At 50.1% G+C, this 104141-nt stretch overlaps 5 protein-coding genes and 1 long non-coding RNA gene across 12 annotated transcripts in view; 4 read left to right on the forward strand and 2 right to left on the reverse strand.

Annotated features, from left to right (window-relative positions):
• Positions 1-7778: 7778 nt before the first annotated feature.
• Positions 7779-11451, forward strand: LOC101946964 (duodenase-1-like). Its single transcript, XM_005281139.5, has 5 exons — positions 7779-8124; positions 8231-8378; positions 8558-8693; positions 9195-9446; positions 10510-11451. Exons 1-5 carry the CDS (start codon positions 8061-8063, stop codon positions 10639-10641), a joined length of 732 nt encoding a protein of 243 aa, XP_005281196.2. The 5' UTR covers positions 7779-8060; the 3' UTR covers positions 10642-11451.
• Positions 11452-11592: 141 nt separating this feature from the next.
• LOC101946707 (granzyme G-like) lies at positions 11593-23740 on the forward strand. The gene is made up of 5 exons (XM_008168808.4): positions 11593-14941; positions 15043-15190; positions 18585-18720; positions 19580-19831; positions 22299-23740. The coding sequence occupies exons 1-5, from the start codon at positions 14878-14880 to the stop codon at positions 22428-22430; spliced, it is 732 nt and encodes a 243-aa protein (XP_008167030.1). The 5' UTR covers positions 11593-14877; the 3' UTR covers positions 22431-23740.
• Positions 23741-26134: 2394 nt separating this feature from the next.
• GNA15 (G protein subunit alpha 15) lies at positions 26135-41312 on the reverse strand. 6 transcript variants are annotated; one of them, XM_005281258.4, is made up of 7 exons: positions 32952-41312; positions 31667-31851; positions 30510-30664; positions 29514-29642; positions 28939-29068; positions 28538-28691; positions 26135-27866 (listed from the first exon to the last, which is right to left on the reverse strand). In XM_005281258.4, the coding sequence occupies exons 1-7, from the start codon at positions 33097-33099 to the stop codon at positions 27625-27627; spliced, it is 1143 nt and encodes a 380-aa protein (XP_005281315.1). In that variant the 5' UTR covers positions 33100-41312; the 3' UTR covers positions 26135-27624. The 6 variants fall into 6 exon arrangements, with proteins under 6 accessions (XP_005281315.1, XP_065434451.1, XP_042697458.2 ...); XM_065578379.1 differs by having other exon boundaries at positions 26135-28015; positions 32952-34279; XM_042841524.2 differs by having other exon boundaries at positions 31667-33094.
• Positions 35308-72559, forward strand: LOC112059585 (uncharacterized). The gene is made up of 4 exons (XR_010594921.1): positions 35308-35445; positions 67149-67210; positions 68544-68755; positions 69583-72559. It is a non-coding gene; the product is annotated as an uncharacterized LOC112059585 (long non-coding RNA).
• On the reverse strand, positions 41459-61544 carry LOC101946431 (guanine nucleotide-binding protein subunit alpha-11). The gene is made up of 7 exons (XM_065578380.1): positions 61272-61544; positions 54760-54944; positions 52633-52787; positions 51151-51279; positions 48699-48828; positions 47744-47897; positions 41459-45654 (listed from the first exon to the last, which is right to left on the reverse strand). Exons 1-7 carry the CDS (start codon positions 61405-61407, stop codon positions 45464-45466), a joined length of 1080 nt encoding a protein of 359 aa, XP_065434452.1. The 5' UTR covers positions 61408-61544; the 3' UTR covers positions 41459-45463.
• Positions 72560-97866: 25307 nt separating the features above from the next.
• TLE5 (TLE family member 5, transcriptional modulator) overlaps positions 97867-104141 on the forward strand; it is a 20230-nt gene continuing 13955 nt past the window's right edge. Inside the window, exons 1-3 of one of the 2 annotated variants that reach the window (XM_005281136.5) lie at positions 97867-98037; positions 101288-101385; positions 103447-103510. In XM_005281136.5, coding sequence (XP_005281193.1) covers positions 98011-98037; positions 101288-101385; positions 103447-103510 — 189 coding nt within the window. In that variant the 5' untranslated portion in view covers positions 97867-98010. The remainder of the gene's footprint in view (positions 98038-101287; positions 101386-103446; positions 103511-104141) is intronic. The other variant, XM_005281135.5, reaches the window with a different exon arrangement.

The following is a 104141-nucleotide window of genomic DNA, read 5'->3' on the forward strand; positions in this document are numbered from 1 at the left end:
CCTTTGTCTACTCAGATTGTAAATTGGTTGGGGCAGGGCATCTCTCTCACACTGCAAGTTCAGACACAATATGGTCCTCTACGAACGGTGATTTTTTCACTCTCCGCTTCACCAGAGAGATTTGGCAACCCCCTTAGCACATTATACCATTGTCTGCTCAGAGCACAGATCTTAAGGTTAATGATTCTGCCTTGTCCCTGCCAAATAGGTATCTTCTGCAGTTGCTGGTGGGTTCCACATCCGCGCGGAGGCATTCCCCCCCACAACAATTCCATAACAACAAGTTCATGGCATCCACCAGAATCCAGACATTGTGAACGGAGCGATTCCCCCTCCCCCGCCCCAATTGTCACAGGAGCAGGAAGGGGGTTGTGGGTCAGGACTGAGGTGCATTAGCACAGTTATGCGTGTGGGGAGCCCAGGAGCGGAGTCGGAGGACGGGTGTGGGGTGGGATCGGGGGGCGCCGACCCAGGACGGGACTAGCAGGCATTGCTGTAGCGAAGGATTGAATCTTAACTGCGCTGTCCGTTTGGATTTCCATGGTCACCCATAGGGCTGGGTAGTACCCTGACCGTTTACTGCCTCGCGAGCGCCTTCTCCTGGTCAGAGGCCACCCTACAGCACTCTGCCTCACTGGCCATCCCACCTCTTCAGGGCCCCTCTAAGAACCCTTCAGGCCCCAGCCCCAGTCTCTCTCCTCCACAAATCCAACACAAACCCACGCAGCCTGGACCCCGGGTTCAGCTGAGCCCAGGCCCCAGCTGTCTGTCTGCTTCCCAGTACCTCCTGGCTGGAGTTTGGCCTTTGCCAGAGGCCTTTCCCATCTTCCCCCTGCTTCTTGGCCAGAGTCGCTCCCCGGCCTGGAGAGCTTTCTCCCAGCACTGTGGCCATTCCCGCCTGCCTCAACAACCACCCCCCGGCTTCCCGCTGCCTTTTTATATAGGAGCCCCCGATTCCTCTCAGCGAGGGTGATCAGCAGCGCCGGTGCTACCATTAAGGCAAACTAGGCGGTTGCCTAGGGCGCCAAGATTTGGGGGTGCCAAAAAGCGGTGCCTCCCATTTTTTTTTACAGCGTTCCTGGGCTGGGCTGCCGGCGGCGCGCTGACACGTGCGGCTCAGACTCCCTCTCCCAGCGCAGCGGCCGCTCCACTTCTCCCGCCTCCCAGGCTTGCGGCTCCAATCAGCTGTTTGGCGCCGCAAGCCTGGGAGGGGAGGAGAATTAGAAAGGGGACGGCGTGCTCGGGGAGGAGGCGGAGCAGAGGTGAGCTGGGGTGGGGAGCTACCGCACGGCTCCCTGTGTGGGGGAGCTGCGGCAGGGTGGGGGCGCCTCAGAGCAGGGGAGGAGCTGCTGCGGGGGGAGCTGCCGCAGGGCTGGGGGGGGCGCAAGGTGGAAGTTTCACCTACGGTGTGAAACTTCCTTGCACCGGCCCTGGTGACCAGATGTCCCGATTTTATAGGGACAGTCCCAATATTTGGGGCTTTGTCTTATATAGGCTCCTATTACCCCCCACCCGCTGTCCTGATTTTTCACACTTGCTGTCTGACTTTTCACACTCTCGGGTGGGGCTCCTCGTGCAATCAAGGCTGGCTTAGCCCCAGCCTCTCCAGCCCACAGGCAAGCCACCCTGTTCCAGGCCAGATTCGGACTCTCAGTCACCCCACCCCTGACATTTCCAGCCCACCGGAAGTACAAAGCCCCCGGACAGAGCTATCCCCTGGAGCCCCACCCACCTCTTCCTCCCAGTCCCTACAGATGGGCTCCGGCGGCCGCCCTCCAGTTCCTGAGTCTCTGATCTTCCTCCCACATCAAATCCCAGCATCCCCCACCTGCTGCTCCACCTCTGGCTGTTCCGTGATTTGGGGGGACACCCCGAATCTGAAGCCCGGACCCTGCCCTGGCAATCTGTGTGTTCCCCTAGGGGTCTAGGCTTAGGAACAGGATGGGTCAGCCCCAACAACCTCCACTTCTGCTGTAAAACCACCAGCCACTGACCGCTGCGGTGGTGAGTAGCACGGCAATCATAGGGAGCCGTTGCCGTCCCCCGTGACAAGCGGTAGATCAGCACGCGTGGAGGAACCGCGCTGGGCTGCCGGCGCTTTGCAGCATGCTGAGTTCTTATCTCCAGGACGCAGCCTGACTTTTATCTAAGGGCTTCCCTTTTATCTCTGTTTTGGGTCAGACACGGCCCCTCGGCACAGACCTCACTGTCCGTCCCTTCTCTTGAAGCTGTTCTACCCCCCCTAAATAATTCGTCATCGGAACAGGGACTTGAAAGTCCCCGTCTTAATGGCGTGCTCTAACCACTAGGCTATACCGTCACTGGTGCTCTTTTTCCCTGGCCCAATAGAACAGCTTCAGCCAGTGAGATTGAGCCAGCCCATAGACCAGTGGCTAGGACATGCTCCTACAATGTGGAAGACCCCACATCAGACAGAGAGAAGAATTGAAGCAGGGTCTCCCTCAGCCCAGGTGAATTCCCTCCCCCTGGGCGAAACGCTATAAAAAGGCAGTGCCCACCCGCCCAGCCACCCACCAGGATATTTGGTCAAAATGCTCAAAATCCAAACAAACCATTTGGCATCTGCACAAAACGTTCTGTCTCAGCCTGACGTGGCATTTTCCCAACTTTGTGATTCACCGGAAAATTTGTTTTCAGTTCAACCCCAAACCAAAAACTTTTATGTTATTTTTTCAGTTGCCAGCGAACCAAAAAATCCGTTAGTCCCCCAGTCCTAGCCAAGACCCATCTCAGGATCAGGACGACCAAGGCCTAATGGTGTCGCAGTGGGTCCCAGGAGATGCTGAGGATAGCAGCTATGAGGGTTTCATTTGGTCCTTCTGGTCTCCTGTCTCCCAGCCAGCCAGCTCTCTCTGTCCCCAAGGTTTTTTTTTAAAGGACCCCAGAAGGGACTGAGGGGTGGAATAACCCATCCCCTCGTTATTTCGTCCACCAATTAGGCCTACTTTCCAACACGCCAGTTGTGGTTCATTGATTGGTCCCACGCACCTCTTGTTCCCCAACCATGGTCTTAGCCCAGTCCTTCAGTTAGACCAGTCGGCCTTTTTGTTTTGTCTAACTTAGTCATTCTATCACCTTCTCCCATCAACTCTTGCGACCGGAGAGCGGAACACTTTATAAACGTCTCCCCACTTTCCCAGGCCGGCTCCCCACCGGGGTGGGTCTGCTAGGACCCCAATTTACTACAACACTCCCCAGCCCAGGAAGGATTCATGCCACATCCAAAGCCTCCCACGCCCTGGTCTCAGGACACACTTGTGTTCTTGAAACACCCAAACAGAAGCAGTTCCTCTGTCCACCCTGGGTTACAGCTCCCACAAGCATCTGCCATGGCCTCTCAGTGCTGAAACATGGCTGCTCCAGGAGCTCCCACCTATACCCTCTGAGGCCTTCATAGAAAGCCCCTGACCCCCCTTCTCAGCAGGGTCGGATAATGGAAGAAGGCTGGCTGGCTCCAGGCATTTAAAGCGGCGGACCAGCCTGTTAGAGGGCTCTATATAATGCCTGGACCATACACAGTCACTGCAGTGTGTATAGTTCCTTATTCTTTCCAATTGACTTTACATTCCTTGCCAGGCCATGGGATAGAAGACAGGAAAGACAGGTGCCAATTTCCTACATCATCTGCTGCCTTGGAGACCTGTGCTGCAAACCTTTCCTTATGTTGCCTCTCTGAGGTGTGTGTGTCCCTTAGGGGTGGTGTGTGTGTGTGTGTGTGTGTGTGTGTTGTATGAAGCTACAGGGATAAAACAAGGCCCCTAATTCCTCCCCAGGGCAGGGCGCTAACGGGCTCTCCACTCATTAGAGGAAGAGGTTCTTCTCCCTGGGGACAAACACACCCTCCTGTGAGCAGAGATTAGGGGGTCATCATTAGCATGCTAAGAGATATGCAAAATGTGCTCTTTAAAGATTTAAATCCCCTGAGTTCAGAGTCCCCTGACTGGTCCCCTGGGGGACATGTGGCTCTCTAGCAGGGGGGTTCAGGATTCTGTCTGAACCTGTGGATGTAAGAACGGCCAGACTGGGTCAGCCCAATGGCCCAGGTAGCCCAGTATCCTGGTTCTGAGAGGGGCTTCGGAGGGAATGAGCAGGACAGGGCAATTACTGAGTGAGTCATCCCCAGGCGTCCAGTCCCAGCTCAGAGGTTTAGTGACCCCCCAGAGGGCAGGGTTGCCTCCCTGACTATCTTAGCAAGGGGTCACAAAACCGAGTCCCAGAGCCGGACGCTCAGCAGATGTCAAATGCAGTTACGGCCCCAGTGACCCCCACTGAGAATCCGGCACAAAGCTGAACCAGGGACTCTTCCCGCAAATGGTCTGACACTGAACCTAGAGCAGACAGCTTCCCCTTCTGCTAAGACTTGGGTCCGCTTCTGACCTAGGGTCTGATCCAGTTCCTGTTGGGATCTATGGGGATGGGCTGAATCAAGCCCCTGCAGACCAGGCACTGACCAAGCAGCGCCAGCTAATTGTCCTCCTGCTGAAAGTGTTTGCAGTGGGGAAGAGGTAACAGAGTCTCTTCTGGTAGTTCTTGCTGATCTCCTTGGGCAGATGCCTGGGATGGGTTTGGTGGAGCGCAGAGGGGAGAAGCATCTTCTCTTCCTCCATGTCCCACTGTCGCCAACAACCTCAGGTCATTAAGGCCAAGATTTCCAAAGAAGATGAATGACTTTGGGAACCCAGTTGGAAGAGCCTGATTTCCACAGACAGCCGAGCAGTCACCGGCTGAAAATCAGGCCCCACCTTCACGGCGTCTCCACTGAAAATCTCGGCTTAAGTGAGGCCTTAAGTCTCTTCCCTCCCAATATTGCGCTTGTGACTGTAGCATCGGAGCCAAGTGGTGCACAAACTTTACGTGGGCTCTCTGCAGAGAGATAAATATCCCCCCCGATGAAGTGGCAAAGGCCTGTGTGGTTTTTGGTTACAGCCTGGGCCGCCGTTAGCACCTTCTGCCCAATGGAAAAATGTGTGACAGCGGAAAGGATGCTATCAGCCAGCTGGTGTTCTTGACCGTTATCTCCAGGGAGGCACAGAACCCATCATCATTTCTCTACTTGAGTGGAGATACAGATCCTCTCCCACACCACCCAACGCCTTCTCATGCCCTTTACATGATCGGTTACGGCTATTGCTGGCTCCGGCCGTCATGCGGGGTCCGGGACACTGACAGATCATTCTCAGCAGGAGAGGAGAGGAGCGGGGTTTCCCACGACTCAGGACTTCGCAGCGGTGCAGTCCAAATCGTTTATTAATAGCCTGTCCCAGAGGGTTAATAATGAGATGGCCACACCGGGTGTGGCCACAGAACAAGTGAGATTAACCCAGAGTAGGGGGGAGTATGAGGAATTCCTTAAGGACTTGGCTACCTGATGGGAGATGAAACTCAGTGTAGACACACGCAAGGGAACAATTTAAACTACTCAGTCACAGGGCTTAATAATAATACCATCTCCTAGCTCTCGTCTAGCCATAAATCTCCAAGTGCTTTACAAAGGAGGGGAATATTATTAGCCCCATTGTACAGATGAGGAAACTGAGGCACAGAGCGGGGCTGTGACTTGCCCCAAATCATCCAGCCACATCAGTGGCAGAGACAGGAACAGAACCAGGGTCTCCTGAGTCCTAGGCCACTGCTGCACCCACAACAGTGTTACAACAGTGACAACCACCCTCTTGGGCTACACATTCGCTTTGAACCGGGCACCTACCGTGCTAAACATACAAGCTGCTCCGGCGTGAGCTGAAGACCCAACATGTGGCAAATGGGGGCTGACAGGGCATGAGACTCACACTTAACCCCATGTCTCAGCCCATATTCAGCCCAGTTTGAATTCCCTGCTCCTGGGAATAGAGGACACGGCCGGCCCAGCGCTTGGGAGTGACTCCTGCTCACTGCAGAGGGCTGCTCCCAGCGCGTAGCCTTTACTTACACCCACATGTAATCTCTGCTGACACCAGCACTGCATCATCCCAGGGCGACCTTGGGGAAGTAACGTCGGCTTCCTGTGCCTCAGTTTCTCCATCTGTAAGATGGGGATAACGATCCTGGCCTGCCTTTTTAAGTGCCTTGATCTGTGCAGGTGAGATGTGCTATAGACGTAGGATAGGAATGGTACAGATGGGCCGAGGCCTCTCCACTCCAAACTATCCATGTTCTACAGAGCGCATTTCCATCTGTCCACTGCTAGCCCCCAAAGAGCCCCTGCTGACTGGCTGACAGCCACCCTCTTCGCCAGCACCCCACCGGCCTCCGGAGCTTGGCTGTAGCTCGAGCTAGAAAGTCACGGCTCCGCAGCTGGGACTGGAACAAACTCATATCGCCAGTGGATCAGGCACCACGTGACACTGGGGGGGTTACGCCGGCACCCAATCACTGGGCAGTTTGCAAACGTTGTCTTCCTTGTCGCACACCATGCTTTCCATGCCCCACAGGCAAACCCCATGATGTATGGGGGGGGGGCGTTTATCACGAGCACAGTGCATGTTGGGGCATTAGCTCGGAGATCCGTGGTATGACGGGTTGGATCACAGAACCCCCCCCTTGGGAGCTGTCAACTGATATGCCAAGACTACTCCTGCTCCTGCCTTCCTGCCCTGGCAGCTTGGGACTTCAGTGCCCTGCCTGGTTTGAGCCAGACCCGCTAGCCTGCTGCAAACCCAGACCCAGGTCTGAATCACGTCCCCTCACAGCTGTAGGCTTAACTGAAAGCAGCTTACAGAAGTGTTCCTGCCTTTAACACTCAGATGCCCAACTCCCAATGGGGTGTAAACCCAAATAAATCCGTTTTACTCTATATAAAGCGTATACAGGGTAAACTCATAGATTTTTCGCCCTCTATAACACTGATAGACAGATATGCACAGCTGTTTGCCTCCCCCCAGGTATTAACACACACTATGGATTAATTAATAAGTAAAAAGTGATTTTATTAAATACAGAAAGTAGGATTTAAGTGGTTCCAGGTAGTAACAGACAGAACAAAGTAAATTACCAAGTAAGATAAAATAAAACACGCAAATCTAAGTCTAATACAGTAATACAACTGAATACAGATAAGATCTCACCCTCAGAGATGTTTCTTTCACAGACTGGATGCCTTCCTAGTCTGGGCCCAATCCTTTCCCCGGTACAGCTCTTGTTCCAGCTCAGCTGGTAGCTAGGGGATTCTTCATGATGGCCGCCCCTTTTGTTCTGTTCCACCCCCTTATATATCGTTTGCATAAGGCAGGAATCCTTTGTCCCTCTGGGTTCCCACCCCTCCTCACTGCAAAAGCACCAGGTTAAAGATGGATTCCAGTTCAGGTGACATGATCACATGTCACTGTAAGACACCCCCCCCCCCCAAGCCTTCATTCCTCCCAGCCTGACTCACAGGAAGGCCTGCCTGCAAACAGAGGCCATCCACAATTGTCCTGGTTGATGGGAGCCATCAAGATTCCAAACCACCATTAATGGCCCACACTTTGCATAATTACAATAGGCCCTCAGAGTTATAGTTCATATTTCTAGTTTTAGATACAAGAGGGATACATTTATAGACAAAGGATGACCACACTCAGTAGATTATAAGCTTTGTAATGATACCTTACAAGAGACCTTTTGCATGAAGCATATTCCAGTTACATTATATTCACTCATTAGCATATTTTTATAAAATCATATAGACTGCAAGTCACACTGGGAAGGTGCTTCCTGGAATGTTTGTGTTTGTTTTAAGCAGGGCCTGTTAACACAGCGACTACTCTCGCACAGGTCCTGCTGGGAACAAGAGATGCATTGTCCTGCACGTCCCCAGAAGCTGTCAATTCAGGCCAGCTTCCGAGCATCTGAAGCAAGTGACCAGAGGCAAGTGGAGAGGCGGTAGCAGATAGACGCAGAAGGATCTGATTGTGCCCGGATCATTTAGATCAGCCCAGCACATGTGGTTTCCTGGTTTCCGAGTTTCGTTGGTCTGAGGCTATAAAACCAGCCACGGGGCAGCAGGAGGCTCCGGTTGGTGCCGAGCCTGGAAGAGGATCCGAGGAGCTGTGAACTTAGAGATGGAGCGGCCCCAGTGTCTCTTGCTCCTGCTCTCCCTGCTGTCCTACCCCTCGGCCCATGCTGGTGAGTAAAGGAAGCCATGGGTGAGGGTGACTCTCCGGGGTCCATGCACCAGGTGAGGAAGGAGCCATTCCTTCTCCTCCTATTCAGGAGACTGTGTCTTTTTCAGGTGCTTTGCGGAGTCAGATTGTCGGGGGGCATGAAGCCAAGCCCCACTCCAGGCCCTACATGGCAGCCCTGAAGATGTCGGGTGGTTTCAGCTGCGGGGGGTTTCTGGTGGCCCCGGACTGGGTGATGACCGCCGCTCACTGCATGGGGTAGGTACCGTCGCCGGGTTTGTCCTTCTCACGCTGGTTGACGGAATACCTTTTAAAGCAGGAGTCGTCTGCAGTCCATGTGAAGCCAGCTGTCTCTGCACCCTCGCCCCCATTGCTCGGGGAAGGGGAGAGGGGCTGTGTCAGGGAAAGTGACCCACGCTGTCTCCTCCCGGTTTCAGGGATATCACCGTGATCCTGGGAGCTCACAACATCCATGAGCCAGAGGAGTCGCAGCAGGTGCTGGGGGTTGAGACATACTACAAACACCCTGAATACAACAGCATCTTCATAACGAACGACATCCTGCTGCTAAAGGTAAGTGACTTGTCTGCAGCAGGGGAGGTCCCCCCGACAGCTGCTATGGGGGGCGAGGGGCTAAGTGCGGGTGGCTGAGAACAGAGAGAGAATTTTACACCTTGTGCTGTGGGGAGAAGTCAAAGTTCACTTTGCAAACTGGGCTTTATTATTTCGAGATGGTCCAGCCAGAGAAAGGAAACCCTGGGCAGATCCTGCAGCCTCAACCTTCCTGGAGTTCCCTGGGGGTCAGGGACACTCGGAATAGATCCCCCAGGGTCAGCCACACTGTCCCACACCCCCTGCAAGCTGCATGTTCTCCAGTATTGCCTCCTCCTGTCCCCTAGGTTGCTCAGTGTAAGTGCTCAGGGCCCGTTGCTGTAGGTTGCTGAGTCCCTCCCATCACCTGGCCAGGTAGGCCACTGGACATCTTCCTGAGCCATTCTCACCGCGGGCCCCCTGCCTCCAGATGCCATTGACTGCTGCTTGGGGCTTAATACTCCTCCTCTTCCTCCCACCCAGCTGACAGCGAAGGCCAAGCTGACTAAATACGTCCAGGTCATCCCCCTGCCCAAGACCAGCAGCGACGTCCCCACCGACACCAAGTGCAGCACCGCGGGATGGGGCCTCATTGACAAAGAGAGGATCACCGACAAGCTCTTTGAGACCAACATCACCATCTACAGCCGCAGGAAATGCCTCAACCTCTACCCCAACCTCAACGACGGCATGCTCTGCGCCGGCAGCTTCCACCAGCTCAAGGACTCCAGCCAGGTCAGTACTGGGAACGCCGGCCAACAGGTGGAACGGGGACGTGTAAGCACCAGGGCTGGGACTCCCAGGGCAAGCTACTTAGGTTCCACTCTAAGAGGAGGGACGCTCATGGATGCAAATCTCCTGCCAGCTCATGTGTCTCCCATAAGGGTTTCCCCCGTGTGGTTTCTTGCTACCCAGGCTGACGCAAGCCCTGCATTCAGCTCCTGAAGGAGGGTTTGCTGCTGAGCCCGGAGATCTGTGGAAGCACACGGCCCAGCACCGATGGATTCCTTAGTAAGTCCCATCTACACAAGACCTGGGCAAAAAGTTTCAACCCCTCCCCCCCCTTTTTTTTTTGGCAAAAACATGCAGATTTAGTTCAACCAAAACATTGCACCAAGTTGTGTTCAATTCACCCAATGGTTTCGGTGAAAAAACCCCAACTCCCTCCGTCCCCACCCCCATAGCTGAACCAAATTGAAACACGTTGGTTTGACCTTTTCCAAACAGAACGTTCTGATTTTTCGATTCGAAACACCTCTCCCTTTGGAAACCTCCCTCCCCTTGAAAACGCTCCACGCCCCAAGGAAATGTTTCATTTCACCGAGACCCTTTTTTCCTTGCTGCTGTTTGGAACTGGCACGAGATGAAAACTCCATTATTAGCCCAGCTCTAGGGCAGACCTCTTCGGACCGTGTGTCTCTGCCGCGGGCACAGGGGGCAATCACCACTGATGTACATGTAGCCGAGCTGGCTTTAATGTAGCTGACGCGGGTACCACAGCATGGGCCAGACCTGGGAGTGCTTACCCAGGGTTCTGGATGGGTTCGTACATCCTACGCTGCTCCAGCTTCACTGCTCCAGTAATGCTCGCTCGGGAACATCAGTCATGAGCCGCAGTCACACCCAGTAATTGCAGTGCCTGGGACATGGGGCGACCCCATTGGGTTTGTGCAGAACAGCCAACTGAACAGGTTGACCCCTGGGGTAAGTGCATGGAAGTCATTCAAGTTACGCTAGGGATTAAGTTGGCCCCATATCTGGAGGGCCTCTGAAGTCTCTCCTCTTCTCTGTTTGGCAGGGAGATTCCGGGGGGCCTCTGGTCTGCAATGGGGTGGTGCAGGGAATTGTCTCCTTTGGCTACAGCGCCCCTCCTGCTGTCTACACCCGCATTGCTAACTACCTTCCGTGGATCAAAACGATCATGGGCTAGAGGACCGGAGAGGGAGATGCTCCAGCTTCTCCTCTAGCATCTTCTGCCTTGGAGACCCGTGCTGCTTTCCCTTATGCTGCATCCTCCGGCTTTTTCTCCCTTCGGGGTGTTGTCTGAAACCACAGGGGACAAGACTCTCTCTAGATGCCTCTATGGCCTTGTTACTGCAGATCTGAACGCCTGCAGGCCCAGCAGTTCCCGTGTCACCTGGGTTCTGTTGGCTCAGGAGAGGAATGTCAAGTTTTCAGCCCCCTGAGTTAATATTCTCTTGCCTGGTCCCCTGAAGAAGCAGCGACTTTGCTGTTCTGAGGGGCTTCAGGATTCCTTCTGCCCCCGTTGACTTGAATCGGGCACAGCTGCCCACAGTCTCTGGGATGGTGCTAAGACCATCAGAGCAGAGTCAGGGATCATTCTAGAGCAGGGGGCACTGACGTGGGTTGAAATCGGCCCACGGAGGTGGTTTTGGATCACCTGGAGGGGAAGGCTCTGACCCATGCTCGCTCCCTCCTGGGCGTTCCCTGGTTTGTTTCCCCGGCTCAGTCCCAGGCTGAGGTTGGGTTTCGCTTGGGTTTACAAGGGAGTTTCTCCCCCTGGCAATTTCAGCTGGTGCCACATTGTCAGAGCAGAAGCAGAGCAAAGAATTCAGCCGCAGGAATCTGAATCCTGGCCAGTCCCTCTAAGGGGGGAGACTCCCCAACCCTGTGTTCTCACACCCCCTTCACCCCGGTCACTGCTCCATTCCTTCCCTGCCGCTCGCTGCGATGCCGGGCACGTAACAAGCTTGAAAAATAAACGCCAATCTGCATTTCACAGTGTCTCGTTCTCCTGCTTCACCGCGGCTTGTTTCAGTGGGTTTCTGATCATTCTCCAGATAAACACAAGGGGCCAAATTCGGCTCCCAGTTGCAACGGGGCAGGCCCTTTGATTTCAGCGGGTTGCACGGGTATAAATGAGCAACTGGGCCCAGAGGAGAACAGCCCTCTTTCGACTTCCCAGGCCACGGAGGGAAGGGCCCCAGGAGAACTGAAAAAGACCCATGTGGTTTTCTGATTCCAGACTGCGCAGCCATTAATATGTCCTGTCTATTCGGAACTCTGCAAGTGGGAGGGGCACGGTCTGTAGGTGTTGGTGGTCCTTATTGCTGGGAATGTGTAACCCACCGGATTAGCTTTGCCGTTCAGTTTAGACACAGACCCTCTCACATGCTGCCCGCTGCCTCCCTGTGCTTTTCTTGTGGTCCTGGGTTTGTCACTGATCGCTGCTAGAAAAATCTCGAGAGGAGGAAAACTCCCACTGTCAGAGCAGAGTCAGGCCAATGCTGAGCACGTCCAGCGTTACCAACTCGCGTGATTTCATTGCCAATCATGACGTCTGGGGGTTTTCCTTTCTCAGCTTCCGTTTCATAAAAAAGTTTCTAGCCCAACACTAATCAGGGGGGATAGGAAGAAGCTTCCCTGGGGTAATTTATCTAATAACTGGGTTTCTTATGCTTTATTCTGAAGCAGCTGGTTCTGTTAGAGACAAGACAGTGGACTAGGAACTTGGGGTGTGAGCTGGACCCAATTACCGCCCTCCCCCTCATCTGAGCACCTCACTATTTACCACATGGGAGTTAGAGGCACTCATGTGCCACAGAGAGAAACTCATCCCTTCCTAACTGGGTTTAAAGCTATCAGTCAAACATACAAGTGGAGAGAAGGCACATGGCTTCTGATAACAGTCTAAATGGCAGATTTCAGAGGGGTAGCTGTGTTAGTCTGTATCAGCAAAAACAACGAGACATCAGGGAAAAAAATCTGTGAACGTGGAAAGGATGCTATCAACATGTAGACGTGACAACTTTATCACAACCATCGCTGATAACTTTATCTCCAAACCCCAATGTTTAAGACTCTCAGGCTCCGCCCACATCGCCCATCCTCCATCACAATCAGCAGCAAATCATCAGGCAAGATCAGATGGTGTAGATCAGTCGAGGTCCCTTGGCTTCAGTAGCACTAAGCTGACTTACACCAGCTGGGGATCTAGCTCCCTCTGTCTCCAGAACCCTAAGGGAAGTAGGTTGATAAGGGAGGAAGGTTTGGTAAGGAAAGCTTTGAAGGGGAGCAGGGAAAGTTGCTTTTAAGATTTTAAACCCCCCAGCAAAGATGCCGCATGGATGGTTTGAGATGCTATAAAAAATGTAGTGGGGAACAATGCTGGTAAGGAAATCATTCAGGATTGTCTTTCTGGTTTTTTTCCCCATGTAAGACAAATAAGTTACACTGACAAACAACAGCCAAGCATCAGAAATGATAAACCAGGCTCCAAAAAATATTCACAAGACTGAATTAAAAATCATGTATTTGTTGTTGGTTTTTTTAATTAATACATTTTAGGTTCTTGGCCTCCTGGATTTTGAGACTTTAGATCACACTCTTGTCACATTTTCCATTTTTTCTCCCCAACAATGAGGGCTAGAAACTTACTCCCCCCCCAACCCCCCCAAGAGCTGAGATTTTCACATAATCATTTGACTCCAGAAGCTGAGGCTTTAAGAACAATCCTAAATATTGCAAGACTCAGGATCAAATCACAAGAGCTGGCTGTGACAGACAGCAATTTCCTGCAATATCCTGGACGCACCATACTGAATTAAATTGTTCCAATGATTAATTACTCTCATCATTAAAAATGCGCATCTTATTTCCGGGCTGAATGTGTCTAGCTTCAACTTCCAGCCATTGGATCGAGTTATACTTTTCTCTGCTAGACTCAAGAGCCCATTATTAAATATTTGCTCTGATTTCCATACTTACAGAGTGGGATCAAGTCACCCTTAACCTTCTCTTCGTTAAATTAAACAGACTTAGCTCCTTGAGCTGTCCACTGTATTAAAAATGCAATTGTTCCTGTGTGATTGTGAGATTGTATGGACCACCTCTTGGAGGAGGGGGTATGCTGATAGAATTCCTCTGGTTACCAGCCCTGGGGAGCATCCCCCTGGGGAGGGGACCCATTGTCGGCTGACACCGATTCCCGGTCTCTTCAAAGGCTCAAGATGGATCTGGAGACTAGCAGATAGAGAAAAGAGGTTGGGATAAATAACCTGAGTTTAAACTGACTCAGGGCCTCCTCCCTGATCCAGCAAATCATAGAATCATAGAATCTCAGGTTGGAAGGGACCTCAGGAGGTCATCTAGTCCAACCCCCTGCTCAAAGCAGGACCAATCCCCAACTAAATCATCCCAGCCAGGGCTTTGTCCTTAAATGGACAGGACGCCTGGTGCCCGGAGTGCCCCAGTCCTAAGGGAACGACTGGAAGGACTTTGGCCTACTGAGTGGGTTGTCATTCTGAGCAAAGGATTTGATGAACTTGAAACCACAGGAAAGGCCCCGGGGGGGGGCGTTGGGAGGATGGCTTCTGCCAGAGCCAATGTTGGGGGCGGGGGCAGGGGGAATCTCCAGTCATGCATGGTAGGTTCATTTATGGGTTTGGGTGTGTTTTCCCTGCAGTACTTTTATCTGAAGAATAAACTCGGCTTGCTTAGAAAGGCCTAGCTGGTGACTTCTAGCTGCAGCAATGACAGGGTGTCCTGGTGGTGACCTGACTGGCCTTGAGGGCAGAAACAAAGCAGGTCTGCTTAGATATTTCAGGCAAAAGGCAGGCTAACACGGTGAAGGCAGGGAGCTTTGCAACCCGGAAATACCCTGGTCAGAAGGGCGAGAGAGACACGTGTCTCCCACCCAAGAGAGGCGAAGACCTGAGCATGGGTGCCCTGCCTGGAGCCCAGAGGGGGAGTCCAGGTGCAGCCGCCCTGAACTGTGATCTGGCACCACTTGGAGGAAATTGCTACATGAGGGCGGCAAAGAATTATTTTCCATGAAATTGATTCCTCCCCCAGGAACCTACAACTCAAAGCTAAAATGCCCCGTGCAGAGGGTGCCACTTTAGCCTTCAGAAGAGGTCCTGGGTGGGCTCTGACTGAGACACCAGGCTTGTGCTGGCTCCGTACGGAGGGAGCTTTACCCTGACCACAATAACCATGCTGCTGAGAGATGCACTTTGTAGCTAGTGCTCCAGGGCTGTGCATGAGCAAACTGATTCTACGTCGATTAGTCAGATGAGCCCAAACCCTGTGGTTTTCTAGGTGCTGAATCTCACGGGTCTCAGCTTATAAAACCAGTCAGGGAGCTGACGGAGACCCTAACTGCAGCCCAGGCTGGAAGGGGATTGGCGAAGCGGAGAACTCCAAGATGAGACAGGCCTGCAGCCTCTTAATCCTGCTCGCTCTGCTGTCCCCCACTTCCGCCCATGCTGGTTAGTAGAGAAAGCCAGGGGGTCGGACGACCACCTGGGGTCCATGCACCAGGTGAGGCGAGAACAGACCAATCACATCATCAGGAGCGTCTCTCTTTCAGGAGCTTCATGGAGTGAGATTGTGGGGGGGCATGAAGCCAAGCCCCACTCCAGACCCTATATGGCCTATCTGAAGAGGACCACCTTGGATTTCTGCGGGGGATTTCTGGTGGACCCAGGCTGGGTGATGACGGCTGCTCACTGCAGGGGGTAAGATTTTGTTTGGTATTTGTACAGCACCTGACGCAAGGGGCTCCTGATCAATGCCAGGCACTCCCACAGAACAAATAATAAATACCTCTCTCAGGTTTAAACCTCACATGTACAGCAGATGAACCAAATAATTATGCACTGGTGGGGTAGCTGTAGTGGACCCAGGGTATTAGACAGACAAAGTGGGGGAGGTAATATCTTTTATTGGACTGACGTCTGTTGGCGAGAGAGACAAGCTTTAGAGTCTCTTCGCCAATAAAAGATATTACCTCCCCCACCTTGTATCTAGAACCACAGAACGGATTTTTTGGTTCATTGGCCATTCCAAAAACATTGACAAAAATCATTTCGGGTCAATCTGAATGATTTTTTGAAAGAAAATTTCAGTGACTCAAAAAAAAAAAAGGAGAGGGGTGTCAAACAAAACATTTTGATGTTGAGAGGTATTTTCAGGTGTTTGCATTTTGTGATAAAAGTGAAAGAAAGCTCTAAATGTCATTTTGACCTTCCCCCCAAAATTTAAAAAAAAAAAGTGTTTTAACATTTTCGAACTGAAGAACACTGACTTTTTCAGACTTTTGTTGGCCAAAACAATTCACTGAAATGGACGCAAATTTGCAAAAATCTTTCAGTGTTGCCAAATCAACCTTGTTTGGGGGGAGTGGGGGAAGAAAACGCAAAACCAAACCAATCAGAAACCTTCTGTCCGAAACATTTTGCTCAGCTCTACTGTAGAGCATCATCCTTCAAAAGCTTGTCACCCATCTCTGCCCTCCTCTAATTCCATCACATTAGGAGCAGAGTGGACCCGGGGGGGGCGGTCCCACTTTGACTTACAGAGCTGGGAGTGGCAGGGAGATTCTCTCCGGTGGGAAATCACCAGGCCAAGGAAGAATTAGAGGAAGAATTTGCCTTTTCATCTGGTTTTATCTGAAAACGCTTTCTAGTGCTTAACTCCAGAATTATTAAAGTATTTATAACTATTGATTCATAGCTCCTAAGGCCAGAAGGGACCACTGTGATCATCTAGTCTGAGCTCCTGTATGGCACAGGCCCGAGAACTGCCCCCAAAATAATCCCTAGAACAGATCTGTTTGAAGTAGATGTAAAAGTTGTCTGTGAAGGAGAATCCCCCTCCCACCCCCACACTAGGTAAATTGTTCCAGTGGTTAATTACTCTCACTGTGAAAAAAATATTCCTTGTTTCCAGTCTGAATGTGTCTAGCTTCACCTTCCAGCCACTGGATTGTGTTGGTCCTTTCCCTGCTAGACTGATCAACTCACCCCTTAACCTTCTCTGGGTCGAGCTAAATAGATGGAGCTCCTTGAGTCGATCACTCTCAGGCAGGTTTTCTAATCCTTTAATCATTCCCGTGGCTCTTCTCTGAACCCTCTCCAATTTATCAACACCCTTCTGCAATTCTGGGCACAAGAACTGAATACAGGATTCCAGCAGCGGCCGCACCAGTGCCAAATTCAGAGGTAAAATAACCCCGTGTGGCAAATTGCCGGCACTACTATGATGGGTCCCGCGCTTTCTCTTCTTGTGGGGGTGTTCAGGGCGCCATTTCTCACCCCTGATCTGGGGTATTAACTGTCCCACTAGTATCCCAGAGAAGGGGAGTGGAGAGGGAGGGACCCGGGCCCACCCCGTACTCCGGGTCCCAGCCCAGGGGCCCTAGGGATAGCAGCAAACCACTTGAACTAGCGATTCCTTCCCCTGGGCTACTTCCCTCTCCGGCCCTTCAGCTTGTGGGGCTTCCTGCCCTCTCCCTGCTTGGGCAAGGTTTCCCTCAACCCTTTGTGTCTGTGGAGGCCCTCTGCTTTGTACAAGCCGGGTTTCCCTTTACCTAGGGTCTTGGTCTTCTGGCCCCGCCACAGCACTTCTCCAAACTCTCCTCTGCTTCCCTCCAAACCACTCCGCTTCGACTCCTTCCACTGGCTGATTGAAGCAGGGCGTTTTTATCAGGTGACTGGCTTCAGGTGCTCTAATTGGCTTAATTGGCTTCAGGTGCGCTAATTAAACAGTAGCAGCCTATCTTCCCTCTACAGGGAATAAGGCTCTCATCATCCTGGGGTTTACGTATCTCCCATCGATCACTCTCCTGCTGCCCTCCGGCCATGATGTATCACACCCTGTACTCCCTACTCGAGAATCCCCTGTTTATGCAGCCTACGGTTGGTTGCATTAGCCCTTCTGGGCACAGATTGACTGGCAGCTCGTGCTCAGGTGATTATCCGCACTCCCCAATGTAGTCTTTTTCAGAGTCCCTGCTTCCCAGAATAGTGCTCCCCCATCCTGGAAGTATGGCCGACAGTCTTTGCTCCCAGATGGACACATTTACATTTAACCATATTAAAAACCACATTGGCTGCTTGCACCCAGTTTACCAGCCAACCTAGATCGCTCTGAATCAGCCACCTGTCCCTCCTGGTCCTTTACAACTCCCGCAATTCGTGTGCCGCCTGCAAACTTTATCGGTGATCGTTTTATGCTGGCTGGGGCCAAGAACCGATCCCTGCGGGACTCCAGTGGAAACAGACCCCACTCGATGACCCGCCTCTATTGCTGCGGACAAACACAGCACGGTTTCATTACATCAGCAGGCCAGGGTTTTACAAATGCTAATTAACCCTCAGATGAATACCCTTAACTCTCATGTATCAGAGGGGTAGCTGTGTTAGTCTGAATCTGTAAAAAGCAACAGAGGGTCCTGTGGCACCTTTAAGACTAACAGAAGTATTGGGAGCATAAGCTTTCGTGGGTAAGAACCTCACTTCTTCAGATGCAAGTCTTAAAGGTGCCACAGGACCCTCTGTTGCTTCTTAACTCTCACGTTACAGCCAGGGAAACTGAGGCACAGAAGGGCTGTGTGTGTCCAAAGCCACACAGTGAATCAGCAGCAGAGTCAGGAATAGAACCCAGGAGTCCTGATGCCCAAAGTTCCCCAAACTCCCAGACACAGGCCCGATTCTCAAGTGCATTCAGGACCCACTAGTTACTCTGGCAGTGTAAGGGGAACATGTGCTCACTTTAAGGGCAATCAGCTCACAGCTGTTCATTATCTATAAATCCCTAGGCTGGGTAATAGGTTTTCTTTGCCTTACGGCTGTAGCATCTTTTCTTGGCAGCTAGCGGGTGGGTGTCAGGACCAGCTACCACATGGTTACAGAGCAGGCCAGAGTGGTTTGAGCATTGGCCTGCTAAACCCAGGGTTGTGAGCTCAATCTTTGAGGGGGCCATTTAGGGAACTTAGGTAAAAATCTGTCTGGGGATTAGTCCTGCTTTGAGCAGGGGGTTGGACTAGATGATCTCCTGAGGTCCCTTCCAACCCTGAGATTCTATGAATAAATAAAAGGAAAATCGATTGATTGCTTTCGCCAATTTCAGGAACCTGACAGTCACCTTAGGAGCTCACAATATCCACAGGCACGAGAACTCCCAGCAAACGTTTGCGGTTCAAAGCTATCACCCGCACCCCGCCTACAAAGAACGTCCTAGAGTCAATGACATCCTTTTGCTGAAGGTAACCGATTTCTTGGGCTAATATTCACTTCCAGGTTCATACCTCTGGGCACCATGTGAGGTTTGGCGCTTGGCCGTGGTCAGGGGTAATTTATGCCAAAGGGTAGCTAAAGACACAATGTGCAGAGCTGGCTCTGCCCTTTCCCCAGAGTTTAGATCAGGGGTGCCAGTGTAGGTCCATCATCTGGGTTCTGATGTTGGGATGGAGGGCACAGACCCCACCCTGCAGAGCATGACTTGGATGAAGATTTGTATTGTGGTAGTACCTAGCGGCCCAAGACACGGCCCACGACCCAGTTGCACTAGGCCCAGTACAAAAACAGAACAAAAAGATAGGCCCTGCCCCAAAGAGCTTTGTCTAAACAAGAGACAGATGGACGGGGGAGTACAAGGAAACAAAGGAGACGGTATTTAATCGGTTAGCACGCTGGACACTGGTCACAGCAGCTGCCTACTGATTGTCAAGGTTTGTGTCAGCATCATGCCAAAGGAGAGTTTGAGGAGGTGTTGGAAGGGGAACGAGGTGGCTTTGGGGATGTTTATGGGGAGCTCCTCCCACGCGAGAGGGGCAGCAGGGGAGAGAACACAAAGGGGCTTATGTGAGAGCATAACAAATGGGTGATGGAGGCTGGTCTCATGGGTGGTCGGAGGCGGGAGTCAAGCTCTTGACTGCATGAGCGAGGACAGGGCGTTGGGTGGGAACAGGCCAGGAGGGGCCTGGAAAGTAGTTGGGTTTGATGCGATGGAGAACGGAGGGGCAGCTGAGGTAGAATGGCTCCCTTAGAAACATGCAGGTGACCGAGCCTTTGTTGGGCGATATTTAAAAACATGAACACATTTCTGGATCTCCCCCACTCCAGCTGAAGGGGAAAGCCAAACTAAACAAATACGTCCGTGTCATTGACCTGCCCAAGGCCAACAGAAATGTCGCCCCACGGAGCCAGTGCAGCACCGCTGGGTGGGGTTTTATCGACCAGGGAAAAACCACCGACAAGCTCTTTGAGACCAACGTCATCATCCGGCCACCAAAGGAATGCCGCTCTTTGAACCCCGGGATAACTAACGGCATAATCTGTGCAGCGAGCAAACAGTGGGTCAAGGACTGCAGCCAGGTCAGTAGCAGCCGCGTCTAGGGGAGGATGGCAGAGGAGGCAGGCCAGAGGGCTACCAGAGGGTGGTAGCCTAACCTTGGGAGATCTTGTTCTGTAAATTATCTGGGTTACTATCGCTAGTTTAAAAACAACATTCTGGCCAGGACAGGTGCCTGTCCCTTTGTCTTGGTTATTTTGTCTCTCCTACCAACTTCTGTTCTCCTCCTCTGTGTCTCTGTAACCTCTTCTTCCGTAGGTCCCTCTCCGTTTCTTCCTGGCCCTGCCGACGTCAGCTGAAAAGCCGCTCCAGAAACTTGTCGCCAGGCCTGTGTTGTATCCTGAGCCTGGTTCCCCCTGGACTTGACCCTCATGGGGTCACTTGCACTTGTACTGAGTGGGCCAAAGACACTCCTGTTCCTATGGGTACCCACTTTGCGCAGGTGGAAGCAAAGATGACCCCAGGGGGAATCATAGAAAAGCAGGGCTGGAAGGACCTTGAGAGATCATCTATCCAGCCCCCTGCACTGAGGCAGGACCAAGTAAATGCAGACCATTCCCAACAGGTGTTTGTCCCACCTGTTCTTAAACACCCCCAATGCTAGGGATTCCACAGCCTCCCTTTGCAATCTGTTCCAGTACTTAGCCATCCTTAGAGTGCAAAGTTTTTCCTAATATAGAATCAAAATCTCATGTGTTGCAGTAATAAGCCCATTACTTCTTGTCCTATCTTCAGTGGACTTGGAGAACAATTGATCACCATCCTCTGTATAACAACCGTCAACATATTTGTTGACTTATGTCCCCCTCCCTCCCCCCGCCCCAGTCTTCATTTCCCAAGACTAACCATGCCCAGCTGTTTCAACCTTTCCTCATAGATCAAATTTTCTAAACCTTTTATCACTTTTGTTGCTCTCCTCTTGACTCTCCAATTTGTCCACGTCTGTCCTAACATGTGGCACCCAGAACTGGACACTGAGACCTCATCTGCCAAGTAGACCGGGACGCTTATCTCCCACGTCTTACATATAATACTCCTGTTAATATACCCCAGAATAATAGTCGCTTTTTTTGCAACTGCAACACATTGCTGGCTCATATTCAATTTGTGATCCACCATAAACCCCAGCTCCCTTTCAGCAGTACTGCCGCCTAGCCAGTTATTCCCCATTGTGCAGTTATGCCGTTGATTTCTACTTCCTAAGTGAAGTCCTTTGTCTTTATTACGTTGAATCGTGTTGACTTCAGACCAGTTCTCCAATTTATCAAGATTATTTTGAATTCTAATGTTCTGCAAAGTGTTGCAAGCACTCCCAGCTTGGTGTCATCTGCAAATTTTATAAACATCCTCTCCACTCCAAGTCATTAATGAAACTCTTGAATAGTGAAAGACCCCACTAGATACTAGTTTGTTTATAAGAACATCACGTGGGACTGTGTCAAAAGCCTTACTAAAATCAAGATCTCACCTCTACTGCTTCCCCACATCCACTAGGCCAGTAACTTCATCAAAGAAGGAAATTTGGTTGGTTTGACATGATTTCTTCTTTCCAAATTCATGGTGGCTAATACTTATAATTTAACTGCTTACAAACTAATTAATAGTTTGTTCTAGTGTCTTTCCTGGTATAGAAGTTAGGCTGACTGGTCTACAATTCCCCACGTCCTCTTTGTTCCCCTTTTTAAAGAGAGGTACTATCATAGAATATGAGGGTTGGAAGGAACCTCAGGAGGTCACCTAGTCCAACCCCCTACTCAAAGCAGGACCCGTCTCCCAGACAGATTTTTGCCCCAGATCCCTAAATGGCCCCCTCAAGGATTGAACTCATAACCCTGGGTTTAGCAGGCCAATGCTCAAACCACTGAGCTATTGCTCTTCTCCTGTCCTCTAGGACCTCACCCACCTGCCATAAGTTTTCAATGATAATTGCTTCAACTAGTTCCTTAAGAACCCAATCGTGAATTTTGTCAGGCCCTGCCAATTTTAATACATCTAACTTATCTAAATAGTTTTTAACCCGGTCTTTCCCTTTTCTGGCTTGTGTTCCTTCCCCCTTGTTGTTAATATTAATTGTGCTAAGTATCTGGCCACAATTAACCTTTTTAATGTAGACTGAAGTAAAGTAGTGTGGCAGAGCTCCAACCTTGTCTCAGTGGGTCCCGCACTTCCTGGCGGATTTCGCTAGCCTCAGAGGTGATCAATTGTTCTCCAAGTCCACTGCAGATAGGTATATGATCACGTCATTGACTAGAGGTGAAATCTTGACCCCATTTCAATCAATGGGAGCTGTACTGTTGATTTCAATGGGGCCAAATTGTCAGCTTGTGTTGCAGCGTGCACATGCTAGAGGACAGAGTTAAGGTGATAGAGGTTATCTTAAGTTCGGCATTTCCTAGCCTTTGCAGCCGTTCCATTCTTTTTAAATGTAGTGGTTTTTTGTATGGAAAATATATAGTGAATGTTTGTGCACATCTTCCTTGTGTTTCTCAGGGGGATGACGGTGGCCCTCTAGTCTGCGAAGGGACAGCACAAGGAATCTTCTCCTATGATTTCAAAGTCCCTCCTGGCTTTTACACTCGCATTGCCTCCTACCTTCCCTGGATTGAGACAACCATGCAGTAAGAAACAGGAGAGGAAGAGGCTGAACCTTCTCCTGCATCATCGGCTGCCTTTGAAAGTTGGGCGTTTCCTTGTGCTGTATTTGGTGGCTTTTTCCCCCTCCCTTTTCTGGGGTGCTGAGTGGCAAGTTAGGGCTAAGACAAGAAGTGGTCCCGATGGGGAGTCCCCCTTGTCCTCGTCACAAAAAAATAAATCCCTCTAGACGTACAAACATCTACACACAATGCTACGGCTGTAGCCTACATCCCACTGGGAAGGTGCCTCGATGAGCCCTTGCTGATTCCATCTGTGGCATCTATATTGGGAGCGCTAAGGGAGACATGGTTGCCCGGGGCCATCAGCATTCTTAATCCCAGGGGCCTGATTCTCCCCTGTCCTGCACCTGCTCTCCAAGGTACTTTTGACCCTCATGACTATGGCATCTGAGTGCCTCTCACTCTGTGTTTATTCTCAACCCCCCGGCAGATGGGGCAGTGCTATTATCCCCATTCTACAGAAGGGGAATTGAGCACAGAGAGGTTAAAAGTCTTGCCCAAGGTCACGCAGCTGGAGCAAGGACTTGACCCCCCAGTCTCTCAAATGCTAGGCCCATGACTTTACCACTGAGCCATCCATCCTGCCTGCCATTACTTGACTACCACTTTGGGCTGGTGTCAATGACCCCACAAGGTGCAGGGCATGGGAGACAATAGGGCCTCCCCCACGTAAGCCAGCTCTGAGCAGATCTACATGACAAAGGTTAAATGAGCGCCAGGGGCTTGTCTACACTAGTGCTCCCAGTGGAGCAGCTGCAGGGGTAGTTGCAATATATGTGGGGGGTGGGGAATATTAGCATAGAGGACCAGACCAGTGGGTATAAGGGAGTCTAACTTCCACCATCATGCACATTTCTGAATTTGGGCCAATGCTCCCAATTCTGGCAGGAGCTTCTGTCCCTCCCCAGCGAGCCAGGATTAACGCCTGCACCCATGTGTAGCCCCTGCTCTAATCGCTGCTTCATTCCTGCCTTGTTGCTGCGTTACCGGATTGTCCCGAGCATGAAAAATAAACTCTCCGCTGCGTTTCAGAGTCCTTCTCTGGTCCGAGTCTCATTGCCTGGGGGTTTCCGGACATTGCTCGGCGAACGTGAGACGAAGCGATTAGTTCCAGACCCGGGAATCGCTCGGAGTCTCATTCACAGCTAGAAAGTTTGGGGCTTAGTTTACACGACAAAATTTGGCCAGCAGCTGTAAATGGACTAGGAGCATGAAAAGAATGACACCGCCAACGGGCAGCAAGGCTGGCAAAATGGTGGAGATGTAACTACATCCCTACCCCATTATAACGCTGTCCTCGGGAGCCAAAAAATCTCACCGTGTTATAGGTGAAACCGCGTTGTATCGAACTTGCTTTGATCCGCCGGAGTGCACAGCCCCGCCCCCCCGGAGCGCTGCTTTACCGCGTTATATCCGAATTCGTGTTATATCGGGTCGCGTTCTATCGGGGTAGAGGTGTGTGGCGACAGCCGAATGCTGCTGGCGACCCAGCTAATGTGGTTCAAAGAGGCGGGGTTACTACAGTGGCAGAAAAACTCTTCACCAGCCTACACTAGGGGAGCTCTGCCAGTTTAGCTAGACCACGTAGACAAGCCCTGGCTCAGGGAAACCCTAATCCCCTCCCTCCTTCCCCCACAATCTGTCTCTCCTCCTGTTCCCCAAACCCCAAGCAGAACTTAAGCTTTTCGGGTCAGGGCTTCTGTTTTTATCTCCGGATCTCATTCAGCAGCGAGGACATTGGCGATGCTGAAAAACCAGGAACCTGACCTCTTCTGGCAGAAGCCAGCAGTTAGAGGTAAGAGACTGCGGCTTCCCCTAAGAACTTACGTAAGGAATGTTACAGATGTCAGAGGGCTGGTCCAATGTGAAAGGGGAAGTATGTCACACAACTGGAGAATGAACCTAGCTCAAGTGCTAGTCCAGGGCTTTCCCCGCAAGATCAGCCTTCTTCCGTGTCAGAGAGACATCCCCACAGAGTTCGGGACCACACACACGGGGTGAAACCCCTTCCCTATTAAATTCAATGGGAGTTTTCCTCTTGACGTCTGGAGCCCTGCAAATCTGTAGACATCCGCGGACCATTTTTGCAGATTGGATGCAGATAAAAATTTTGTATCTGCTCAGGGTTCTATTGATGTCAATGGAGCCAGGACGCCCTTATGTGCCTTTTCTGTCTTCAAAACACCTTTCATTGCATCAGTGATTCGGTGCCTCACTTATTACCTGACCAATGGCGACCAGCTCATCACCATGCCAGGCTGACAGTGTAGAATTCAGACCTAGGGCAGCTCTGTCCCCACCCAGTTAACCAAATATCCCTGATAAAAGAAGCCGGGGTTTCCGCACAAGCAAGTGCAAACAGACCACACCACAAAAAAACCCCGCCCAGGTTCATATGCGCCCTCGCTGAAGGTTCTTCCAAACTGGCTTCTCATTTTGGGTGCCCAGCTTAAGACACGTTGGGCCTGGTTTCAAGCAGGCTGGTCACTCAGCTCTCGGGGGAGCAGCAGCTGCCCAGCCCCAGGGGTCCCCACAGATGGCCATTCCCCAAATCCAAGAATCAAAAGTCAGTGGGGCCCTTTTTGAAAATGACTCAACATCACTGGCACTTTTAACTCCAAGTCGGAAAAGCAATGGAAAGGCATTTTTCAGCTGTCCCTGTTATTCCAATATATGGTCTCCCAGGTGTCCCCATTAAAGGGACTGGAAAAATCTAGTAAGCACATGCCATGAAACCAATTCCTGATTGCCTGTGTAAGTGGTGCAAGGCTGTAGTTAAGTTCCAAAACTAGAGGGGGAGACATACGTCCAGGGATCAAACCCTCTGATCCCAAGTTATATTAGCATCTGGGAACTTTGATTGGGAATCCCCAGCTCTTATCTAGCACTTTACAACAGAAGATTTGAAAGCACTTTACAAAGGAGGGATGCACAATTATCCCCATTGTACAGACGGGGAAACTGAGGCATGGGGCGGTGCCGTAACTTGCCCAGGTTCACCCAGAAGGCCAGAAGCAGAACCAGGAACAGAACTCTGGTTTCTTGAATCCCAGTTCACGGCCTCTTTTCAATCACAGATCACTTCACGGCACAGTCGGGGCGCTAAGAAACAACCAGAATAAATTTATCTCAACATGATCCACCAACGAGCTGATTCATAGATTTTTAAGACCAGAACAACCTATAAGAAGATCATTTAGTCTAACCTCCTGCGTACCCCTCCCCATCATAGAGTTTCACCCAGTTACCCCTGTATTGAGCCAGACGTGTGTTGGACTAAAGAATATCTTTCAGGAAGGCATCCAGTCTTGATCTGCAGACATCCAGGGATGGAGAACCCACCACTTCCCTGGGGAGTTTGGTCCGATGGTTAAATGCCCTCACCGTTAGAGTTACGCCACCACATTTTTAACTACAATCATCAATTGTCATTTATAAAAGCACCTACACTCCAGCAAGACATTAAACCCAACTGCTCTTCTGCGGGAGGGAAGTATCATATGTCCCCATCATTTTGCAAATGGGGAAACTGAGGCCCAGACTGGCAACATGACTTGCCCACGGTCACATAGCAAGTCAGTGGCAGAGTCTGGAATAGAACCCAGGAGTCCTGCTCCAGAGAGGCATAAACAGTTTGTACCAGAATATATGCAAAGGAATTAAAACATCAGATAAGGTCAGCTTCTCTTTATTTCACATTTCAGCAGAAAGCCCGTATCAATGCAAACGTATGAACTAGACAGAGGTTCTCAAACTGGGGGTTGTGTCCCCTCCAGGGGTCGCGAGGTTATTACGTGGCGGGGTCGCGAGCTGTCGGCCTCCATCCCCAAACCACGCTTTGCCTCTAGCATTTATAATAGTGTTTAATATAAAAAAATGTGGTTTGAATTTATAAGGGGGGGGTCACACTCAGCGGCTTGCTGTCTGAAAGAGGTCACCCATACAAACGTTTGAGAACCGCTGAACTAGAAGGATCTTTAAGGAGGTGCTGTAGTGTGGTTTGCAGATACCAGAAGGAAGAGAACTGAAGACAACTATAAGAGAATTGATTGGGGGGTTAACATAATTTCCCCCCAACCCCATAAAGATTGCTTCATAAATTGGCCTTCACAACAGTCCCTATTCAATTCACTCCTCCGCTCTGGCTGAATGCCCGTGCTCAGAGGCTCACGCTGGGTCTCCTGTCTGGGGAGATGGTTTTGCGGACGGTGGGACCAGACACCTGCTCCAGCTCCCTCTGGAGAAGTTCCCACTCCTTCTCCGGGAGGTGGTTGTCCTCCCGCCAGAAGAGACACTCGCTCACATCACTGCTCACGCCTTCCTCTGAGCATCAGAACATGAGGTGCCGTCCCCCATGATGCCTTGCTACGCTAGAGACTCCTGGGAACTGGAAGGATTACACACACACGGCAGCTTCCCGGCAGAGTCCAACCAGCAGTTGTGCCTTCTCGTCTCCCGCTGAGCTGGAGTCACTACCTATTTGCCCTGCAGGAAAGCAGAGGAGGCCAACGACTGAATGAGCCACGGTGGTCGAACTCCCCTCTCATCCTTAAAGGTGACCCCGTAGGTCAGAGGGGCAGGACTTTGACTGGGCAGTGCTGGGGAAGGCTACCCCGGGCCTGTGGATCAACAGGGAAGTTTGGTGTCCAGGACTCTCCATCCAGCACCTATTCCTAGGGCTAAATCCACATGAAAAAACCCCCTGACAATAAAAACAAAACTGGGCCCAGCGTCCCAGCAAGAAGCAGCCCCTCCACCAGCACGAAGGGATGGAGAAAACAGCCCTTGAAGAAGCTACACGCCATCATAGGAGCCAATCCCCAGTCAGTGCTGGGCCCATCTCCCACAGAAAGGGGTAAAACTGACCCCTGAGAAAGGCCTGAGATGGCGCTTTGCAGGCAGCCTCGCAGGGACTCTGGCAGGACGCCGTGAGAAAGGCAGCTTCACAGATCTCTGAGCCGTGGCGGCATTAAGTGAGACCGTTCCCCTCACACGCTCCCAGCACCAGGCCGGCGCCTTTCCAAACACAGCATCAGGGAACATTCCACGTGTGTTTTACGAGCAGCAGCAGCCAACGTCCGCTGATTCGTCTCCTTGTGAACTGGCAACGCCAAGCACTGATATGTTACTGCCGGGCACGAACCTGGCCTGAGCCCTTCCCATCACAGCAGGTTGATCTCGTCCAAATAGCCGACCAAGACCACATCCCTGACGTCCTTGAAAACCTTGCGGATGTTCTGCGTATCCGTGGCACAGGTGTAGTGGCGGTAGAGGCACCTGGATTTGGAGGCCATCATGGAGGGTCTCTGCCCTGCGTCGCAGTGGACAGCGGAGCATCGCTTGTAGGTGTCCACGTACATCTCCAGAATGAACTTCTTCGCCGCCTCCGCATCTCGCTTGGGTCCTGACGTGGAACAAGAACAGACCTCAGCAGGGCTTTGCCACTGAAAGCCAGGCCGGCTCTGTCACACCGGGCAGAACGGGAAGTCACGGTAGTGGCGATCACGGCATTCTCTGCACGAGTGACTGTGGACGGGGCATTCCCCATTCGGTCTATGGCAACAAAACCTTGATTATTCATTTTAAGCCAGCGCCGGGCAACCCCAGGCAAAGAGCAGCATCGCATTGGGCTAGTTGCTGTGCCAATAAACACACAGCCTGTGCCCCCGAGAGCTTACAGAGCCGTCCCTGGTTGGGAACCCTCCCCCCCACACACAGAGTTAGTGAGAGAGGTTTACGTGTTACCTGTGGGAGCCTAGGCTATTCTGGACCAGAGCAAGGGCAGAGAATACACACAGGGTCATTCCCCGCCCCGCCCTGCCCCGCCCCATTTCTCTGCATGCCAAGAAAGCAAGTAACCCAGTAACAAAGCAGAGAATGGCATGATGGTGCAGGGAGCATTCTCCGCGATGGCTTGAGTGCGGGAGGAGCACTGGGGAGATGTTTGCTTGTGACTCTTTCCGTAACAGACAGCGGGGGCGATCTGCTCCAGAGCTGCTCTCTGCGGGCACGGGCGCTGCTTCCGGAGAGCCCCCAAGCGTCGGTCTTCATGCAGCAGGGTTTGGCGGGAGTTACCTGGGAAGCTAGGGAAGTAGGCAGCCAGGTCCGAGTGGGTGATCTTGTCCTCCAGGAGGTCGGTTTTGTTGAGGAAGAGGATCACGGAGGCGCTCTGGAACCAGGGCAGTTCCAGGATGGTTCTGAACAGGGCCAGGCTCTCCCTCATCCGATTCTGCACCCGGGGGGTGGGAGACAAAGACAACACCCATCAGCCCCCCTTCCTCAGCCCCCTTCACTCCCAGAATGCCCGGTGTGAGTCAGAGAGGACTCAGACAAGGAACACAGCAGCCCAGATGCAGGGAGGGAGCCAGACATCTGAGCAGAGAGCGGAGCCCCTCCAGACCTGCTTGCTAGTGAGATATATACGCCCAGGTCTTGTGGCAGGGAAGGGCCTGGCTCATCTCCTTAGGGCTCCTTACCTCCTCGCTATTCTCCTCCAGGCACTGGTCGTACTCGCTGAGGGAAGCCAGGTAGATCAGGGCAATAACGTTTTCGAAACAGTGTATCCACTTCTTGCGCTCCGACTTCTGCCCACCCACATCCACAATCCTACAGGGAGCCGGGAGGACAGGGCCGTTAGCGGGTGGAGCTGCCTTTGAGAGGGATTTACTCCTAGTATGCAGCATTTCCAGGACTCCCTTTGCCCCCAGAAGGGTGCAGCACCAGCGGCAAGCAGCCAGCTGTGGGGTGGAGGATAGCAATTCCACAGCACCCAGCAACACCCGGGGTGGGATTCACCTGCCCGAAGCTGGAGGGGGGTAGGAGACATGACTGTGAGGAAGGCAGACTAGAGATACCTGCTGGGCTCTTTGTCCTGGGCTATCAGGTTCTGTTACCACCCAGCCTGATTGGAACCAGGAGCTCCTAACCTAGCTGTCTACACGACACTCCACTCGCATGTAGAGGACGTGGCCTGTACTGAATCTGGGCAGAAACAGCAGCAAAGACAAGGTGGGGAATCCCATGCACTCCCACTGCTCTGCAGTAGCTTCACCTTAAGATCATCTCCTGCATGGAGAAGCAGTATTCACTGATGCCGGTCGTCGGCATGCGGCTCCTCAGGACATCCTGAGCTGTGGGGATGTAACTGTCCTCTGCGATACGCTCCAGGCTGGACAGAAAACTGCAAAACAGCCATGAAACGAGGAGGAAGTCAGTCCCTTTGGCACCTCATGCGAGAGGATCTCAAAGCGCTTTACAGAACACGCAGCCCTACAGTAAGCCAGTGATCGTGTCCCCGGTTCCGCAGATGGGAGGGGAAGCTAAGCCAGACGTGAAGAGAGGCAGTGCAGGGAAGAGAACGCCCAAGTCCTGACTCCCAGCCCTGTGCTCGAACCACACAACCGTTACCCCTTCCTATTAAGGCATAACCCGCTGGGCGGAGCTTGCGGCAGCCTGGAGCCATTTATCACTGATGGGCAAACCCCAGAGAACGTCAGTTCAGAGAAGACACCTGGGAGGTTTCTGCATCTGGTTGGACTCAGGAGACTTACGATTCGTTGCTACTTCAGGCCATGGACCAAGCACAAAACCAAAAATGTGTTTAAATATTTAAAGGAAAATTTAAAATACCCATTCAAATATAATGGGGTTTATTGTGTGTATTACTGCAGCATCCAGAGCGCCCAGCAGACACTGAGATCCTGTTGTGCAAGGTGCTGTACATACACATCGTAAGAGGCAGCCTCTGCCCTGACTCTCTTACAGGCTAAAAGAGACAGGCTAGGTGGAAGAGGAGACAGGCACAGAGAGGGGAAGTAACTTGCTCAAGGTCATAGAGCAGGTCAGGCTGAGAATAACCCAGGTCACCGGACTCCCAGCTCAGTGCCCTCCGCAGCGGGTCACACCGCCTCTTCCAGCAAACCCCTTTTCGTCCCGGAAACCTCGACCGCTAGGCAAATTGAAACCCTGGGAAAGCTGTTTGACGTGCCACCCAGCAGGGGGCAGCCGTGGTCTCACGCGCCCGTTACAGCCTGCAGGGGTGACTCACTATGGGGCCGAGTCCAGTAAGTGATACTCCCGCCGTCTCTCGTAGCAGGTCCGGATCCCCGCGTCCCTCCATAGGCTTTCAATGGCGTTTGCGTACGGCCTGATCAAGGCCGCCACCTTCGAAGCGTTCACCCCCATGACCAGCTTGGCGTTTTCCTAGAAGCAGGAGAAATGGGGGTGGGGGTGGGGGGGTTACATAAAGAAGGAGCAGCTGCCTTCTTGGAAACTTCCTGAAGAAAATTCTCTCCCCTCCCTGCAAGGACAAATCCAAACAGCGCAGGCCTGGGGGTTATATGAAGAGAGGGAGCACGGCCTAGTGCACTGAGCATGAGACAAGGGGCTAGGACTCCTGGGTTCTAGTCAGGACCCTGCCTCTGATTCGCTGTCTAGCCCTAGCCACGTAACCTAGGGCTCGGTTTTCCATCCACACGCACAGCCCGCATTACTGTAGGATCTGAGCAACTCCCCATCCTTAATGCATGTATCCTCACCGGCCCCCTGGGCGGGAGGGCAGTGCTACTATTCCCATTTCACAAAAGGGAAACTGAGGCACGGGTTTCAGAGTAGCAGCCATGTTAGTCTGTATCCGCAAAAAGAAAGCTTATGCTCTAATAAATTTGTTAGTCTCTAAGGTGCCACAAGTACTCCTGTTCTTTTTGAGGCACGGGGCGGCCTGCTCCGGGTCACACAGGAAGTAGGAAAATTCTTTACTAGTCTCCTCAGCCTTGGGGGGGGAGGGGAGCATGCACCTCTTTTCCCTGGACAAGGAGCCATTGGCTCCTGCCGTGGAGCGAACAGGGGCCGCTCGCTCAACCTCCAGCTCTTGACAGACCAGCTCTGGAATACGCTGGCCTGTTGCGACACCTCCCTTTGCTTTGCACCGACGGCCCTTGGCTCTCCTGTGCGGACTGGCGGGGCTCCTCCTTGGACAAAGAGGGGGGTGTTGCTGCATTCTAGTAGGCTCCAGCCTTCCAGGCAGGTGGGGCTCAGATCCTCAGCTGGTGTCAACCAGCACCGCTCCATTATCTGCAATGGTGCTATGTCGGTTTATACCCAGGGAGCGCGTCTGGCTCGGGGCATCCCGCTGCCTCCACTCCCCATCCGGGGCAACTGCCGGCAGGGGTCTCCCTGTCTGGCCCGCCCGCCCTCTGAACTTACCACATTCTCTGGCTGGGCATAAGGGATCTGCAAAGTCTCCATGGCTCCGATCATGGCCTGCATGGAGGCGAAGACGTTCTGATACACCAGCGTGGCAAAGCCTTTGCGATCCTCTTCTGAATAGCCCGCCCCGTGGATTATCCGCAGCTGTTTGATGAACGTGCTCTTCCCGCTTTCCCCAGCGCCTGTTGGCCTCAGACAGGAGAGAGACCTTAGACTTCCTCGGGGAGATGGGGTCATGAACCTAGTGGGGAACCTGAGGCTCGTCCACCATCGAGAGTCAAGGGGCAGGTATTTCATAGCCCACAGACTGTTTGACCATAGGAGGTTGCGACAGGAAATGGACAAGGATTGCAGGGCTTCTGAAGCCTGAGCTCTCCTGCCAGCCCTGGAGACGCCTGGAGACTTCAGATTCTGGGACTGTCGGGCCAATTCTTCCTTTCTCCGGCACTGAAGGGCACACCAGCGGGGAATGCCAGCCAGCTCTGTCCTATTACACAAGGGATCTGAGACCAAGGCTGGTTCCATAGGCTGGAAGGGGCCTCCTGGCCACCAGTCCAGTCCCCTGCTAATCCCAGGTCACCCCATCATAGAATCTCATTCATAGACTCATCAAGCTCCGTCTTCAAGCTAGTTCGGTTGTTTGCCCCCATTACTCCCCTCGGGAGGCTGTTCTAGAAGCTTCCTCCCCCGATGGTTAGAAACCTCCTTCTCATCTCCAGACTATGTTGATTCATGGCCAGTTTACCCCATTTGTCCTTTGGCTAATATTCTCCTTTAGCTTAAATACCTCCCTGGCTTTTACACACACACACCCCTGCCCCCTGATGTATTTAGGGAGAGCAATCCAATCCCCGCTCAGCCTTTGTTTTGCTGGTTAAACAAGCCAAGCTCTCTTAATCTCCTCTCATAAAACAGGCCGTCCAGTCCCCTGACCATCCTGGTAGCCCTTCTCTGAACCTGTTCCAGTTTGAAATCCTCTTTCTTGAACAGCAGGGACTGGTGAAGGCCGTATGCTCCTCTTGGAGCAAGCCCGGTAATCATCTGCAACAATTCTCCCATATGACAGCAAAAGCAGTTTCTGCAATGCAGGCCTGACGAGGGTTGGAGAGCAGGAGTGAAGGAAACCTTTGGACAACAGAGATTTGGGGGAGACCCATCTTCCTTCCTCCCCTTTGGCTAAAATGCATAAATCCCTCATTATGGCTCTGCTCCCCTCCCCCACGTTCTCCACCAAACGGTCATCCAGTGTAAACAAAGCTGTGTGGGCCACAGAGTAACTCACCTAGTAGAAGTAACTTCAGCTCCATCCTGTCTCGCTTTTTCTGGTCTCTTAGTATTTTGTTGATTTCTTTATCTAACACAACAGCAGCTTTATCTTCTTCCGACAGGAAATAGGGGCACTTCCGACAACAGCAGAAGCACCAAGCCATGGTGTGGGAAAGATCAGATCCCCGATGGGGAAAGCAGAGAGAAACGCCACAGTTTATAGCACAGAGGGGTGACTGGACACTGCCTCCCAATAGGGAGCAAGGCAGACTGTACCCACCGCAGTGCCCTCTTAAATTGGGCTTGGGAATGCTTGGTGAGCACTTAATCACACATGCTCCAACGTCCGTGGCTGTGGTCTCTGCCACTCAGTTGCTCGGAGAACTGCGGTAGCAAAGGTTTCTGGTGCGGGGATTACTCATCCCCGGACATTAATTCAATTCATGCACGCCTCTTTTCCTGCCTTTTCAGGCAAAGATCCATCTCTATACCTCTCCCTCCCCCACCCCCCGCAGAAAATCAGAACGTTCTACAGCTCTCCAAAGTTACTGGTGATGAAGGGAAATCAGAACCTCTCGGCGTAGCAGGTGTTTCAAATTTCATAAGAAAAACAAATGAAACCAGAAAGGACGGGGTGAGGGTGGGGGTGGAATCTCTCTTCCAAGAAGCGTTCAAATGATCTTGATTTAAAATTCCCCCAGGATGACGATTAAAATATCCTTCTCAAAGCAAAATTCTGCCTCTCTGAAACATGCCTTGGCTTGTCCTTCCTTAGACAAATCCAGTTTCCAAGACAGAGATATTTAGGTTGCCTCTTGCTTAAACCGTAAGGGAGCTCTCTGTGTCAGGAACAGTGATGAATAAGAAACCCTTTCATTCTGAGAAACGCACCAGCTACCCCACCCTCCTTCTCAGGCCTGGGCAACAGGTCTGGACTAACACAGAGAAGTACTGAAACTCCCACTCCCTGCTCACATAAGACAGCTTGATGGGGGAAAAAATCCCCTATGCACAAACAGCTCTCTCCTTCCTCAATGTACATCACAGATCCTCTGGCCAAGGAGGGGAGCGGAACGGAATCTCAGACATCTAAAGTGTTGAGTTCTTCAAACTACAGGCCACCACGCCCATGCGGTGAGCATTCTCTTCTGCATTGTGTCAACTGTCTTTCAATTTCTACCGCACGTTCCATCCCAGCTCATTGGCTGATAGAGCATGAACATTTTGCAGAAAGATCATTCTTTGCATTGCACAGCACCTTGCACCCAAGGATCTCAGTGTGCTGCAGAAACATCATCAACTGAAGCCTCTCAACTGCTCTGTTTGAAATGATCGAGGTTAAGTGACTTCCCCATGAATCTCACAGGAAGTCCATGACAGAATCAGCAACAGAACTAGGAATCCAGTCACTGTCCCTAGGCACTTGGGGCTAATTGTGTTAGCTGAGAACTATCTGACTCTGCGAGTATCCCTAATAGACTCAATGGGACTCGGGACAGAGTAAGGTACCACTTGATTTGAGTAAGAATGGTACCAGCAGCCCATAAACCAGCCATCCCTTGGCTTCTACTAGCAGCGAGAGTCCATGAAATCAGTGGTGATGATTCATGCACGCCTGGGCAGGGCAAGGCTAGCTTGGGTTCTGCTTGTTCACAATGGAAGTGAAACACACTCAGTGGGGAATTAAATGAGAAGCGAGTCAAGAAACTGTGTCAAAAACTTGAAATGAAAAAATACAAATGCAAGAGTCTTGAAGTTACACGTTCAGATAATAAGCGTGGGAACTTCCTGCCAGTAAATGGGGCTGGTTTGACGGGTCTGTCCTCTACATAACCCCAAGACAAGCACTGGCAGTCAGAGGGGAAGCTTTCAATCCCCCCTTGTGCACCAGTGAGGTTCTTCAGCACTGAACCAGAGAAGTGAGAAGGAGATTAAGTCTGCATGAACCCATTAGCCAACAGCTGCTCCAGCACAAGAGTGAACATTCAGTGCCGATAGTCTGCAGGCGGTTTGTAACGAGGGCACCTGTCCTCTTGGACTCGACATGAACAGAACCAGGGTTCTATTTTTCCAGGTGCACAACTAAGCATCCTGGATTTGCCGAGAACTGGAGAGAAGATCCATTACGAAAGTCTGTCCTATTTCCAATGCCAGTGGAAATAATTTTTTTTTAAAAAGGGAAGAAATCAGACCCATCCTGGGATGCTCCGTTGAAGGACTTTGTCATCATGAGATCTCCAGGCCAAAATTTTGGCGAAGATTCGAACAAGCATCCACAAGAGTGTTTCTCTTATTCAGCCCCGATCACAATTAACTCTGCACCGCATCAGCCTATAACTGACAGTTGCAGTGATCCGTGAGAAAAACCACCACCCCCGAAGGAAAGGATTAAAGTTTGGGCCTTCAGGGATGCCACAAATCTGACAGGATGTCTGGACTGCTGATGCATGAAGCGTGATTCATGCCCAAGGAATGAGGATGGGCCCGTGGCAGAGGAGGCAGCCAGACAGGTGAGGAAACAAGGGGATGGCTACACTACGATGCTACAACCGTACGGTTGTAGCACTGCCAGGTGGAGGCTTCCTGCAGGGGTGGTACATCCCATCCGTCTGTGTAAGAGGTGGTAGCTGGGTCAGTGGAAAAATGTATCTGTTAAAGTAGCAGTGGCTGGGGAGGGGACACAGGTGGATGGGAGGTGTTAGGTTGACCTAAATACATTGCACAGGGTGCAAAAAATGTTCACAGCCCTGAGTGATGTAGCTAGATCGACCTGAATTGTAGGCACAGAACAGAGTACAAGGGGTCTTTGTAGCAATGAAAGGATGACCATAAGAACCGTCCCACTCTTGGCCCTTGGGTTTTGTAGCTTATTAATTCTTGAATTTTACTACACACGTGTTCTGTCAGCAGCGTGTAGAGAGAGGAGACGGTCAAATTTACAACAGAGAAAATCCAACACAAGTAGATTGTTAGAAAACACTAGAATTAGGGAAGGGCAGTTACAGAAAAAGGGACCAGATTTACAAAGAAGCAGAAAAAGACCACAAGGCTCTAAGGGAGTTGGGTGTCTAAATACCTTTGTAAATCTGACCCATGGCTTCAACCAGCTTCCATTCTAAATCCCCATTTTAACCCCGCTCTGTTATTTTGGGTTTGGAAAATTCACTTGATCTGAAAGTTGCCAGATTACAGACAAAAATAAACAAACGTTCTCCGTTGTCTTCTGAGTTAAAGTTTTGAAGAGTATTTGTCAATTGACTTTGTCAAGTTACAAGGTGATAAAAATGAGTCCGATCTGAAATTTTACTTTCGTCTAATGTTCATCTCCCCATTGCGTAAGAACAGCCTTTATGATCCCAGGACTGTATGCACGCAGAAAGGAAACGTAATCCCTGCCTCAAGACGTTTACCATCTGAAGTAATTTCAAGCTTTTCACATAAACAACAAGGAGTCCGGTGGTACCTTAAAGACTAACAGATTTATTTGGGCATAAGCTTTCGTGGGTAAAAAACCTCACTTCTTCAGTTGCAGAAGTGAGGTTTTTTACCCACAAAAGCTTATGCCTAAATAAATCTGTTAGTCTTTAAAGGCACCACCGGACTCCTTGTTGTTTTTGTGGATACAGACTAACACGGCTATCCCCTGAAGCTTTTCACATGTTTCAAACTCCTTAAAGAGCCTTGTGAGCCGGCCTGATTGGAGGAAAATAGGCTGTAATCAAAGTTATTGGCGGTTTTTGTTGTGGACAGTGCTGGGACCAATTCCACTTTCACGGACTTCAACTGGGACATTTTTTTGACATTGGCTTCAATTGGGCTGGAGAGTTGGTGAGCACGTGCTGCCCTCTTTTGGCCAGTAGCAGCTTATGTTCTTCCAACCGGTCTTTCTAAAACAGACTGTTAAATTAGTACGTGTATCTAAAGCGCTTTCCTAACGAAGGCTGAATTAGCAACATACTAAGGGGAACAAGTGAGCTGCTCAGTTGAGACAGGCACTCCCGTTTGTTAAGGTTTCTTTAAAACCTTTCATCGCAGTTCTTGACTGAGAAAACCGGAGTTAAACCCAGATTTCTAAACTGGCTGTTAAGAGGTATTAAGCCAGCTCAGATAGATTGGAAGCTCTTGGGTAGCAATCGCCTTGTTGTTTTCTGTTTACATGGCATCTAGCACAATTAGGTCTTAGTCCAGAATGGGGGCTCCTAAGCGTTCCCACAATACAAATAATTTCTAGCCAGGCTGTTTGTAAACTGCAACTTGTTCTGCTGAAAACTTCCGTCTCCTCCTGTCTCTCTGACCTCACATGAGTAGCCTCACTGAGGTTAACAGGACCATTTACATGGATAGAGGTTTCCAGGATTAGGTCACAGCCTTGTGTTATTTTCTTCCTTGGAAAGTCACTTGGTGCGGAAGATGGTGTAGCATGAACTGTTTGAAGGCAGCAAATGCATGAGACACGGTACAGGTCTCCATGAGCCAGCTACTGTTTGGAGGCGTAAACTCTTCAGGGCAAGGAATGTGACTTCCTGCTAACTGTGGTAGATAACTTAAGTGAGACCATGCCAAAGGGATTCCATAGAAGAAAAATTGAACAATTTTTAAAATGTTAATGTTAGTGGGGTATTGAGCACAGAAGTTCTCCCCACCCCAGAAACCCTCCATTTTCACTTTGCAGTTCTGTTAAGAAGGGTTCCTCTGGCTTTCATAAAATACAGTGAAATGGCCCTTTCAAAGTAACACACAGAGGGGAGGGAGGGAGGGTTGGAACACGTTGCTTCTGTTAATAGTAGTAATTGGGGCTGTCAAGCAATTAAAAAAATGATCGCCATTAATTGCACTGTTAAACAATAATAGAATACCTTTACGTTTTTCACATATATTGATTTTAGTTACAATACAATGCTCACTTTATATTTCTTTTTTATTTCAAATATTTGTGCTGTAAAAACAAAAGCAAGAGTATTTTTCAATTCATCTCATACAAGTTCTGTAATGCAATCTCTTTATCATGAAAGTTGAACTTACAAATGTAGAATTGCGTAAAAAAACTGCATTAAAAACTAAAACAATATAAAACTTTAGAGCCTACAAGTCCACTCAGTCTTACTTCTTGTTCAGCCAATTGCTTGAACAAGTTAGTTTACATTTGTAGGAGATAATGCTGCCTGCTTCTTGTTTACAATGCCATCTGAAAGGGAGAACAGGCATTCGTGTGGCACTGTTGTAGCTGACGTCGTAAGATATTTACATGCCAGATATGCTAAAGATTCATATGTCCCTTCATGCTTCAACCACCATTCCAGAGGACATGCGTTCATGCTGATAATGGGTTCTGCTCAATAACAATCCAAAGCAGGGCGGACCAATGCATGTTTATTTTCACTATTGTATCTGAGTCAGATGTCACCAGCAGAAGGTTGATTTTCTTTTTTGGTGGTTCGGGTTCTGTAGTTTCTACATCGGAGCGTTGCTCTTTTAAGACTGCTGAAAGCATGCTCCACACCTCGTCCCTCTCACATTTTGGACGGCACTTCAGATTCTAAAACCTTGGGTCGAGTGCTGTAGCTATCCTTAGAAATCTCACATTGGTACCTTCTTTGCATGTTGTCAAATCTGCAGTGGAAGTGTTCTTAAAACAAACAACGTGCTGGGTCACCATCCGAGACTGCTATAATGTGAAATACACGGCAAAATGCGGGTAAAAGAGCAGGAGACATATTATTCTCCCCCAAAGGAGTTCAGTCAAAATTTAATTAATGCATTTTTTTTTTTTTTTTTAAACAAGCACCATCAACATGGAAGCACAACCTCTGGAATGGTGGCAGAAGCATGAAGGGGCATATGAATGTTTAGCACATCTGGCATATAAATACCTTGTAACGCCGGCTACAAAAGTGCCATCTGAACACCTGCTCTCATTTTCAGATGACATTGTAGCCGGCAGCATTATCTCCCATAAATGTAAACAAACTTGTTTGTCTTAGCAATTGGCTGAACAAGAAGTAGGACTGAGTGGACTTGTAGGCTCTAAAGTTTTCCATTGTTTTGTTTATGAGTGCAGTTATGTAACAAAAAAAGTCTACATTTGTAAGTTTCACTTTCATGATAAAGAACTTGCACTTCAGTACTTGTATGAGGTGAATTGAAAAAATACTATTTATCATTTTTACAGTGCAAATTTTTGTATAATAAAAATATCAAGTGAGCACTGCACAGTTTGTATTCGGTGCTGTAATTGAAATCAATCTATCTGAAAATGTAGAAAAACATCCAAAATATTTAATAAATTTCAGTGGGTATTCCATTGTTGAAGAGGGCAATTAAAACTGATTAATCACAATGAATTTTTTTTTTTGAATATCAGAGGGGTAGCCGTGTTCGTCTGGGTCTGTAAAAAGCGACAGAGTCTATAAGGTACCACAGGACTCTTTGTTGAATTTTTTTGAGTTAATCGCGTGAGTTTACTGCGCTTAAATCAACGTCATCACGGCACCCAGGAATTCCACTCAATAACCAGGATCCCATTGCACTAGGCACTGTACTAAGAACAGTTGCTGCCCCAAAGAACACTTTTGTCTAACTTTGTTCATTGGAAGAAATATTCCATCACCATGTTTTAAAGGCCTTTCTCCGCCTGTGACCAATTGCCTTAAGTGCAAGAGATCAGTACGGGTCTTCAAAAGCCTACTGTTCCACGTACCCATGATCTTGATGCATCATTCTTGATAGCAGGAATTTGGTGAGATGTTACATTGCTAATCAGCAGAGATACCAGACCTGGTGAAGCATCCTGGATTGGATTCCACTCTGAAGAGCAGGCTTCACAGTAAGCCTCTCCAAAATAAACTTCCGTTCCTAGCTACGCCAGCCAGGAAGCCATGGTAACCCCATTCTATGGAATGTTTAAAGCAATCCTCTTGCTAGAGCAGAGGTGGGCAAACTACGGCCATTCTGCCTGGCCCCGGAGCTCCTGGCCCGGGAGGCTTGCCCCCGGCCTCTCCCCCTTCCCCGCAGCCTCAGCTCACTGCGCCGCAGGCTCAACGCTCTGGGCAGCGAGCTCCTGGGGTAGTGCAGCTGTAGAGCCCGGCCTGACCCGGTCTCTGTGCTGCGCGATGCGGGGCTGGCTGCAGCCGGGCAGCGCAGTTGCCTGTCCTGGTGCAGCCACGCCACCAGCCACTGGTGCTCCAGGCAGCACGGTGGCGGCCGGGCCACACCTGACTGTTTAGGGAGGCACAGCCTCCCCTAACCAGCCCTCCATACAATTTCTGAAACCCAATGTGGCCCTCAGGCCAAAAAGTTTGCCCGCCCCTATGCTAGAGTGTGTAACATAGTGACCATGAGCAGTAACAGTCTAAAAGAAAAGCTTGTCCCCATATAACAAGGGGTAATTTTGCTTCCCCCTTACAGGCCAAAAGTGAAAGTTAAGGCCGAACAAAGTAACAAAGTTCCCTTTCTCTACAGTAATGTACCTGATGGTACAAAAAAGAGTTACGTTACCTTGTCTATTTCCTCTCCTCACACCTCCACCCCAACAGTGTGTGTGTGTGGGGGGGGGAATTCTTAACAAGTGGCTCACCAACATTTCTAGGTACAGAAGCCAAGCAGCTGGCTGAGTGTTACTAGTGACATCTGGTGGGCAGCTAGGAAACACACTCAATAGCCTTGGCCAATGCATCTCCCCAGAGCAAGTAGCAAGAAATCAACCCACCAGGTTTGGTTTATATTTTGTGGATTGTAGTAGCCCCGCTGCAAAAAGGCAGAGAGCATGACCCAGACAGGGAACTCTGGGAAATGCATTTCACTCAACATGGATAGAACATTTCACGCTAAACACACCTGATGAGAACATCAAGGTGTGAAGACAAGGGCAGCTAGGGTCTGAGGCCCAAGACATTGTTGTATAATGCTTAACTAAGCCCAGGACTTCCAGTGAATAAGCGGCCATGAAATTACAGCTCCTAGCACTCAACCCTCCATGTTTACATGAGCGACCAGTTCACGATAGAGCAGTGCATGCCAGGCCTTGTACAGGTGAAGCTTGCAGAGACGACAATTCTTCTGTCAACGAATGCGGTCTACACCGGGGATTAGGTTGGCATGACAACGTCTCTCAGGGGTGTGGATTTTTCACACCCCTGAGAGATATAGCTAAACCAATGTAAGGTTTCAGTGTAGACCAGCCCTTACTTGAGATTACTAAAATCCAAAAATACAGGTAACTCCCTCTTTCCCCGAGGAGGGACTGTTTCATAGTTCAGGCAGAGGAGAGTTCAGGCACTGGGGTTCTAGTCACATTTCCAAAGGCTTAGGTTGCACCTGGCAAGTCACTTTACTTTTGTGCCTCAGAGTCCCCAGCTGTAAAATGGGGATAACTAGGTCTCCTGCAGATAAATGGTGCTACAGAAGGTCAGAACATTCAAGCGGCCCCTTCACCGATATGAGGCAGCTCCCACCTGCTGGAGAAGTTACTTAGCCAACTGGGGGTGGGAGGAGGGGAGTAGCAAACACACACATCACCAGAACAGGTTTTAGGAACAAAATTTATTCCAATTTCAAACAGAGAATTTATTTCAGGAGAAAGATATGAAAATCAATTTCCATCAGGTATTTCTGCCCAGGAGCCAGAGCAGGACTGTTCCAAGAGATCGTCACACTCCTAGACTGGAAAAGAGAGTCTGGAGCCTGGAACTCAGAGTCAGAAACTCCTTTCCCCTCCCCCATCCCCTCCCCCCCCCACCCTAACACGCACAACAATACATGCATTTCAAATGACAAGGTTTAAAAACAGCATTTTATATAGCATCTTTTTAAATAGGATGTTTAAATTGTTTAAATCAGGATCCTATAATATACAAGTATAACCAAATAATTTCCACCACATTGGCACTTGTAAAGAGTCTCTGGCACTACTAAAGAAGGGGCATTGGCACAAACCATACTTTTAAAACTGGGTGCTGCATTACAGACTTTACCTCGGCTGGACTCTAACAACCTGGGTTTGTATAGTACAATACGATGGTCAGCACACGCCGAAAGCACATTTTAAAAAGTTACCAAGTAATAAAACACGTGGGGGGGAAAAAAAAAAAAACACCCCGTAGCTGAAGGTAATGCCAACATCACTAGGAAGCAACAACAGCAGACCGAAGAATCCGATTCCAGGAGAAAGGGAAACAGGGAGGGGCAGTTGCTCACCATATGATTGATCCTTATGGAATGATGCAAGGAAACCGGACGCCAATGCAAGGAAAATCAGGACGAACTTCTCCACACCTCCCTCCCGCCATGGGTCTCTCCACTGTAAAGTTTAGGACGACTCGGAGTAGACCTGTTTCAGAAAGTGCACTATGAACAGAGCTTGGCCAAGAGGCTGTTTCCTCAGCCTAAGATTCGGGATTCTTACATGTGAATCTCAACAGACTTCTGTCCTGAGCTTCAATCCCTTGTTCCTGGGAAATCCTGACCAGCCCTATCACCGAAGAGGATGAGATAGGCAAGTTTGGTTTTCGATTTGGCACTTTCACTAGAGCACGCATCTGTTGTGGGGTCTGCCCCCAGAGATGCAGAGCAGCGCTGGTTCTGCAAGAATGCTTCACGATCTAAGAAGAAGGCAAACAAAACATCTCTCGCCACGCAGGGGCGGCTAATCCCCCTGCCTTCTCTTCTATGCTACAACCCACAGACATCTCTGGATTCTGTGCACAACTCTGACCTGTTCCTTCTCTAGGTCAGATGAGATTTCAGAAACATGTTGTGGGACAGCCCTAACATGTGATATCCCCACCCAATTACCCTCAAGCCCAACTGGTGACCAGGCCAATAGCTATGCCAAGCAACGGAGCAGGAGGGTAAACAGCATGTGCTCCAATCTTTAGTAAAGCCCAAAATCCTTCCAGAATTCATCACAGCTAGACAAATGCACTCTGTTCCACACAATGGATGACACAAGATCCCTCCTTCTGTGCCAGGTCAACATCTCTTCTCTTGGCAGGTAGAGGGACGATACCCACACAGATTCAAGTGGGAAGTGACACCATCATTAACCTTGGAAAGAAACCTCTGGGACATTTGTTCCAAGAATCTGAATCCCTTAGCGCCAAGTCCACTGCCGGCAATTGGATGCAGCGCAAACCACTCATAAGATCAGGGAAGCAGGAGAACTGGCACACCGTATGTTCCAGAAGAACGGCATTTAGAATAGACCGAAGACGATTATAAAATCCTCTTCATAGAACACTTTCGAGAAAAAGGATCATTTTGGCATAAAGACAAAAACGCGGTAAAATTGGTGCAAAGCTGTCTGGCATACGAGAGAATCCCTCCCTTGTTTCTCCTAAACGTTAGGCAGGATCAGGAATGTAGTGATTCTACAAGCAGCTGCTACCCTACTCTCAGCCAGACCTGGGTTCTCTACTTGTTGGTCCCAAGGCTATTACTCCAATACCAGCTCTCTGATACAGCCAGGTATCACCTCCAAGAGCTTTCTTTCTTCTGTAGTGCTCGGTGAAATACAGTAGTCTTCCCTCTCCTGTTTTGGAAAACACGAGGGAGCCCTAAAACAGAACGACTGGAAAGTAGTGTGAACTCCAGATTTAGTGTTACACATCAAAGGCATCTGGGGCAGTTCAATTTCATTACATTTTGTGCAAAACACCGATGTAGTGCTCAGTCTACAAATGAGACAACAAAATACTGGACACCCCCTTCAACCGTGCAGCTTGGGAGATTAGGGCCTTTGTTAGCCTTAAGCGACCAACAGCAGTCTAGAAGCAACTGAAGCCGTGTCTGGTTTATCCAGAGAATTTGGACCCAATGCTACTCGTTGGAATTGTAATAGAACCATTAGTGTTGCCCATATTTCACAGATGTCCAGAGGTGGGACAGATGCCACTGTTCCTTACTCACTGCTTGCCTTGCCATTGCAGTCTTCCTCTAGGCAGATACAAGAGGAAGCAGAGCTTTGGTACATTTGCTCACTCACCTGCGCTTCTGGAAGCCTATAAAACGAGACAGAAGGGCTTGAAGCCCTCAGTTGAGTGGAATTCAATATGGCACCTAGAATCCATTCCGAGGAACACCTGTATCAACAAACCCAGCTGCCTTCCCCTGTACTAGCCTGCTGTCCATCCCACCACAGGATTCTCACTTCAGCAACACGCTCCAAAAGTGGCTGCTGTACTCTCAATTATCAGGCACCCTGCACCTCTGGAGCAAATATCTGTGCAAGTGCTCCAAAGAGAATCCATGCTCCTCTAAAGAAAAACCACAGCAGCATCTGTCTCGGGGAGAGCACAGACAGGAAAATAGTAATAGAACTCCCCAACTCCTCCTAAAACTTTTCACAATCTTTTCAAGCAGTAAGAATCCTCCCCACACCCCAGAGTCCGTGTCACCCAACTCCGGTCCTTTCTAGGCAATTTGCGAGCTGGGCAGGAATGAAGCACCCTTACAAATGCACACAGCTGGCACAAAATGTGATGAGGATTTCCTTGCTGTTCACAGCACGCAAGAGAACCAAAGCGTGGCACGTGACATCTCAGGTCTTCAATCCGGAAAAATTTGGTGTTTAAATGCCACAAAATTACGCAGTGAGCTTCTGATCTTCGCTGCATAGAGAAGTCGCTCACTTGATGCCTTACACTCCACTCAGAGTGAAAGTTTCTTTCCATAAATTGAGTCTACTTTTAAAAATAATAATAATACAGTCAGGCACTTCTCCCCAGGCTCAGCAGCTATTGCTCCAAGAGCTCCCATCATTTAAAGTCCATGAACAAAATACAGCAATATGTAGCAAACTATGTATAGAACATCAATAATTTAAAAAAAAAATAATAATAATAATCACAGTCTCCATACCTTTTATAATTGATAAGAAAAAAAAAGTAACCCAGACTAAACCGTACAAAGAATGGAAAAGTGATGGTTTTTTTTTTGTTGTTGTGGGTTTTTTGCTATAGATGGAGAGCAATTGTTCCTCCCCAACATTTCATCACAGTGAACCATGGGGCGTGTCCTTGGGGAGGGCAGGGTGGGAACAAAAAGCAAGCAGGATTAATAATTACACCAGAGGCACCCTATGGCACAAGGCAAAGGGACCAGTAGCATTCCACACTCCCACAGTCCAGTGAATTTACAATCTTGGCCAGAAAAGTTATAGATCTCTATATATACCACGGGAATGAAAAAGAAAATAAAAGCGGCTAAGCGACAAAGTAAAGCCCAAGATGAGGCTGCCTTGGCAAAAATTAAGAGGTGAACAAGGTGCCGAAGAGTGAGGTGTATTCCCCCCCCCCCCCCCCCATTAACTGTGAAATAAAAGCAATTTGTTAAAAATATGAAATCAACTACTCTGTGGACAGAGACATGAGACTCCAGGATAACACTGAGCAAATTCGCCACTCCACAGATCAGACAATTTGCAATCATTACATCATTCAAAATTAAGATTTTTTTTTCCTGTAATTTTTAAATTTTTCTTTTTTTGTCTTTTCGTCACAAGGAGGCCTCCAAGGGGGCGAGGGGCAGAGCAGGTCAGACCAGGTTGTACTCCTTCAGGTTGAGTTGTAGGATGGTGTCCTTGACGGCAGCAAAGACAAAACGGATGTTTTCCGTGTCTGTGGCACATGTGAAGTGAGAGTAGATGATTTTGTCGCTGTCTGGGTTTAAATCCACAAACATCTTGAGAATGAACTCCCGGGCTGCCTGAGCATCTCTCTGCGGGCCTGCAGCAAACAAAGGCAACAGTAAACAGCACTGCGCACAGTCCATTACTTGGTTTGAACCCCCAGAATTGCCAGCTTGCTTTCTCTCCACCCCCCACCCCAAGGGGAGGAGGTTCTGTGACCAAACGGGAGAAGAAGAAATGTAGCTCCCTCGGTCGTGGAAGCTGGAACATCTTATGCCGAATACTAACTGGTCAAATCCTAGGGGGTGCGTTTTAAGCTTCAGAATACCAAGCTCTGACAGGCTGCTTTGGACTCTGATCTATGAAACAGAGAATTTGACATAGCCTGCCAGAAGAACAGTCCATCTGGACCACTATACTGAAATGGCAAATAGTAAATGTAAATGAATCTCTCCTGTAACATACCTAGTCAATTGTAAAATAATGCAGATCTTGAGGACTGTAGATTTCTTCCTGATCCCTGTAGTAATCATCTCATGCCCTGAAGCACAAGATCTAGTTCCCATTATTTCTGCATGCCTAACAAAATCAGCTTCGAATCAAGAAACAACCCTAAGACAACCAACTGTAGCATTTCCTCTCTGACCAGCCAGTTTATAGAGCTATGAACTGCAGCTGCAGACAGCGTTCACTTTATGCCACTACTAGCTCCTTAGACACCTGGTGATGCTCTATCATCTATTTGAAGTGCTTGGTGTTCTCATATTGCTTCCATAGCATGGACCACACCTTGAGAGAGCATCATCGATCACCTCGCATTCAAAATCACACAGCATCCTTTGGCAGCTACAGCAATTGGTTATACGGAAAAGTAATATTAGGAAAACAATTCACATATTTTTCTGCTACCTTCTACTGTGATTTAGCAGCTGAAGATAGGAATTCACCATGGACCACCAATGATCTCCAGACTAGCGTGAGAACCTCTAACAGTTACCACAAGTAAAGACTTCAGAGATGTCTGTACTTCCTGACACCAGGGGGCAGAAGACTCCAGGGCTGGAAAGAAGACTAATTAGGACCTGTTTTGTTACAAGCCCATAATGAGGCAAGCAGCTTGCCTGGAAGACCAAACAGATAGAAATTTCTTCAGGGGGAAAGAGGATTCTCCAACTGCCGCCAGTGAACTATGGCCAAAACCAAAAGAAGATGGCCTTCCCTTTACCCGGACAGCAGTTTTCAGTTGCCTCAAAAAGGCTAAGAGTTGGTAGGAGAGGGCTTAGAAAAAAAAGCTTGCCTGACCTTATTCTCCTGTCCCACATATACCTTCAATCTCATACAGAGTTGGCATCATCCAATATAGTGGGAGACTGATCTGCAGATCAGAGGTTACAGAAAACACTGTTTATGCTGAAGAGCTTAACCCCAAATGGGAGCTTCCCTGCATCATGAAGATATTATCAGCCCAAAATTGGGAATGGCAGATTGACAGGGATTTTACCTTGCCTGAAGCTTTTCAACACCAACATCAAAAAGACTTGGATGATTTGACCAGTCCACAAATTAGCCTATGTGAAGGGACTGCACCCTGCTCTGGCAGAAGGAGGGGTTTGATGGTCTAATTGGTGTTTTCCATCTCTTCTACCACTATATTCTTGCATGTCTATAAAGTTCTACACCGGTATGTATATTTCAAGTATAGAAATTAATACTCTGAAATCAAAATAATCGCAGCTCAACTGAGATCCATGCACAGATCTACGGAAAGCAGAGTTTCTGGTGACATTTGGCAGCTTCTTTAAATTGTTGATCTATGAAAAGTTTGCAGCTGTTTTTTCTGTCAGAATCCACAAGTTACATGAAGATCAAGATATTCAAATTTACTCGCCACTTTTGCTTTTTATTAAAAGTATTTCTACCCAATGAAGGGTTTGTCTCCTCCCAATGCCACTCGATCCTACAACAAATTCAGCCCTGAATCTGTAACATACTCATTTTTATAGCATCATGATTTCAATGTAAATCAAACAGAAGAAAGCAGGAAACAGAAGCCCGCTCACATATGAATTAAATACCTAATTAAAAAAATCTCACAGGTGAAGTATTTTTTGTTGGTGTTTTCTTCCCCCTCCCCTTATTTAAAAGGTTCATTCTAGTTTGAAAGATCCTCTTTAAAAATCACTTACCATCAAACTCTGGGAAATAGTCAACAAGGTGGGAGTACAGGATCTTGTCTTCCAACAAATCTTTCTTGTTGAGGAAGAGGATGACTGAAGAATTCTGGAACCACGGGTAGGTGATAATGGTCCGAAAAAGGGCTTTACTCTCTTCCATCCGGTTCTGATGCAAGAAATAAGCCACATCAACACACCAAAAACCCTCATTTGTGAAAACCTGGCCATCTCTGATCCTAGACACATGAACTCATCCACATCACCCCAGATGTCTTGTGTGGAACACCTTTGTCCCATTTCAGTTTTGGTCCAGTGGAGTGTGTACGTAGGAAACAAGTGCAACATCCGTGACTGACGTGAATTTAATTTGACTGGTTTTAATTACTTGCCAGTCAACGTGCTCTCTTATTGGCCCAAGTCATTTTATGCTTTTCGTGATCATGTGGTAGATCTGGGATCAACTTCTGGTCATGAAGATTTGTTCCCAGCACAGGTATGTGTTGGCTCACAAGAAGGAGTGCCTGCTGCTTAGCAGCTGCTCGTCTAGATGGTCACGGCACTATAATGATGTTCGCAAAGAGACTAGCCATTATTTGGCAAGATGGGTGCCATGATACAAGGTATCTAGGGGGGGACATTTAACATGGAAGGGAAAAAAGGAGTGCGTGCAAGATCTTGAGGGCTTTTCATCAGGGACGCAGAGAATCTAAGATGGGGGACATCAGAATGTTTCTGCACTGTGCATTTCAAACTAACTATCTTGTACCCTGCTTCCAGAAGGGTCATGACCCATTTAGCCCCAGGTTCTCTCTTTGTAGTGGGAAAAGCTGAAGGCCAAAAACAGTTACTACTAATTCAAGTTCCAGTTCTCTTGGCACCAAGCAGTTTAGTACCAACCTCTAAGAAAATCAGAAAGACCCTCCCCACTTTCCCCTCATCATTAGGGCCTACTCCTGCTCAGGCTTACCTCATTATCAGACTCCACTAGAACTTGGTCATATTCACTAAGGGCTACTAAAAACATGATGGAGGTCACATTTTCAAAGCAATGGATCCACTTCCTTCGTTCTGACCTCTGACCCCCAACATCCACCATTCTAAGGAAGAGAAAGACATAATCTGTCAAAGCAATAGCCTGTCAAGGATCAATAAGAGCGTCTCTGCCTGCACCCAAAGCACTAGAATATGAATGAGAGAAACACACAACTTTCTCCCCCCAAGTGAAGCAGGCATCAGGATACAGTAACATGCGTCCTCTACGAGCAATTGTGCTCAGACAGCGTAACAGGAAGTTCTCTGAATGCTAATTCCATGGCCACCTCCATGTCTGACCCACTTCTTTTTTCTGGGAGACTGACAGCAAATATAAGCATCCTCATTCCTGTTTGCATCCTGGCCTCGTTTACTGAGCAGAGCTTCTGGAACCAGGCTCATCCATCACCCTGAACCATGGAGACTGAAAAGAAACGATGGCAAATCCATTCAAATCCTGTTCTACCAAAAGCCAAAGCTATTTACATTTTGATATTAAGGCTTCATATTAAAACTTCTGATTGGGAGCGAAAGTTTGAGGTTAAGGACTTCCTTTGGCTATTGGGCTTTCCCCAGGACATTATGCTGAATGGAGTCATGCTAATCCATAGGCAAAAGCATGAAACCCAGTCAACCACACATTCACACCATATGCCTAAGAAAAACCATCAGGATACTGGGGCCGTAATTTGAACCACTATATTACACCTGCATCTCACTTCTATTGCACCTTTTATACATGGATCTCAAATTATAAAACAAAGCCAACCAAGTCCAAAACCTTTATCTCAATGGAGCATTATTCCCATTTCACAGATGGGGAATACAAATCAGAGACAGTGACTTGCTCAGAGTATGGCAAAGCAAAGAACTGAACCCCAAGTCCAGGTTTCTAGTCTCTCTTTCTACCACTTGTTCACTCTTCCCCCATCTACAACATTAGAGGCCATGACAGCATGGACCAGATAAGTATCTAGATAGAATAAAGGAGAATGCCCGTTGCAAAGTAGCAAACATGTTATCATGCCTCTGTATTTTCTGGCTATTTGGAGATCGTATAAAGGCACAGTTAAACCTACAGATACACACATGATGCAGAAGTGAGTCAAATCCTGATGGCACAAGCTATTTCTGGGAGACCACCTTCGGAAGACACACTGGACAATACACATACAAGAATCAGTACAGAGAAAGCAGGATCTCTCATCAAAGTTAAAAACATACAGATCAAAGAACCTCAACACTGCATGAAGACAGAAGAACTTCTTGCAAGGGGTTATGTTTCAAATCAGTGTTGCCAGAAGAAGACTTAGTTTTTCCTTTGGTGGATTAAGCTACCAACAGTTTGTCCAATGGGCTGGTGAGCTGTTATGTACTCATCAGATGCCAGCATGTTAACATCTCACAGGAGGAGCCACAATTCCAGCTGTACACCCACTTCAGGTTCTCTGGATAGAATCAGCGAGACTAGTACCAAAACTATGCCATTTAACCAACACCCTCCTCAATTTCCAGAAGCCATTGGTTTCAACTCCTCTCACTCAGATGCCCTTAATAAACTTTGGGTACGTCTATACCAGGGGTCGGTAATGTTCGGCACGCGGCTCGTCAGGGTAAGTACCCTGGCGGGGCGGGCCAGTTTTATTTACCTGCTGACGCGGCAGGTTCGGCCGATCGCGGCCCCCACTGGCCGCGGTCCGCCGTCCCGGGCCAATGGGGGCGGCGAGAAGCGGCGCGGACGAGCGATGTGCTGGCCGCGGCTTCTCGCAGCCCCCATTGGGCCGGGACGGCGAACCCCGGCCAGTGGGGGCCGCGATCGGCCGAACTTGCCGCGTCAGCAGGTAAATAAAACTGGCCCGCCCCGCCAGGTTGCTTACCCTGGCGAGCCACGTGCCGAACGTTGCCGACCCCTGGTCTGTAGTTACCGCCGGGTTTGGTGGTAAGCAATCGATCTTCTGGGACCGATGTATCGCGTCTTGTCTAGACGCGATAAATCGATCCCAGAAGTGCTCGCCGTCGACACCGGTACTCCTGCTCCGCGAGAGGAGTACGCGGAGTCGACGGGGGAGCCTGCCTGCCGCGTGTGGACCCGCAGTAAGTACCTTGTAGTTCGAACTAAGATACTTCGACTTCAGCTATGTTATTCACGTAGCTGAAGTCGCGTATCTTCGTTCGAACTGGGGGATTAGTGTGGACCAGCCCTTAAAAATCATACCATGTTTAGGGACCACACCGAATATTCCCCCCCTTCCCAAACACACTCTTAAGTCCTCCCTAGCTAAGAACATGGATACTCTTGATCAGTAGTTTAAAAAGCCAAGAGTAGTGCTCCCCCATTTCAGTCCCACTTGAGAGAACAAGTATAGCATGGGCTACAGCTTCAGTACCTGAAGATAATATTCTCTAGGTCGAAGGGGTATTCTATTATTCCGGTTGTAGGAACTCTAACCCGTAGCACATCTTGCTGGGTTGGTAGATATCCTGGGGTTGCGATTCGATCCACGTCACTAAGGTAGCTGTGAGAGGCATATGAAGGAAAAAAAAAAAAAAAAAAAAAAAAAAAAAAGCACCTTAGACTGTAGCTCACACTCATGGGGGTTTCAACACATTATAGCCATAGATTCCCTCTCTCCCCCCGCACACATGTTAAGGAGACCAAAAGAAATCTGATTGCTAGCAGCATCACTAGGATCATTTAAAATGGGACAGGACCAAGTACTGGAACTCATACTTCAGGGAACAACCTTTAACTGAATCCCAAGGAGGCCAAATAGGTTTCTTCACATGTACATTTCTAGGACTGTCTTCTATCAATTGACAGCAATTCCCCAGAATCTCTTCTGACGTAGTAACTGCCATGTGTTACAGCTCACAAAGTTACAGCCAAACATTCAATATCTCTCTCAATCAAGGGAAGAGAGGAGGCCATGTGCAAAGCAGCAGAGACAAGCAGCTCTTCTCATACTTGTTGCTTCAAATGAGAAGCAGGAAGGCAACAGATGTAGGAAACAGTTACCATCTCCTAGGTCTCTGGAAATCGGTGCTGTAGCAAGTCCTTGCTATAGGATGGATTTGGGCATTTCCAATGTTTACTGCAGAATTCAGTTTAATTTAAAAATGAACTACCTAGCCCTTCTGGTTATAAAAAAAAATCTCTATGACCCAACGCGCTGCCATCTTCCAGAGTCTCTATGTGCTCAGACATTCTGCAGCAGCTCCAAATGTCAAATCCTGATCCCCCTCAACCCATGGCTCCATAAGACTAAGTCAACAGGGGAAAGTGGCATTTCTGCTGTGCAGGAACCAGGAACAGGGTACAGAGATGGTCTGGGTGGACACTCCATAGCCACCTGCACATCCTGGGACAGAGGTGTGAATAGCTCCATTTATCACCCAACAGAATTCGTGGAAAGCAGCTGGTGGTGCTACAGAGTGTATGGATCTTCCAGACATTCCAGTACTAAAAACGTATCCCATCCCACCCTCTGCTCCCAAACTCTTTGCGTGTAACAACTGAAGCCACAAAACCAGAATCAAAAAAGCACGGTGATAAGAGTTGTTTGGAACCAGAGTTACTGAAAAGGCAGGGAGGCATATGCTTACAGTTCAAACTCAGAAGCATACACCCACATTGCCTAGATTACCCCACCAGACTAAATCATTAGCAGATAGATACACCTATATCATGGGGTGAAGTAATAGGAGGAAAGAGGATAATCTACAAAAACTAAAAGAAAGACAGCAGGGCCAGTTTGCAGTGTGATAACCATATTCAGGCATCTGTAGACATCAGCTAAGTTTTAGGAAGTTTTTGTTTAGCCAACGTGGCCCTGATATCCAGCAGCGCACCAGAGCGCTTATGTACTTACTATTTAGCTGAGTCGGAGAGCTGATATTCTCGCCTCCTGTCATAACACTCTTGGATTCCAGGGTCAGTCCACAATGTCTTAATTGCACTTACATATGGCTGCTCAAAGGTTGAGACTTTTTCTACGTCCACTTCCCGAATCAGCAGTGCATTGGTCTGAGGACAGAAGGGTGAAAGACAAGTGAGCATACATTAACCTAGATCCTCTTGCAGGGGCTCCAGGAATGCTACATCTTGGATGCTGGTCAAGCTGCTTACATCACCTGCAACAGGACAGCAATGGGCAGACTAGACATCTAAAAATTATCCATTCTATTTGTACTTAGACCTCCAACAGGTTAAAAGGAAAAACACCAATTTTATATTCTCAGTACCAGCCACATCTGTAAAAGCTCCTGCAAGCATCACATGATCCTTAACAGAAATTATTTAAACAGAAATGGCAACAGACTCTCTGAATTTAACTTACCAAGTTGTGCTACAGCATAAGTCACCCACTGTTTAGAAACACCAAAACCCAAGCACAGATCTGAGAGTGTGGCGTCCCAGACTGCCGGATTGGGGAGTGCAGTCAGTTTTATTACCGGAACGTAGCTGCCTAGTGTTTCATTGTAAGCCTTTAATTGATTTTAGCTTACATTTTTAAGAGTGTGGGAGATCTTACTGCAGTCTGCTATAATCCAGGCCTCTTCTTTTATGGAGGAGGAAAAAGAGAATTGGAACAAAACTGACACCACAAAGTGGAGCAGGACTGAAGTCATCACTGCAGCCTGTTGTATTAATACAACTACTACACACACCGATACTGCAATTCCTAAGGGTTTTCTGAATGCAATGAGAAGCAATTTCTGTTCACCCACACTATACTTTTCTTCAAAGAGAGAATTTAATCTAGTTTGCTTTCCTATGTACATTAAGCGTTAGTGGAAGGTGACAGATTATAGCCCCTAGAGTCCTTTAACCACACCCCAGAGAAAACAAGGGTAATGCAAGCATCCTCATACCACGCCCATGCCTCAGCATTGACCCAGACAGACAGACTTTTTCTAAAGGCCAAAGGGGAGTTAAGCCTTGAAGAACCATTCAATCCTTGGCCCCTCTGTTGAGAATGCAAACAAGAGGGCCAGTTAGAGGCAGCTGTGATGTGGATACCTGGTCATTAAGAACTCATCTGAGCCCTTCAACTCTTCTTCCATTTACCACTTAATAGTGGTATTTTCAAGTCTATACTGACTTTGGCCTCAATTTGGACCAATGATCTAGAGAAGAAAGGTGCCACTTCCTATTACTAATCCCCTAAAGCCTCCCAGTCCCTATGTGGCTATTAAAAAAGTTAAAATACAGCAACTACAATACACCTGGTATAACTTTTGCACAATTTCATTTTGAAAAATAAATCCACTAAGTGTTAAGACGGCAGAGCATACCAACATCTACGTTCTTGACATTCACACACTTAAAATCATCTGCACTCATATACCTTACAGCCAGCTGAACGAATGTAAACCATATTTGGCCCAAAAGTTTCCAAAATCTTGTAAACCAAGCTTCATCCCAGAATAAATGTTTGTGTTGAGTTACAAATCCTTAAAAAAAGGTTAATAAAAGGAAAATTGACAGATCTCCATCTGCAGCTGTTAGTAGGAGTCACTCCAATAGTGCAATCTTCTGGGCTCTACAACAGCTCCCTTATGCATCTTCCGGCATTCGGTAATGACGCCTGTCATACAGAGGAAGGCCCAGCACATTCGAAATGCTTCGGTCTTTGTGAGGTGGGTGCAGACCAGTTCCCACCCCTAGAAATTTTTATGTGAGACAATTCACAGAAGTAGAACACACGTGTCTAGTCAAATGAAAACTGTTATACTCCCTATTGACACCCCTATTAATAAAGCCACAGAGCGGCATCATACCACAGCAGCAGTGGAGGATACAACTGCCATATGGGGCCAATTATCAGGAAGTTTGAACAGGCAGCGGAGAGAGTACAAAAGGCAGCACAAATACAGGGCAAGAACCTACAGCTGTGCCCTAAAAAAAAAAAACCCCTCAGACAAACATGAACTGGTGAAGCAAATCCACCAAGCGACAAAACGATGGCTCGATGGAGCTCTGCAATTCGGCTCACCTTATTCTGTTCGTATTTGTATAGGATCTTCAGGGTCTCCATGGCCCTGATCATGGACTGCATGGCAGTGAAGATGTTTTGGTACACCAGCTTGGTGAAGCCCCTTTTGTCCTCTTCGGAGTAGCCTGAGCCATGAATTATCCTCATCTGTTTGATAAATGTGCTCTTCCCACTTTCCCCAGTGCCTGCAAATGAAGAGACCAAACAAAGGGAAAAAGTCAATCGAGATCACAAATGAGGTTCAGTACAGAGGGAGTAAAGCTATTACTGCATCCTACTCCACTGCACCTATTAATGTATCCAAGTGGATCTACTCCACTGATTATTACTTCTCCAGTTCCTTTTTGGAAGTCTATAGAGTGGTCCCGGTGGGCCCATCCGATGCCAATCATAAGCCTAACTGACCATGATGGAAAGAGCACTTGTTCTTTTTGATAGGCTTAAGGCAATTCTGGTACTCACTCCAAATCTTACATTACAGCCACTCCCACATATCCTGCCTCAAAAAGCCCCCTCCCGTCACACCTGACCTATTACCATGCAATCCAGCTTGATGCTATAATCACAACTCCAGCTAAACTCCCTGATCTATTCCTAAATCAGTACATTATACAAACTGGGGTGCCAAAGGGTGTGGGGGAAGGCTGTGAGATCATGAAAGCTCCAGTACAATTCTCATTATTTTAGTACAATCATTCTTTTCCTACCCAATCTAGATGCCTCCTTACTAGATACGAACTCGATATATTAGAAAGAGCAGCTCTGAAAGAAAGAAGGGATCAAAAGACTACCTGCACCACATATTTTTCTTCTCAGTGGCCTGACACCACTGTGAAATATTAAAAAAAAAAAAAAAAAAAAAAAGAAGTCATGTGAAGTGGTAATCCTTTTGGATTAGTTTGTGATCACTATCTTCAGAAGTTCAGATGAGAAACAACTTGTGAAGGGGACAAGGAAAGGAAATCTCAAATCTCTACTGCTGAGCAGAGTTTTAAAAGAAAAACAGACCAGCAGGCCAAACAGCAGGAATTAGTAAATAAAGAGTCCAGATACAGTTGAGATGCCGCAAACATCTGAACTCACAATCTCTATCCCTGCTGAAATGGACAAAGTCATCCTTTATCAGTTAGGGGCTAAGTAAGAGGGACACAACAGGTATCAAGCAGATAGGTGGCTTATGTTAATTTTGGCAAGAGGACTGCTAAAGTTTTAGGGCAAGTTACTCTTTTGCCTAAAAGCTTTTACCTACTATTGTTCCAAGTAACATTGAAGATTACTTTAACCCACAGATTTGAGAGTCTTCCTTGTTTCTTCTGTGGCATTCAACAGTAGTTTGCCTAGTCAGTCTCCCCGGTTTGTGAGAGTCTCTTGCACAGCAGCGAAGGCTCTGCAGACTCTGTGGTAGGTGCAATACCTTAAACTATAGACTTTAAAATTAACTAGATTTCAAGTGAGTGTTGCTTCAACACAGCCAAGCACAAATGGCGAACATCTCCAATAAAAGAAAAGGGATGGCAAGAATGTGCTCTGAAACCAAAAAGGCTGTGCTGCACGTGCTGCTTGGGCAAAGTACAATGCAGACAACGCACCACTCATCACATGGCACAAGCCTCCCTCATTACACTGCTTTAATACCTGTTGGTGAAGGCCAGGTAGATTTGCACTGGTTGGATGTTTCATACATCCCTAACCCTATCAAAGCCTGCATTCTGTACATGCAGTCAGGTGGGCAGATCAACATTCCTGCCATTAGGGGCTTAGGAAGATGTAAGCTGCATCAGGTGACAGTCCAGTGATGAAAATAAAGAGCGGGAACGGGACAAAGTGAAAACTTTCTTATCTTGAGGGAGAAAGGGTGGGCAAAGAAAGGCTTCACACAGCCCTGTCACAATCAGGACCCAACTAGCGTTGGGGGAGAACAGGGTTTTCTCCAGTGGCCTCTTCTGCATGTATTCATTTATATGGCTACTGATCAGCTGTAAGGATTGACCATATAGGCCTTCCACAGACAGTCCCCCCCATAGCCACCTTACACAGTCTGCAGCTAATTCCTTCACAGAGCAATAGCTCAACCGTACGCTGTCCAATCTCCAGAAATACGGATGTTCATTCTACAGAATGCTCTCGTGGAAGTTTTCCCAGATTTGCAGTTGATGTGCATTTAACGAAAAGCTGCCTCAGTATGGAGCTTTGCTGATTATATTGGCCCGTGTATTACTAGATTACAAGGGTAATGAACCCAGGCGCACGCTCATCTTGAGACATATTAGGAAGGTAACAAATCCTTCAACTCTCCAGATTCAGGGACACAATCTATGGAAAACTCCCTGGCTTCACAACGTGAACCATCAGATCTCCAACTAGAAATCAGGGGGGTTCTGCGTATAAAGACAGAGGCTCATTTATCACAAATGCACATAACTCCTTATGAGTAGATTCTGAAGTTCCTATGTCTATTCTGCAGGGCAATAAACAAATACCCAAGCAGAAAAAAGAAAAACAAACACCAAACCAGAAACAGCAAGACAAGACTAAAGAGCCTAGCAGAATTTTTAATGTCTCAGTTTACTGAACATTAAAATAAATTATGTAACTGCCACTAACTAGCTATCTTGGTCTCCTCTAGAAAGTTACACCACACACACAAAAAATAAAAAAATAAAAAAATCAGAAAGTGAAATCTTTTGCGGTTGAGTACACTGTGGTGAGAAACACTTCCTTGTGCTTTTACCACAGTAACCAACAAAGAGTAGAGGCGCCTCAAAGCACTTTGATGATGCAACTGTGATACAAACTTCAGCACCAGATCACTAACTTAGGTTCACTTATTCTAGCACACAAGAGATCAAATGCACAAGTCCCGACCTTCCATTTTTAAATACATGCGTCCTGCTTGGCTTCGGTCCCTCAACAATATACACACCATCACCGTTATGGAACACCAAAAACACCAGCGAGGATAGTCTCCTGTCGTCATAAGAACATCATAACCTTTTTTATATGATAATGTTGAGATAAGGGAATAATCTGAGCTCACCATTCCTTCAGCCAACCCATAAAAGCCACATAGTTTATAAGTGTTGCTGATGACAAATGCATTTGAAAACGAACTCATGTGTTGGGTCAATGGCACCCATTGCTTACTTTCCTATTATTCTGGGACCAAAGTAACTTTACACAAGAAAAATAATCTCATTTACTTCATTAAAAAGATTAATGTATGCCCAGTATCAGTGGGCAGTAACTGAAGCACTGAAACAGCACTATTTATTAGCATTCCAACTCATAACGGCACTTCTATTTTTCACTCAATATTTCTGGTTCAGGCTTCAATATAAACCAACTGTCACCACACTGGCCAGCGAAGCAGTGTGGAAGAAATTACCTCTGCTTACCCTACGTTCTTATTGATACTCTACTGTTTATATGAGTTCTCTTAAAATATATCCTGCCCTCCCCAAAATTCTTCACCAAGAAAATGCCTCTCTCTAACTAATATGATCTGCATTTATTCTGCACCATACACACCAAAGGATTCCGAATGACTTTATGAACCAGAGGAAATTAACTTCACCCACCACTAGAACTACCCCCTTTATGGGCTAACGTGACTCCTGCTTAAAAGTGCACAATACTTCGTAACAGTTTAGGAGAGGCAGTGAAGAGTACCATATCCTGTTGAAAGTGAAAATGGAATATAAGGAGGCAGAATGCAGTTATTAGGGCTAACGCTGTTACTCTTAGGCCTTGTCTAAACGATGGATGTCTCCCCCCAAATCCTAACTAGTTTTTTTTTAAAAGTTTAGCCGAACTGATTTTAAAACAGGTTGGAGCCAGTTGTAGACCAGGGTCCAGGCAGCTTGAGGTTTTTTGTTTTTAAATGAATCAGTGTTCAAACTAGTTGAGTCAAGGAATGGTTCAGACCTCCTAGAGCTTACTCTAACCGTGGTACAACCAGTTTTAAAATTGGTTCACATTAACGGTTTTAAAAGCCAATTAGATTTGGGGGAAGGAAAGTTCTCTAGTATAGACTCAGCCTTAAGAAAATTGACAAGTGATCAGAAACCTGGTTTTACATTTCACCTGGACAGCAGCACCTCCAACATGCTTTTAACATGCTGCTGGGATACTGTACTATTAATGACTAGGAAGAAAGTGCACCATTTACTCAATCAGTAACACCACTATGCATCAACCTAGATATTCCTATTCCGTCATTCCTGGCCAGACCCAGCCTCACTTAGCTTGTGAAAGCTGATGCAGACATACCCACATGCGGATTTGGAACTGGACCACCTTACATCTTCAAACATCCCTGACTGGCATGCCAGTTCAGTACACATACCAAATTAACAGCCTTATTTAATCAGACCTGCTTCCCATTTTGATCGGAAATCACAGACAATAGATGACAAGGCCCATGACAGAATGTATAAGAGAGCAGCAATAACTTAGTGTTTTCATAGGTCTCATGGTTTAAGAGTAGCTTATGGGCTACCTGCACCCCAGCATCACATTTCCTGCTAACATTAAAGTCTAATCTATTAATTTTTGAAAAACGTATGATGGCAGCTCTCCGAAAACCATGTAGAAGAACCAATTCCCTATCCACTAGGAACCTCGGCGGTACTATGAGACACCTTAGTATGCTGATGGAGATATGAACATAGACAAAATTTTGTTTACATACTTAAATGACACTCTCACCCCACCAGTGTGGTATCTGAACAGGTATGTCCTTATCCTAGTACAGTGGAGCCCCACTCCTAGAGCTAGTCCTGACTATTTTCCTTTCCAGTACTAATCCTGCTCCATTCTTATGACTCCATTTGACTTCAGATTTACTTTGCCTTATCTTTATTTCTCCTTGCCCGCCTGCCTTCCCTCCCTGTAGGCTGGTTTAGAGATCTCTGTGCCCTGCTGGAGAAGAGAACGTGAGGAAAAGAATGGTACCCAGGGACCTTGGGAGCCGTAGCTGGATAAATTCCCCCATTTTAACAAAGGAGGGAGAAGACCATAGAGACCACCAGACTAGGTGGAGATGACTCCTTCATTAAAGACCCAGAAGCCTGCCAACAATATATAATTACACCAGTTTTAGTAATGAAAATTCTCATGCACAAATAAGGCAGTAGGTCCAACTCCCCTATAAAAGAGTTCTCCAAGAGGATTTTTTTTAAGACTGAGAGTCATTTCAATTTTGAAGTTTCTGCTTAGGTCAAAAGCAATTTTAACACAACATCCACTATGAAAGAAAACAAATAAACCAGTCAACCCCCAGATTGAATATTAAAATTACTCCAAATGTAGAATGAATAAGGAAGACAACTGTTTGGACATTACCATGCCCTTCTTTTTAAATTTCCCAAACTGTTTTTCCTCATGAGTTATATTTTGGACAACAGCAAAGTGCCTAACAGTTGTCAACTCTGATAAGTAGAAAAAGGTGTGCGGAGTTGGGGGTCTGACCAGCAGAGATGTGCCTCCAGAGAGTCACTAGAGGTTAACATGTGGGTTCTAAGATGGGGGAAGGAAGGATGGCTACTACTGAGTAGTTAGTATAGTCCCTAGCACAATAGGACCCCATTCTTTGTTGGGCCTCAGGCACTAGTGTAATAAACACAATGATTACGGTCAACAACAAATACATGTAGAGCTTACAAGGGACATCGTTTTTAAGCATGGGATGGGTGCGAAAAGTCCCTATTTTAACATATGCCGGGGGCTGCCCATAGAGCCACAAGGGACGTGCTCACAGCAATCATCCCTGGGGAAGAAGGTAACTGAGGCAGGGGAACAACAAGGAGTCTGGTGGCACCTTAAAGACTAACCGATTTATTTGGGCATAAGCTTTCGTGAGTTAAAACCTCACTTCTTCGGATGCATCCGAAGAAGTGAGGTTTTAACTCACGAAAGCTTATGCCCAAATAAATCGGTTAGTCTTTAAGGTGCCACCAGACTCCTTGTTGTTTTTGTAGATACAGACTAACACGGCTACCCCCTGATACTTGAGGCAGGGGAGTGAAAGCCAGATTCAGGGTGGGAACGATGGGGAGAGGGGAGGAGATCCAGGGATGGGGGGGGGGGGGGAGGAGAGAAAAGAATGGGATCTAGGGCAGGTTCTGGGGCGGGAGGGCAGGGGAAGAGGAGAAGAGCCAGAGCAGGGCGAGAAGAACAGGGGGTCGGGGTGGGAAGGGATCCAGAGAGGGCGGGTGCTAAGGGGTGGGGGCCAGCAGGGCCCCGAGAAGAGGAAGAGATCCAGGGCGGGGGGAGGGGCGAAGGGGGGATCCAGGGCGGGGGGAGGGGGGCGAAGGGGGGATCGGGGGGAGGGGGGCGAAGGGGGGATCGGGGGGAGGAGGGGGGCGAAGGGGGGATCCAGGGCGGGGGGAGGGGCGAAGGGGGGATCCAGGGCGGGGAGGGGGGATCCGGGGAGGGGAGAGGGGATCCGGGGAGGGGGGGAGGGGCACGGAAAGGATCGGGGGGGGGGCGGCGGCCGCGGGGGGGCCCCTCACCCAGCAGCAGCAGCTTGAGCTCCCGGCGCGCGTCGCGCTTGTCCCTCCGCAGCTGCTTCTCGATCTCGGCGTTGATGCGCTTCGACTCCTTCACCTCGTCGCTCAGGCAACAGGCCATCATGGACTCCAGAGTCATGGCTCCTCCGCCGCCGCCGGGACCCCCGGCCCGGCCTCCTCAGCCCGGGACCCCGCCGGCCCGGCCCGGCCTCGGCCTCGCCCCCGAGCCCGGGACCCCTCCGCCCCCTCCTGCCAGGCCTAGCACCGCTCCCGCCCCTCCGCGCGCTCCCCTCCGCCCGGCTGCGCCGCCGCCGCCGCCGCCCGCTCCCTCCTTCCCCCTCAGCCCCGCCGAGCGAGCGACAAGCGCGCACAGCCTACCCCGCTGCCGCTGAAAACAAGGCCTGACCGACTGCGGCCGCCACCAATGGGAAGCTCTTCTTGGCCGGGAGGGGCGGGGTTAGTAACGGCCCGGGGCGGGGCCCGCAGGGTGCAAGTTTGGTTGGCCGAGCAGGAAGGGAGGAGGGAGCTGGACGCGCGTTCAGGAGCCGGGGCGTGGGGCCGCTGGGCATTGTGGGATGGTGGAGGACTATGGGAAAGGGGGGGGCTAGGTGAGGGAGTGAGTGGGAGGAGGCTGAACAGCTGGGGAGAGGGGGGTGCTGCTGGACAAGCTGGGCTGTGGGGAGGAGCAGGACAAAGAGGGAGCAGAGAAGGTGGGGGCTTCCTTCCAGTTGGGCCATATGGGGGAGAGCTGGGCCTTGCTTCCACCAGCTGGGCCATATGGGGGGGGAGCTGGGCCTTGCTTCCACCAGCTGGGCCATATGTGGGGAGCTGGGCCTTGCTTCCATCAGCTGGGCCATATGGGGGAGAGCTGGGCCTTGCTTCCATCAGCTGGGCCATATGGGGGAGAGCTGGGCCTTGCTTCCACCAGCTGGGCCATATGGGGGGGGAGCTGGGCCTTGCTTCCACCAGCTGGGCCATATGGGGGGGGAGCTGGGCCTTGCTTCCACCAGCTGGGCCATATGGGGGGGGGAGCTGGGCCTTGCTTCCACCAGCTGGGCCATATGGGGGGGGAGCTGGGCCTTGCTTCCACCAGCTGGGCCATATGTGGGGAGCTGGGCCTTGCTTCCACCAGCTGGGCCATATGTGGGGAGCTGGGCCTTGCTTCCACCAGCTGGGCCATATGGGGGGGGAGCTGGGCCTTGCTTCCACCAGCTGGGCCATATGGGGGAGAGCTGGGCCTTGCTTCCACCAGCTGGGCCATATGGGGGAGAGCTGGGCCTTGCTTCCACCAGCTGGGCCATATGGGGGGGGAGCTGGGCCTTGCTTCCACCAGCTGGGCCATATGGGGGGGGGAGCTGGGCCTTGCTTCCACCAGCTGGGCCATATGGGGGGGGGAGCTGGGCCTTGCTTCCACCAGCTGGGCCATATGTGGGGAGCTGGGCCTTGCTTCTACCAGCTGGGCCATATGGGGGGGGAGCTGGGCCTTGCTTCCACCAGCTGGGCCATATTGGCGGGAGGGAAAGTAGGAGGGATGGCCAAGCACCTAGCGCAGAGGTCCCATCAGACGGTTGTGGGAAGGAAAGGGTTAATGTAGAATGACACCTAGGGGGAAGCGCTCCTTTGCAGTAGCCAAGGAAAATGGGGGAGCTCTGTGGGAGCAGTGCTGACCCCAGCCAGGCAGAGGAAGGGGAGCGTTCCTTATTTTGAACTCCTATTGAAAGACTGCATGGCTTTCCCCACAGGAGGGAAACAATAGCAGCAGTTATGAGAACGGTCAGGCCTCACGCCTTTAGACTCCCTCGTGGCAGATTCGTTTGTAGGCTGACTTCAGAGCCTGCCCTTTCTGCGAGAGAGGTGTTTGTTGGGTGTGTTTCGGGGACCTGCTTCAGTCCATTCCAGTCGATGGTCCCAGGCTGACAGACCCAAGAAACATGGCTTGTTTTGGAGGGATGGGAGTTGGGTGGCGAATATGTGCCTAAGGGCAGGGAAGGTTGTGGAGAGGTCCTTGGCTCTGGTAGAGTAATCCACCCACTCGCTGGCTAACCATCCCCGCCAGAGATAAAATGAGTTCTGGTAGCACCAGAGGTTTACCTGCTGCTTCACACAAAGATAAGCGAATTACAATGGAATTACATACAGGGCCTGTGATCCTCGCAGGACTTTAACAAACGAGTCTTCCCTGCCATCCCTGTGTGGTAGGTAAACATTGTTTTACCCTTGATTTACAGAGGGGGAAACTGAGGCATGGATAATTTAAGTAACTTCCCTGATGCCTCAGAGCTGGAAATTCCTGGCTCTTCGGCCTGTTCTTATTTCACACCTCTCTGTGCCATGGGTTTTATCCCTTGGCTCTTAAAGATGTTTCAGAAGAGCGTTTGTTTATGCCTTTGCAGATATAATCAACAAAACTTCCTGCAGAAGGTACCCCTCAGAGCCTCTTGGGTGCATAAAAACCTAGATATGTAGATCCTCCTACAATAGTTCATTCCTCCTCCATAAAGTATTTGACTCAAGCGGTGGAGGGGGGGTTACATACATATTTGGGGCACGTGAAAAGAAGACTGCGGTGGCATTACCATAAGCAGGGATGAGCCTTGGGGAATACCGTTCCCCAAACAATCTCCTTGAATGTAGAGACTGTCATTCGTCAGAAGGAGAGCGGGTCACTACTACCCATTCCATTTTCCTTCCCTCCCTGCAAGATTGTCCCAATTTTAATGGATGATATCTTGTCCCGCAAATCTTGTTTGGAAGATGTTAATAAGACTCTAAGGGTACGTCTAGACTGAAAAAAAACAAGCCCACAGCAGCAAGTCTCAGAGTCCAGGTCTACAGACTCTGGCTCGCACTACGGCACTAATAATAGCTGTACGCTGTAGACATTCCCACTTGGGCTTCAAAACCCGGTGGAGCAGTCGGCCTCAGAGCCAGTGTGGGAACATCTACATGGCTATTTTTAGCAGAAGCCCTGCAAGCCCAAGTCTGTAGACCTGGGCTCTGAGACACACTGATGCAAGGTTTTTTGGTTATTATTTTAATTTTTTTTTTTACAATATAGATGTACCTGCTGTAACTCTTGGTCCAACTTTGTAGCATCAGTCCCACGGTCGGATAGTGTTTCAAGGCATTGTCATTGCATCGTGATGTGCCAGCGTGCCACAAACTTTATGAGGGTGAGATGCATGAGTTGTCTCATTGCCCAAACTTGCACAAGTGGCAGGCAGAGGTTAAGGGATAGATTTGACCTATGTCCTGCTTGTGATTACAGATCCTTCTCTCTGCTATCCCTACTTGATCTCAGGGAAGCATCCAATTTAGACTGTCACTGCACTTTTGGAGTGCCCCAGCCAAGGAAACAGTGCCTCCAGCATGCTTCCTTCGGGGGTCGATATCTCCCCCCGTGCCCTCTTCTTCCTGTTAAAGAGCCCTTACAGTTTTGTCCTTGGTACTTTTCTCTGTCCCTCAGAGACATCTCATAGGTAGCTTTCAACCTTGAACATCAGTCCTGTGCTGGTGACCCCCAACTCTACTGCTTCTCTTTATCAATCTCTGATTGCTCTCTGCCAGTCTTGATTGTCACCTTATGACTAGGTCACGTTACTGATAAATGGATCCGAAACTGTAGTGCACGTTCCTGGTGAAAAGTCCTCTTGATTCCATATCTCTGATTTCACTGTTGCTCTCCTGAACCTTGACTTTCCCCCCAGGGCCAGAAATCTTGGAGCAATCCTAGATCTTGGGCTCTAATTGCCTTCCCTTCTAAGTCTCCCTATTTTCCCATTGTGGTTTTCTCAAACCCTTCCTGTCTAGTCTGACCTCTTCTCTAGTCTTGACTTCCTCTTTGTCTCTTCCTGATGGGGGACTCTTCACACGAGTCGCTTTTTGTACTGCTCCCCTTTCCTTCCAAGCCACCTCCTTTCTTTTCCACCATCTTCCTTTTCTCTTTCACTCATACAATGCGCCCCAGTGTGATAGATGCTGTGATACTCCCTGTGCACTAGCTCCCACCTACCACACCTATTAATTGGGAACGAGAGAGACCAGGACCTGACAAGATCCACACACTGTTATAAGCTACACTCTTCCTGTTGTAACCAGGGTTGGGCATTTATTCCACTTCATCTGGAACCCACAAGCCCCATTGATTTGCATAAATAATAAGGGGACTAGTCCTGCTTAATCCTATTTTCCTCTCTCGGTTGCCTCACTTTCATTTCTCTTCTCCTGAACTTTATCCGGCTTCCTATTCATTTTTCTTTCCTGCCTGTTCTTTGTTTCTTTCCTCCAAGGTGGGTTCTGCTGGGGTTTCTCCCCCCCCCCCCCCCGATGCTGATTATCTAATTGTCCTTCCCTTACTTGCTCGGTTCCATCCATTCAAAGTGCCGTTCCCAGGGTAAAATCTCGCTCCCGTCACTCTCTGGTGTAACCAGGCGCAATAAACACCCTTTTCCAGCTGTTGCTCCCACAAAGGGTCCGATTCTGGTATCTTCCCAGTTCTGATTATCGTTCCCTTAACTGCCTGGTGTTCTAGCCATTACTGCCCGAAGGCCTAGCCTCCAACATCTTCCTAGCTCTCAAATGTGCCCAGTTCCCACTGTCAAGCCCCAAACTGCCTGGCTCCAGTGGTTACCCCCAGTGACCGATTGTTACTCTCCTGTCTGAGCTGCCGCTTCTATAAATGCCCCGCTCCAACTGTTGTTAGTCCCTGGTTCAAACCGTCATACCCATGGCAGGCTGGTTCCGTTGTGCGTCTCATTCCAACTGTCCCTCCAATATCTGTCCCACTCCAATTACCATGACTCAGTTTCCAACGGCCATTCCCATAACTCCTTGTTTCCAACGGTCCCTTGTTGGTCCTGGTGGCCACGGCCTTTCTTGGTACGTCCACACTGCAGCTGGGAGTGAACCGTGCAGCCCAGCAGACAGACTCATGCTAGCGCCGCTGAAGCTATCACGCTAAAAATAGCCATGTGGCTGTTGCACCATTAGCGGTGGCTCTGGTGGACCCAGCGTGTGGGGCAGGCTTGGACCTGGGTGGCTTACCAAAGGCTACAATGCCCACACTATTGTTTTTAGTAGGCTAGCCAGCACAAGGCTCACTCCCAGCTGCAGTGTAGACATTCCCCCGGCGTTCTCTCTTCGCCGCTCATAGGGAGATCATCACAAACCTCCTTGGGCCAGAGAGGCGAAGAATACGCCTTGGTCAACACTTAAAAATTAGGTTGACGTAGCTATGTTGGTCATGGGTGTGAAAAATCAGCCCCCCCCCTTGACTGACATGGCTACGCCAACCTACCCCCCCAGTGTAGACGCAGCTATGTCAGTGGAAGAATGCTTCTATCGCTATAGCAACCGTTGTTAGGGGAGGTGCTGTTCCTACAGAAAGGGAAAACCGCCATTTTGGAAAATGGAGGAACGGCTGTGTCTACACGACGGAGTTCTGCCGCCATAGCTACGGCGCTAGAGTCTCTATCGTGTGGCTGTGGGCTGAGTCAAGGTGAGAGCACAGTTCTGATTTTGCAGCCAGGAGCACTTCCACGGGGCAGAAATGCCCTGGGACTTCCTGGTCACAGGGGCTGGAGCTGGCTTTTGACCTGTGCACTTCACCTGGCTGTTGGGAGGCTATGCAGAGTTCACGCTGAAGGCGTGACAAGGAGGCACTCCCACCTCCCCCTGTGACCTCAGGCAAGTTACTTAACCTCGTTGCATCCCCTCCCCCCCCTCCCCCGCTGTAAAATGGGGGAGAGGAGAAATATTTTTTTCTCCCAGGGGTGTTGGGAGACTTGGCTATGTAGTTAATGTTTCTACATTGCTTTGAAGTTGCAAAGTGCGATGTAAGTTCTAAAACTGATTAAAATGACTATTATCTCTTATGCGCAGGTCCGAAATCCGAAGTTCAGGAGATAGCGAACACAAAAGGAACTTCCACAACCCCAACCCTGGTAAGAAAAGAAGGAAAAATTCAAATTTGCCCTTGTCCTATGACCTCTTGGGGCCGTTTGCTTGTCTCTCAGTGATAGGCATCTGCTTTAATGGTTCCTGCTCGACTATAAACTGCTAAAACAATAGAAGCATACATTCTTCAAGCAATTATATTCCTCCCACTTTCTCTTTTGCTATCGCTGTCCTAGTGCAGCATGGTCTCGTCAGTAGGGCACTGAATGAGGAGCCTGGAGATCCGGACTCTGTTCCCCGATCTGCTGGGTGACCTTGAACAAGTCAATGCCCCCCTCTGTGCCTCAGTTTCCCCTCCCACCCTTGGTCTGTCTTGTCTGATTTGATTGTAAGCTGTTTTGGAGTGTGGTACAATGGCACTCCAATCTCAGTTATGGCAGCTAAGCAATATAATACAAATAACAATAGGGCTGCTGTCCTTTAATTTATTTGTCTTCTCTGTTTTCTATGTCCCTCTCACCTCACCCTCTACAACTACTTTCCAACCCTTCCTCTTCACTTGCCTCTCTTCACTCCAGAATGTATCTTCCTTCTGGCTTCTTTTCTAATCATCTTCCCGGTCTCTTTAATTTATCTGACTTTCTCTCTCCCATCTCAAGGTCCTGTCTTGCCCCCAGTTGGCCCTAACGGCCACTATCAGCAAATGCCACTAACCATGCACTTCGGTCTCACTGTCTCTTGCTGGATGCTCTCTAAAAATACCACCTTCTGTTTGCCAACTCCGTTAGCCCATGCAGTGCGGGCCCCTCAAGGTTGTTCTGCTTGCTCCAAGTGTAATTTCCCAGCATTTTGTTTGTGGGGTGACTCTTTCTCAAGTGTGTTGTGTGAAGGGCGCCCCCTGCAAATAAATGAGAATGTGCTGCCCATAAACATGATCTCGGACGTATAGGCAAATTCAGAGCAATAGCAGTTGTCATCACAGCCTATATCCTTAGTGGCTAATTAGCATGGAGGCCCAGCACAGCATCTGTCTTCCCTCGCAGAAAGTGAATGCCCATGCCCAGGACCCAAAGATGGCCAGTGATTTGCTGTTGCCAAGCCCTTGTAAGAGATCCTCGCTCACACTTTCACTGGGCCCATCAAGATGTTGACAGACCTTTCTGGCTAACTGGGCAGTCTGGCTACTGTCACCTTTCTCAACCTTCCTCCATTTTTGACCCTTGCTTTGTATGTCTGAGCAGTTTAGATTTATGTTCCCTGCTCTGAAGAGCTACTGGGTCTCCTGCTCCTCTGGGAGAGGAGCCGAGCTCATTTTTGCCCTCTCAGAAAACAACTAATAACACCGTGTTTTAGAAATTTGCTGTTTGTATCTTGTTGCAGCTGTCTGCCCGAGACTAGCATGGAGAATGTCTCACCGTTTGAAGCCAAGGTCAGACTTTCAGTGCATTACAGCTGCTTTCAACTGGACTGGAAACATTTTTCTCCTTAAACAAGGAGTGAATGTGATCTAGTAGTCTGGGCACAGAAACCCTAATTCCGCAAACCACTTAATCACAGGCTTAAATCAGTGGGATTTAAGCATGTTCTTAAAGGTAAGCAGCTGCTTAAGTGATCTGTTGAATCAGGGCAGGGTGGGGAGTCAGGACTCCTGGGTCCTATCCATAGCTTGGCCACTGACTTGTAGCTTGGGCAAATACGTCCCTGACCCATTGTAAAATGAGCATGTTAAAGCTACGCCTTTTGTGTTACTTGCTTTGAGATCTACAGATGAAAAATCCTCTATAACTGAGGAATGCTCGATATCTTTTTTAAAACTATCTTTTAAACAACACATCTGTTCAGTAAGATGGAAGAGCCAGTTGAAATTATAATCCCGTCTAGCTATTTTGAACTACAGTGTGCTTTTTCACTCCTCGGTGTCTAACCGGGAATTGGAGCTGAGGTAGAATATAATTATCCGAGTTCGGATGCGGCCAGGACACCAGAGTTAACTTTTACCAAAAAGCGCCACGGGATCATTAAAGCCACAAGTAGCCCGGGCCTTCATTTAAAGTCTTGTCTGATAAGCACAAGCACCCTTTTGGCTAGACGTGACGAGGAAACAGACTGAAAGTTGGAAAGGAGACCACAAGGAATACTCAGGCCACAATGAGCAGGAAAGGAGAGGGAGGGAGGAGGGAATAAGGAATAAAAGGAGAGTTGGCCTGCGAAGTGAGAGAGGGAGGGGGAATAGAAAATAGAGACAGCTGGTATGTTATGATCACAAAGTCCTTGCCAGGAGCAACCTATCAGGGGAAAATTCAGCCTTCTGGCAGAACTACAGCAGCTAACTTGAATGTCTGTTTTAAGTGTCTTCGTTTAAGTGAAATCCCTTCTTCCAGACAGCCTAGAAAAGAACCCTATGCTAACTGTTTTACAGCAGCGCCCGAAGGTCCCGTTCAAGACCGGGATAAGAGACCGTCTCTGCCCTGAAGAACTTACAATCTAAGTAGACCAAGCGTGGGAAAGGGGCACAGACTGTATATCTACAGTGCAAAAAAACCCCAAAACAACTCTGCCGCAGAGCGTCTCCGAGCCCAGGTCTGCAGACTTGGGTTTGCAGGGCTAAAAATAGCCGTGCGGACATTCCCGTTCGGGCTGGGAGCTTGGGCTCTGAAATTTGGGGTGGGGGGTGGTGAGGATGAGACTTGCTGCCATGTAGACATACCCAGATAGGGGAAGGGACTTGCTTGAAGTCTGTCAGCCGGTCAGTGGCAGAGTTGGGACTTGAACAAAGTCTCCTGACTCTCAGTCCAGCATCCTAACTACTGAACCCTCCTGCCTCTGGCCGGCCCCAGGTCTCCAAGGCACCCAGGTAACACTGCTGCAAACCATGATCAGGTGGAGTGTTGTGGGGACGCGGGAGGGCACTTTAGGTGCCACTCCGCCAGTCTTTGAATGCAGGCTGAAGGAAGTGGGGGCCGTTTGGGTGAAGCAGGGCTCTTGGGGGCGGCTCCATTGCGGGGCTGGTAGAGAGTAGATAATAAACGGGTTGGGGGAGCTAGGAAAGCAGAACGGGGAAGCAGGCTCGTGTTCTGGACCCTGTATCGGAGGCTGCGAAGGGCTTGATGGAGCTGAAGGAGAGGGAGAGAAAAGGCAGGTCCATGGCTTGGGACTCCCCATGGAGAATTCTCCTGTTTCCCTCAGCTCCCTGCTGTGCCCCTGAGGTTGCTGGTCCCTCTTGCTGCGCTGGCTGGTTTTCAGCAGAGGGCAGTGTTGTAGTGCGTCTGGCCGACACGAGCGCCGGCTTCTCGGGTCCATCACAGGGAGAAACTCGTTCTAGGAATGGAAATAAAATGGCTTTTCTGCTGCCCCAGCCTCTCGTCTCACAAGGCTGCTGACCTGCTGTCCTTCGAGCTGGCGCACGCCCACCAAGCCTGCCAGGCAGCTCAGCATCCTTAGCCCTGCATCCAGAGGATAAGCGGAGGCACCAAGAGGTGGAAGTCAGTGGCAGGGCTGGGAGCTAGCTGGGAAGAGAACCCAGGAGTCCTGAGAACTAGGCAATGCTCTCTGCATCAAGCAGCCGCCTTGTCCTGCTGGGGCTGTCAGCGGGGGGGAGGTGGGATGCTGCGAATTGTTAACTGATAAAACTGTTAGCCAGATGTGGCTCATGGGAGCCTCAGGGGCAAAAGTGGCAGCTTGATTCCAGCACTGTGTTGCGCCTAAAAATACAAGTCGGCTTAGAGCAGGGCTTAAAGAAAGAAGTAAGACATACGGGGAGCCAGGCTATCTTCTAGGGCCCCATGGCAAAGGCTGCAGAGGGTTTGAGAGTGAACAGGGAACTACTGCCTGGGTTAGCCTCATTTCTGCACTCTGCCTCCCTTCTGAGGGGACGTGGACACCATGTCTGGGGCCCCAGGACCTGTTCCCTTCATGGTACGTAGCTGTCACTGGGCTGAGGGGATGTGGACACCCAGTCTGGGGTCCCAGGGCCTGCTCCCTTCAGGGTACGTAGCTGTCACTGGGCTGAGGGGACGTGCACACCCTGTCGGAGACCCCGGGGCCTACTCCCTTCAGGGTACGTAGCTTTCACGGGGCTAACAAGAAACTGGCCCCTCTTTGCATGGTAGATTTTACCCTGAAGGGCAGGTTTTTCCATAACTACCCTCTACATGGTTCTTCAACCTTCTTCTGAAGCAGCTGGTGCTGGCCACTGCCAGAGACCAGATACTGGGCGAGAAGGACCTTGGATCTGATCCAGTCTGGCCATTCCTAAGGGCCAGATCCTCAAAGGTATTTTGATTTCAGTGGGAGTCGCCTAAATACCTTTGGGGATCTAGGCCTAAGTTCCTGTGGTTCGCTGGCCATTCTTGGGGGATGTCTCCTCACATCATGGCTGGAGGTGCTCATCTCTGGAGGGCAGAGAGCAACGTCAGGATAATCCCAGTGTTACGCTTGGGCCCAGGAAACTGCATTGGCCTGCACCCTTTGCAACGTGTAACGACAGGGAACACGTGCTGGTGACACGACTTCGAACTCCGAGACCAAAGGCTGCCAGCCTTTGCCAGCAAAATCCCTGCGGCGACATGCCGTTGAGCCCCGCTTACGGGGCTGCACAGGGGACATACCTCGGGCTGTGCCCCAAGGCGCCTGCCGCTGTCATCAGCCTAATCAGTGTGACTGACTCACCTGGCAGCGGGGAGGCGGGACAGCGCATCAAAAGCGTACGGCGCCGCTCTCGGAGGTAAGATACCTTTTGAATTCCGCACAGCAGCTGTGCTGCCTGCTGCGCTTTGTGCCGGGATGCAACGGTGTCATTCTAGGGGCAGATCTCTCTTCTCTTTGATCCAGGCACCACGCTGCTCGCCCATTTCCATTTAAAATAACCCGTTTTGAAAAGCCCCTCCCGAGTGTTTCTGATGCTCCAGCCCCAGCTTTTTTGCAGCTCCTGGATGTGAGCATCTCCGTCACGCCAAGTCTTTCGGGGGAATCGTTATAAACGCTACCGTGGGCTGTGATCAGGCCTAACCAGAGAGCAGGAGGAGACAGGGCTTGGGATCAATGGAAGCAGCCTCCGGCGGAGAGCCATGCTGAGACATTTCAGCAGCCTCAGGGAGGTCCCTTCATCCCACCCGTAGCACAGCAGAAACGCGAGGCCCATGGAGGGATGTTAATGCAAAGTGGATGTTGACAGCCCGAAAGCTGCTCCTGCCCCATCCCGAGCTGGGCTCGCTCAGCCCAGCTACAGACACGGAATATTTCCGGATAAGCCAAAGAAAGTCTCTCACATCTCTAGAGCAGGAGGTACAAACCCGAACTGCATGATGGAGAGGGGAAACCAGGGGGCTGAAAAAGCAATGGAGAAATGAAATCCTATATTTGTGGGAGTGTGTTTGAAAGGAGCAACAAGGAGTCTGGCGGCACCTTAAAGACTAACAGATTTATTTGGGCATAAGCTTTCGTGGGTAAAAACCTCACTTCTTCGGTTTTTACCCACGAAAGCTTATGCCCAAATAAATCTGTTAGTCTTTAAGGTGCCACCAGACTCCTTGTTGTTTTTGTAGATACAGACTAACACGGCTACCCCCTGATGTTTGAAAGGAGACGTCTTTTAAAAAACTCATGCGTGTTTATGGAAAACGTTGTTGTTTTTCATGCACTGAAATGGCAGTTCAATGGAAAATGTGGATAACTGCTTCAAAAGTTTTTGTTGGGTTGGTGTTGTTTTTGGAAGAGGTCGGGTGGTGGTTATTTTTTGGGAGCTTTTTTGCAAAAAAAGGAAAAATTCCACCGTCAATGATGGGTTTTGTGGGAAACTTTCATTTTTGAGAAATTTGATTTATTAATTCATTTTTACCAAAACCACCTCATTCCGCAAATTTCAGCCAGCTGTCCAGGGGAGATGTGTTCTCTCACTAGCGGTTACAGCGGAGGCTGCTCGAGGTCAAGTAGAGGAGTCAAGTTCAAAGTCTCGGTCCTTATCTTCAGTGGCTTGGACTCAGGGTATCTAAAAGAGCCTAGAGTTCTGGGCTGAAGATCTTGGTTGACAGCTCCACCCAGGCATCCTGGGACTTTCTGGAATAAGGGTAAAGCTCGTCTGAGCAGAAGCCAGAGCTTTCTCGGCGGCCAGCCCGAGCCTTTGCAACCAGGTCCCCACCTTCTACTCCAAGTGCAAAGTAGCACCGAGAGGGGAAATGATTTGCCCAATGCAACTCAGCGAGTAAGTGGCAGATCTGGGAGCAGAACCCAGGAATCCTGATGCCCCGCATCAGTGCCTGGTGTGTTTCCATGCTCCACTGTGGCCCCTTTGATCTGGATTGACCTTCACTGCCAGCCGTTCCCTTCTCTCCTCTGTCGCCTCCACTCTCCTGCCCTTTTCCCTGCCATTCTGCCTTTACACCAGCCTCCCCTCTGAGTTGTTTTTCCTCCTCTATCCTCTGCCAGCATTCTGTGCATTTCTGTGGGCCCAGGAGGCACCATCCCTGACACGGTGTTCTATACCAAGGGGGACTATATATAGGCGACAATTACAGCTTTCAAAGGGCATGTGTTGCGCTCGCATTCAAGCCTCAGCCCTTCCTGAGGAGCCGTTTATAGTAGCAGACTAAAGAGCCGTCAATTTCAAACGCGTGCACCAATCAATTTGCAGCAATATTTAGCGCACATGGGCAGGCAAGCATTTTTCCGGTCCCTCGCGGCCGTGCAAGCATTGATACACAGGCAGAGGGAACTGCCGCAGCCATATAAATTAAAGCCTGGTGCCATCTTGCAGAGTTTGTGACTGTATGGCAGTGAGGGTAGGGGCCCGGGCATCTGGATTCCTGGGTTCTATTCCCAACTTCGCCGCTGAGCGCTTGGCCACACACACAAGTTGTACTGTGTGGGACAGGATTGTGGTGCATAAATACCTTCCAGGGGAGAAAATCCAGGGACTAAAGGACTTAATTTACCAGAGAAAAGCAGAAGAACCAATGGCCAGAAATTGGGCTCAGTACTGGGAGAAATTCCATGATTTGTGTCATCCAGGAAGTCAGACGAGATGATGTAATGGTCCCTTCCGGCCTTAAACCTATGAATGAATGAACCATACCAAGATAGTTAAAGTGAGGCAACCCTCTTCACGTGGGTGCAGTTCTATCAGCATAAAGGTGCCGTATACTAGTATAGATATTCCCATATGGGAAGGGGCATCAGCTATATTGGTATAGGACACCTTTATAACTGATATAGTTCTACCAGCACAAAACCTGTGTGTAGACCAGGCCTGACTGACTGTGTAATGGTGGGCAAGCCACTTCCCTACTCCGTGCCTCAGTTTCCCCTTCTGAAAAATAAATGCTGCCTAGCAGTATCATGGGGCTTAATTAATATTTGCAAAGAGCTTGAAATCTCAGCTCTGGAGGTACAAAGTGTCTTTATTGTTATGATGCAGTGTTACCAAACGACAATAAATGTTTTGGAATCGTTTTTTAAAAGGATTCTCAGTTACTGCATCGTAGCAAAATGTCACAAGAAGGCTCCAGCTCTCTGAAAATAGAGGCAAGTGTTCAGATCAAAAACACTGAGACAGATAGAATGCGACATCAATTGTTGGATTAAAATTTTAAACCCTACACTTTGTGTCTGTCGTCAGAGTATTATAAATAATAACAGTCTTACACTTATGTCGTTCCTTTCATCCCAAAGGATCCCAAAGCACATAATTAGACTGCACTCACATGGCATGTAGATTTCAAAATAAATGTATTTAAGCCAGGATTGGAAATAAAAATCTCAAGGCACAATCATTCCATCCTCATGCTTCAAGGCTTAAGAGGAGCATTAGCTGAGGTCAGGAAGAAATGTTAGTTCCTCCTTGATGGATAGAGCTGCTAAACTAACCAGGTGCAGTGAGAGGATTGTGGACTTAATGCTTTGCTTTTCCCCCAAGGATCTCAGAGAACTTTTTAAACATTAGCCTCCCAGCCATCCTCCATAGTAGGTCTCAATAGTGCTCTAGTTCCACCCATAAGCTCCATGCAGGAGTTACTGGGTGAAATCCTCTGGCCTTTGTAATAGAGGAATTCAGACTGGCTGCTCATAATGGTTCTGCTGGCAATCTGTGAGTCATAACCTCCATTTTACAGATGGAGCAACGGAGGCACAGGCAGGAGAAATGGCTTGCCCAAGGTCATTCCTCCCTCCGGTGGCTCCCTATTCTCTCTCGTGTCAGAAATAAGCTTCTTGTCTTCACTGGCAAGGCTCTTTTTGGCCGATCCCCACCATACGGGTTATTGCTCATTCAGCAAGGCTGCCTCTGCCTCTGTTCAGCCCGGGATGTCAGCCTCCATTCCCCGCCTTGTGAAATTGTCAGTGACAGTCACCCTCCGGCGTTCTCCCACACTGCGATCAGCCGGGGAGCTCCTGTAAACACACACCAGACGAACCCCTTATCCTCTTTCGAATCCCTCCTGAAATCTCTCCTTTACCATGGGGGTTACTAAAGCTGTGACAATGGGGAGGCTGCTGGCCTGCTGAGCCCACCGCCCGGCGTGCCACCCCGTACTGTCTTCTCATTTCCTTTGTGCTCCTCCATCTGTCTGTCTCCACCTGCTGCCTCTCATTCTGAGGCTGTAAGCTGTTTGGGGCAGGGCCCCTGTGTTTGTTCAGTGTTTGTACAGGACCACGCACTGAGCCCTGACTCGGGCTCCCAGGCGCCCACCCTACAAATCCTAAACGAGCGGTAGAGCTGGGAATGGAACCCAGGAGTCCTGCCTCCTCCTTCAGTCATTATGAGAGCACGCTGCCTCCTCTCCCCCACCAAGTTGATTCCAAGATCGGGCCTGTCTGGATTTTCTCTGTTTAATGTGCAGCGCGGTTTAAGTGGCTGCTTCTGGGAATTAATCATGGCAGGCGGCATATCTGCGGTCAAAGGTTCCAACTGATTGAGCCATCCCATCCATCTTATCTCTTGAGCCTCTCTTTATTACCTGGGCAGCACCTTAAAGGTGCTACTGATGTCTAGGGAAGGGGCTTTGTTTGGGGCCCACTGGCTGTGCCAGGCATGGGCAGCCGCAGGGAAACCTCTGCCTTTTTTTTTTTTTTTTCTTGGTCGGGTTCATCAGGGTGTCTGGGCTGTAAAATCTCTCTGCTGCTTTCTGCTCGGAGTGAGAAATGTTCCTTACACCTTAGCCGGTAACAGGGTGATAATTACCCTCTAATCAGTCTGCAGAGCAAACACTGTACAGTGCAAAGGGGAGTGGGGAGGGAAATGCTGACACAAAGACTAATGGGTCCCAATTATTCCAAGTCAGTGATAAAGGGAAAGTGGGAAAGCAGGAAAGGAAAAGGGGGGGAGGGGAGGGGCTGATCTGCAGAGTGGGTCTGTGCCAGCTGTGAACAGCTCTCTGCTGAAGGCTCTTGCCTGCTGATCTTATACCCTTGTGTTCCCAGGTGAAGGCTGCACACCCCCTTCCCTCCCCCCCCATGCTGTGCAATTTCTGATTTCCTTTGTGAGAGGACAGAAGGCGGAGGGGAGGGGGGAATTATCAGGTTGTTTGTTTCGATTGCAACCAACAAGGTGTTTTGTTTATAACAAAATGCTAATAATGCCCACTGCCTCTAGCAGCCTCCTCCTCCTGCTGCGGATCTGAGAGCATTTTACTAATGAGTCATTAATTAAGCTTTGCCACAGGGCTGTACAATAGGAAAGCACTGTGATGAACTGGCTAGTGTGCGTGTGGCACCGCTGCCCTCCACTGGACGGTATTAAAACGGATCAGCTGTGTGCCATGAGCCCTGTACTGCTAATAGCTAGTGGAGATCTCCCTTTAGCTCCAGAGGTAGGGATGATTTTGGAGCAAGGTGATCTAAACCCTGTTTCCGTAAGGTTGTGACTGGCTATGGAATAACAAAACAGTGACTGGGGATTGGTCCTGCTTTGAGCAGGGGGTGGGACTAGATGACCTCCTGAGGTCCCTTCCAACCCTGAGATTCTATGATTCTATGACTGTAGGTTAAATGTTTGACGGCCTCAGATACTATGGTAATTGGGCATATAGATACCTAAAACGGATGCATGGAGACATGCAGAGTCCTGAGTAGTCGTGGGTTTGTTACAGGATTATCCATCCCACTTTACCAGTGGGGAAACTGAGGCACCGAGCACCTGCTCTGAAGATGTGTGGAGCTCCTGCAACTCCTGTTGGTTTCTGGGGGAATTGGCAGGCCTCAGCAGTTCCCAAGGCCCAAATTTTCAAAATGTCACTCATTGGGGATGCCTTAGACCAGGGGTCAGCAACCTTTCAGAAGTGGTGTGCCGAGTCTTCATTTATTCACTCTAATTCAATGGTTCCCGAACTTTAACAACCTGTGAACCCCTTTCACTAAAATATCAAGTCTCGCGAACCCCCTCCTAAAAATGAATATTTCCAGAGAGTTTCTCCTTTACCTGAGTATAAATTATAAAAGCAGTGATCGTGGAAATATAAAATTTGTTTTTATGACATGCTTATTATACACTATTTATCATTACATGATATCATTATGAAAATGGCAACACTCTTCCCAGATCTCACTTTCGTAGCTTGTATCAAGGCGCCTATGTTTCATCAAGGAGTATCAGATGTGAAACAGCAGGAAGGTATTTAAGAACCCAACTCAAAGAATTCCTCCTACACAAGCATTCAGTCTTGAGCAGTCCAGGCAAACAACGCACGTTACAACAAAGCTTAAACTTGTTCTTCATAATAATGTTATAAACAATACTAGCTGCCTATTTAATTTTAAAAACAGCAAAAAATATCCACCTCCCTTTCCATTTCTTATAAGGAGTCTTGAAGATTAAATCTCCTCAGCATGATAGATGTGCTTGCTTTGATCTGCTTAGCTCTTGGAAGTCCAGGGGCTCCAGGCTGCTGGCCCCGTGCTGTCCGGGGTCCCTAGGGATAGCTCTGGCCACCATTAGGGAATTTTTCCCCAAGAACCTCCTATCACATTTCACGAACCCCAGTTTGGGAACCACTGCTCTAATTTAAGGTTTCGCGTGCCAGTAATACATTGTAACATTTTTAGGTCTCTTTCTATGTCTATACTATGTAACTAAACTATTGTTGTATGTAAAGTAAATAAGGTTTTTAAAATGTTTAAGAAGCTTATTTAAAATGAAAATGCAGAGCCCCCCCGGACCGGTGGCCAAGACCAGAGCAGTGTGAGTGCCACTGAAAATCAGCTCGCGTGCCGCCTTCAGCACGCGTGCCATAGGTTGCCTACCCCTGCCTTAGCCTTGGCATGCCCCATCTGAGACGCTGATTGATTTGGCGGTCCACTCCACCTGAAATCGGGGCACGGAGGGCCGTGCAGGTGCTCAGCCTGTCCAAAATGTAGGCCCAAGGTGTCACAGGTTGGGCACCCAATATCTGAGTCGCTCCAAATTATTAGCCACTCTTCGAAGTTTGGGTCGAAGTGATTTCCCACTGGGCATGCAGTGAGTCAGCTGTAGCGCCAGGGGTGGGATAGTTCAGTGGTTTGAGCATTGGCCTGCTAAACCCAGGGTTGTGAGTTCAATCCTTGAGGGGGCCATTTAGGGATCTGGGGCAAAAATCTGTCTGGGGATTGGCCCTGCTTTGGGCAGGGGGTTGGATTAGATGACTTCCTGAGGCCCCTTCCAACCCTGACAGTCTATGATCACACCTTGCTCTGGGTTTTGTTAGGAACTCAAGCCCCAGGGAAAATTTCTCAACCTTTGGAGTGATCCTGGCCTGGTTTGATGCAAACCTGGGCCCAATTGCACAATTAGTGACTTTGTCACAAAGTGCAATCAAGGGTCCTCCCTCCTCCATTGACCAAACACTCACATGGAGCACGGTGAAGCAAAACCACAGAGGCCTGTTGCACACCCCCACTGCTAGGTTCCTGCACTAACCGTTAGACATACATCCTTCCATTGCCCCATCCTGGGCACATCCTCAGCTTGAAGTCAATGAAGCTACACCAGCTAAGAATCTGGCCCCTTGTAGCTAACCGCTGGGATTTTTAGGGTTAGGATGGTGCATCAATCCAGCAGGTGAACTGTAGGTAAGGGGCAAAGCAAACCAACGAGGGTACGTCTTGTGAACTGTACAGACAGTAGTGCAAACAGCAGCTGCTTTCTGGCTTGCTCTGTTCTGAGCTGAGAAGACACTGCCTCCCAACGGACACAGCAGAAACTACAGTTTGAAATGGAGCTGCGTGCTGCTGAAACATGTGACGTTTCAATTTGGGCTTGGATACAGCCTCCTAATCCTGTTGCTTGTGCATGAGCTAGACGAGTGCCAAAAAAGAGCGAGAGAGAGAGACTGGCTTTGCATTTACTCGCTGGTCTGGAATGTGTCCGGATTGCTTCTCAAGGCATTTTTTTATGCTCTCTGTTATTGTAATCAGGTTCCCTTTGGTGGAGTTTTAGCACCTTAGGGGGGGCGGGGTGTGAGAGAGAGAGAGAACGAACACAGGAACTGCCACACACTGCATCAGATCAACAATTCATCTAGTTAGTCCAATACCTTGTCTCTGACAGCAGACAGGATCAGACGCTTTAGCGGAAGGTGCGAGAAACTAGATAATAGCAGGGCCGGTGCTATCATTTAGGCAAACAAGGCGCTTGCCTAGGGCGCCAAGATTTGGGGGCGCCAAAAAGCGGTGCCCCCAATTTTTTTTTTACAGCGTTCCTATGCCCCCTCCCTGAGCGCGCAGTCGCCACTCCACTTCTCCCGCCTCCCAGGCTTGCAGCGCCAATCAGGTGTTTGGCGCCACAAGCCTGGGAGGGGAGGAGAATTAGAGTGGGGGCGGCGTGCTTGGGGAGGAGGCGGAGCAGAGGTGAACTGGGGTGGGGAGCTGCCGCATGGCTCCCTGGGTGGGGGGGGGGCGAGCTGCCGCGGGGGGGGGGGGCACCTCAGTGCGGGGGGGAGCAGGGAGCTGCCGCAGGGCTGGGGTGGGGTGGGTGCAAGGTGGCCCTGGATAATAGACAATATTGGACTAAGCTCATTATAGGGAAAGTTTCTTCCGAACCCTGGCCGTTAGGTGGGTTTGTGCATGGAAGATCGCTAGCAGAGAGTGTGAGTATACGTGTGTGTGTGTGGGACTGCTAACAGAGTATGGCTGTGAGCGTATGTTTGCTAGCAGAGTGTACACATGTGTACACGTGTACACACGTGATCACCCACAGAGTGTGTGGTTGTGAGTGTATGATCGCTAAGAGTGTACACATGTGGTTGCGTGTATGATCACTAACAGAGTGTACAAGTGTGTGATTACCTAGAGAGTGTGTGGTTGTGAGTGTATGATTGCTAAGAGTGTACACGTGTGGTTGTGTGTATATGATTGCTAAGAGTGTACACGAGTGTGTAATCACCAAGTGTGGCATTGAGTGCATGCGTGTATGCATGTGCACACATGTGTTAGATCACTAACAGCAGTCGAATGACAGTCCTAGGATTCTGCTTTCCAGCGTCATTTCTCAAAAAGCCTCCATTTTGGAATGATATTTTCCTGGCTTGATCTGAAAACAAACCCAGCGGCTGTCACCCAATTCTAGTGCCAAAGGAGGAACCTCTCGGTCTCATAAGCTGCAGCGAGATGGTCCCATCACACCTCATGCTCCAGGACAGCCTAACACAGGGCCCCTTGTCTCTCCTCTTCTCCTCAGCCCTCGCCTGCGCTGCCGCTGCTGCAGAGAATTCGCCTTTTGTGACAATCCTCTCCCCTCCTCCTCCAGCAAAAGCGAAGCACTTAAAAGGCTCTCCAGATCCCTCCCTTGCTGTCAAGGACACTTCCCTGTGGCCCCTTAACAAGGGATGAAACCAGCCTATTCTGTTGCATTGTTTCCCAGCAGCTGTAGGTTCTGAATCTCCCTGCTCTAATTATTCCCATAGACACCCCGACTGAATCCCAATAATGCAATGGCTGGGAGGCGTGTGCAGAAGAGGGCTGGCTGGATGCTTGAGCAAAAGGAAAACCTGGGCCCTGCGAGTGTGCACTGTGCACTTGCACGCACACTCTTGCACATACGCACACACACACGTACACTTCAGTATACACATCCCCAGCAGGTCAGATTCTCCGCTGCCTGCCAGCTTATGTGCAGTCTTCATGCCAGGGCAAAGAGTTGCCAGTCTAATTTTGCCGTCTCTTTTACCCAGCTTGCTTGGGCGTAAATGCCCCAGGTGCAGGGCAGTCGAGCATTCGGCCCCGGGCGTGTATGTCTCCCCACCACACACACACTGGAAACCTACACCTTCCTGTCTGCTGTTTACAACAGATGCCTGTGCACACAGACATAGAACAAATGCACAATAGCCACATACCACATGTGCATATGTAAAAGAGTCGGTGCACGCGTCTATGCTCCCGTACTGTATATGTGCGCGCACACGGGTCGGACAGTGTAGCCACGCCTGTGGCAGTACACCCAGGCACAGAGACAGATGTAACAACATAAGCACATGTGCTTTATACAACATATAGAGACGCGCACCAATCCGCTCCAGAAATAACCCGCCGCAATCCATGCAGCGCCCCCCAGAGCCTGCTGAGAAGGAGCCCGGGTGAGCAGGATTTCCCCCATGTGCGTAGGCGGAGGGAAGCAATGAAAGGCCGTGTCTTGTGGCCTAGCACAGGGTTTCCCAAATGGGTCAAGGGAAGGTTCTGGGCCTCAGGAGGGCTGGGGGGAAGGGATGGAGAATAAGCCTACCCCCCACTCGCCCCCACAGCAGCAGCTCCTGTCTCAGGGGAGGCTGGGCCAGGCTCCCTGCTCTGGACGTTGTGACCTGGTGCACAGGGCTGGCCGGCCCAAAGCTGAGAGGTGCCATGGATCCAGGCGCTCGGTCACAAGGCCCAGAGCAGGTTGCTGAGTCCAGCCCCGTGAGACAGGAGTTGCCCTTTCTGGGTTCTCCCCTCCCCTCCCCTCCGCACCGGGCCGGGATGACGGTTGCAGTGCCAGGGTGGAGGGTGCTGCTCCACGTGTTTGGTGCCCCCCCCCCCCCCGGCACAGCGGGGAGGAGGTGGCAGCGGAGAAGGACCCTGGTCTACGATTCCCCGTCCCCCTCCTGAATTTGGAACATGGGTGGGTCGTAAAAAAAAGACCAACTGCAGTTGGTGGGTCCCCTTAGCAGAAGGTTTGGGAACCACTGCCTAGCAGACAGTGCCCTGCCTTGGTGGAGGGTAGCATAGGCCGGGGAAGGCTGTGCCTCCCCAAACAGCCTGGCGTGGCCCCGCCTATGCTCTGCCCCCAGACACCCTTGTGCCTGCTTCCAGTCCGCTTCCCGAGCTCTTCCATGGCTGAGAGGCTGGGGCTGGTGCTCACAAGGCCCGGAGCTGGGGTCACGCTCCGGCTGCGCTGCCTGTCCGGCGTGGGGTGTGTGTGCTCTGGGGGGGGGGGGGGGGGAAGGGGATGAGCGGGGCCTCAGGCACAGGGGATGGGGCCAGGGGCTAGCCTCTCCCAACAGCTCGTTCACCCACCGCCCATGGGGCCTGGGACTGCACGTCAGGAGCCTGGCGGGGTTCTGTTCTCGTCTTCCTTTTTCGGTGGCCCTGATCCCCGCCCTGCCTCTTGCCTGTTGCAAGCTCTTTCGGATAAGGACCCTCTCACCCTGTGTGTCTGGGCAGCCAAGGCGGACACCTCCCCCCCGGGGGCGCCCTGCCTCGATTGGAAAAACCACTTGGCTGCAAGGCCTGCAGTCTGAGCACCCTGAAGGGGGGCACGCAGTAACAGGACTAGCCTGCTGGTGTGGCCAGGATTACAGACGCATCTGCTCAGGCTGCGCTGATCCGCTTCGCCCCCTGCGGACTCTGGGTTAACCAACGGGCAGGGGCTGCTAGACCCTGGGGCCGGTTTGCAGCCCGGCTTCAGTTCCAGATGGCCCCGGCCAGGGGTGGGCGCAGGAAGGGAAACAAGGGTCACTTTGAACCAGAATGTGACCTGCACTCCGTACCGGGTGGGGGAGCCGCCTCATTGCCACGCTGAGCAAACAGGGTGCAGCTCTCATTTAAAATCCCGGTTAGTGCAGGGCTGAGGAGTCAGGACTCCTGAGTGCTGTTGCCAGTTCTGGGAGGGGAGTGTGGGCTATTGGTTAGAGCAGGGGCAGTGGCGACAGCATACCTAGGTTCTATTCCCAGCTCTGGGGGAGGATTGGGGTCCAGTGGGCAGCGCAGAGGTGTGGGAATCAGGACTCCTGGGTTCCATTCCTGGCTCTTCCACCAACTCGCTGCGTTACCTGCACCCAATTGCTTTGTGTCTCAGTTTCCCATCTGTTAAAGGGGCTGATAACACTTACCCCCCCTAGGGAGGTTCTGAGGGAGAGGACTGATTAGCTAATGTTTGCAAAGCACTTGGGAGGGTTAATGGGCCTCATAAATACCAACACCTATTTAAAAACGCCCCTATGCTGTCATTATTATCTGGATTACACTAGTGCCTGGCAGCTCCAGCTGAGATTGCTCCAGCACAGAGAGAGAGAGAGTCCCTGCCCCAAGAAGCTTCCAATCTAACTAGACAAGACAAAGTGGATACAGAACTACGGAGAGGGGAAAGCCACTTTCCCACGGTCGCACAGTCAGCCAGCAGCAGGACGCAGGGTAGACAAGCACCGGCTTTGTGCTGTTTATTCATACTCCCACTAGTATAATGGAGCCTTGATGCCGTTGTGAGCTACGTAGGTCCACCTCCTCAAAGGTATTTAGGCGCCTAACTCTCATTGACATCAAAGGGAGTTAGGTGCTCAAAAACCTTGGAGATCGTAGGCACTACTTTATTATTTCATAGTTGTTGTTGTAACCTCGGCGTCAAATCAGCAGAGGTCGCTCTTGTGAACTTCTTCGCGTATTGATGCTTTTGAAATTGTGAATACGGTGCCCAGACACCAAGGGGATGGGTTCAATAAAAGTGCATTGGAGAGACTGCTGGTTAGATAGACAGACAGAGATAGATATAAAACAGCCTGTGCCCTATTGGGAAAAGGTGCCATGCAAAAGGCTTTCAGCCTTTGCGGTTTGTAACAGTCTATTCAACAATCGACACAAATAAACTTACATTTCTAAAGCAACTTTTACCCCAAAGGATGTTACCAACTTTGCATACCCATGAAGCACTGCCCTCGTCACTAAAACGCAGCCACTTCTGGGGTGAAACGCAGTGGCTGCGCAACCGCGCACAGCAACGCCGTGAAGCAGTTTAGGCCAGGAAACGACGGTGAATGTCATATCTGCAGAGGGAACTTAGCGGGGAGCCCATTTCTACTGCTCTCTTTGAGTAGATTTGCATCCTGTCGGGCATTCACTTGTGGGGGGCGCCTCCTTCCCTGCAATGCTGGGGAAAGATTTTATTTTTAATAAAAATTGTGGCTGCGGGGAGGGGAAAAAGTCAGCTGGTATGCGCGAGTGAGAGAGAGACAATAGACAGGCTGCTTATAAATCAGTACTCAGCCCGACAAGCCTCTGCTAACCTTATTGCTGATTTCGTTATCCCATCTGGAGAGGGCTTAATATAAAAAGCCAATAATCCCAGCGATGAGGGAGAAGGATAAGGTGGCAGCGGTGCCTCTCGTTCAACGCGAGCCAGCCTTCTTGGCCTCTCTGTAAGGGGGGGAACAGGTGATTTCACTGGAAGGGGCCAGCTGAGATGGAATCCTAATGGGACACCGTAGCGCAATAGACAATGAAGACACCAGTCCTTTCCCTAGCCCCATCTGCTCAAGGCTCTCACACTGCTTCACACACGTGAGCGGATTTGACCTCACAACAGCCCCGGCCCCCGGGAGACCAGTTTTACGGAGGCTGGAGTGAGGCACGAAGACGTTAAAGCCCAGATCCTCAAAGGCGTTGATTTCCGACGGATCCCGGCGTCTCGGTGCCTTTGAGGATCTGGGCCTAAATGACTTGACCAAGGGCTCCCAATGAATCAGTGGCGCCACTGGGCCTAGAACCCCTGTGACCTGGCCTCTTCTACAGTAGAAGTAAATAGCTTCATCTTATTGTTAATAGTTATATGACAGCACCTGGAGACCCTGATTGGAATTGAGGCCCTATGGTGCTAGGTTCTGTACATCTAAACAACGAGAGACAGCCCCTGCCCTGAAGTGCTAACAGTCTAAACAGACCAAAAGGGTTATTTATCCCCATTGTACAGGTGGGGAACGGAAGCACAGAGAAGAGAAGTGACTTGGCCGGGGTCACCCAGGGAGTCGGTGGCAGAGGCAGGAACAAACCAGGCCCTTGCCTGAACCCGGCTTTCACTGCACCGCAAGGCGAACTGCAGGTGTAGGGCTAGGATGAAAGGAGCACGGTGGTAGGATCCGGCTTTTGCTACGGCTGTATGTTTGTCCAAGGCCTGGTATATGTGGTAGACATGGGGAGGGTAGTTTTTGAGCATCCTCTCACTTCCTGCAGGGCAGCAGGGCCAGAGGGTGGCACCTTACGTTCAGGAGGGCAGCGCTGCTGACCTGGAAGCGTTACCCCTAGCAACAATGTAGGGTCATTGGCGCTGGGGATGGGGCGGACACCTCTCCCCCCCAACAGGAGGAGAACAGGAATGGGAGGAGGAACCATTGGAGTGCATGAGGGGGTTAACCGGAGGACTGGTTTGCAGTGTCGCCATGACCAGGTGTAACTCGGGTCCCCCCCCAAATCATAAGATTGGCTTACAAAGCATGAGGTTTTTTTAAATAGGATCAACGTGGGGTTCGTGGTCATTGTCCTTACGGGGCACTCGGGGCCCGTTTCCAAGCTGTTCTCCCCCATCGCCAGGGCTAGGAACGTTAAGCTGAGATTCTCCCCTAGTCCTGCGATTCCAGGCGCTGGAACTTTAGGTGACCTCACAAGCGCTGGTAACCCAGGGCTGGAGTTGTCTCTGGCTCCTCTGGGGGGGGGTCACTGGGAATCGCCCAGCAGAGCCCTGCCAAATACTTAACCCGAGGAGGAAACGCAAACCAGCTCCTGCGTTTTGAGAGTTGCTGCAGCTTCCCCCACCAGGGCACAGCCAGTCAGGGCTCAAATCCCAGTGGTGCTGATTCAGCCCTGGCCTAGTGAAATAAAGCCAGCTCCATGCAGCTTGCTCTGTGCGGTTCTTTCCAACGAGACCTTAAAACCCTCCGCACGGCTTGGGCTTCCATGTTCCCAGTGACATTTCTAGTACAAGATCTGCCCTGGTGACTTAGCCCCAAATCTACTACCCTCCCCCCATGGCCCTCTTTGCGTAGTGTGCTGCCTGTAGAGCACCTCCCCAGAAGCAGCTGCGTTACAGTGGTGCTTGCGTGTATGGGATGAGTCTGGGATGAGAGGTGCTGCATAATGGTAACTTACGAGAGGTGGAAACTGAGAAGGCAAGCGACCAGCTCCAGGACAGCAAGTCAGGGCTGGGGTTAGAATCTAGCAGCTCTGAGTCACAGCCCTCCTGCCCTGCCCTGCTGGGGCATGCCGCCGTTGTGAATTAGGAAGCCTCTGAGATAGAAACGTCAGTCGGGGATGATTGTGGGTGGCCGATGCCAAACTTGCGTCAGTTCCAAAATACCCTCCTGGGTGGGTGGGGGCAGCCAGGTAGGGGGCATGCGACTCTGGTGAGGTTGGATGGGGAGGGGCATTCTGAGGGTACGTCTAATATACTGTCAGCATGAGGTGTGATTACGGCTCCTAGAGCCTCACCAGAGCAGTGACTACCCAGCGGGGCTTGTACAATTCGCAGAGCCGCGGTCTCGCTGCTTCGGTACCCGCCTGGGTTAGATTAAAGCTAGCTCAGGTATTGTCCAGCCACGCTGCGACTGCAGTATGGACTTAGCCTCAGGTAGCGAGGGCAGCCTGCCCTGAGACTGAGGCCCAGAAGGAGGGGAATTATGAATGAGTCTGTATGCTGAGCCCTTGCATTGGAGAAGGGATGGGGGGAGGCTATGGGACCGCCCTGCTTTCCAGAACCCAGGGAGGAAGGGACGGGGCGAATGCCGCCCTCTGAATCCAGGCCGTAACTGCGTCACCCCCATCCAGGCTCTGAGTATAAATAAATCAAACTCATCCCAGCCACATCTGAGCCCTGTCCTGGTAAATCGATCCCTGTGCACGAAGAACTGCCCTGACCCCCCTGGGGTGAAGTCCGCTGCCAGTGTTAGAAAATCACTGACCCCAAGGAGCCGAAGATTAGATCAGCAGGGAAAGAAAGAAGTGGTCCTGGGAGACTGAAGGAAACCACCGGAATTTATCCCTGCAGCTTCAAAGCACTTTGAACCAGGCGGTGCCCCATTAAAGCCCACGGGAACCTTCGCACGAGCCTTTTTCTGCTGTGTGAGAACGACCCCGGTCGGGGTGTACCAGCCAAAGCGGCGGGTGTCTGGAAGCCCCCAGCAGCAGCAGCAGCTCTGCGGAGCTTGGCGCCTGGACCAGAGTCAAGCCGCAGAGCTCTGGGGGAGTTGTAACCTTCTGACCAGGCTCTTGCAGCTGGGGGAAGATGCGTTGGGAAAGCTGAGTGGGTGGGAGAGGCGACGGGTGCTGGAGTCGCTGTGGTACAGGGAGCACTGCTGGGCCCACAATGGGGATTTACAACCATCTGGGGAGGTAAGAGTCAGTCAAGAGAAGGCGGGGTTGGTTGGGGGCAGCAATGGATTAGGGACTCTTTCAAAGCCAGATCAGTGCTCTGAATCCAGGGCAATCAGTCCCAGCTGATGGCTGCTTGGTGGCCGACCCAAAATGAGTTTGAAGGGCCTCAGCATGGTTCCCAGTGGGCCACCCACAGCACACAAACCGCCAGCAGAGAGGCCCAGGACTGAATGAGCTACTGAGACTGGACTTGGTCAGTGCTTAATATGTGCCACGGCTTGCCAAGGCTGAGCCCCGGCACCTCTGGGCCTGGTAGTTCAGAGCTCCGGCACCTCTGGGCCTGGCAGTTCAGAGCCCCGGCACCTCTGGGCCTGGCAGTTCAGAGCTCCGGCACCTCTGGGCCTGGCAGTTCAGAGCCCCGGCACCTCTGGGCCTGGCAGTTCAGAGCCCCGGCGCCTCTGGGCCTGGTAGTTCAGAGCTCCGGCACCTCTGGGCCTGGCAGTTCAGAGCCCCGGCACTTCTGGGCCTGGCAGTTCAGAGCTCCGGCACCTCTGGGCCCGGCAGTTCCTAGACCTGGCACTTCTGGGCTTGCTGTGTCAGGTATGAAAGTAAAATATTGCTTGAGTTCCAGCGCCTCTTTCATTACAAGTTGAGCACTGGCCCAGGTCACCGCTAGCAGAGCTCTCTCCCACTCAGGGGTGAGACACATCGGAGGGCAGTGTGTGTGCAGAGAGCCAGCATTTCTCTCCCTAACCCCCTTCCCTGTCTTTTCATTTCCGTTCAAGGTAACAAAGAGATGAGCTCACATTCTTGAGGATCTCCAAGCTAACAAAGATCTTGCAGGGACCGTGTGACATTCACCTTGCAACCGGCGCTTCAGAGAAGAACGGCTCTTTATAGCCTGTCTCCACGAGCCAGCGCCCAAGTGGGATATAATATCTGAATAATTTACAAAGGCTCTTCATTAAACAGATTTATTTTTGGCAGCTTTGTTAGAATGTTCCTTTTAGGAACAAAGAGGGAGACGCGCTGGCCTCACTGGCATGACTCTTCATCGGGGGCTGGACTGGGAATGGGACACGGCACCCGGAGGTCGCTGGGATAAATACAACACAGGGCCACTTGGACAACACACTTTGACGGCTTGTGCAAAATGAATGTTCCAAAGGGCGTGTCTACACTGCGCTCGCGGGTTGTGACGGCCGTTCGTGTAGATGTCCCCAAACTAGCTTTAATCTAGACTAAAGCTAGCTCGTGTCTGTCTACACATTCTGCAGTGGCACCTCGCGATTGCAGTATAAACACCCCCTAAAAGATCTGCTGTAGTTCTGACCCCAAGATGCAGGGATCACTTGTGTGACGCTCTCTGGCCTGTGTTAGGTAGGAGGCCGAAGTAGATGGTCATAATATTCCCTTAAAAACAACGAGGAGTCCGGTGGCAACTTAAAGACTAACAGATTGTTTTGGGCATAAGCTTTCGTGGGTAAAAAACCCACTTCTTCAGATGCAGCTCCCTTCTGGCCTTCCAATCGGCGAGTTTGGTCATTCTCAGTCTAGCTCCTAATGGATAGGATTCCAGGTCCTGAAACCACCATGTGTGGCACTAATTGTGATTGGCACTGGCAGTAATTGTGTCTGTGTAGTGCCTAGCATAACGGGACCCGATTCCTCTATTGGGGCTTCTCGGCACTATCGTAAAATATAATAACAATCAATTAATAAATCCCTTGTTGGTTCTCCCAGAGGAGAGGCCAAGGATTATGACAGGAAAGCCCTTAAGCATGTGCTTAAAGCCCCCTGCCTGTTCCTGAATGAGAACCTGAATAAGCCATGGAGACCTGCTTTCCTGCAAATGGTCCACTTCATGTGAGGATCAAGGCTTGTTAACTGGCAGATGTGCAAGAAATGCGGGCTGGCGTTGCCCACAGCGCTGATAAACAGAGAACTTCCCTCTCCAGGACTGCCCACCCAGCCTTTAAAGCCGATATTATAATTCACCCGTCTTTAAATACGTGCACCTTGGCCTGCTTGTAACCCAGCTAATCAGAGCGTCATCCGGCTCAAGGCAATTGTATCCTCCTGAATTTAGCCTTGCCAAGATTATACCATAAATTATTGCAGTTACTGGAGAAAGCAAGGAAAACCCCCACCCCGATAGATAATATTTTGTAACAAACATAAAAGCCAGCCAAATAATGTTTCATTTCCCATTTGAACGGAGCCACCGAAAACTGCTGCAAATACATAGGTTGAAACATAGTGAGGAAATGAAACCAAAGGGCTCAGGTTATACTGGAGACGGTAAAGACACAACATTACAAGGTTAAACAGCTGACTCAAACCCGCAACAGCCAGGAAATCCAGTCAAGGTTAGAACTCTCTCCTTAACTCCCGCTTGTCTGTAGGAGCTGCCTCTCATACGCTATTGACGAGCCAGGCTGGGACTCACAGAGGGTAGTTTTCACCTTGACTCTCTGCATGTTCTAGGTCAGATCCACCTCAGCGGGTGCAAACTGGCGTAGTTGCACTGAGGTCAATGGGAATCTTTCCAGTGACTTGGGGGCGGGGGGGTTGGAATAGTTCCTTAGCATGATCTCTTTGTGTGATTTCATCTTTTTACTGTTGTTTTTAACGTAGTATGTAAACCAAAAGTGAAATCTTGGCCACGTTCAAGCTGATGGCAAAACTCCCATTGATTTCAATGAGGCCAGGATATCACCCCAGATGTTAACCATATTTATCTACTTGTTTTAGGTTTTTACTTAGCAACAATTACTGTCCTGCCTAAGCGCCCTAACTCGTGCAGACAAGACACCATTAACCTTTAAACAATTAAAACAGACACAAAAAAGCCACTTACAAGTGAACAAGCATACACAGGGGGAAAGGGGGAAATGAAGAAAATCAAAAGAATAAAGGATGATAGATAGCTAGATTCAATAGATATTCATCTCAGAGGATACCAAAGCATTTCACAGATAATACTCACATAGGTTCACTGAAATGCAGCCACCTCTGGGGTAGAGACTTCAGCCAATAAAAAACATAACCAGGGATACAGAGGGCTACACACAACTCTTTTAGAAAGTGGTGGATGGGCATCTGCATAAAACCACCGCAGTTTTTAAGGTCTCATTTCAAAGACACCTCTTCACACACACACAAAATGTCCCACATTGAAAGAAACATCTAGATAGCAGCCTCCCTGCACACACACCTAGTACCTCTCCCACCCCCAAAATAATGATGCCAGTAAGCAGTGATGGAAGGAGCTCCCCTATCCCAGGAGGAACAAAATGGGGCCCCAGCCTGGTGCAGTCAGATGATTTTATTCTGTGCCTAACAGTAGATGGCGCTAATGCGAATAGTAAAATATCCAGAGTATTGACCAATGTGTGATCCCCACGAATGATGATTGGGATAAGCTAATCGCAGGTATGAAAAAATGTGGGTGGAGCCTGTTCAAAGCTGTACCTGTGTGGCCTTGAGCAAGTCACTTAGCTTCTCTTTGCCTCAGTTCCCCCATCTGTACAATGGGGATAATAATCCTGTCTTTGTCAGTCTTGCCTATTTAGATTGTGTGGCAGGGTCTCTCTCTTACTATGCAGGTGGACAGCGGCTTGCACAATGGGGCCCTGATCTTGGTTAGGTTCCCTGAGCGCTACTGTAAGATAAATAATGATAAAAGAATCTTTTTTTTATTCTAAACTTGCAGCAATGTGTGCCCCTCCGTCCCCACCGCCCTACGCGTGTCAACAGTCGCACAATTAAAAATAAAAAGAATTGTTACTCTAACAACACGTGAGCTTGTCACAGGGTGACCAGCCCCTTTGAGGGGAAAGGGGGACAGACCTTCCTGTGTCATAATTAGCTGCCTCCCAGCCTGAGGGGGGCGGGACTAATGGGGTCAGGTGATAGCCTGATGATCACCTGGCCTCATAAAAAGGACTGAGCGAACTGGGAGATAGGAGTTTAGCTACAGGGAGTGGGCTGGGCTGGGCTGGGCTGGGCTTGGTTCAGCTCAGCTGCTGTGGAAGGCGCTGAAGTTGCTTCTGCAGGAAGCAGGAACTCCAGGGAGTGGTAGACTATGAGGGGGTCACCAGGAAAAGCAGCCTGGGAGTCGATGCTCTGTGACAAAGCAGGGCAAGACTTAAAGGTGCCCCGTACGGTGCTGAGACCCGAGCCCAGAAGGTGGGCGGAAGAGAAGCCCAAGAACCTTTTGTTTGGACTCTCATTACTCTGGAAGAAGGGGTTACATTTGTTTAATGACTTGGGTGGAGGGCTGAACCACCTCACCGACCTGTGTGGATGGGGAAGGGAGGGGACCCGCCTCAGAGAAGGAAACTGAGGCAGGGCGTGCTTGCAGCTCCATGTCTGACCAGAAGGGGATGTGATGGGAGGGTCATGCCCTCTGACAGAGCCCTTCTGAAAGTGAAAAAAGGAGTGGCTTCAACGGAATTAAATACACATAGGGGCTTTGCTGCCCCTGGAAGATGATCACTGTTAGGGATCCTACACCCAGGAAACACCAGCTTGTGCTGCTGTTCGTGCTCTACCTGAAAAAAAAAAACAAAAAAAAGCACAGCAAAGAGGACATTAAGGTCAAGAGCTGTCAATCTGGTGCTTTTTACCACCCTAAATCCACAGGGAAAAAATAAATAAAAAATCAGGTTCACTTCGTTTAAAAAATGCACTTCCTGACTTATTAGGAAGTATTAATAATTAAGGCTAAGATTTAGTAACGGGTATTTTGAGTAAAAGTCGTGGACAGGTCACGGGTAGTAAACAAAAATTCACGGCCCATGACCTTTCCATGACTTGTAAAATATACCCTGGACTAAATCCTGGGTGCTCTAGATCCGGGGGCACCATGGGTGCTCTGGGGCAGGGGGCAGCCTGGGGGCACCGCTGGTGCTCTGGGGCAAGGGGCGGCCTGGGACTGCCGCTGGTGCTGGGCGGGGGGACGCCGGTGCACAGCCCAAGACTGCCGCTGTTGCTGGGAGAGGTGGGAGGGGGGGCACGGTGGTCCGAGACTGCCTTAGCAGCAGCCGGTGTGGCTGGCTTGGGGGCTGCCTGAGCTGTTTGGGTGGCCCCCAGGCCAGCCTTACCGGCTGGTACAGAAGTCACGGAGGTCCCAGAAAGTCACGAGACATTGATATTGTAGTACCTAGAGGCCAAGCAGGTTGGTCCCCCGTTGCACTAGGTGCCCATACACACATATCATAAATGACAGACAGTACCCCAAAGAGGTTCACCTCCTCAATCCAATACAGTGCTAGAAGCCCCCACTAAACTGTCCCTTGCTACTTGTACATAACTCCATATCAGCTCTCTGTGGTCTGTTGGTTAAGTGGTAAAGACTGAAAGGTAGGTCCCCTGTATTCAAGGCCTAGCTCTGCTCCTGATTCATTTTGGGCCAGACAGGACCATTAGATTAACTAGTCTGACCTGTATAACTCAGGCCTTAGAATTTCATCCAGTTACTCCTGTACTGAGCCCAACTCTGTGTGCCTCAGTTTCTCCATCTGTGAAATGGGGGTAACGATACCACAAACTGGAAGGGGGTGGGGGTTGGGAGGCTTTGGGGGTTTGGAAAGAACTTTGTAATCCTTGGATGAAAGGTGCTACAGAGATGCAAAGACTCACAGTACTATTAATAATCCTTGACATGAAGCTGTCATACTGTTCATTAGTATGGATAGGCCTAAGGGAATAGATGCTACAGCACAACGCACAGTAGCTGTCACAATAACTCAGGCATTTACATTGTTCTCTTTAAAAATAAATACCACAACAGCCTGGTCCAAGTTGCTGGAGCCATGACATCTAGCATTTTATTTTTATTCGGAAAATGCATTGATTTGCAAGACACATGCATAAGACAGCGCATGAAATTGACGGAAATTTCTCCCCACACACACACACTTTGTATCTTATATATTATTATTATTCATTTGCATTCCTCTCTCTCTCTCTCTCTCTCTCTCTCTCTCTCACACACACACACACACACACACACACACACACACACACACTCTCTCTCTCTCTCTCTCTCTCTCGTTGATACTAGAGCTGTGTGAAACTTGGCCATTTCTATTCATGATCTTCAATTCATAGGGTCTGGTTCTCGTTCACACTAAGGCCCCTCATCATATTACCAGAGCAGCACATTACATTTTCACTCACTTTACATGTAAAAGGGGCATTCATGTAAATGAGAATCACACAAGCCTCACCCAGCGATTCCTGCATCGAGCCCGGCAGCTTGCGGTTGAAGTCGAGTGTATCTTTGAGGAGACGTCCAGCTTAGATTATAGACCCAAAGCATTATGTGGCGCATTGCATTATTCTAACAGTGGGATGTATGGATCCTTTGAAATTGCAAAGACTTCTTACAATTGTGCTCTTTGCTAATTGCATTGACTTTCCTGCTGCCCGATTGGACTCTACATGGTGATGGCTTGACCTGTGGTCCTTAAACTGATATATCAAAGAGAATTGCCAAAATGAGCCACTAGTGAACTGTAAGCCAGTTTATCATCTGTGTAGCTGGAATCCTACAATGAGCAAACTGTGTGACCACCCGGAGACTAAAGCACTGGCCTGGAACTCAGAAACCCGGGCTTCTATTTCTGGTTCTGCTGCTGGGTGATCCTGAGCAAGTCACCTCACCTTGCTATGCCTCCGTTTCCCCATCTGTAAAACAAGAGCTAGTGATAGTAACCTCCTTTGTCAAGAACTTTGAGATCTACTTGAGGAAAGTGCTATAAAAAGCTAGGCTTATTATTACTTGATGTGATGTGCAACAGCTCAGTTAAAAGAAAAATAACTGAGTGGTTACACATGACTTCTGCAGCTGTTCTCATGGGGTAGCTCTAATGTTTGATGGCCTTATTCAAATCTAGGCAAATCCCTAACTTCCTTGGTTTGACTATGGTGACCATACTAGTAACCTAAGCAGGTGGAATGTGTGTTCACTCAGTCGCATTTAATTTTACTGCCTGGCCAAGTTCCGTTTTTACTTTATTGCTCAGTGGCAGTGCTAACTGGACTTTATATAGAACATGACCTGAAGATATAGAATCATAGAATGTCAGGATTGGAAGGGACCTCACGAGGTCATCTAGTCCAACCCCCTGCTCAAAGCAGGACCAATCCCCAGACAGATTTTTACCCCAGTTCCCTAAATGGCCCCTTCAAGGATTGAACTCATAACCCTGAGTTTAGCAGGCCAATGCTCAAACCACTGAGCTATCCCTCCTTACCAGAGACTCCCAGAATCTCTCTTGCATCTTGTTCAGGTTGTGCACCTACTGCTCTTCAGTCCTTCTCAGTCCAATGTTTCAAACTCTCCGGAGTGGAATCTGTCCTTATGCTGATACACCGGGATAGCTTAGACCTGTGGGCTCATCATGTGTTTGCTTTATGAAGCAAGCTTAGAGATTTTTATTTTAACTTTGGGTGGTCACTAATATTTTTGTATCTGCCAAGTGTGATTATGTTGCACTCAACTCCCGCATCTACCCTGGAATTCATTCACTTTTTGTTCATTTATTTCCAGCACCACGAACCAACCTGTTGTATCAACTTGCTCTGTAAGGGGTCCATCAAAGATCATCTTCAGCGCTGTCTGTCCAGGAACGTATTTTGTTTTTATATGTCTTTTCAGGTTATGCTGAAAGCAACACCCTGTGCAAAACGGTCCTTGGGCTCCACACCTTCCTGTCTTGTGATTGCTTCCGCATTCACTGCAAACAATAAATCTCTGCTGTTTACTTACCTTTGTATTCTGTCTTTATGCATTTTTAATTAGCTACACTTCAGTTCTTTCACTGCTTTTTAACACGTTGAGAAACAGTTTTCACCAGCCTTGAAAAATATCCAACCCTTTGCAAAGTCAAATCCAATTCTCATAATAACCTTGCTTTGACCTATTTATCTATTAGTTATGTAATTTAGTCTTTAATTAGTATACAGTATATCTATTAACTCTTCCAATTCTCATGGCTTAGCTTTAATACACAGGCCTGTAACATAATGATCAAGGGTCTCATCTGGCACCAAAGCAAAATGTGCTTTTCCCAACTGACTTTCTTGCATGGAACATAGTGTTCCAAGGATTTTTGAATGGCTGCATGTTGCCATTTCAAGTCCCCTTTGTGCTACCACGAGCTTGTACCATAGCTCACCAATAGTTGGGGCCTGTCCCACGCAAAAGTGTGGGGAACTTCACCCTCTCAGATTTCTCTGCCATGCCACTTGCTTCCAGGAGAATTTGACAGTGCTGCAAATGGTACCCCTGCTCCAGACCTCTCCCTGGTGCCCTTCTAATCTGCAGGATGGAGGTAGCTTCATTTGAGGCAAAGATTCCCTTCGAGACCATGTAATAAAGATGTGACACGCGGGAGTTGTGGGGGCAGGGTTACAAAAGGTTATATCCCCCTCACCTGGCAGGCACATAGCATCCACTCGCTCCAGTGGCTACTGTTACAGCCCATTTGGGAACTCCAGGTCTGAAAATTCCTAGCCTTAGACTCCATGTCAGATTTCAGCTCTGGAGTTATTCATCGCCAGGACACAAACCAAGGCCCCGGCAGACAACATGGCTCTTCCGTCCGTAGGCCAAGTCCCGCAGCAGTGTGGGCGCCTACCCAATGCTGACGCTGCAGTTCGGGGAATACCGCACTGCTAGAGGGGCCATCCGGTCGCGGGCATGACATTAAACGGTGGAAATGAAAGATCTTGTGGCACTTCCTAACAGAGATTGTAATAGCCAAGGGGGTGAGACTGTAATGTCCAAGGCCGGCTGCATGGCTGGGGTTCATTGGCTGTGTTCAGGCTGAAGAAACCCAATTCAATTCACTGCCAGGAAACGGTCAGTGTCTTTGGGGACTCTCCGGTAACTTCTCCAGCTCCCACCAGGGGCGGCTCTATGTATTTTGCCGCCCCAAGCACGGCAGTCAGGCGGGTTTCGGCGGCATGCCTGCGGGAGGTCCACTGGTAATGCGGATTCAGCGGCATGCCTGCGGGAGGTCCACCGGTCCCGCGCCTTTGGCGTACCCGCCGCCGAATTGCCGCTGAAGCCGCGGGACCGGCGGACCTCCCGCAGGCATGCTGCCGAAGGCACCCTGACTGCCGCCCTCACGGTGACCCGGCAGGCCGCCCCCCGCGGCTTGTCGCCCCAGGCACGCGCTTGGTGCGCTGGTGCCTGGAGCCGCCCCTGGCTCCCACATTGCAGAGCAGGGAAGGAGACATTTTAAAGGGGAGTTGCATTCAGCACACCGCAGGAGAAGAGACCCGGCGTGGGAAGAAAACACAGTCTAGTGACGGAGAGGATGATGACGGTGATTGATTTGTATTCCAGTAGGGCCTAGAGGCCCAAGCCCCGTTGTGTTGGGCCGTGGGCAAACAGGGAACAGAAAGGGGAGCCCTGCCCCAAGGATTTTACAGCCTGCATGAAACAGAGTCCTGGGGGGGATGCATTAGCGCGGGGAGCTGCATTGAAGACAGCCCAGTAGGGTGACCAGCAGGGCCGCCGAGCGCAGGTTCGGGCCCCGGTGAAAAAATTTTGTCGGGCCCCCCAGCAAGGGCGGACCGGCTAAAAATCTTTACCCATAGTTGGGCCCCCTTCCGGACCCCGGGAATTTGTACCGGCTTTCCCCGCCCTCGTCGGCCCAGTGTGAAAAATCGGGATGGGGGTGGGGAGGGGGGTAAGATATCCCCCAAAGCCCCAAATGTGGGGACAGTCCCTATAAAAGCAGGGGAAGGCACTGTGCCCCAGGGTGGGGGAGCCGGGGAGGGAGTGGATGGCCCAGGCCAGGCTGGCCCGGCCGAGGGAGGGCGGGAGGGCGGCAGTGGCTGACCCCGGGCCCGGGAGCCGGCGAAGCAGCGTCAGAGGCGAACGCAAGGGGGTGTTTGCGGGCGGGCGGACGGGCAGCGGCGGCGCAGCCGGCGAGCTGCGGCAGTGACTCGGCGGCGGGGAGGCTGCGGGAGCGGCGCGCACACGGGCTCCGGGCAGGGCGGGCGATGCAGCAGCAGCGGGAACAGCAGCAGCAGGTGGTGCTGATCAGCCGCAGGACAGGCGCCCGCAGCCGCCATTAAACAATAGGAGCCGCCGCCGCCGCCGAGTGAAACTGCAGCCCCGGGCCGGGGCGGCGCAGCGCAGCGCAGCGCAGCGCGGCGGGGGGACGCGGCCTAGGCGGGGGCGCTGCGCGGAGGGGGGACAAAGGCGCGGCGCGAGGAGGCGGCGGCGGGGCGCCCAGTGCCCGGGAGGAGCAGGCGGGTCCCGGCCCAGGCACCAGCAGCAGCCGCCGGAGCCGAGCCCGAGCCCGAGCCTGACATGATGTTTCCGCAAAGCCGGCACTCGGTGAGGGGGGGCGCGGGCTGCATTGGGGGGGGGCGCGGGCTGCATGGGGGGGGGGGCGCTGGAGAGTGGGGGGGGATGGGTGCACCGCAGTGGGGGGCGGGGGAGTGAGCGCACCCGAGTGTGCGTGGGTGGGGGCTGGGCGCACCCGAGTGTGCGGGGGGGGGGGAATGCGTGGGGGCGCACCCGAGTGTGCGGGGGGGGGGCGGGGAATGCGTGGGGGGGGGGCGCACCCGAGTGTGCGGGGGGGGGCGCACCCGAGTGTGCGGGGGGGGGGCGGGGAATGCGTGGGGGGGGACTGGGGGCACCCGACTGTGCGTGGGGGGGCGGGGGAATGCGTGGGGAGGGGGGGCTGGAGGCACCCGACTGTGCGTGGGGGGGGGGCACCCGACTGCGTGGGGGGGCGGGCTGGGGGCACCCGAGTGTGTGTGGGGGGGCGGGGGAATGCGTGGGGAGGGCGGGCTGGGCGCACCCGAGTGTGCGTGGGGGGGCTGCGTGGGGGGGCTGGGTGTATTGGTCTGGGGGGGAATTCCTGGGGGGGGGGGGGGTTGGGCGCACCAGAGTGTGCGGGGGGGGGGGGATGCGTAGAGGGGCTGGGTGCACTGGTGTGGGGGAAATTCCTGAGGGGGGGGGCTGGGCGCACCAGTGTGTGCATGGGGGGGGGATGCCTGTAGGGGCTGGGTGCACTGGTGGGGAGGGGGGATGTCTGGGGGACTTGGAGCACAGGAGTGTGTGCATGGGGGGTCTGATGGGGGGGGCTCTGGGTTAAATGCAGGGGGCCCTGTGGGTAAGGGGCTGCATAGGAGCAGGAGGTGAAGGGGTGCTGGGGGTATGTGCTTAGGGGCTGGGCCGGGTGGCTCATGGCTGAGAGGCCCTGGGGGAGGTGGGGTGTAGGGAGGGGGCTTAGGGAGTGATAGGGTGGGGGTGGCATGGGGGGTCAGCAAGGCACTGGGGGGAAGTGGGTGGCTGGTGGTACCCTTGGCCCAGGAAGTGCAGCTGGGAGAAGCTGCCACAACTTGTGCTTGAGGGGCCTAGCCCCTGGCAGCAGGGAAAGGGGGTGTTGCTGTGGGGAGGGGGTGTTTTGGCATATTTTGGGGTGCAGTGGGGTAGTCAGGTGGGGTGGTGGGACAAGTTGGGAGAGATATGGGGGTACTGGGTAGGACAAGTTGGGGGGGTTGAATGCTGGGGGTACTGGCTGTGGCCAGCTGTGGGGTTGCATGCTTGGGGGTGCCAGTTGGAATGTGGGGGTGCTGGCTGGAGCAGTCTGGGGGTTGGGTGCTGGCTGGGGCAGGCTGGTGGAAGGGGTGATAGAGTTTGGGGTGCTGGCTGGGACAAGTTGGGGGTTCGGTGCTAGGTGGGGCAAGCTGGTGGGATGCAGGAGCTGGGGGTGCTGGCTGGGACAGGATGGGGGGAGTGTGATGTGTCGGGGTGTGTGTGTAAATCAGCACATTTACCTGGGAAGCTCTTTTCCATAAAGCTGGTTGCGTTGTTCCCTCTGTTTTTTGGGGGTGGGGGATGTGCTTACTGGAATATTTCTCTTCCCCCGCTCCCCTTTCTGCAGTGGGGGCTTCTTGAGCCCATGATTATCCTGACAGAAAAGAATAAATGTTTGTTCTTCCTCCGCTTTTTAATACCCACCTCTAGTTAGAGCCATGTAGGATAGGAGTGTTGGAAAAAATAACCCCAACTATACATACAATATGATGGGGGGCTAATTTAGCTACAACTAATCAGGAAAAAGATCTTGGCGTCATCGTGGGTAGTTCTCTGAAGACATCCACGCAGTGTGCAGCGGCAGTCAAAAAAGCAAACAGGATGTTAGGAATCATTAAAAAGGGGATAGAGAATAAGACGGAGAATATCTTATTGCCCTTATATAAATCGATGGTACGCCCACATCTTGAATACTGCGTACAGATATGGTCTCCTCATCTCAAAAAAGATATACTGGCATTAGAAAAGGTTCGGAGAAGGGCAACTGAAATGATTAGGGGTTTGGAATGGGTCCCATATGAGGAGAGATTAAAGAGGCTAGGACTTTTCAGCTTGGAAAAGAGACTTAAGGGGGGATATGATAGAGGTATATAAAATCACGAGTGGGGTGGAGAAAGTGAATAAGGAAAAGTTATTTACTTGTTCCCATAATATAAGAACTAGGGGCGACCAAATGAAATTAATGGGCAGCAGGTTTAAAACAAATAAAAGGAAGTCCTTCTTCACACAGCGCACAGTCAACCTGTGGAACTCCTTGCCTGAGGAGGTTGTGAAGGCTCGGGCTATAACAGGGTTTAAAAGAGAACTATATAAATTCATGGTGGTTAAGTCCATTAATGGCTATTAGCCAGGATGGGTAAGGAATGGTGTCCCTAGCCTCTGTTTGTCAGAGGGTGGAGATGGATGGCAGGAGAGAGATCACTTGATCATTACCTGTTAGGTTCACTCCCTCTGGGACACCTGGCATTGGCCACTGTTGGTAGACAGGATATTGGACTGGATGGACCTTTGATCTGACCCAGTATGGCCATTCTTATGTTGCCTTAAAAAAAACTAGGCTGGAAGATCGGGGATGGGGGAGGAGGATGTTGTAAACCCACCTCCACCCCAGTCAATTCTCCTTATAAAATTCTGTGTCGGATTTCTCCAGTGGGGTGTTTCCTGGTTGAAGAGGGGCCCAGGTTCCTGTTATTAAAGGAGGTGTTGTGGCGAAGGCTCTGCGAGCAGTGATCAGCTAGGTGAAAGGGGGGCTCAGCAGTTAGGGTGCTAGCCTGGGACTGGGGAGACCTGGGTTCCGTTCCTTGGGCCAGTCACTTAGCCTGTTCGTGCCTCAGTTTCCCATCTGTAAAATGGAGATAAGAGCCCTGCCCTCCCTCACAGGGGTGTCGTGAGGATAAACACATTAAAGATTGTGAGGCGGTCAGATATCTGGCTCTCTGCTAAGTGCCGTAGACAGTGGGTCAGTGCCAGGGCTACATGACCTTGGGCAAGTCATGTCACCTTTCTGGACCTGCGTTCCCCAGCTGAGAGATGGGGTAATAGGTGTTTCTCAGAGATGGGGTGCGGCTTAATTCCAGCTCCTTGGAGCAAAAGTGCTAAGGAAGGGGGCTGTTATTGCCGTCATTGGTAAGGCCTGGAAGCAGGAGGTGACTGCCCAGTGCTGGGGCATGGAGGCAGCTGTGCTGGAGGGGAAGGGCTCGTCTGGGCATTGCTTTCCCTCCTCCCTTATTGGCAGGCGCTCTGTTCTGTGTCGTTAAAGGGCTCCTCTCACCTGCCGCAGCAGCTGAAGTTCACAACTTCCGATTCCTGTGACCGGATTAAGGACGAATTCCAGCTCCTGCAGGCTCAGTATCACAGGTGAGCCGGAGTGTCCTGCGGCTGGCCGCAGCCTGGTGGGCGGCCCGGTGTTCTCCCTCTCTTCTGCGCCCTGTCCGGCTCTCCATGCCTAAGGACCCGGCGGGAGCCAGCGGGGATGTTTTTCAATGCCCAGGCCAAAGTACGTGTTGTCTCGGTGATGCCCCTCCTCCCAGCGAGCCGTAACGGATGCTCTCCTAATATGCTGCGTGTTGTCACTGTGACGCTCTCGATATCTAGCCAGAGATGGCGGTGATAAATGATGCTTTCGCAGGTGGGTCCCAAGGGCCTGTCACTTGTTCTCCTCTGGTGTGAAGCTTTAAAATTAAAAAAAGGCTCTACAGGAGGGGAAGGGTTGTTCGGAGCTGATTGGCTAGATAGCTACGTGATGATAGACAGCTGGAAGAACCAGACCAGTTTCTTGCAGCCTTCCCCCCGTATACCGCTGCAGTTGCCAGGGAAATAGAACTGATCCTAGCAGGCGATCCCCGAGGAAGGAGAAAGAGACCCTAGCAATGTGCTTTGGAAGAGGACTTCCTTCCCAGTGGCCACACTTGAAATGTAATTGAACGCATTAGAGCAAGGACTGGCCATGGCTGAAATGGCACCGAAGCTGTGGGGAAAAAAATATCATGCAGTGTTATAACCCTTTAGATAATTAAAGCTGAATGCTTTAAATTTTTCCCTTGAGCAGCAGTGCTGTTGGTTTGTCCTTTTGCTCAATTCTGGCGACGATGGTGGACTAGCCGGTTGCACTCTGGTTGGGAATTTCTAGTCAGTTTTGCATTCTGGTTCCCATGCACTAGCCCGTGGTGGCAATGTTTCGGTGGCAAACGCTGCAGGGGAATGTTTAAATCTAAGAATTTCAATTTTTTCAAAGAAACGTTTCTAGTGATCTTAAGATTTGGCTTTTATTGTAACAACACCTAAAAGGTGGGGCCTAAATCAACCTGATGGTATCCTCTTTAATTATCGACTACGCCGTTCGGATCTGTCCATTTTGTGCCCTTATGGACATGACTTTTCGTGGCTGTTAGCTTGTTCATTTAGCACTGCTATGACTTTCCCACGTGCCTTGCATCCCAGTCGGGCTGCTGCTGGACAATAGGAGTGCAGGTTCGTGCCTAGAGTATCACAACAGAAGTCTGTGGTGGTCACAAGTCGCTATTCAGAAATGGCTGATTTCCCAGAACACCTCTGCTTTTAGCAGTGCCATATGTGGTGTAGGCAAGTGCCAGAAATACAGCTGCGTTAGACTGGAGGTCTTTCAGTGGGAGACATTTGCGAGATCTAATCTGCTGGAAAAGAAACAGGTTCTGGGAAGGTAAAGGTAAAGCTGTTCCTTGTTTGAAATCTAAAACCATGGCACATGCTTGCTGAAATTCTAGCCGTGGAAATCACCTGCTTTATTAAATTTAAATACATTAAATAATAGAAGATGCTGGTTTGGTTTTGTTTTTGGAGTGCCTGCATGAATTAGTCAGGTAATTATTACTTTCCCATAATGCACCCAGAATCTTTCAGGAGAGTATGTGTAATACTGTCCCGACAGCCCATGTGATAATTCCTGACAGGATCTGGAAATCAGTCCATGCTTCAATCCTTCCTGACACCTGTGACTTGGCTCACGTAACAACGGCTGCAGGAGTGGTCCCAAGGGCCAGTTGGAGAACTCGCCTTCCTTCCAGTGTTCTCTGTTTCTGCTGAAAAATAAAGGCTTGACTAATGGGTAACCGGGTGTAAGCCCTTCTCGTCACTGGGCAGTCTAATGCTGTTAGAGTATCTCTTTAATTATCTGTATTGTGGTAGCACTAGTGATGGATCAGGACCCCCTTTTGCTCAGCGCTGTACAAAGGCACAACACAAAGACAGTCGGTATCCCAAAGAGCTTACAATCTTCTTTATAACCGCTCGATTGCTGTCGTGTTTGGGGGCCTCATGGTGTTAGGTGCTGTACAAACATACAGGAAACAACTGTTCATGAGCCGAGAGTTGTAGCTCCCCAAAAACCATTGTGATCTCTAGCCAAGCTCTCTGAGTCCCTGTCTGTTTTTGATCTTTCAGCTTGAAGTTGGAATGTGACAAGCTGGCCAGCGAGAAATCAGAGATGCAACGTCACTATGTCATGGTAAGGCTCTGCTCCAGTACCAGAGGGCGTGGGGCGGAGGCGAGGGGCATCCCCAGTGGGATGTGGGAGGACGCAGTTAAACAGAACGCTAGCCCTCAGATCTACCCAGTCCATGACTCCCCTCCCCTCCCCTCGCCCCAATCAAAGTAACTGGAACGCGGCTTCTCCACTTGGTGGGTGACCAGCAGATGTCACCACCTTCCTGCCTCTGTTGTGTTGCCATGTGAGGGTGGGATCCCTGGCGAGGTGGGAGGGGAGATTTAGGGCAGATGTGTTATAGGAATGGTTGAGAACCGCTAAACTAGGAATACAGAATTGACGGGCCCCAAAGAGAGGAGAAGTTAGACAGATTTGTAAGGAAATACTCCATGTTGGATTATTATGGGGCCAGCGGAGAGTTGTGCCGGGCGCTGTACAGACAGTCCATGTCCCAGAGAGCTTACGAACAAAATAGACAAGACAACAGAGTAAAGGAAACGCACGTGTCATGGGTTGTTTTCCAGCAGGGAGCCAAACATGGTCTCCAGGCACTCGGATACCACAGCGAGAAGGGTCATTAAAAACGGACCCAGAGGTATTTTGGGAGAGACCTGAGGGTTCTTGGGGGCAGTGTTGCCAGGGGCATCATCAG

This window comes from Chrysemys picta, chromosome 25, assembly GCF_011386835.1.
Source record: "Chrysemys picta bellii isolate R12L10 chromosome 25, ASM1138683v2, whole genome shotgun sequence".
Taxonomy (NCBI): domain Eukaryota; kingdom Metazoa; phylum Chordata; order Testudines; family Emydidae; genus Chrysemys; species Chrysemys picta.

What these genes read in the sequence shown, in the direction of transcription:
- LOC101946964 (XM_005281139.5), top strand. Translation starts at nt 8,061, where the DNA reads ATGGAGCGGCCCCAGTGTCTCTTGCTCCTGCTCTCCCTGCTGTCCTAC. An exon ending in CTACCCCTCGGCCCATGCTG is followed by an intron (nt 8,125 to 8,230) that starts GTGAGTAAAGGA and finishes TGTCTTTTTCAG; the next exon opens with GTGCTTTGCGGAGTCAGATT. An exon ending in ACCGCCGCTCACTGCATGGG is followed by an intron (nt 8,379 to 8,557) that starts GTAGGTACCGTC and finishes TCCCGGTTTCAG; the next exon opens with GGATATCACCGTGATCCTGG.
- LOC101946707 (XM_008168808.4), top strand. Translation starts at nt 14,878, where the DNA reads ATGAGACAGGCCTGCAGCCTCTTAATCCTGCTCGCTCTGCTGTCCCCC. An exon ending in CCCCACTTCCGCCCATGCTG is followed by an intron (nt 14,942 to 15,042) that starts GTTAGTAGAGAA and finishes TCTCTCTTTCAG; the next exon opens with GAGCTTCATGGAGTGAGATT. An exon ending in GGGTCAAGGACTGCAGCCAG is followed by an intron (nt 19,832 to 22,298) that starts GTCAGTAGCAGC and finishes TGTGTTTCTCAG; the next exon opens with GGGGATGACGGTGGCCCTCT.
- GNA15 (XM_042841522.2), bottom strand. Translation starts at nt 32,194, where the DNA reads ATGGAACCAGCCTTGGTCTCAGATCCCTTGTGTAATAGGACAGAGCTG. An exon ending in TTACTGGACTCGGCCCCATA is followed by an intron (nt 29,643 to 30,509) that starts GTGAGTCACCCC and finishes GCTGTTTTGCAG; the next exon opens with TTTTCTGTCCAGCCTGGAGC. An exon ending in TGGAGGAGAATAGCGAGGAG is followed by an intron (nt 28,692 to 28,938) that starts GTAAGGAGCCCT and finishes CCCCGGGTGCAG; the next exon opens with AATCGGATGAGGGAGAGCCT.
- LOC101946431 (XM_065578380.1), bottom strand. Translation starts at nt 61,407, where the DNA reads ATGACTCTGGAGTCCATGATGGCCTGTTGCCTGAGCGACGAGGTGAAG. An exon ending in CTCTCCGACTCAGCTAAATA is followed by an intron (nt 51,280 to 52,632) that starts GTAAGTACATAA and finishes TGCCTCTCACAG; the next exon opens with CTACCTTAGTGACGTGGATC. An exon ending in CTAGAGAATATTATCTTCAG is followed by an intron (nt 48,829 to 51,150) that starts GTACTGAAGCTG and finishes TCTCTTCCTTAG; the next exon opens with AATGGTGGATGTTGGGGGTC.